Here is a 111615-nt window from a genome sequence, read left to right on the forward strand (position 1 = left end):
CAATAGAAGAGTGAGAGGAGAGAGGCAATTTTTTATTTGCAGTCCTTGCCTGCTTGGAGCTAGAAGTGAAGGCCAACTTTTTAATCAGGATTTTCTAAAAAATGCTGAAGTATTTCAATGGGTGTCTTGTTCATGTAAATCCAGATGGAGCTTTATTACCTCACATATATCTCATGGGGTCCCAAATACAAAATGTACCATCAACCTATCTCCTCTCCACTGCAGGGTGTCTCTCTGCCTCTGGAGATCCCTGTGCATTGGGGCACCAGGGATAGTTTAACACAAGAAAGAAAACAAAGGCTTCATCCAGACTCCTCATTTCAACTTGCCCTGTTTCACATCTCTGTGAAGACTGATCCCATATGGAGGGACTGGGGAACGTTATTGTTGAAGAGGGGGTTAATGGTGCATATTCCTATATCAGCTGACCTGAAAAACTCAGAGAGCAAGGTAAGCCCACAGCCCAGCCCCAGAGCTGCAGTTCCATCAAAGGAAAAATAGCCAGTAACATTTGTGAGAGTTGGCTGTGTAGCCAAAAATTTGGCTGTAGGGTCACTTCATCTGTCTCAGTGAGTCAAACACAACAGGTACATTAACAAAAGGGACAGAGTGGAGGGTGGTTTGGTATTGCTTCAGCATGGAAAAACAGAGGGAAAGATACCTAATGTTAGAATTCCCTTTAGTAAGAATTATTTTGGGGTCTTGACTCAGCAATGTGGCTGCAGCCAGCCAGTCCTGTTTCCACATGGGAGGTTGTCAGAGCAAGGAAGAGGTAGGAGCCTTCATTATTTGCTCAGCAAGCTCTTTGGTGGTTACCAACATTGCTGCAGTCAGCGCGAAACAAAGCAAATTCAGGATCTTCTCATACCAAAATGGCCTATGAACAGGAGAGCAGCACAATGTCTGTCATCTTTTTCTTTACTCCTGCATAAAGGGTAAATTTGGGGCAGGTGAGCATGAGGTCCTTTCTTTGTCCCTGGGGGCTCAAACCCAGCCTGTCCTGTGCTGACAGCCCACCTGTGGCAGAGGGGACTCTTCTTACTGTGCCCAAAGCAGAAGCTCTGCAAGCCTGAGCAATGCCACAGTGGTCCACAGAAGCCTGTGTGTGACCTGAGGGGGCAATTCAGAACCCCACTGATCTGGGGAGATGTTTGGATCCCAACTCTGTCATGAACCCTCATCCTATAGCAGAAACATCAAACACAGCCTATGCTCATGCACTGTTGCTGCATAGTATTTTGTCTCATGTAGCCCTTGACAAAGTTACCATGCAAACATAGGAACCACAACTTGAGCAAATAAAAGGAAAAAAAAAAAACCAAACCATACAATTATCTACAACTGTGTAATTCTTAAATCTCCTTATCATGTAGCACCTTTCTGTTTACAGTCTTGCACCTTTCTTTGTTTCAAAGTCATCTCCATAATAACTCCGAGAATGAGAAAAATTTCCCTTGTAGGTGCAAGTAAGCATCTGTGTTTACTGGAGATATCACAGGGATGAATTTTATTGCTAATGTGTAAGGGCAAGAGCCACCATGCTTCCAGGAGACTGCTGTCCACCTGACATGATATTTTTTCTTGGTTGCTGGTATCTTTAGCTTACAGTAAAGCTCATTTCAGATGGAAAGTACTGTAGATGTTTCGCTCATTACCAGTGGAAATGTGATGGAGTGTTCTCAGTAAGGCTCTGAATGCGCTTATCTCCAGCTGTTTAAGGACACATTCATGTTGCTGAAGAAGGGCAATCCCTATGCTAAACTGCAGCTGCTCAGAGAGATATAGTATTGTAAAATGCAGACAGTGATTTGTGACAATAGAGAAATTTTCCTTTTTTCCCCCAGCCAAAAAGCAGTCATTTTACACTCTATCTTATGCAGCATGAGAAAGCTATCATGGAAAGTAACCTTTCCCTTTTTCCAAATAAATGGATACCAAGAACATCAGGGATATAGTATCAGGCAGGTATAAATAATGAAAGGTGAGGAAAGTAGGAGGTAGATTGTCTACAAAAAGAAGTATCCCATTAGCTCCCTGAACATTTACAAAGATTTATTTGGTAATTAAACCGGCAATATTAAGTTCAAACATTACAATCCAATTGTCAGGTTTTCAAGCTGAGATAACTCACAAGCTGTCAAATCTCCTTCCAAATACATATACACTCCCACAAACCTGTCTTTTTCTGCAGCTGGACAGTAGCAGAGTCTTAAAACAACTGCTTCAAGAGAGATAGATGCTTATGCAATGATACAACTTTTTCTAAAAAGAAATATATATATATAATATATTCTAAATAGAAATATAAAAGTAATATCAATGAAACAATGTGCATCTCTCTGTACAATTTAAGGTTTGCGGAACTCTGGCAGAATGGAGGGAATTTTATCAGCCATTCTTCCAGGTGTGGAAGTGTTGAGAAGAGACCAGACAGTAGCACTACGCCAGTTGTTCACTTGAGTAGTTTGCTGAAAGCAGTCTGCAGGTAGAGATACTTTTTCAGAGGAATCTTTATTTTCAGTGGAATTTGTCATTATATTCAGGACTTTGAATTACTCATAGTTAATAGGTAATTTCTATTATTAATCTAGTTTTAAGATTGTCCCAGTTTAAATGAGACAGGGGTCTTTTGCTGAGGATGGATTAGGAGGAAAAGACCCAAACTTCTCTTTTTAAACAATTACAAATTCAAAATTAAGAGGCTTCAATTGAAGGAAAACAAATTATGGAAAAGGGAAAATAACAGCCCTTTATTAAAAGGTATGTGTGTATTAACAGGAACACGAAAAAAACCAAGTAAAATAACTAAGCAATACTCCTATACCCACCAATAATCCCCTTCAAGAACAAACCGATAAACTGGCAAAAGAAAAATTAAATAGTTCAATTTCTTGCACCCTTTGGTGCAGTTCCAACCACAGTCAGCAGGGGGCGCCGTCGGGTCACTGGAGATGCAAAATTTGTAATGTCCTGTACCGTTCACCAGGTGGCGCTGTTGGATCACTGGAGGAGCAGAACTTGTAATGTCCAGTGCCCGTCACCAGGCAGCGCTGAGAGATTCTTGGTTGCCACCAGGTGGGTTGGAGGAAAGGGAAAAAAAACAACACTCCCCAGGGTATATCGGAGAAAGAACAAAAAAACTCGATTCCCCTTCCCTTCCCACACTGGAAAAAAAGGGGGGGCGAGGGAAGGGGGGAAGGAAAAAAACAGCAATAAAGAAGAAAACTCACGAACTTCAGCTGGTTAGGATTAGTTCTAAGCAGGGCCTGCAGACAGCAACAGCTGAGAAGAGAACAGCAGTAAACTCCCCTCCGACAGGAAGAAAGAAGAAACCAGGCAGCTCTGCAGCTTGCAGCAGGTCCTCCCCTCACTGGCACACACACCAACCACACTTCCCCATCTCCTTCCAGCCACACGCCAGCCCCCCACAACTCCTCCCCCTTCGTTGTCAAGGAGACTAATCTCGGACATTAGTGGGTCAAGCCGATTCCTTTGTTCACCTGATGGCCCATATACAGAGCACACACACACAGGGCAGGGGGAAGGGAAAGAAAAATTCCTTGCTAAAATCAGAACTATGACAAAGATTTAAAAAGTCATTCTGTAATGTGACTCTAAGGACAAAGCTGACTGAATGCTTTCTGATAGAGAAGATTGTTCCACGGTTTTGAACACACCTGGTGTTTTGTGCCATCGCATCCAGACACTTAGTAAGAAAAGCAGCACAGAATCACAAGTGTCCCACCTCTGTCATCGGGTAGGATTTGCTCAAATAGGGGTGGCCCACTGTGCTCACCCTGGACCACACACTGTTCTCTGTGCAGGGTCTTTACCATCACAGACAACTTGACCAACCAAACTGGAGATGTTGTTAAATTTGTTTTGAGGGAAGAAGCAATCTATCAAGAGTTTGGCAAGGCTTATTTTATGAACTGAATTGGCTTGATGTGATCCTACAACATCTAGGAACAAAACTATCCCTGAACATGAGGGGGTTTTGCTACCTTTAGGACAGGCTTGGTGGAATACCAGAAGGGTTTCTGGTATGGTAGCTTCACTGGCTTGATGCAGATGCAGTCTCTTCCTTCTCTTCTTGCTATTACATTAGTTCATATTTGTACAAGCACACTGGTCAGAAACTCCTTGAGACTAAAATAAAGGTTTTACTTTTTTCTTTCTAAGAATTAATCATTAATTATCCATTCATGATTTCCTGAACCACTTAGGTAACCCACGTTTCAGCTAGTGGATTAATTCATTTTATGTCCATTCAGCTGTGTCACGTTGTGTCATGTTTCTTGATTGGGTGAATGAAACCTTTAAAATGGGATGTAGCAAGTAATGAATACCCTGTTCATACAGTAGAGTAATTCTTGGTTTTGTGTGTGACTGACTATGCAAACAAGATTACATCCAGGCCAGTGCAGCCAGCCACCACAGGGTGAATGCAGCACGCCAGCTGCACAGGGAATAAGTGGAGTTTGAAAATGCCATGGCAGACCTGGTCCAAATGCTGTGAATGAAACATCCCCTTTTTACAAAGCATTTGTAAGAAAAAAATCAACGGGCCCTACAAAATGATCAGCACTATCATCTGTTTGTTTGATTTTGTTTAATAGTGACTTTTTAAAACCTTTAAAACCTATTGTTACCACTGGACTGAGTCTAATTTTGTTATCTGAATACACTGTTACAAAAAATTTAAAAAAAGGAGTAAAAATAAAGAAAACCACAGTAAAACAATTTTAAAGTGAACAAAGTGAACAACTGAAAATTGAACTAATTCAGAAGTGGTTTTTTCTAAAATTGCTTTTGTATTTTAATGCACAAGCATGCCCATCAACCATTCAGCATCATTTCTGCAACTGTAGTACACAGAAGCCTTAACATGCCAGGGCTTCATTGTCCTTTGCTTTGGTCTTCTGTACAGGTGGAGCTTCAGTCGTGAAAATCTATTTCTCCAACAATTCAGGGCGGGGGGGTGGGGAATAGAGTATTTTCTAGAAATATCTGTGAAGGTAACTACTGTATGGATCAGAAACATGGATGAACTTGGCAGCATTCAGGGGTTTTCACAAATACTTTCAAACCCTGTTTGCAGTGTGCTGGCAGCCCTAATCACCAGTACAAAAGCCATATCAGCCTAGTGTTTAGCAACTGTGGTGAGCATTGAGTGTGAATGCTTGTTGGCTCTGGAGAGATTGCTTGGTAGTGGGAATACTGATTTGCAGACAGAAGATTTTGATAATCCATTTCCAGGAAGGCTTGTAGAAAAAAAGAAATTCTGATTGGTGTGTATTTGACATTAAAGAAGGCTGCACTTTGTTTAGTTACATCTGCATTTTACACATCAGAAGCTGAATAGCTTTCCCTTAAAAACTACTTTTTGCCAGACTTCACACTGTTCTGCTACAGGCAGAGAGAAGCAAGGCAAAGAGGTGTAGAAATTGGTTCTATCAGTGCAACTGAAATAGTTGGGGAAAACAAGTCAACTTTTGAATACAGAAGTCATTCTTTAGGTCTGAAACAGGCACTAAGCTTCAAATTGAATTTAAATTAGTTATGGCAACTGAAACAATGGTTCTGACTGATTATGTACAAAGGTTGGTTGGTACCCATGGAACAGGTGAATGGAGCAAGAGGAGACAAGATGAAGTCCTGAAGCCCAGAAAGAAACACCTAACACTGGAGCAGCTTTCAGAGTCACACGTTATGCCAAGTTGGAAGGGACCCATAAGAACCACTGAGTCCAACTCTTAGCCCTCCACAGAACCATCCCCAAGAGTCATACCATGTGCCTGAGAGTATCATCCAAATGCTTTTTAAACTCTATCAATCTTGGTGCTGTCACCTCTTCTCTGGGGAGCCTGTTCCAGTGCCCAGTCACCCTCTGGGTGAAGAACCTCTTTCTAATATCCAACTTAAACCTCCCCTGACACAACCTCAGGCCATTCGCTTGGGTCCTGTCACTGGTCACCACAGAGAAGAGATCAGTGTCTGCCTTCCATCTTCCCCTATGAGGAAGCTGAAGACTACAATGAGGTCTCCCCTCAGCCTCCTCTTCTCCAGCTGAACAGAGCAAGTGACCTCAGTTGCTCCTCATACAGCTTCCCCTCAAGGCCCTTCACCATCTTCATTGCCCTCCTTTGGACATTCCCTAATAGCTTAATGTCTTCCTTATATTGTGGCACCCAAACCTGCACACAATATTCAAGGTGAGGCCACACCAGTGCAGAGCAGAGTGGGACAATCCCCTCCCTTGATCAACTGGTGATGCTTTGCCTGATGCCCCTCAGGACATGGTTGGCCCTCCTGTCTTTTAGGGCACTGCTGACTCATATTCAACTTGCCATCGACCAGAACCCCCAGGTCCCTTTCCACAGCACTGCTTTCCAGTATCTCGTTCCCCAGTCTGTACAAACATCCAGGGTTGCCCCATCCCAGGTGCAGAATCCAGCACTTCCCCTTGTTGAACTTTGTATGGTTGGTGATTGCCCAGTCCTGTAATTTGTTGAGGTCTTTCTGCAGGGCCTCCCTGCCTTTGAGGGAATCAACAGCTCCTCCCAGTTTGTGTCATCTGCAAACTCACTGATTACCCCTTTCAATCCTGCATTGAAGTAATTTATGAAGACATTGAAGAGCAAAGGGCCTAAGATGGAGCCCTGTGGAACCCCACTAGTGACAGGTCACCAGTCTGATGTTTCCCATTCACTATTACCTTCTGTGCTCGACTCATGAGCCAATTGCTCATCCACTGCACAATGTGTTTATCCAGAAGGCTACTGTGAGAGACATTATCAAAAGCTTTACTGAAACACAAAAAGATTGCATCAACCATCTTCCCTTCTTTAGCACAAAACTGATTTCTTTGCTGAGCTGGTAATACCTAGTCTTCAGCAGAGAGATTTTTTGGGTAGGTTGGCTAACCTGTTGAGTACACCTTATCTGCTGGTGTGATAAGGAAAATGGAATGTATCCTTCACAGAGTTATATCAAGCAGATTATACTAAGTGCAACTGGTCAATGAAATACATCCAAGCTGACATGTCTCTGAAATGCTGATATGTTTACTCAAAACAAGATTGTGAGGCAGAATGAAAGACCAGTGGGAATATATGTGGCTAATATTGATTCAGTTAGGAGCTTGCTATAAAGCTAAACACAAGCTTCCAGTGAATTCAGCTGTCTCTGTTCCAGGCCCTTCAGTGCTTCTGTCCATTAATGAGTCTCTCTTTTAGCTTGGGTTGAGTTGTTAAAAGGACCTGGACTGCTCTGGATCAGGCTTTCAGGTTCCTCCTCCGCCTCCTCCTCCTCCTCTGCTCTTCTGCAACAGGATTGCTTTCTCTATCATTCCTTCTCCTCTTTGTATTTTCCTCTGTCGTAGATTCATACTATTTCTATCATCATCTTGCTAACAGCTCTTATTTAGAAGTAGCGTCTCTCACCCATATGTTTATCTGGCTAATGGGAATTATCTGAATAGAAAATGAACACAAGCAGCACTCATTTACCATGAAAAAGCAAGCTGGAAAGTGTCAGAGAGATGCAATGAATGAACTCCCCTTGCTAATGGCTAGCTGACCTTGCTATTAATATAGTTATAATATTGTTAAGCTTCTTTATTAAGTCAGCAGACCAGGGCTATTGGTTACACTTAATTTCTATGAAACAGGTCCATTTTTCAATTACATTGTAATTCATGGTGCCTTTAAATGCCTGGAAAATGCAAGAAGTTCAAGAACATTTCCAAAGTTTAACAAAAAACTTTGTACAGAAAGACCATGTTTGCTAGCTTGTGATTTACTTCTTCCCTGTTCCCAGAGGAAGGGAAGAAAGTGATTACACCCATGCAGATTTGGAACCAAAGTTTGTGAGAGATAAAACTGAAAATAAGTGAAGATTATCCTGAGGACATAACTGAAGTTGTCTTCTTAAAAACCCTCTGCCAGAACCCTGCAAATGCTGAGTTACCTGGTTGTGTTTACCAGTCACATGCTGGTGCACAGCTGCAATTTTGGAGAGCCTGTCAGTGTGAGGGGACACGTGTTAGAGCACCTTTATCTCTTCCTCATGCCTCTGTGCCCCTGGTAAGTGCTGGGTCCATTTTCAGTCCCTACCTGTTTCTGGGGCATAGACATGGTACAGTCCTGGGGCTGTGGGCCACCCAAGGGAGCGCTAGGATCCCTCATGTCCCTCAAGTTTCTGGTTGTGTGGGGAAATAGCATTACCCTAAGGATGCTCTTGCAAAGTGATGAAAGCAAAATGCTGTTTGCCTCTGGATCGCTATAGACACTGTACATATCTGAGCTCTCAGCCTTGCCCAGGTCTCAGCAGCACTATTGCCCTTTCGTGCTGTGCACACTACTGTGGGGGCTGGCTCTCAGGTACAGGCTGGCTCTCAGTTACAGCTTGTCACATGATGCCTGCTCAGGAGGGAAGCAGAGTCTTTTTCCTTTTTGGTGTCCTTATTTTCATCTGTTCCATTTAGTGGTGTTTTGAGGTCTATCTAGGAGGTAGGAGTCCCAGGGTATGCTGTATTCTCCTGGTTGGAAATCCTTTTCAAAGGAGACAGTTAATAGTTCCAAGGAGGGTGAAGCATGACCGTGGAGGCAATGTTTGGCTCCCAACTTCATCAGTGAAGACAAATGTAATAGTGGTTGGAAGGAGGAGAGCAGAAAACAGCCATCTTGACTCTAATTCTCTTTTTCTGGGTCTCCTGAGTCCCATCCCAGTTGCACAACTAGGCATTATCTTTAAACTTACCCCTATCTTTCCAAGACATTAAAGCCCTTTCTAAAGCTAAAGCTATGGTTACACCCCCACAACACAGGAGAAAGAGACTGAACTTTGAGAAGCGACTAGAAAAACAGTAAGTTTAAACTTGAAGTTGATCCAGTTACCACTCTTTGGGACACCCAAGTGGTAGGTCTTTGTCAACCCTTGGTTGCTGATAAAAGGCAGTTCAGTCGCTCTCTGGCTCTTTCTCATTCTATTTGTATTGTTCCAATGTGACAGCTCAGCTCCTGCCAACATGGCAGCAGTGATTTACTGTTCACTTTATGGGTAGGGACAGGGCCTGAGATATGTCCCTTATTCCCCAATCTCTTGGTCTTTCAGCTCCAGTGATTTCCACTGCACTGTGACATGAGCACGCCTTTGCCTGGTGTCCAGCTCAGCACAACTTATAGTAAGGGCCCTGGTACCAGGCAGTGGGGGCTGTTGCTCATCTGGTAATCCCCTTTTGTTTGGGCATGTAGGGGTGTCTGTGATAACAATGAGCATCTCTGACATTCTCAGGGCAAAGCACTGGCTGCAGAGAACAGCCAGCAACATTTCACCTCCCTGATTAGGATGAAGCAGCCTTTTGAATTTGAGAGTGACTGATATTCATGACCTTTTTCTCTCAGAAGTGAAGGACTGTCTTTAAAATATGCTCCGCCTGTCTCTGGGGATGTGCAGTCAGCTGAGCTGCCCTTGAAAACAGGACTTGAAAAGACTTCACTTCCCAGGGTCTTGGTCCTGTGAAGGGAGGGGAATAGGGGGCTTGCTCATTCAGGGTAAGAAATTGCACGAGGGATCAGGGATAGGCAGTTGCACTTTCTGTCTTGCTCAGCTGTGACCAACCAAAGCATCCTGTGCCTCAGGCTGGTGATGACAGTAGGGCTGGCTGGAGGAGGCAAACCAGAGCCTTAGTGTAGGTCCCACCACAGGACACAGGGCAGGACCTGCCCCAGTGCCAGCTAGGTGATGGTAGTGTGTAGCTTGCTGTCCTCCCAGTGTAGCTTGTGCTGCCATTTTGTGGTGGGAAACGTTTCACCCACCAAGAGGGTTTGAGAGTTAAAGCTGCCAACAACTTGTCCTACTAGGGGACTTGAAACCCTTAGAGCTGCCAGGAGGTTTGGAAAACTGAAACCACATTTTGCAGATCCACCCAACTATTGCAGTTTTTGCTGCATGAGGAGGAACCCTTGAGCATGGTGCAGGAGATGAAAAGGCTTCCTTACAAGGGATGAAAAATTAGTTTAAGATATGAGTTATCTCCATGCACAGACTTATAAAGACAGATGTACAGCTGAGCAAAGGGGCTGAGATGTTTTAATCACAGCTGCAGGGTGCATTCTTAATTTCCTACATACCTTAAGACAAATATCTGACAGACTAGGGGTCTGGTTCTGGTTCCTTGCAGGAAGTAGCAATGCCAGGATTGTAGCTTACAGCTTATTAAAATTATAGCAAGATACAATTCTCTATTAAATGATGGAAAAAATAAAAAACCACCCCAAGAAACAGAACCAAGGAGTCATAGAAGATCCTAGCACTCTTATGATCACAGTGAACCTTTTAAGCTTTAAAATTTTATATATACTATAAAATGGTATTTTTTCTTGTGCAATACAAATATGTCTGCTCATTGTTAAAAAATATTGTTTTCATTATTGCTACTACTGCCTATGCCAAGGCAGAGTTTGTTTCCTCTCTACATAGTGGAAGGGAAGTTCTGAGAATTTCAGACCTGCAGCTGAGAGTTAAATTACACTGAAAATATTTTTACAGCTTTTGGCTTCTTTTAATGTACCTCCTTTTGCATGGATACTCTGGAGCTCTGTGGCTGTAAGTAGGCACAGAAGAAAAAAAAAAAAAAACCCAAACAGAAAACACAGGAAACTTTCTCAAGTATATGCATTAGCAACTAGTCCTGAGGCTCATCTGAAGTTGTTATACCTACTTAGGCAGTGTTTGAAGAGCTTTCAGATCATAATGAATTCATGCACCCTATTCATTTAAATACACGGCCATTTTTCAGTGCATAATCCTGAGCTCTTCTGTTTCTTTTTGCACATCAAACAGGAAGGTACTTGGGATCAGTCTGACCTCGTTCACACTGCCATTATGAGAAAATAAAATCTATTTCAATGAACTCACGCAGGGGTGGCACCTCAGGATGCAATGTTTGGGGCAGTGAGCAGCATCCAAGGGATTAATCCAGGGCCCCTGGTGCCAGCCAGGCTGCAGGGGGGAGAGCACAGCTGAGGGGCAGTGTGTGGCTGTGCCTGTGAGCCCTCCACCTCAGTCTGTGTCAAAGCTCCCCGAGGGTCCCAGCCCTGCTGCAGGGCAGGGGGCTCGATGAGGTGCATCTCTGACTCCCTTCCTTCATCCATCTGTCAACCTTATGCAAACAGAGGAAGGGATGACAGACTGATTAGTGCAGATAATACAGATAATATAAGTAATATAAGAGCTTTTCAGATGTTAGGGGCGGGGAGAGGACTTTTGCAAGCATGGAGGAGGGTGTGCATATTGATAGGCTCATCAGTTGCTGCAATTCCCAGGAAAGAGTGGCTTTTACTTCCAGTAGTCTTTCCATCTGCATACTTTTTAATGTAAATAAGTCTTTCAGCTCCATCACCTCCTTATCCCAATAGTGGACCTGGACATGTCACCATACAGGTTTTGGATGCAGAAGCTTACCTGTGGATTACATGGCAAGAAAACTGTCCCTGCCTGTGCAGAGGAGCCTTACATGAAGGCCACAAGTTACACACTGTATACACATATCTTTAGTAATACAAGGGCATCTCCACAATCATGGGGTGATGTGTGCTTCCAGCTTGCAACACAGAGCTCTCTGTGATAAAAAACGTGCCTCCTCCATGGCAGTCTATAAAGCTGCATGGAGTTTCTTGTAATGCTAGTGGCAGGGGCTTGGTTTGGCACAAGAAGCTCTGACCATTAGTTATATGACCTTAGAGATTTTCCCTCCTCCCTTTTCTTCTGAACCTGGCCCAATCCAGACCTCTCCCCAGTAGGGCAAGTACTGAAGAATTGAAAGAAAGCGAAGGAGAAGAGATGCCAGGTCCAGAGGAGTTACAGATGGCCATGGTGTATAGCAGAAATTTGTCTGCAGATGAACCCTGGACTGGCCTAACCCTGTTACCATCACTGGCAGCAAGTGGTGGGGGTTGATGGCACCTAATCCACCCTTGGTCCCAGATACCAAACTCTCTACCTCCAAAACACTTTTGATGCTCAAAGTGTGCCTCACCAGACCTTACTGCTGTGAAAACTGCAGTTACTTCAGACCCTCTATTGCCTCTTCACACCCTAGACCATGGCCACCCTCCTCTCCAAGACCCTGTCTGCAATGTACTAGCCCTTCTCCTTCCTCAGCCAGGCTAGGGGCCATGAGTGCAGTTCTGGAGTGCTACAGCAATGGGAAAAGGGGAAAACCCTGCTGCAGGGTGTGCCAGAGGTACCTGAGCCAGTCCAGCAGGCACCTCACAAACCTTTTGTGTCTCTGTGCAGCAGCTAATCTACAATCCAGATAAAGTAGTTGTGGGTGATGGAGAGCTGACAGTACCACCCTCTCCTGTGCTGTGAGGATCGTGGATGGTGAACTGTCTGGAAGAGGTGGCTCTAGAGCAGCGTCAGCAGGGCCCATGCACACTGCTGTCAGTGAGAGCGCTTCCGATCACGCGCTGCCTGTGGCTGATTTGCAAGAGTAAGCGCAGTGGATGCAGCCTCGCACATGAATCACAGAATATGCCTTTCCGTGTAATTCTATCAGCCATAAATTGTGAGTCACAACCAGGTGTGCCAAGTACTGAGTTCTGTGTGAGCCCACAGACAGGGTCCACACCTGGAAGACCCAGGTTTTGGAGCATTTTGAACACAGTCATTTTGCCATGTTGCCCATAGCTTGGTCTTTTACCCTCAGCAACCAGCTTGAAGAGGTTGTCTAAAGCACAGCAGATCTCCTTCCCTACCTCTGCCCTATTACTCTTTTTTTGAACTAGCAGCATCCAAAGCCTTCCCAGTGTCTTTCAACACCCTTTTTGCCATCTCCAAGATGAAGGATGAGAAGCAGGAAGAGCTTTTTCTCCATACATTAAAAAAAAAAAATTAAGCACAAATTAAGTTAAAAAGTACAAAAAGTAAAACATGAATCTCAAGACCAAGTAGACTGAAGTCACCATGCACTTCAGGGGACAGATCCAGATGAAGCCTCACCCATGCAGATGAGGCTGACACCTACCCTGTGATGTGAAGGGAGAAGGCCAGGAGATCTGAGACACAAGGAGCGGGCAAAGAAGCAGAAAAAACAGTTTCCACAGGAGCAGAAAAAACAGTTTCCACAGGAGTCTGCAAGGTGGCACGTTTGCCCTAGCAGGCTATTAAAGCCACCTTGGGTAGCTTACATGACAGGGCAGACACACTAGGATCCTTCAGACCCTTTTGAAATTGTAGTGACCTCAGCCTGCCCCTCAATCCATGCTCTGGTTGCCTCCTGTCTGAGGAAGAAAGTCCTTTGGCAATCCCCCTGCTCCCCGCCCTGACACTGCCCCTTGCCAGTAATTAAATAATAATGGACTAATGGAACATGTCATGATGGTAAGTGCTTAAAAGATTTATCTTTGTGTCTTCATTTAAGGCATTTTAGCATCAGCCAGCAGTTTCCAGCCATCACGATAATTTATTTAAATGATTTATGTGGAAAAACAAGACATTCCACAATATCTCTAAGACAGCTCCTGGAGCGTGGCTGTTGCTGGCTAACACTGCCTCTGGGAGCAGAGGTACTCATTTTACACCTTGTACTTCTCATCTCTGTGGGAGGGTGATTACCCCTGACAACAATACCCCTTGCCAGGGGTTTTAAGCCTTTCTGTTTGGACAAATATGAAGCTGCATGGAATAATTTAAAAAGCACAGAGCACAGGAACAACATGGGAAAGGATTATTTCAGTGGTGCTCAATGTTGCAAAATGAAACAAAAAGAAAAAAACCCAAACAAACTCAAAGAATAGATCCAAAGTAAAACCAAAATGTATTTAGGGACTCCAGAACAAAAACTGAGGGGAGAGGGGGGCTAATTAACCTGTGGGAATAATCAGACACTAGACACTACCACGTTAAAGCTCTGAGAGGCACTGACTGAGAGCAGCTACAGAAAGTACATTTTTGTCCGTAAAAGAGCAGTGAGCCATTCTGCAAAAACATACAAGCAATTTACAGGCTCACCATTGCCTCTAGAACTGCCTACTCTAACCATTTGCAGAGAAATATTGCCAGTTAAACAATACTGCAGTGTACTAAAAGTTGACTTACTGCATTTCTGAAGCCCTTCAGTGAGCAGTGCCATCCATTCCTCCCTGGACTCAGTGATGTCCCTGCATGTTACTTTCATTTGCAACCTGGGAGTCCAATCCCAGTCACCCCCAGCTTTACTGCAAATGCCTTCCCAATACCAAGGATGTGACATATGCAGACATATGACTTCCTTGCCTACATGCACAGGGCTAAGGGGATATTGAGACTCATTCTCCTGCCAGTCATGAGTCACCCCACTGGAGTCAAAGCAGTGTTGAGCAATTTCTGCCTTGCAGAGCTTGGGCACAGAAACAGAGTGCAGTGTCCTGGCTCTCCTGGACTCTGGGCAGAGAGGGAGGCTGAATGGAGTGCAGGGCAGAGCAAAGGATCAGGATGCTCAGCTCACACCAGGGCAAGAGGGAGCTCTCCCATGCACCCACAAATACACGTGTGTGCAAGCTTGCTTCCAGCATCATTGTGGTGACACCTCAAACACCACATCAGAGGGCTTTGGATAGAGCTTGCTCAGCTCTCCTCTATGCATAAGTGTTTTCCAAATGGCAGTGAGTCAATTAAGACCTTCAGCAGGTGATTGTGACTTTATTAAGGCCTTGAGCCTGTGCCATTATGGTAGAAAAGAGACAAGAGACACTCCTGCCTGCATGAGGCACTATGCACCCTCACTGACCCTCTTCCCAGACCATCAGTGGCCTGGCTGCTGGCACACAAGTCATGGAGCCAGGACGCAGAAGGGAGCCTTCCACCTTGCTTTGCAGTCTGAGGCAGCCAGCAGGGCTGGAAGAGACATATTTCCACTTATTAAGTAGGAGTATTTCTATGACTAAAGAGCAAGTTATTTTCTCCCAGGGACCATGACGCCTGCTAAGCACTACAGAGGGATCAGCGTGTTGAGTCAATCAGCAGACACAGTGTCTCGCCACAAACTGCACCCGAGCAGGGGGTCTCCAGGCCAAGGAGAGCGAGCACAAGCCTGACAGGGACACTGACCTTGTTCTCTTGCTCTCTGCTGGTGTAATGGGACTACCAAAGCTTTATTACTACAACCTGAGCAAGCCCTGCTGGTGCTGCCTAAAGATTAACATGCCCTGAGAAACTGCTGCAAGTGTTTGTCATGTGTCTCTCTTCTTGTCCCCGCATCCTCAATCCTATTTCTCCATCTCTGAGATATTTCAGGAGAACCAGCAATATTAACCTTGATGGGGTAATACCTGTTTCCCAAGGCCACTGCCAATGTGAACAAAGTTAAATAGCCTTCCATCCAACTGAGGACCCTGTCTCTGAAGCAGTTGCAGTTCAGGAATTTGTTCTTGTTACACTCTGCAACAAATTCAGCCAATGCAGGCTTTCCCAAAAGCAATAGATTTTTAATAGACTCCTTAGCTCTGATGAAGTGCTGTTTTTTGATAAATAATAAAATACCCAACTCAGAAATAGCTATTAATTATTCACTGGAATAGCAACTACAACCTCAGTTGCTTCACGTCCCAAACCAATGGGGAGGACGAGTAGGGGGAACAAAATAAAAATAAGAAAAAAAAAACCAAAATAAAAAAGCCCCCAACAACAGAACAGAAAAACCTCACACAAACCCTCCTTACCAATTTGTTTCACTTTTGCTGCACAGTTTACTGAACCTGTGGGCTCACAATACTGCTTCATCTCCCTGGGAGCATAGCTATGTATTTACCTCTTTTACACCCCAAGGAAGTGATTATGCTGTTATAAGGTAAATTAAATTAGTTTGGTCATCAAAGCAAGCCAGTGTAGGTCCCTGGTGATTAAAGAAGATATGTCAGAGTACATCAGTTGCAGTCCAGCCTATATTACTTGTATTAGCTCTTGCAAGAAAGGAAAGCTCTGAACAAATTCTAAATTCCCTTGAAGGGACTCTGGGACTGCAGTCAGGCTGCAGTGTTACTTGAGACTAGTAGGCAGAAGACCATCAAAACACACAAGATGAAGTACTAAGCAGAATGACCTGACATTTCAGGATCACTCTCCCCATAATATGTAAGTGCACCCCATAGGCATGAACGAGCAAGAAGCCTCCACGCCCTATGTCTAGTTAAGCTCATGTCATTTAAAGAAGTCAGGATTTGCATGCAATTTATCAATCTATGGTAGTGATAGGTGATAGCTGCCAGAAGGCATTGATGATTTCCTTATTAACCTTTCCTGCATGGGTTATTACTCTAGAAATAAGGGAGGATGAGCACTATGAAGTAAAGCGATTTGTACCAATGATCACAACTGTTATGGAAAGAAGCAACAAATGAAAACCACCTCATTGGGTTCCCAGGCTCAGTGTGCACGAGTCTGTTGCTGTCCTGTTTTCTTAAGCACAGGAAAGGGAGGGTGGTTGAGATAGGAAGACCTACATTCCCTCTTTTTCCGAAGTTCTTTCTAATAAGAGAGGCCTATCCAGGAAAGTAAACTTTATGCCTTATTATTGCTAAAAAGAAATGTTTAGGAGTATATATTTGTTTTAAGGTGTGTTGTGTTGTTCCCTTGTGCATGGAGAAGGCTCTGTGTGTACATGTGTTTCTCTCTTGCTCCCATACAAGCCATGGAGGAATCCTTCTAGTTTGGTCAGAGACAACAGATGAAACTGTACCTGGGCTCCTATGGCATGGTTGCTGCAGTGGCAGCCACCCAGTCACAGTAGGATTTTTCATCTCCTTCGGCTTTATCCTACCCCCAGTATATTCTATGGAGATGTTTTCATTATATGCTTGAGAACAACATTTGTCCCAGCTTTCCAGTCTTCATGTGCACCAGTCATTCCTCTTGAGACAGAAGGGGACTTTTGAGACTGATTTAGGGCTTTGTACTTACAGGTTTTTATAAGCCAGGGCTACAAATATTAAAACCAGCTATAGTTTTAGCACATGGAAAAAAATAATGTTGAGGTGTATTGTTGAAAGTCAATACCAAAAGAAAATAGATTGTAAACAAATACTTGTTGGGGTGTGGCGGGGGGAATCCCCTACACCACCGTCTGTACTTCCTTTTCTCACCCAAGGAGATCCACAAATCAACTTAATGACCACTCATTCTTTCTCTCTAGAGTCTGATTCTCCTCTCATTTACACAGCAATAAACCCAGAATAGTTACTTTGAAGTCAGAGGAGTTTGAGAAGTTCTGAACACGTGAAATAGGAGAAGAATGCGTTTGTCTATAAACAGACACTCCCCAGCTGACTGGATCATGATCCTGTTGATTTAGGGTATTTCCCAGTTAGTTCAACAAGAGCAGGAGGAGTCACTTCATTCACTGAATTTACACTTGCAGACAGATCTACTAAATCCATGGAAGTTACATCAGTCTCTGATGTCAGAAGACTGGAGTTTTGATTTTGTGCATGTTGGAATAGTTCAGCAATAATCTGATGAGTAGGTGAAGTCCAATTTAGATCCATTATTTACAATGAAAAATAACTGCATTATTTTTCATCAAAACACTCATTGTTGGTTAATAGCCTGAACTGGGCATATTACTAGCAATAAAATATCATTAAGTTTCTAGATGAAAGTTTGATAGCTGATAGGCAGTTTGGAATATTAATTGATGCAAATTAAAGGTAAAGAATAGCTAAGGACAGCTCTGACCAGGTACCAAGATGAAGTCAATAGATAGGTGTCAAATGGGTACTAAGCAGGAAAAGCAATAGGCCTTGCTATTAGCAGAGTGTTTTGATTCAGATGCTGTAATAAAATGACATTGTTAAGAGGATGGACAAAAACCTGGAGTTCCGGAAAAAATTATCTTAGGTAACAGAAGGGCTCGTTGATTCCTGTAAGAATCAGATTCACCTGTAAAATGTACCATCTTACCATTGTGGGGATTTTAAGAAACACAAATGCTTTTTTATGTTTTTAAACAGAATTAATCTTTTGTCTTTAAAGAGTAATAACTGATCACTGGTTTTTCAGTGATCTCTTGGAATATGGGCTGTAGAGAAGGAGCAGCAGTTAAACTAAAACCACGATTTATAGAATTGAAAGTGCTAAGGGTTGTTCTTCTGTTTGCACACATGGTAGTAACTGACTTTATTTTCCTTTAACACACACAGACTACAAGATATAGCACTTTTTTTCCACCATGCTGTCTCCTGAGCATAGATAATACTGGAAATGATAGCTTCTAGAAACTATTAAGTGGACTAAATACTGTGGAATATGGTATTTGCTTTGACCAAACCAGGCAGAGAGTCAGGACTGAAGCAAGCCAGCATATTTGGCTGAGATGTGGTGGTCTTGCTGGTGGACTCTGGACTGACACGACCACTGAAGGAAAGCCCAACTAGGAGGCATGTGATAAATTCATACCCACAAAAACCATTATAAGATAACACCAGCACTGCTGTGTTTTCCAGTTTGGAAGGAAACCATATAACCACAGATTTGATGGAGCTTCTGCTGGGAAGTCAGTGTAATCATCACCTTGAAAAACAGGTCTGTTGTCTGTCACATAGACACAAATTGCTTATGACACTGTGGGCTGTTCAATTATTCTTACTTATAACAAGATTAAGAAGAAGTTTCTCACAGTGCTTTTTATCACTTCCCTATGCAGCACTTAGTGGGGGTGCTTGGCTTTAGCAGGTCTTTTGACTCCCTAAGTTGAGGAAGTTATCGTCTCCAAACAGCTGGGCCTCTGACTTTTTGTATCACGTATTGCTCTACAGGAACCTTTGGGATCTGGCCACAGGCAGGTCAACGTGAAAAAAGGTGGCAGAAATCTGCAGAATGTCATTGGCTTCAGCTCTTCTATCGGCACATATTGCACAAAGCAGAACTTGCCTTTTGTTGTTCTCACATCAAAGGACTAAATTATGCCCACTAATATGTGTAAGAGGCTTTTCAGTTATCTTTCTGATGCAAATTATATCATTTTGCATTATCCACTGATTATCTGCAGTTTGAAAAGTACCGCAGATGTTGAGCAAAGCCTATATGTCAGTTCTCTCCTCTGAGAACAGCATCCAAGTAAGCAAAATTGAAACAGCCCTGTAGGAATTCTAGTTTAGCTGTAGCTCAAGGGTGACATCAGTCTGGGCTTTAAAATATTTGTCAGGTATTTGATGAAACTCTGATTAAAGAACTGAGTTTGCCTGGCTCAGCACCTGGATGTATACCAAGTCATCTCCAGCACATACATCCTCTCCCCTTGCTAGATGCCAACATTTTAGGATGCTGTTACATTTAACAGGCGCTTCAGGTCCATTAGACAACAGCCCAGTGTGAGATCTGCCCTTGGCTCTCACTGCACAACATGGAATAAGTTGTATTTGATTGTGGCAACATGCCGACAATGCCAAGGTTAATGAATTAAAGATGTAAAACAAAGAATGCTTAAAGAAGTCAAATTATGAGTGATTGTTTTAGTAGGTGGCATTTAGGATTCAGAATAATCATTACAAAGTAAATCCTCTACCCACCTCTGACTGGGCTCTTGTAGAGATGCACAGCATTTAAAAAAACAGTTGAGCTGAGAAAAAGCAAATACCCAAAAGGTCTGCAAAGCAACATCAGCCAAATGTGGTATTACTTACTGTTTTTAAGGAGCAGCAATAGGAAAGTAAGGGGGCAAAAAAGGAACTATATCACGACTCCGTCTTTTAAGTGTTATTACCATAATGTGGATAGATCACCTTTCTGGTGATTTAACACCTTACTGTGTTAAATCTCAGTAACCTGGCTCATTTGCAAGTTCAAGCTTTTTTCTGTAACATAGCCTGTGACTGTAGCCTACAGTTATTAATTTAATGGTGGTTTCTGGACCATATCTTATTATCTAGTCAGATACATTAAATTATGACAGAAGACTTCTCCAGAAGTCCACTGAGGGCACTCAGAAAACATTGCCAGATAGCTGAACATCCACGATAGGGAGGAGTGAGAGGAGCCTTTTCATCTAGTCCTATCTACCCCTCTGAAGGTCTGAAGTTCTGTCAAACTCACCCAGTCCTTAACTTGTGGAAGTTACAGAAGATGTGATTTTATTAGACTCTCCTTTTTCCTCCTATGCTGAACACCGTACAGGGTTGCAACAGGACCACAGACAGGCCTTGACCACACACTGAAGGGCACAATTTGAAAAGCATCTGCCAGAGTTGGAAGAATCAATGTCAGCTCTTTCTCTTTGCCAAAAAGACTATTGATTCTCTATACTTACTCCTGTAACTTGGCTGACAGGTTTGTAGGACAACAAGAATCTCAGCTAAGAACAGTGCTGCTTCAGCCAGTTGTTCTTAATAACCCTGCCAAGAAAAGAAGATTTATAGACAGGAGTTGAACAGGACAAGAGAATTTTTTTTTTTTTTTAATGTAAGAACATATTTCAGGAATTTGCTTGGGTACTAGTTGTCTCATATTCTTTTCCACAAAGCTGCAAGAGTACAGTCTCTCTGGAGTGCTTGAGGTGATATATGAAGAGGAACAAGAGGATGTACATAAAGCTGGTCTGTGTGTTCCCTCACATAGGAGAAGCTGTACAATAGCATGGGTTCTTAAATCATGACCTTCTAAACTCACAACTAACCCATTCCCCCTTGAAGTTAATTAGAATTAGCTTTGGATCCTGGTGATCTGTATGCAGGTTTACACTTACCTCAGTTTGGCCCTCCATATGTCCTCCTTTCCTAAGGCCATCCACTTGTCTGACTCTTCCTGCCATGTGCATACATTCTTCTTCAAAATTAATAACCAGGTCTTTCCACATGACTTCTCTGCTTTATCAGACATCTATATCCTGATCTGTTGTTTGAGAGACCCTACAAAATCTGGCACAATGCACTGGCAAATAAAGGCAATAAAATAAAAACGGTGGCGATTGGTTGGATGTTACTGCTGTGGTAGAATATATGTCAGAAGAGGGAATACACTATGCTGACTATAGGATAGCTCTGATTTACTGTACTTTCAAACCATAACTTGAATACCCTGTGTTTTTCAGAATGTCTGTAACTTTTTTCTTCTCACCTTAATGCAGTCCCTTCCATCCATTATCTTTATGTACCCTATATTGCCCAGAGAATATCTGGTGGAAATACCAGCATGGAGCACCTTGCAGGCTGGCAACTTGGGCTTTGCAAAGCTTTTATGGGATCTATAAAGAAGACACCCAGCAAAAATAGATTGATATCTGAGATAGCGTCTGCACATGCTTGTTATGTGACTGACTGTGACAATACCAGATGATGGAAATAGATATTTCTCAAGTTTTACTTACCGAAAAGAAGCAGACAGAAACACAAGCTTCTTTCGTGTCTTTTCTTTTTGTAAATCATGTTTTATTAAAACACATGAGTAAATTCCTGTTTAATTTGAACTTTAAGTCTTAGCTATTTGTTGAACACCATCAGGCAGGTAATGTTTGTGGGACTTCTGAGGACTTAAAGCCTCTCACTTTGGTCTTCCAGTATATATTTCATATTTGAACAAAAAGCCAGCATCCTTGAAAACAAAAAAAAACAGTCTTGTAAAAACATTACCCCTCTTGGATTCCGGCCATACACTGAATGGGAGTGAGCTTTGAACTCTAAGACCACGAGGTGTGCCTGGTTAGGTTTAATGCCAGGGTAAGGAAGTCCCCTGGAGACCAAATACTGCAGAGGGAGAATTCAATCAGATTGAAACACCTAGATGGTGGATTAGACTGAAATACATTCACAGAATGTGCTGACAGGTTTCCTCCAAGCAGGAACCAATTACAGAAAAAAGGGCATTTATTTCTTTAAGTACAAATCTAATTCTTCGTTTTTCTACTGGATATACAATATAGAAATTTTCCTATTTTAATAGATAGGGATGAATCCTAAATTGTGCCTGAGTCTCTCCCAGAGCTAAGCAATTATTTCTCCCCTTTCCTCACCCAGAAGCCTTAGGATAGTATATAAAAAATAAGAATATTGTTCTAAAATATTTGGCTGTCAATTTACTGAACAGTGTCTTCTGGCTAATAGGACACAGTTCACGTTCAACCTAAAAGGCCTGCGATAGAAACTATTAAATACCCCAGTTAGGAATGAGAACGAGCAGTCCCTTAGAGACCTTTGTGCTCTGATGTTCTCACTGCCACTGGAATAATAAATAAGTGCAAAGCCTGTCACCCTAGCTAATAACTCCCAGAGACAGAGGTTACAATGACACAATGGGAGTTAGCCCATGTTTCAATGATGTTTTGCTATTAAATTTGCCTCCCTGAAAGGCTTTTTATGACTGTGAGAAAAAAAGAGGTGTCATACTCAAAGCATATCTGGGTTTCATGACAGCCAGCACTAGTCTCCACACAGGTGACTTTTATTTTTTTAAAATAATGTACCAGTAGCTTTCCTTTGGAGGAGAATATGAACTAGAATTGTCCCATCTACAGGGAGCAGATATTTCTTGACCAGGCCAAATCCTGGACTACATAGGATGCTGCCAGGTCACCAGGTCCCCAGTAACCATAAGAAAGAGGAACCAGAGGAAGGATAAAGATTCGGCATTGCAGTGCCCCATGGCAGCACCCATGGCAGCAGACATCACATGGGGCAGTTGAACCCATATTCCTTTTATTAGGAGGTTCTTCATGCCACAGTCTTGTCCTGCTACAATTTTGATGACTGCTGTATAACCACTCAGATTAATGTCTGATCTCTCATGATTAAAAAAAAAAAAAATTTGCATGCTCCAAACCTCATAATTAGATAAACATGAAGAAAAACAAGTGTTTTAGAGGTATTTTTTAAGTGAAATTAAATTTCATATGCATTAACAGAAGATGTCGTGCAGCAATTTGGCTTCAGAGATGCAGAAAATTTAAGATGAAAATTTTGCTAATGGGAGAGTCATGAAAGGAAATGATTGCTGGAGCCTGCAAGACTGGGGAGGATGACATTAAAAATGTTTAATGTTTTTACAGGTTGGTCTACAAGAATCAAAGTCAAGTAAGAAGGCAGCAGGTTTTAAAGTTGTTAGTGCCAATTATTAGTTTAAGAAGTTAAGAATCAGCAATGGAAACAAATGATTTAGGGCTTTTAATGCAAAAAGAACAAATGATCTACAGTGCTGTAAGAGCAGCCAGTATGATGGATACACCGGGAGGTTGATTTAGGTAAGAATGGAGAAACTCTGGTTTTCCTACAAAGTTTTTAATTCTTTACCTCCATCATATATCTTTATTAAACTTTCAAGTAAAAAATGGAGCTGGATGTCCAAGCTGCAGCAGAAATAGAAAAGCATCTTTACAGTGTGAGGGAATTCCCACTAATTGCCTGTTGAGGGCAGATTTACAATCCCTAAAAAAGCCAAATCTGAGGATCTGACTCCTGCTTGGAAAGAAAAAAAAAAAAAATTAGAAATAATTGAAGTTATAACACTTCTCTAACACCTTTTTCATTTGCAACCCTCAAAGTGTTTTACAAACATTAACTTAGTGCAGACCCCAGGACAGTTTCATTACTTTTCTCCCTCTCTCTGTTTTACAAGTGAAAAAACAATGCAGAAGTGAAGTGTCTTTCTCAGGACCACATACTCTCTGCCTTGTACCTACCAACTTCAGTGCCCCTGCTTGTACTACTAGATCATGCTGACAAGTTAGTGTGATAATTCCTGATACAAAATTGTCTCCTGGAAAAGAAATGTGTAACCCATTAAATATACAGCTTACTTACATATGCTTATGTTTAAAGTACATCTTTAAATAATACATTTTCAGCGAGCAATTTCAATAGTTCACAGTTTATAACATTAAATCATGCCAAGGTGTTTTTTTGCAGTCAAATCTATTGAAATTGCTGTTAACTTCAAACCAGAAGTTGAGCCTGTGATTCATTGAAGGGTTTGTCACTGTCAGATTTGCAGTTAAACATATTAAAAATTGATCCACTTATATGTACTTTACTGTGGTTGAAGTTATCAAGGTTATAAATTCCTAACAGTTCCCATGTTGTGGTGAAAAATAACCACTTTTAGGATGACACCATTCAGCATAACCTTTCTTTTTGCATTAAAAAGCATTTTCCTCCACAACCTGCATGTTTAACCTCTGAGATTTCCCCTTCACAGAGCACAAATACTTCTGTTTTGTGTTTTAGAGATCATCAAGAAGCAATATACTCTCTTTTTCTTTTCTTCAATGAGTGACTGCCTTTGAAATCACTTTAAGTGCAAGGCATGAAATACTGCTTTGTGAGTTTACATACCTCTTCCAAAAACAGTGGAAATGACAGACTAATGCATTCAAAACAGATTGACTTTGAGGTTGTTTCCGTATTTAGGTGTCTGATTTGGGGTGTCTGGAAAGAGCCCACTGCAAAGGGTGGATTTTAAACCTGATATAACTTGATATGACTCCCAAAAGATCATATATATTTATATATGCAGTATGTGTGCCTATGCACTGAGCTCTCTGAGGAGGTGACTCTGGTCTCTGCTATGAATGTTCCCAGCCCCCTTGAATGGAATAAAAATTCCCAGTCTTGTTTCTCCTAACTGTTCATCTCAAGCCTTCAGATTATTCTCACTCTTGGATCTATTTTTAAACCCATTTTTTTCCCCCTATAATCTATAATCAGCACTCACCTGACAGGAGAGTTTACTCAAGACTTCAAAAAAGCTGCTTTAGGACCACATGATAATAAATTCTCTTAATCCCAAATATATACGAGATACAGAGCAGGGCCCACAACAAGTTCTATAGAGAGCATTAGTGTCAGCAGTTTAAAGAGAATTAAATAGAAAAATAACATTCCATTCCTGGGGAAAAAATCCAAGTAGTGCATAATACTAAAAGGAACATTTCTAGAGGGAATTGCTTATGAAAGAGATTTTTAGTTCAAAAATGAGGAAATCACTAGGCACTGCATAAGCATTATATTGACCAAAACTAGTTTTCTGAAATATCAGGATCCAAAAAAGAGACCAAGTAAAAGACACAAAGGAAAGTAAGCAAGCCAAATGGAGAAACTCCATCTTGCATTTGCAGCAAAGACTGTTTGTGATCAGACTCACAAATAAGACAGATGCTACCTGCGGTTGGGAACATTCGAAACCTGACTTATAGCTATGATCCATTACAGTGCTAGATTTATTGACTACCTGCTGTGAAAACAGACCCTTTTTTTGCAGCAAAAGCTCAGCTTGCTCTTTGTGAAGTATCTCCTGTGTCATCTCCCCAGTTTCCTCGAAGACACGATTAACCAGTGCTGCTCCATCCCTGTGCGCTCACCAATCAGTGCAGTATTAATAAGATTCCAGGTGAGACCACTGAACCTCCTGGTGAGCTACTGAAAGGAAAGTGAGCGTGCTAAAAATATTTAGAGATTTATTTGATTTCTCCACATGAAGTCCTCTGTAATTTATCACTTCAGTTCTCACTTGTTCTGTTTTCTGCTTTGTTTTATTTTAGAAGGGGGCCTTTCTCTCCTGATGTACAGTAAGCACATCAGAGGTTTGGATCTGTGATGGTTATCTGTGCATTCCAGTCCCTGTGTTTTTCTGGTACATTAACAGGCTTCTCTGATTGTTCTACTGAGCACAGACAGGCTGAAATGATATACATCTCAAATGTGTATGTATTGAGCAATAAGGTTACAGTATTTTCTTCTTTGGGAGTTATGTCGTTCATAAATATCCAGATATGAATGGGCATAGTGCTGGGGAAAGTAGGAAAATTGATTCTTATTCTTCGGAAATGCAGAAGCAGCCTGCTCTGCTTTACTAAATCACAGTAAAACAACCCCCTCATCTAATGGTTATTTAATTTTATCAGACAGGTCCCCTTGGAACATGCAGGTTTTCTGTGAGAAGCTGAAAGCAAAATCAAAGATGACATTTTGGGATATTCATCCAAAGCAGTTGAATGAGTGAATGTCTGAAAACAAACACTAGTTTTCCCCCAATATTTCAATAGCCAGGATTGGAGACATGACAAATTTTAGAAATAAAAAAAATCGTTTGCTGACAAATAAAAGTGATCTATTAAATTTGTTTGAAAACTTGTGCTAAGTTAGCATTATAATGGAAAGTCTTATAAGCATAGAAACAGTCCCATGGAGCTGTGGCATGCTAATAATAATGGCCAGTCTTCGCGAGCGAAGATCCGGGGAAGGTCTTTACACCTTCCAGCCTGCGCATTGGATTTTTTAGGTGAGACACAGTGTGCGCGGAACTGAGTCCACCCTTTAATCCTAAGGTTCATCTGCCACGTCCAAGCGAGCTTGGATGGTGGCAGCGAGGTCCTCAGGACGTAGGTGGGTTGCCTTTTTAAGGGCTAACGAGCTCCATCTGCCCGGGGAGTGTCCCTGACCGGGAATCAAACCCCGGGGCCTTGGTGGTGACAGCTATGTAGGCAGTAACAGCAACTATTCTGTGTATGAAAGTCTGTCAAAATCAGTAAAGACTGCAAAATCCAAAAGCAAAATAGGTACAGGAACATACAGGTAGTGGATGTAGTCAGGATGACCTTGAATTGAGTCTCTCACTACATTTACTAAGCAAGGTAACAAGGCACTTTTGTTTCTGATATTTCTAAACGGACACCAAAACTGACCACAACACAATGAACAGAATGGTTGATAGTACAGAATAAAATCAAGTTTTTACTATAAATCAATCTCAAAATGGCCCATCCTAGCCAGATTGAGAGGTCATTGTATATCTAGCTATCTCACACGTAATGTTGAAGTAGAAATATTGATAGTTTCATACGTGCCTGGGTGGAACATTACCTGAAAATGCAAGAGGTCAGACCTGTTTTAATAGAGAAAGCATGACTGATATCCAGAAAAATGTTTTGGTGAATGGACTTATCACTGGCTTGAGTTATATCCCAAAAGTCTCAATGAAGTTGATGTTGTTGTCTTAGGCTAGGCACTCAACAATGCTGCTCAAAATCTTTAACTGTCTTTGGAGATCTTGATCCTTTAATGTGGAAAGCCATTTGCAGGTAAGGAGGTTTTTTTGGAAAACCACATTGCTATATTACATTAAAAATACATTATATTACATTGTATTACATTAAAATAACATCAATATATATAGCTATGTAAGTAAATATTTAAATAAATTAATTTATTCCATTCAAGCGAGGACTATGGGCATGTTATCTTTATCTCTAGTGAGCACTGAATAAAAGCTTAAGAGCCTGTGGAAAGAAGTCAGGCCTGAGTACTCCTGAAAGATGGAAGCTTACTACTGTTTTACTGCTCAATCTTGGTTTCACAGGACTTAACCCCAGGCAGAGATTAAATGGCAACTTTTTACAAGTTTAGACAAACTTACTGAGCCCATTGCATGCAACAGGGCATTTTCTTTCAAAGGTGATTTATGTCCTCTGTGTGGCTGGAGCAATAAATACTCTGCAAATTAACTCCATGCTGGCTTGTAAAACAAAATCCACATTAATCTCAACTATCAGAGACAACTATAAATCGAATGAAAGTGAAACAGGGTAAAGAGGGTTTGGAAAGAAAGCTCCATCACTGGCAACACAGCCCTGGGCAGACATTATGGCAATGTTGGCTGAGTTCAGCTGTCAGGAGGCTCCAGAGGACTGACTCTTGGGGCACCTTCAGCAGGGATGAACCTGAAGCTTCAGGTCTCCATAGGCCACACGCAAGGTTCTGGAGACCACTGTGGGGAATAATCAGCTCTGCTCCAGGAAGTAGATCAGTAGGAAAGCTGAATTTTTTGTCAACAGGAGGAGAAAGGAGTAATTGGAGAGCAGGAATAGGGACATGGAGAATGTAGCAGAGTCTTCAAATTTTAACACGAGGCACATCGGATCTCGTGGGTTAATAGAACAGAGAAACTTCCCCTTTTCCAGTCGATGTGTAGGAGTTACAGGTGTTTATACTCAGTGTGTGCGTTATCCTGGCTCTGTCTTTCTGCAGCCAGTGCTCTGGGAGAATCACATTATTGAAGTCTTCTATAAAAATTGTTTCTAAATTATCTTTCCTGGATTAAAGGTCAATGCTGTTCTTTTAGAGCTAGCTCTGAGGAACCTCCCCCATAACTAAACACGCAGGATTCCCTACAAGCAGTGCCTCCAGCTGATGCCAATGGAGGGAGCAGGAGTTGTTTCAGATTTGAGAGCTAAAGGAAAGGAGGAGAGGGAAAGAAGTATACATAGCTATTGAAGCTCTTTCTACTGGACTATGAAATGTGGTAAAATTCCTTTAGTTTTCTTAGCCTGAATAAGTGTATTCATCAGGGCCCCTCTGCATCAAAGAATACTGTGTGCCAGTATCTGTAGGTCATGCACCCTACATCCTATAGATAATGCACAGATGCAGTGTTAGATATACACTTACACAGCCTCCTAAATTGCAATATAAGCAAGCATCATTTGCTATCAGATTTGCAGCACTATCATATTCTGTACTCCAAATTAGTCTTGGGTGAATTCCATCCCTGCAGCTCACCCATTCTTCTATTACAGCTAATCCAATTACTTCAGACTCTTATCTTCCTTCCAATGTGCACATATGCCATCTTCCTCATGGAAGTCATTCTGAAGAAAAGTTAATAAACATATTTATGTTAGAGAAGTAATGCACCAAAGTATTTAGGATCACAGGAATTTATTATCTTTGTGGTAACCAAAGCAACACATTGATGAACAAGATGGATGAGCAATTTAAACAAATGAAAAGGAAGAATGAAGGGATAACTGAAAAAGGCAACACCTTACCCCCAGTTCAGACTGAAAATAGCACAAAGGGAAATGTTCCTGAAAACAGATGGTTGGCACTGCAGAAAGCTTTTGGACACAAACCTTCCCCCTTTCCAAAATGAAAATATGCAGAGTGCCCATTGATGATGGAGTTTCCCACCCTGTAGGTGCCAGTAGGATCTGACAGGGCACACCAGAACTCTCTACTTGAATCCAAAGCCAAAGCTGAAACTTGATCTGGTTCTTACTAAAACTGGTTGTACGGAGAGAGAATCAGTGTTTTCTTGCACTTGAGCTAGTTACAGAAATGAGTTTGAATTGTGAGAGAATGTTATCAGAGCCAAAGGTGCCTGGAGGCCTCTGTGCACAGGTGGCTCACTGCAGACTGCAGACCCCACTGAAACCTGTGTGTGAAAATGCAACCACTGAGTTTGCCGGCTCACATTCCAGCAAATTCATTCTGCTGCAATTATTCTCTTTCTGCATCTGAGTGGTGTCTTATTTTCCCAACTAGCAGTGGAGAGCTCAGCTTCCAGATTCAAATACCAAAATGGGATCCAATAACTGCTCATATGCGATGCTTGGAAAGAAGCCTGATTACTCAGTTACATTTTAAAAGATGAGAGGGGCAAGACCTGTACTAGCTGAGAGCTAATCATGCTCCAGCACCATCAAATTGGAGAGAAAAGGACTAATGCACACTCTGAACAGTGATGCCAAACCCCACCAAGGTGGCCAGGAGAGAATGTCCTGGGACTCTGGAGTTGCACCCCAGGACTGCCTCTGCCCAGGGCCAGGGAGAAGGGGAGATCAGCACCGGGTTAACCTATAGAAGGAAAAATCAATGAAAAGGGGAAAGAGAACCATCCCATTTGCTCTGGTACCCAAAGCAGCTCTTAGCTGTTCTAAATAGTTCTGTGTGGAACTATTAGCATAGTTGATACTGGATTATTAGAGCAAAAATGAGCATTATGAGAATATATTCAAGTGCAGGAGAGGGATGGGGCAAACCAACATCTGGTAAAACAGCTTTATTATGAGGCAATTTTTTAACTGAAGAGTAAACATTTGTTCCCCTGAGCAAGAAGTCATCCCTGCTAAAATCCCCCATAATGAAAGGAGCCATAGGATATACCATCTTCAGGACCCTATTTCCTCTCCCAGTGGGAGAACACATTGCAAAGACATTCAAAAGGACAGTGGATTTTTTTTTTATGGAAAGCAGCATGGCAGGCCCATGGAGGTCCTAACTCGGGTAATGTCCCTTCCTGAAAGCAATAAAGAATTGCTCCTGCCTACAATATCCAGTATACAATGGCAGAATTACATTCCTATACGTCTAGGACAAGTGTGTGGAGCTGGACTGTGGATTTCCAGTTCACTGGACAGTACTCTACAGGCATGGGTACACACAGGCTGCTGCAGGCATTTCAGTTCCTCTCCCACAGCTGGGACTCAGCAGGACTGCTGCTGTCACCTGGCCAATTTTTTTAGGGGAAACCAGGAAATGGCAGCTAAGGAGCTGATTAGATAAATAGCATGGTGTTTCCAAGAAAAAATAAGCTGCCCTTTGCAAGCAAAGATACTTCAAAGACAGATAATTGCTTATCACTTTCCTTTAATACCATATAATTTATATAATTTAATACCATATAAAATAGGGTAAAATATATACCTTCTCAATGTTCTGTTCCTTAAGACTGCAAGTGCACTGGGGCATCGCTGCCTATTCCTTAGCATTTGACCAGGGCTATAATAAGTGAAGGCCCAATATTTGCTCATCCCTTGGCATTGCAGCAATAAGGAAAAGGAAATAATATTCACATTAGACAGTTACTATAGCTTTGGATACAAAGAAAGTAAAATGCATTCAACAGTTCATAAACAGATAAACGTTTCCTTTGTTTATGGGTTTTCTCCTTGCTCGTTACAGACAATTGTCCATTATTCCTGCCTACAGGTGTAGAAAGATTAGTCATCACCAAGTTAACAGCAAGATAGTCCACACTTGCTTCTGTAATTCAGGTTTAGAGTTATTACAGCAGCACGAGTCAGAAGGATTAAATGAGAAGGAGGGTATGCTGAATACAGGAAAATATTATATGCAAATTGTAATTATTCATGACTGACTCACGAAAAAATATGTATTCAAAAGCTGTCATGATTTAAACATCGAAGAATACAATGCTTTGCATTTATGTAATGACTTTCATCAGAGGATCTCAAAATGCTTAGGTGGCCCTGAGATGAATGCAAAATAATGTCAGTCTTGCAGGGGGGCTTTAGGTGAGTTTCCTCTCAAATTAGCAACCAATGGTGGGCCCTGCATTTGGGATTTGAAGCAAGGGATAAGCTAAAGGACAGAGGAAGCATCTTAAGACATAGCTTAACACTTAGTTAAACAAGACAGGGAGCAGCCAAAATAGTGCAAGAGGCAGTCAGGATTGTGAGACGCACCACACAACAGCATGTTATTCCTCGGGGAGTGACGCCAGCCAACACTGCTAAGGCTGCATGTGGCTGTGTGCTTAGGTGGACACTGTGCCAGGAGAAACTGAAATGTGTCGCCATTAGCAAAGATCAGCTACTGCTGCCTCCATTTATCTCTTCATAACACCTTGTACACCAGTTATCTTCCACCACTGCGTCAGATAAATTGATGGGAAGGTTCCTCAAAGCGGCTCCCAGGGGTTTCCAAGACATCAAAATGAGAAAAAACAAATTGCCAAATTAAAAAGAAAAAAAAAGAAAAAGAAAAAAAGAAAAAAAAAAAAGACAAGCTCTTCCTCCATGTCCTGCATAGACAAGCAGAACTAGCAAGCAAAGAAATATGGAAAAAGTGAAAGCAGCATCATTCAAAACCTAGTCCACTTTGAAATGAAAACCATTGTGAAAATATGGCACAGGCTAATACTTAGTGGTCTAGGGAACAGAAAGGACTGACAAAGATGGATCTGACCCATCCTCTAGTTCTCAAACTGATTTAGCCTCTATTGATCCTTGCAGATGAATTTCTAATATCCTTTAAAATATCCAGTGATATAGTACTTAAAAATATATCTAGCTTCTTTCTTCTCTCAGATTATACCACAGGTAAGCAGCAAGCATATATGTTGCATATACAAAAATACCCCATAAATTTACTCTCTAGCCAAGAATTCTTAGTGCCAGCAAAAACATGATGTGGCTCATCACTCATCACAACAAAGACAGCATGGGAATTTTGCACCACGTTCCTTCATCCCTTTTCATGTAGGCTGAGCAGGATGGTGGCATTTTAAAGCAAGAGACAGCACACCTCAATCTGTGTGGAACAGAGTGTGGGCACTGATGTTACAGGACACGAAGATGGAAACATTAACCACTGTCTTCCTGGAACCTCCTGAGATCTCTCTCAGTTTCATGAGACAAAGCAAACTGCAAGATAAAGAGTACTCCAAGGTGTAAGTGCTTCAGCTGGAGGAACTATGGACTGCAATGCCCTGTAGAGAACTTTCTTCTTTTACCTAGTATTTGGTAGAACATGTATTTGTTAAGATGAAGAAGGAAAAAGAACATATCAAGGGTTTGAATGTTGCCAAAAAGACGGAATCTTGGAAACATAAAGATAATGACTGAGATTTTATTAAAACGAGATAATTTCAGAACTTACACCTTTTTTCTTAGAATTGTTGCCTAAACATTGCCTTTCTTTTATGTCTAGCTGAGAAAATTCTTTGCACTGTGTATGCCTCAAGGCCTATTTCTGCAGTGGGCCTTGCTGCCAGAAAAATGCCTTCTGACCCTAGAAAAAACATAGAGGGGACAATAGGAATCCATAGTACCTCAATGTTTAAAAAAATTTATAATACAGATATTTTAACTTTGGTAACAGCATTCGTCTGTTCTTCAATGGCCAAGCAAGGATTAGTGCAGTTTTTGTTTCTGAAAGACCTGTATTCTGAAGTAGGCTCTGAAAAGAGGCTGTCTTCTGTACAAGGAAGGAGACATGGTCTGTCAGGCAGACAGTGTGTGTGTGGCTCTTTGACAGCCAGTCTAAGCCACGAAGAACCACTCTCCTATCTACTGGCCTAATATAACAAGATTTTAGCAGTATCTTACCAAACATTAAGATAACCTACCACCTATGATCAGCAGGCAGATTGCAGTGCATCTTCTGCATTTCAAAAAGCAATTTAGGCATCATCTTCTCTTTCTTCAGACATTACAGACCGCACAGGATGTAACACATGACAGCAGTGGCCAATTGGATTGGTGTCCTCAGGGTGACTTCAGACAAAGATGACGCAAAAGACTTAGAGAGATTGATTTAACACCCTGTAAAAGTCTAGAAAGCACTGACAAACTGCTGGATGTTCCTTCCCAGCTGCAAACAGAGACACAGTATGTTGTCAGGAGAGTACAAATGTGCTGGACAGATTTGAATCAATATATAAGACAAAAGCCTGTATTATAGACCAAAAAGACTTGTTGGGAACTGCTACCAGTAATGCCAGTGAGAGCTGTCAGTGTTTGTCCCAGAGCAGTGTTTGGTTCTAAGCATCCAGATGCTGGAAAGAAACTCTCCCCATTAACGCCAGTGCTACACGACCACAGCAGATCTCAGTGGCAAGCTCTGCTGCCACTGGTACCTTTGTGATAGTCCCCCATCAGCTGTGATTTATAACCAATCAATAGCTCTTGTTATGAGACAGATAGGCCCATTACAATCCAACCTGCTTAGAGTCTGGCTCTTAACTCTTAACCTCGGCTGATATAAAATATTCACCAAAAATTCTGTGTTGAACATTGGCACAACCTTGTATGTCTTTTCCTACCATTAACAAATGTCACATATTTGTCAGTGGCATAGATTATCTCATCCACCTCACCACAGTGGATGCCACATTTGTCAAATAACTTGGTAAAGAAACAGTAGAACAGCTTTTTACCAAAATCCACTGTTGTAGAACTTATGGGTGAAGAAAAACAAAAATTACTTGGGGTATGTTTCTACCAGTATTTTCTATAACAATTAATAACACTTTCATGATTTCTTCTTACCATCCCCACAGTTTGGAACCCAGATATGAACCCAGATGGTCTGTGTGCTCGCAGCCACAAAGAGAGGTTGGACAACCCATACCTGAGATCTGCAGACCCACAGCTTTCTAAAATCTGGTTACTAATTTTTCAGATTGGCAATCATGTCAATTAAAAACAGAGTTAAGAAGTAAGAGAGAGAGGAAAGAAAGAGAAAGCAATGTTCTGTGAAATGGACCATCTTTCAAGCATTTTTAAATGAAACACTGTCAAATATATAGACCTGCACACAGTAGTTTTACTACCCAATTCAATCATGCTTTTACTAGGTACAGAAACTGCTGGACTTGTAGTTTTGGGGAATATTTTTATGCTTGGGATTCACTAAACTGACAAGCAAAATTATATCAGTCAGACCAAAATATATGCAGGTTTCTCCTTGAAGAGGGACTTTAAAAGACAAACAAACAAAAACCCAACAAAAACAACAAAAACACAAAACAACAAAAACAAAAACAAACAAACAAAACCCAAAAAAACCAAGTGGCAGCTATACTGACAGTCTTGTTTTAGAAGCAGTGATTCTCCATCCATTCTTGGCTTTCATCTGGAACTACTTAGACGCTTGTACATTTATTCAGCCCTGTCCTTGCTGTCTGTTTCCATAATAGTCTTGGCAATCATGGTTCTGGTCTTATAACGTTCTTCATCCACAAGAATCTCAAGGATAGTACAGAAACACATCCTCAATAGTAGTATGGAATAAAAAACAAGGCATCTTTTCAGGGCTTACTAGCGTTTGCTGAACTTTTATCACCTGATCAGTCATTTTCCAGTGGATCAGCTACAGACCACAGCTATTGGATATTTGTACTGGATTTCCCTTATAAAGCAAATGAGGAATTCCTTTTGGAAATGTGTAACCAGCCCTTCCTTTTACATTGCATCTGCAAGGGAGCAAAACAGAGTCCAAGAGTAAATGTGAAAGCAGTGTTTTCATACTGTCTTTTACACATTGAAATAACTAGTATTTAATCTTCTGTAAAGACAGATGAGACCTCAGCAGCAGTATATAATGAATGAAAAGTGATATAGCACCTAAGTGATTCCTGCAACCTGTAGTTCACTCAGAATGTAGGACCTTCATTATAATAGCCATAGGGGACTAAGAATGTAATATATGTAAGAAGTAATGTGTTAACAATTGATAAAGCTGAAAAAACCAGACATACTTGGTTCATACAAGCTCTTCCTCACATCTAGGACTTTTCTGGACACCTTAATAACTAATCCCACACATTTTATCTTTATATTTATAAACAAAGAGGAGGGATACCGCTGAGCAAATCCATTTGCTCAGGAGAACGAAATGTGAGAAACTACTGAAAGTGAGTAAGCAGGAGGCCTGTTTATCACCGAATGCAGCATCTTAGAGCTAGAAAACTGAAAAGACAAGAACAGGCTTACATGATGTATAGCCACAGCTTTTTTGGCCGTGAATACAAATCTGCCATGTCCTGTAATTTCAGGTGATGGAGTACAAGCTAAAGATTACATGATGCAGTTCTCCAACATTGGTCCTATTTACTCCTCACCTAAACTGACATGGAGCCATCGATTTTCATTATGGTATTCCTGATCCATAGCAAGGAAAAGGAGATACCCTGCTTTTGTTTTCCAGATGCAGTGCAATAGCCCATATTTATGTGAGAGAAAACTTGAAGAGCACTTACTGAAATTCGGACACTAATGAAACTTAAAACTCATTTCCAATGCTTGAATATAATGAAAATCAAAGAACCAGTTGTTATAACAATATATTCTAAATATGCTCAAAGTTGGGAATGATCTTAAATGATCAAATCTTTCAAAAATCAAATCTATTCCTTGCATGGTCCTCAGTTTTATCAAATAATTGGGATCATCAAGAAGAATCCTCTCCCCTCCATGGGAACTGATGATGGTGTTTGGAGAAATGCAAATTCCTCCACTGTTTTGGACACTGTGACCTTTATTGATTTCTGATCTTCCAAAAACTTCTCAGTAAGGTGTGGATTCCTAGCAGAGACTTTCAATCCAAAACCAATAAATTTGCCTTCCACATGTTGAAAGCACTGTTTTAGATATATGGAGCAATAAAAATATCCTTTAAAAATAGCAACAAAAATATTTTCAGTGCAAGCCAAAGTGATGCTGTACATCCACCTGCTTACTGATGGTTTTCTAGACTGAAACCCAAAAATTAATCTGAGACAGACCATGCTTTCAGGCTGCAGAAGGCTTTGAAAATTCAGTGCTGAAATATTTTCTGTTTATGTTTTGGCTAGCATTTCACCAGGTCCGACACTCTTCTTCAGTTCATTGACTCACATCCAGAAATGTCATTAGCAAAAAAAGCTTAAGTGGATTCTTTCTAGGCCTCAGTGACCACAGAGCCTGAGAAGAGGTTGCCTTCACTTCCTGTGCTACTGGCTCCAGCTAAAACCCCACTCTGATGTTTCAGAAGACATAGGGACAAAGCTTGCCTAAAGTCAGACTGGGGAATATCTGTTGATTTTAATGAAGTTTTGACAAGTCAGCCTTGAAGGGAACCTATTCCTGTGCCCTCTGAACACTTGAATTCACGTTGTAAATTCCATCAATATCAAAAAAATAAATAGCCTCTATTATAACCATTATGGCTACTTAAGTTAAAGGAGTACAGTAATATTTGTTTGTACAGGTAATCAGTGCTGCAGTCCTTACTAATGCTTCCTGAGTAGCTGCTGCACTGGAGTGTTAATAACAACTTTTTCAATTATCAGCAATCGTTTTGAAAAAAACCCACAAAGTAAACAATATAAATACTCCTTTGGTATTCAAATCAAAGATGAATGGGAAAGAGTAATAGTCTTCATTCTACTGAGTGTTAATATTTGACTTAAAGCTTCCAAAAAACTGCTTGAATGATGCTATCTGTGTAGTCTTTAAAAACCCCTTTTTAAAATAGATGAAGTTATTATTTTGAGCTGTTACACTTACTTATAGCTCACTTTTCATCTCCAGAGCACTAAGCTGGAGCATGGACCTTTGTTGATCACACCAGCAAAGGAACTGACATTGGTCATGATTTCTGTTATGTGCTAAACACATTTTGGAGAACAGCACCCTGTTACTGCTTTTCTCACCAAACACGATACAAATTTCGGATAGCTAGATCTAGTCATGCTGTTTTTGACAGGCAGGGAACCTGGTGTAGGTAATTTCGAAAATATGCCCAAGGTGGCAGGGAAGTTGTGGCTGGTAGTGGTACTACAGCCCAGGAAATCCTGGTTCTGCTTCAGGGATGGTAGCCCTAGCCATTATCCTGCTCAACACTTCAGTAGTGTGACTGCTACAGACAAATCATCCTGTTCTTCCGCACACCAGTCCTGGTGCTACATAATACTTAATGCATTATTAAGCAAAATATATTTCAAGCCTGTCATTGATTCAGGGCCTACAGTCTTGCAAGCATTACATCATTTATCTTCCTTATAAGTGGGAAAAATTCCTGGGCTCTATTTTCTCTCCATAGAAACTACAGAGGAGAAGCCAATGTAATTAATTAAAAGCACTGGTGTCATGTGGACAAGAACAGGGCACATATTCAGCCCTTTCTTTAGCCATTCAGACTAATGGGTAATATGCCTGTGTGTGGACCACATGACTGGATCTAAAGGATGGATTTAATATATCTGCAGACCAATCATTTTCCCAAGGGAACTGTCAATTACCAGAGTGAAACAGAAAGGATGCTGATTACCTGGGCCAAACTCTGCTCTTTTTTGTGTCAGAACAATATCCCTGATTGCACTTGCTTCCATGCGACTGGGTTGAGTTTGGCTCTGTCTACTCAGTTCCCTGGGTTGTCTTTGAACCACAGAAACAGTGCTTTGAGACGGACAAATAGCTACTTGGACATTTGCTAATGGCAGGCAAATCCACAGTTCTTCAGACATTAAGGCATTGTAAATACTGGAAGAAAATAAATCCGTGTTGTATTTTTTTGGCGTACAATGCCTAAAGCCTTATCTCTCATTCTGTCAAGAACCAAGAACTATGTATACAGATGGTGCAATTTATTATGTTCTGTACTGTGACCAAGTGCTGAAATACCTTCAGGAAATCACCAGAAAGCCTGAAAAGCTTTGCTGTCTCTTGTGACTCCAGCTCACTAAAACTATAATTGAATGAGCACAATATATTAAGCCCTGTGTATTACACAGTAGGCTTACAGAGAAGGATGCCATCTTTTTCAGCATTATTACACAAAATATATTTGCTGTTCAAATACTGACTATACTACCCAAGGTCACGGTGTCTCCCTCTACCTCTCTGTATTCTGCCCTTACAAAACCACAAGTCAGGGATTTACAATAAATGTCTAGGTTCAATGAGTCTACCTCAACTCAGGTGTAACACCATTACGTTCCAGCATGCTGTTCTCATTTGTAAGATGCTGCTGGGCCTTATAGTCCTGACATTTAAAGCAACACCTGTTGGGGTTGAAATGAGCAGAGATGGTGGGACAACAGTGGTATGAAAAGAAAGTTTTAGCTGTCTATCACCTGAGAAGTTAATGTATTTCCATTCCCGCTTCTCTGAGAAGATTTTTATGAAACTGATTATTAAACTTGACTCAGTGGGGGCAAGAAATACAAAGAAGAACTAAATTCAGTATCCTCAAACCTATTCATCTCTGGATATGAAATATAAACCCTGTGTCCAATATTTTGTTCAAATCCGTGTGCTTACTGCATTTGAAACATTGAAAACAGGATCCCTGTGCCACCAACCCAACAACAGAAGTTTATGGTCATCCTGATACCCATAAAACCCAACTTCCAGCAATGGCTACCATTCACAGAGCAGTTGCTTTGCTCATTTACTGCTTCACTAAAAGCAAAACCACCTTCATCCTTGATTTTCTACTGTTTCCTTCTTGTGGGGAAGCCGGGCTGCAGTGCCTTAAAATTGGAGGGTGGGGTGGGGGGTGGAAGGGGGTGGTCTATCCAGTTCCCCGCAAGCACCATTACACATTTCCGCGTGCTTTCTCAGAACACAGAAACACAAATACCATGAAGCGTCTTCCCTATTGCATCCAAGAGACACGGGCCAGACCCAGCCTCAGTTCCCGTCGATCACAGGACAAGCCTTTGTATCACTCGTGAGCGAAGGGGGGAACACCAACAATCATCAACCCCAAAACCACCTGGCCGCAATTCTGGATGAGGCTCCTCCAGGCCGGGGGGTGCCAGTGGATCCGGCGCTTCCCCCTTGGCTCGGTCCCGCTCTGGGCTGCGGGGAGGGCGCGGGGGGCGGGTGCGGCGCTTCCCGGCTGCTGGAGGTGCCCAAGCTTCCCGGGGGCCGCCCCCGCCGGGGCTGAGCGCAGGGCAGCCGCCGCCGGGAGGAGCCCGGGCGCGGAGGGAAAGACGAGGGGAGCCGTGCGCGGAAGCCTCGATGGGCTTGAAAAATCACTGCAGCAGCAGCGGCGGCGCCGGCGGGCAGGGGGGAGATGCAATCCCCGGGCTGCGCGGCCGCGCCGCTCCCCTCGCCTCTTCCCTCAGGCTCCGGCTCCGACCCTGCCCCTCTTCCCCTGCACCCGGCTCCAAACTTTTTCCGCCGCCTGCTCACCGCCTCGGGTGTGAGGGAGCCCCGGGCTCAGCGGTGAGCGCCGGCCAGGGAGCGCCCGGCACGGGCAGGCAGCCGGCGGCGACCGCCGGAGCATCCCGTGGAGGGGGAGCGGGCGGGGCGGGCGCGGAGGGAGGTGGGCAGGGCGGGGGTGGAGGCGCGTCTCCCTGCTGAGGGAGCTGGGACTTGCAGGGCTCTGGGTTTTCCCGACCACTCTTTCCCCTCCCCACCCGCCCATCTCCCTGCCTCCCTCCCCCTCCTTCCTCCCGCCTTCCCTCCCTCCCCTCCAGAATTAAAGCTGGGACAGTCGCGCTCCGGGCATGGGTGCGAGCCAACGCCTCTGCCGCCGGCTCGCTCTGCTCCCTCCCCAGGTCGCCCGGAGCCCGCGCCTCCGCCCGTCCGCCCAGGAGGGATGCTGCTCCGGCAGCTGCTGGGGCTGCTCCGCTGCTGCTGGCCCTCCCTGCTGCTGCACTGTGCCCTCCACCCGCTCTGGGGGTCCCTCCAGGTAGGGTCGCCCGAGCCCGCTCTGCAGCTTCGGGGCGAGGGGGCAGCGGGGGCGGGGGGGCAGAGCGGGGGCGCGGGCAGAGCCCCTCCGGCACCCCCGGTGCCACTGCGGGCGGAGGCCGTGGCGGGGCGGTGGTCGCGCCGGCGGCCCTCGATCGCCGTGAGCTGTTGCTCTCAGGGGCGCGGGCCCCCCTCGCCGGGTGCTTCGGGACAGCGGGTGTGCGGGACGGGAGGCCGGGGACAGTCCCGGAGCGCCGAACTCGGTCCGAGAGCTGTCGGTCCGACCAGGATGGAGTTGACTTTCTTCGGCGCGCTGGCGGCCGGAGGGTTGGAAAGCGCATTTTGCTGTAGGTGGCAAGATGCACGGAAAGAGGCAGTGGTGGAGCGAGCGGAGCCCCGGCGGTCATGCCTTGCCGTGGGTTTTCGGTGTTGATTGCAAATTGAGGATTCTCTTCGTTAAGGGCTGAATCAGCTTTTGCCAACTCCGACGCGGTGGTGTTATGTGACCTTGATTGTAATGTGAGGTGACCATCAAGAGAGACTGGGAGAAACTGGTATATAGTTAGGGAGAGCACCCGTCCGGTTTGGAGACTCAGAACAGCAGCAAAGCTCAACTCAAATGCGTCACTTCGATATTTTAAAGTTTATTTATCATGTATGTCTTCAGAGAAGTGATTGATGAGCCAGCCAAGTGCCGTTCAAGAACTGACCAATTACAGTTTCTTTCTTGGAGAAAACACAGCGGAGACTTCACGTCTTTTACTCCCTGATCTAAACTTAGTGACTCCCAAGAGATTAAAGAGAGATGTTGTTTGTTTTAGCATCTTGTCTCTTGCCATGAATGACAAAGAGGATTTGTGCTCCTTACGGATTAAAATGAACAGAAATACAACAAAAACAACCTCCTTTAAACCAATTCCCCTGTCATAAAAATCCCTGCCTGTGCTGCCTTCCTGCTGTCCTGCGCAAGTATTCAGGTAGCTGAGCTTAAGTTAAAACTATAACTGCATTTTTCAGGGAAGCAACTTGGGTGAAAAGAGGTGCCTCATGCAACCTCTCTCCTGTAATCAGTCAGTCAACCAAATAGAAAAAAACCTTGCATAAACATCTTTCTGGCAAACTACTCAGATGATCTAAGACAATCTTTCAAAAATAATTATGTTTATAAAAATTGAAACAGGCTCTGAGAAGTGAAAAAGCCAAGGAGCCCAGCCTTTCCTTGCTGTAATTTGGAAGTTTTGTTGTCCCATTCATCAACTGTACTTGTGCTGTTGCCTGCTGTTCTGTCGAAGAGCAAGCAATAAAGCTGCTCAAGCTTTTGTCCAGTTCTCCCAAAACTGGGCTTAATGTAGGGCTCCCATCAGCAGGTACAAATGGGAAGGGCAGGTGTGGAGTGCTCACCTGCATGCCAGCCTTCCGTCCTTCCCGTGACTGAAACACATTCATCTTTGAACCCCTCCCATGACTCCCTTCCCCGTGTTGAGTCATAATCCTTGCTGTTTATCTTCAAAGTCTCACAAGCCACATTCTCCTTGACTAATTCTGTAATGTCGCATCATGTCGCTCCCCTGCCCCTGCTCCATCTATAGCAGCCGTCATGTTTTCTCACGTCTCTTCTCCCAGCCCCTCTTCACCCATTTGTCTGTGCAATGACTTATGTGTGGCATGGCCTTCCCTCCCACATCTTTGCATTCCCTCCCTAGGCCCTGCCTTGTGACACTTAAGAAAATCAGTCAGATGGTAATCAAAGGAGAAACATTTATTTTACTAAAAGCAAAACCAAAACAAAACCCACAGTTTTTTCCTTGTTAGCCCGGTAGCCAGCGCTGTGACAAGAAGGCTGGGATGATTCTGTCTGATGCTTTTGACATAATTTTAAAAACAGAGCAGTAAGGGTCATGATGAATAGCAGGGTCACGTTTTTTCTGGTTTCATAAACATGGATCTGGATTAACTCTGATGTGAATTACACAGAGCTGTCCTGGGATTTATGCAGTGGTGTTGAGATCTCATCTCTGTAGACTGCTTCCAAGAGACAAAGCTCTTGCCACATTAGGAGGCTTTTAGAGGTCCCTGTGCCTTTTCCATGAACTGCGCTTTTCTTTTAAAGCTTTCCTCCTTTTACCTGATTAAAAAAGTCGCAAAAGGGCTACCCTCCAGGGAGTGAATTAATCCTCTTTTCCCATCCCACTCTGTAGAACATGCTTGTGGACTGCTGCAATCACATGGGACTCTATGAAATACTAAAGAGCTCTGTCCACATGCAGATTTATTCCTCCACTTTATGCAAAGCAGCGCTAGGACCATTCTTTCTAAAGGAAATTTTGGATTAAAGAGAAATATGCCACAGGCACAAACTTCAACAGAATCTGCAAAAGGAAACCACCAGTTACCACTTTCTGTTTGTTTTTCCCTGCACATTTGTGGATCAGATTTTCTTTTCCATAAATATTTTAAAACATTTGTCCTTTTTGCAAAACATGTTCACATCAAATGCAAAAATCCATAAAGTCAACTCTACATATTTTCAGAGCAGAGAAAGAAAATGCACGAGCTTGAAGTCCAGGCAACACATGTCTAGACTGGCCAGGTGCTGAGTGTGTTTTAAGAAAGCCTCATGCCAAACAAACAACCAAGGTTAGGACAAGCCAAGAAGACGTGTTCATGGCTTCTCCAGCACCCAGAGGAATGGCTGGAAGGTGCAGAGGTGACAGCTGGGGAGCAAGCCCTGTGGAGTCCATCTCCAGAGGTGATCCCTTGCCAGGGCAACCTCTGTGCTACAGACTGCCTGTTGGGTTTCTAGATGCACCTGAACCTGCAAAGGGCTTCCAAAGCCATTCTGGGACCATGGAAGTGTCCAGCAGAACAAGCAAGCAGTAAAGTTTGAGGCCAGATTCAATTAGCAGACCTGGCCAGAGAAAGATTAGGCTCTTTAAACATGCCTTTTTTCTCCTGCCACATGCTGTAAAGGCAACTTGCCTTGAATTGCAGGGAGGAAGAAAGAAACATGGAGTATTATTTTATCATCTTCTGCCAGAGCAAGATTGTTCCCTAAAGCATATTTTCTAGTGATTTGTTCTGCTTACCTTTAGGAGATACAAGTAATAGCCTTCATTTCTTTCATAAAAAGACTAATAGACATCAACAGGGGGATTTTTTTTTTTCCTTGAAAAGGATCCAAATGTCTTTCTTCTTTTCCTAATTCTATTTTGCTACTGTTATCTACTGTTTTATATTACTGTTACTATTCTATCTTCTTGCAGCAGTGCTTGGCTATTTCTCTCCTCTTCGAGGCCCTCAACCTCTATTTGGGTCTTTTCTTTTCCTGCCAGATTTCAGCCAACTTACAATATCTTTGTTAATGAAAACTAACCATCTAAGAGAAACCCTTGGCAAGGTAATATCTGTGTTCCTATAGGTATCTTCTAACAACCATACATTTTACTCAGTGACAAGAGAAGGGAAACAAATAGGTGATAAAGCCCCTGCTTTTAAATGTCAATTCTTTCCCAATTCTTTAAAAATGATCATGGGGAATTTTGCTAAAGGTTCAGGCTCAGGTATTGAGAGACAAAACAATTTTTTTTTTTTCCCAAAAAAGTAATGTTTTCAAAGTAGATAGGAACAAGGAGTGGCTGATCTTGTATAGGGTTAATATTGTCTGCAAAGTAATTGAGAAAATTATCCACTGGTTTCTGAGGACACTGTATTACCAGCCTAGGGAAGGAGGGCCTCCAGGGATTTAGAGCAGTCAATAACTCTAAAAAAAAACCAAAAAAAACAGAACAAGCTTTTGGTTCATGTTCATATTAGGTTAGAGCAATAAGTCAATGTAGCTTTGCCATACCAGTACTGTCTTCAGACTTACATACACAAAGCTGCTTCTGGTTTGCAAACAAAGCTGGCTCCAAGTCTGCTCAATGTTATTCTTCCCTGTGTCTATCTTCTCTCATCACACTGGCTCATGTGAGACTGTAGTGAGCTCATAGGATTCAATAACAAAGGATCTAGTTAGGGGACGGTATTTATAGCTAGGAGTTAATAGTTGCTTCCTAATCAGTTGTTGGGACCAGTGGAGAGATGTTACCCCTCCTCCTTCTGTCAGCACAGTAAATGTTGTTACACCTGTTCAACAAGGAGGTACCCCAGGTATGCCAGAGCCACTGCACGGAGTGGATGCTCTTCACACAAGGCTCTTTTTGGGAGCGTGCCTAGCACCCCAATGCCACGTGTGAACAGTGTTGGAAGAGCTGAGGCAGTGTGGAGGATATTCTGCTGCCTGGGATCACTTACTTTAAAAATAAATAAACCTGCTTAGTAGACAGATTTATTACCAGTCATGAGGGATTATGCAGCCGAGTCACTTTGATTCATTAGGGCGTGCGGAGAGTTTGTGTAAGTTCCTGGAAGCTGTCTGACACGGTCTTTAACCATCCTTTTACTGTTACCTGATGGTGAAGGGGAAACTTGGAAAGCACTTGGGCTGAATTTGTTTTTCCCTGTGTCTGGTAATAGATTTCAACAAGGTGTTTAAAGAACTGAGCCTTCTGCCTTATGCTGTGCTGAGCCGTCCTTACAACTCAGCTACACGTAGACTCTCCTATTCTTTCCTCCCTCCCTCCCTATAATATTTAATCAACAAAGCCCTACCTCCATTTCCCTGAGGCCAGAGTAATGCGTCTTTCTGCATTTAGAAACCTCCTACGCATGTGAACATGTCCTTTGTGCGGTGATGTTGTTTTAATTAGCCACATCTCTCTTTTTGGCCAGAAATATAAAATGACTGTGTACAGCTTTCCTACAGCCAAGAGGCAGTGCAGCCCCCTTGATGCCCAGCTGCGGGTAGTGGGAGAGGCATCTAGCCCGGGGGCTAGAGTTAAAAAGGTAGTGGAGACAGTCTGTGCCCAGAGCTGGCAGGGAAGGGAAGCAAAGCTTGGATGGGAGAGAGAAGCAGGGAGAAGGCAACCCTGGGTGACCCTGAGGATAGACAGAGAGGCAGAAGAAGCGTGCCTAAAAAAAATCAGAAAGCATGGCATGAGACATCCTCTTTGTAATGACCGACACGTTGTGGAAAAACCCTGATTACAGAGGGTGGTGTTAGGCCAAAAGTATTAGGACAATAACCCGCTTGAGACCAAACTGTACGAAGCAATAGTTGAATGCTAACATAACTGTCCTTAGCTTTGGCAAGACACAAGTCTGTCCCAGGCGGTCTCCTGATACTTACATTCAAAGTGCTTGTTAGATAACATGCTTATTAATCTTTTACACTTTGCTTTGTCTCCTTTAAATTGTATCCAGTATTCTCCATCTGAGTATAAGTCATTCAGAAAGAGCTGGCTTAGAGACCTTTGAAGTTAATACCTCTCAGAAGCTTCTGTGATGCTCAGCAAATTTCCTTTTCATTAGGGACTGACTCCATTTTGTAGCATTATATTAGGAATTTTAATGAATATTCCTTAAATCATTAGTTATGTAAATACTACTGATGATAAGACAAATTTGCTATTCATAAGTGGTCCTTGTCATGACTAGATCAAGCTGTTGAATGTATCATATACCAGTACTGGCTAAATCATTGTCCATTGCCAATCGATGCCTACACTTGGGTTCTGCAGTGTCTCATCTTCAGTTTTATTAGCCAACGTTGCATGTTACACAGGTTACAATGTGGCATTTTCATTTTAACTGTGTCATTGCTGTGGTCTACAGATGAGTAAAATATGTATTCCCTCTCCTCTTGGTGGGAAGTGAAACATCCTGTGAAATGCTCCCTGAACTTCAAAGTGATGCTGGCAAAGCAAAGGAGAGATGTCCTCTGGCTTTCAGTTCTGCCATAAGGAAAATGAATATAATCCTGACCCTAACTGTCTTGTAATTTTTATTAGCTCTCTTTGGCTTGCAGCAATGACCCTGTGAATAATGCATGCTGCTAGACGGCTTTCCTAAGGAAAGAAGGCTTACGCAATCATATTGTCTGCCACTGCCTGCCTTCTCCTTACCCCATAATAACTCAAAAACCAGCTGGCCAATTTCATCCAAATTTTGACAAAGGGGAAAGGGGTCTTGAAGATATTGTATTAAGTAAAAAAATAAAAGATAAAAAATGGGAACCACATAGGGAATAGACACTCTTGTAGTCACCTTAGTGAGGAACATGAGCTCAATTCTCACTACAGGTCTGAGGTGCTACTTGGGTACTCAAGTCTAAGAAACACATTCATGGAAAATCAGTTGTCACTGCTCCGCTGCTCACACAATGACTTGTTTCTTCACAGATCACTCAGGGTGAGCCCCAGAAGTCATGCTCCAAGCCTGTAGCAGAGAAAGTTACAGAGAGCTGCCAGGAAATTTGCCAGTGCAGGCCACCTCCACTGTTACCACCGCCTCCTCCACCTCCACCGCCCCCGAGGTTGCTGGCGGTGCCGAGTAAGTAGCCACTGGTACAGTTGTGGTGCTCTGAAGGAGGGCAAAGCGACGGGGACGCCTGGATAGACAGAAGGAAAAAGGATGTGGGAGAGGGCACAGCTGGCTTGTTTGTCATTTTCCACTTAGCAAATGGAGGAAGAAGTGTTCTCAGTAGAGATGGAGATCTGTTTTCTGATCAATGAATAATGCTTAGCTTTTGGAGGAAAGCCAGACAAGTTCCCTCCTATCATTGTATTATATATGATTCCCTAGTTTTAAATGGTTTCCTAATCCCCTAGCCCTGAGAAATGCTTTCCTGCAGAGACTTAGCACTGTGCTGACCTTTGAGTTGGATGAACTCCTTTTACGCCAGGTATGCGACTTGAAGATCTGGGTGCTCCAAGGGAAATTAATTACAAATGTTACAAAAATCAGAGGGATGTCAGGAGTCAGTGGCAATTGAGCAGTTTTCCCACTAATGCACATACAGGCTAAGACTCATCTATTTCTCTTCATAAAAATCAATACTCTCCATCCTTATCTGAGCTCCTCCTAATTTCCAGCCGTGCATCCCCATATGCACGCACACTTGGTGCCTTCAGCTCTGCCAGCTCCCTTCCACATCAGTGTTCCTGTGATCCCTGATGCATAGATCATTTCTGGAGAGTGATAGCTGTGCTGGTGGTCCCTCAGGGGCCAGACCTCACCAGTGATGTATGCGCTCACTGGGTGCAGAGACATGGACTAGGTCCCAGGTATTTGGCATTCCAGAAAATCTCCTTAATGCTTATGCATTTTCACAAATTCGTCTCTCCCTATAAGGCTGCCTATTAATTCATCTCCCTGCTTATATAAACTCTCCTGGGAACAACATTGCAAAGTATATCTAGTATCCTCAGTACTTCCCCCAAGGAAAAATAAATCATTAGGTATCATCATTAGGCTGTTTGTCTTTATCGTGCCATCTCCAGATGTGCAGAAGACACAAAGTCTTCTACACAGCTTTTAGTCAGACAGAGGACAGGCAGAATTTTTCAGTGTCTTTTCTGCCAGGAGCATGATTTGTACTTGTGCTACACTGCAGAAAATTAAGGCAAAGGCAGAGAAAAACCAACAGTGAAACACTAGGGAAAGGAAGTACAAAGACAGCTGGGAAAGGAGAGGGATGTTTTTTATAGCAGGAAAAATCTCTTTCAATGTTCAGGAAAATGTCATGGATGGTGATATTGAAAATTACCTTGATCTTTGTATCACAGGCAGAAAATTACATACTTTGCCACTTTGTTTTCTTGTACCTGGGGCACCCTGTTGCCCTGAGGGAGACAAGATGTGGCAGAGCAGCTTTGGCACAGGGACCAGGCTGCTGTCCAGCTGCGCTGGGAAGGGGGACACTGCTGCCAGGCTGCTTCCCATCCCTGGGCTGCCATCAGGCAGCTGCTTTGAGTGCATGGATTTGTCTCCTGTGAAGTGGGCAGGAAATCACGTTAGAAAAAAAGAAATCTGTCACACATTGCAAAAAGAGGAACAAGAAATCAAATGGGTCTTTGACTGGGATAGCCTGATGCTTACTCAGGCTGGATTGCCAGGTGCTAACCCAGTTTTAAAAATGAGCTATATAAATCCAGATGACTAATATTTAAGCAAGTGACTTCATTTCAAATACAATGAAAAAATAGATTACACATTTCTTTCACCAGTAAGCTTTAGAGTAGCAATCAAGTGCCTCATCTTGAAAGATGCTTTCATTATTATCAGCTGTCTAGGCACTGTGATTTAGCCCAGCAGTCCTCATCCTTGTGATAAGGAACAAGCCTAGTGGTTAAATATTGATGTTATAGATACTGCTTTTAAATGGTATTTAGAGAAGAGGGCAGTAAAGAGCCAAGACAAGCTATTGTGAAGTGGTTGATGCTAGACTTGCACTTTGCACTTCCTAAGTGATTAAAGTTCAGCTTTAGAAAGACCTCAGCAAAAAAGCAGCAGCCTGGGAGCTGCAAGATTTTTACCTTTACAAGGTACAGTGTGTGCCCCATGAGGCACTCCATAAAGATGTTGGCATTGCTCTCAGAGGTTTGTGAGCCACAAAAGGCTGCAGTCTGCTAGGTACTGTCCTTAAAAGCTCTCTCTGCAATCAAACTGAATCTTGCTGGAGGTTTAGATCAACTCTAAAACAGCTACTATGGTTTGGGCTGGACGATTAAAACCAGTAGATACAAAATTGCTGTCTATCTAATAACTACAGACACTGACAGTTCAGTTACATGCTAAATGAAGCCATCTAGTGCTCTTTGACATGTGCGCTCCAGCTGCTGCTGTAGAAAAGCAGGGGATCCTCTATGTGTCCTCTTTATTAGTCCCAGCTGAATGTTTTCAACCCTACTTGGTTGTGTGGGATGGCGCTGGGTAACTGTTTGTGAGCAGCTGAATCACTCCCTGAAAGGCTATTATTGTTCTTGAGGACAACAGAGGACTTTCAGGAACAGTTACAGAATCACACAATATGCTGAATTGGAAGGGACCCACAAGGACCATGGAGTCAGGCTCCTGGCCCTGCACAGGACCATCCCCAAGAGTCACACCATGTGCCTGAGTGTATCATCCAAACACTTCTTGAGCTATGTCAGGCCTGGTGCTCTCGCTACTTCCCTGGGGAACCTGTTGCAGCATCCAACCACCCTTCTTCTGTGTGAAGAACCTCTTTCTAATACCCTACCTAAACCTCTGCTGACACAGCTTCGGTCCATTCCCTCAGGTTCTGTCACAGGTCACCATAGAGAAGAGATCAGTGCCTGCCCCTCCTCTTTCCCTCGTAAGGAAGTTGTAACTGCAACGAGGTCTCCCCTCAGCCTCCTCTTCTCCAGGCTGAACAGACCAAGTGCCCTCAACCACTCCTCACACGGCTTCCCCTCAAGGCCCTTCACCATCTTCATTGCCTTCCTTTGGACACTCTCCAGTAGCTTAATATCTTTCTTATAATGTGGCACCCAAACCTGCACACAATATTCAAGGTGAGGCCACACCAGTGCAGAGCAGAGCGGGACAGTCCCCTCCCTTGATCAGCTGGTGATGCTTTGCCTGATGCTCCCCAGTTAGCCCTCCTGTCTTTTAGGGCACTGCTGACTCACACTCAACTTGCCATCAACCAGGACCCCCAGGTCCCTTTCTATGGCACTGCTTTCCAGCATCTCATTCCCCAGACTGTACAAACATCCAGGGTTACCCCATCCCAGGTGCAGAATCCAGCACTTCCCCTTGTTGAACTTTGTATGGTTGGTGATTGCCCAGTCCTGTAATTTGTTGAGGTCTCTCTGCAGGGCCTCCCTGCCTTTGAGGGAATCAACAGCTCCTCCCTGTTTTGTCTCATCTGCAAACTTGCTGAGTATCCCTTCCAGTCCTGTGTTGAAGTAATTTATGAAGATGTTGAAGAGCAAAGGGCCTAAGATGGAGCCCTGTGGAACCCCACTATGACAGATCACCAGTCTGGTGTTCCCCCATTCACTATTACCCACTGTGTTCGACCCATGAGCCAATTGCTCACACACCACATGATGTGTTTATCCAGCCGTGTGCTGGACACTTGTCCAGAAGGATCCTGTAAGAGACAGTATCAAAAGCTTTACTGAAATCCAAAAAGATTACATCAACTGGCAGTGTATTAAGCATCTCTTTAGACATTTTTATATCGACAGGTTGATCCAGCAACAAATCATTACTCTGTTTCCTACAGACAGATTTATACAAAATCTATTAAATGTGAATTCCACAATTCATATATAATAAGTGGCAAATGTTGTGTTTACTCTGAGTGGAAATAAGCTAATTCCCTCTGCAGAAAATTAGTAGAATTACACACAGCTTAGCAGGCAGTCTAAAACCCCAAACCGTGTTAGGAACACCAGCTTTCCAGGCTTTAGGAGACACCTCCCTGTTATTGTTGTGTATTTCCCGCAGGAATGTGTGGGTGTCAACGAAGGCTACCACCAGCTGTGCTGCCCCTTGTGGATGCTGGTTCTCTCAGTTTTGCTGGGTGACCCTCATCTTTTTCTGCGAAGTGGGACCTATGGAGTATTTAAGTTTTTATTTTCCTGAGCTTCAGTCCAGATGCAGTTTGTTGGCAACACACTGAGGTGCTGCTGTCTTGTTCGGCATGTGTACCTTGCTGAGGTTCTTCAAGGAAAGGGGTTCCAGCCCACGTTAGAAGAAAGTAGGACGGTGGGGACTGTGTGATGAAGTGGTGAGGACTGTCAGGAGACATGGTCACGGAGCCGACTGAAGTTCCTCCAGACAGTCTGGCATATTGATGTTTCCGGAGTAATTCCCCTTATGCAAGCGGCAGCCTGCTCTTTAACCCATGCCTAGAAAACTGCTCATTGGTAAAGTGAAGGGAAAGCTCATGAGGCTCTGAGGGGCCTGAGGCCAACTGCGCTTAGATGCTGACAGCAAAGGAGGGAGGAACTTTTGGTGAGTGTATTCCCTCAGTATGGCTGTAGTGACCTGAAAGAGACAGAAATGCTCAGAACCTGGCCTTTAATTAACTGTGTCTTTCCTCCCCCACCCCCCACCCTCATATCTGCTTTCCTCCTTGCCTCTGGATTTCAGCCAGAACTAAGACAAGGTGGATGGAGAACTTGTTTAGGCAGCATTTCTAACCCAGCTTCATGGACCCATGAGATTAAGTTAGTTCAAATGATGTTGACCCTTAAAAATCTAAGACACTGCTGTTGTCAACCCTTAAATACTCTGTGAGCAAGCAGATTTCTCTAGGGGCATAGCAAAGAAGAAAGGATTTTGTTTGAAAATGAAAGGCAGGCTTTCAAAACAGGAAAGGGTTAGAGCTAGACGTACACTGAAGTCAGTATTAGTTTTAGCCTGTTTAAGGTCTGAGGAAAAAAATATTTCAGAAATTACTTCTTTAAAATGGTACAAGGAAGAGAAAGAATGTTCTACATGAACTCCTCCCCTGCTGGTGAGCAACATTTGCTGTCTCTGCTCTACCCATCTCCCGAACTGTGTGAGGAGTCCATGGTACTGCCATCTACTCTCTGTATGATGGAAGGGTTCAGTCAAATATTGCTTCAGTCAATATGAAGGATGAAACTTAAGCTGCATCTGGATACATGAACCAGTCTCTGACTTGTTGGATGCTTGCACAGAGGTACACAGTGAAGTCTTTAAATCTCCTGACCTCAGTGAAAGTTTGTCTTGAGCTGGCAGTTGAGATCAAGCACAGTCACATCAGTGCAAAGCCAGAGTGAATGACATCACTGCAGAAGACTCTAATCTCCATGCAGTAATTGTATGACTTGTTTTTCAAGGTGAAATCTTTTCCTTTATCTTCAGAGATAGAGCATCTAATTAACTAATTATTTGGACTGGTGAAAATACCAACTCCAGGAAGGCTGAAACCTTTTGGCAACTATGTAAGCTCAGATGTACAGCTTGATTTTGAAAGTGTGCAGGGTCTCTTCAGTGCAAGTAGAAAAGCTAAGCACATTCAGATCTTTTGGGACAGATGATAGAATGATGGAATGGTTCAGGTTAAAAGGGACCTTGAAGACTGTCTAATTCCACCCACCTGCCACAGTCAAGGACACTTTCACTAGATTGGGTTGCTCAAAGCCCCATCCAACGTGGCCTTGAACACTTCCAGGAATGGAGCATTGACAACTTCTCTGGGCAACCTATTCCAATGTCTCACCACCCTCACAGTAAAGAATTTCTTCTTAATACCTAATCTAAATTTATGCTCTTTCCATTTAAATCTGTTACCCTTTATCCTTATTTCTACATGCCCTTGTAAAATGCCCTCTCCAGATTTCTTGGAGACAACATTCAGGTACTGGAAGGTGCTACATCATCTCCCTGAAGCCTTCTCCAACCCTCTCAGGAACAACCCCGGCTCTCTCAACCTGTCTTTGTAGAATAGGTGATGCAGCTTTCCGATTCTCTTCATGCCCCTCCTCTGGACTCCAAGAGATTCTCATCCTCATTATGTTGGACACCCCAGAGCTGATCATGGGACTGCAGGTGGAGTCTCATGAGAGTGGGGTAGAGGGAAGAATCAGCTTCCTCAACATGATGGTCATGCTTATATTCATGCAGCCCAGGACATGGCTGGATTTCTGGGCTGCAAGCTCACACCATTTCTTGTTCACCAGCATCCCCGAGTCTTTCACCTCAGGGCTTCTCTTAATCCAGTCTTCATCCAGCCTGTATTTGTGCTCGGTATTGCCCTGATCTGGGTGCTGGACCTTGCTGAACTTCACAAGGTTGGCACGGGCCCACCTCTCAAGCCTGTCAAGGTCCCTGTGGATGGCATCCGTCCCCTCCCATGTGTTGGCTGCATGACACATCTTGGTGTTGCTGGCAGATTTGCTGAGAGTGCACTCAATCCCACTGTCCATGTTGCTGACACAGATATTGAACAGCCCTGGTCCTAATAGGGACCCCTGAGGAACTCCACTCATTACTGGACGGTCACAATACGTGTATATTAGGCAGGAATATGAAGTACAGGAACAGTCTGGACCTTCTCAAGATTTGAGTAGGTTTTCAAGCAACTGATGTGTTCAGATTTGGTTTCCTAACTGTTAAGATAGCCTTTCACGGCAGGAACTTATTAGAGAAATAAAAATTGCATGGCTCTGGGATGTAAAAGAATAAGAAATGGGTTTTCATGAGGTTTTTCTAGGTCCTGAATCATGGTTATAGAGTGTACAGGGTGAGCCAGTGTAGATCCAAAGAAAGAGACTGAGCCTCATGCTGAACAGTGTCTGCATCTCTATTCAAGCAGGAGAGCTGAGCATGGTCCTGATGCTCACCACATCACTTCTTGTACTGTGTGAATATGGATGTTGATGTGTTTGCCTACACAATGTCGAAAGGACTTGTTTCCTTGGCACAGGTCTGATTGTCCCCCAGGATTTGGGGGGAGGTTTTGATTGCAAAATGAATTGAAATCTTTCTGGAGGTCACCACATGTCTTTAAATAGGAGATGTCAAATAGTTGGCTGTGGTCAGTCTGGTGTAGGCTGCTGCAATAGCAGTTGAGCATCTCAAGGAACTCTTAAGTTTCCCTTTGGTTAGACATTTTTTCTTGCGTGGGCTTTGTACCTTTACAAGCAGCCACTGCAAAGCTGCTGTCCCTAACGGCTCAGCTGGCAGGACCAGCTTTCACCTACTGTCTTGCTGACTGAAGGACTAGTTCTGAGCAGTTTGGAGATATTAGGTCACACTTGAGGAGCCTTGGGTTCATTTCTCCCAAGTGCTGATGTCCAAAGCAAAATTGTTAGCAAACAGACAGGGCTGCGTTTGTTTTATAATATAGGGAAGACATTTTCCTCCATACTTCATACAACATAGTGACTACCAAAACCTAACAGCAGAGAGAGAACTACAGTAGCCCCAAAATGGCCGGGGCCACATCGTCTCCTACATGACGACATTTATGGTAGTGACTGCTACTGTGGGAACAAGTCTGGTCTAGACAGTGACTGTTTTTAAATGCAAACAGAATGCTGAAACAGGGAAGCCCTTCCAGTTTTGGTAACACAGCTGTCATACTCTGAATTGTAGTCTTGTGTGAGAGCATTGTTCATAATTTACAAAGCAAAACCAAAATTCAGTTCTTGTCTTCTCCCCACACACTTTCATGTTACTGGAGGAACATGATTCTCAGAACTGGCAGTAGGATTTTGAGACTTTAAAATCTAAATTGAAATCCAACCCCGCAGCCTGGAGTCATAGATGATGGCACATACAGAGTCTAGTCCAGGTCCCCATCATGTTGTTTTCACATCACAGCCACTACGATATCTTTTAGCACAATGAACCGAATCATTGAGCATCCAAGACTGGATTTAAACAGAACTCACTCACCTAAATCAGAAATGCAATGATTGGATTTTCTGCCTCAAACTGCAGGCACCTCTGATTTTATCACTGAAGACATAAAGACTTCAAAATCCTGATGGTTTTTGCATTTAGCACAGTTATTTCTGGTGTAGGAATAAAAGTTACAAGTCCTCACCTCTCAATCAAAATGAGAAAATTATTTAGGGTGAGGACATTTCTTAAGCAGCAGTCAAATAAGAAATTTGAAATAGTTCTGGCATCTAAAATGTTATATTAAGTCTGAAGAGCTTGATTAGTGATTAGAAAGCAGGTAAGATTGGAAAGGTTCCTGCTAATACTTCCATGATAGGAATCTGCTGTCACTCGTGCACCTGACATCTCATATTGGGCTGTTGTAAACTCTCTTGTCTATCTGTGTAAAACACTGGTTAGAGCAGACTGTCAATCATAGATTCCATTGCTTTCCCAATTCAGAGTTTTTCACCACAATAAATTCTGAAATGTTTTGTCAAGTCTAATTGTTATTTGGGCAAGTGATGAATCTTCCCCCTGCTCTGGGATGTTGTGTATTTGTTTTGAATTTTTCATGCAGTAATAAATCTATATAATGGAAAAATCCTCTCTCTTGAAAATGCATTTTGAAGTATTTAAAAGTAAGAGCCTCAGGACAGATTTTGCAGTACAGGAATCAGTGAGAGTTCTGTTATCTATAGATTAAAAGCATTGTCTAATTTTTTTAAAGAAGCATCAGATATTAAACTGATTCTGCAGTAGAACAGTCCTTTCTACTCTGAGATGCATACTCTGACAGTTTGATTTTTTAGTTTTTTTAAGCAGAAGGAGTTGGCTAAGCTGAAGACATTGATTCCTTCTGTGGATGGCAGTCCATTTGTACATGCCTACCATTTCACTGATTAAGAAGATAATAAATCTTCAGTGAAGTTACTGATGAGTCAGAGGCTGCTGATTTACAAGTAATTGTAGGTTCACCTGCCCCTGGCAGAAGGAGTTGTGCCTCATCTTGGCAAGTCAGAAGTCAACACTTAACTGGCACAAGCTGTTCCAGCAGGGAGGGCTAAGCAGTTGACCTCGCTTAAGCAGATCCACAGAAATATGTTCTTGTAGTGGTTGTGGGCATCGTATTGTTGTGAACATGATATAAGGGTGTTGCACGGCTTGTGTAATGGGTAAATTACTAATGGGTAATTTTTAAATCAATATAGCAGATCAAGGAAGCAGCAGTCTGGAAATTTGGGATGTTATCCCAAAGTGAGGACAGAGTGTCCATGAATATATTATGAACATAGGTTAATAACTGATGCCACTGCCAAAAACTGTCATTAATAATTATGCAAGTTAATTTAATACTTCCACTAGTAAATCATATTACCATTATAACCACATAAATATAGCAGCAGATTGTGGATTCCTAATTGTTACTTAAATGAATCGTTTTATAATTTTGAAGTGTCTTTTAAATGGATATGGTATTTCATCAGTTCATTGGTTAGAAATATATTTAGACAAAGATCTGTTCCTTGACAAATGCTGCTATTAAACTGGGCCTTTACCAATGGAGCAGATTCTCTTGAATCATCCCTGGACATTTTCCTTTCCTTCTGGAAGCAATGCATAATCTTATATCATAGCCACTGTCAGTGGAGCACAGGGAGGGTTTGGTATAACCCTCGTTTCAATTTGTCAAGCTGCAGGTGCTCTGCCTCTGCTTTATGGGCCACCATTCTACAGCGTGGGCTGCCTACAGCTGCAGGCTTCAGTAGGGAGTGATGTTTAGCAGGACTTCTGCAAAAGCTTGCCTACCTGTGCAGGTCTAGACTTCTGTAAAGCCTGAGGACAGCAACCTGCAACCAATTTGGTTGCATTTTTGACTGGAAGGTAACCCGTGCCTCTTATTTTAGCTTTCAGAGAGTTACAAATGGACTGAGCGATGATTGAGGACTTCATATTGGGCATTTGGCATGGTGAAATGCCTTGATCCGTTAAATGTGATGTAATTGACTTTTTTAGTGTTCTGTATTTTATGGAAACTGCCTGAAAATTTATCAGTTGAAAAATGCAATTTTATTTATATTAGAATTACATTTACTCCTGGTTTGGAAGGCATTACACACTTCAGTTCTATTTTGCTCTGCATGTGTCATCAATTTAATTTCCCTTAAGTTGAACCTGAATACAATTTGGAAAAGGAACTTAAGTGCACTAGGTATGGGAATTATTAATTGATCACTGTAGCCCTTATTTCTGGAATTACTGAGACATTGAAATTATACAAGAAACAAACCGCATAATATCAAACAGCAGGATTGTGTTTATATTTATGCCGCACACCAACAGAAGTATCAGCTACTTAGTCAGCTGACTGTTCCATAAAACTTAGACATATGACTTACAATATGGCTTTCTTAGTAAAGTAAACTCTTTAAAGCCATCTGTAGTTACCAGTCTAAAGTGTGTGACTATTATAGTCACTTTCTCCACATAGTGGAGTGCCCAATGAGCAGACCATTAATTTTTCAGAGATGGACACAAACCAGTGCCTTAGAAATCGCTGTATTAACACATTAGGAACACATTCTGAGTATTTCCAAGTCTTCCACAATCTGTGCTAGGAAATTCAGTCTGCAGTTGGCTGAAGCTGGTTTTGTATCAGACTTCTCTGAAGGCACTAATTTTGAGAAAGTGTCAGCTCTAAGACATGAGGTTTGTCCAGTCTTTGCTATTACCTGGAGGTTCCTGACCTCTTTAAAAGCTGTTAAGGTTCTACAAGAAAATATCTTAATTATACCAGTAGCACAGAATTTTATTCACATTGCATAACCTGTGACTTTGATGGCACCGCTCATGTGAATACTGTTGAACTCGAAGAAGTTGTGCATATCTGGACTTTAATTCAATCTGTATGTAGAAAATTATACCAAGAAAATCTGTCATTTTTCTGTGGGATTGAATCTGCCAGCCCTGAGGTATCTCATTAATCATTTGCTGGTGAAAGATTGGTCATCAATATAGGAGTTTAGATTCCTGAAACCATGTTTCAGCTGTTTGAATTTCAGCCTATGTCATCCATCCTTTGAAAGTCTGTTCACTGCAAGAGCTGAAAGATTGATAAGCTTTCAAAATACTTGATGGTGATGTACTGTGACTCTTGCAAGTCAGGCGTCTTGCCCACCCTGCAGGGAACGGTCAAAAGAGAGTCCAGGGCACTGCTTCTCCCCCTGCCACCAATCTGCTGGACGATCCCAAGAGAGTCAAGTACCCTATCAGCCACTCAGAGTTGTCATATCTGAAACAAAGATGTTTTCACCTCTGTAAACTTTAGATTTGAGACTAGTGGACATCAAGCACTGAAGATTATTATTATTATTAATATTATTATTCTCAAAAGTGAAGGGTAATTGCTGTAGAATTGATCAGCTGTGTCCTGTCCTACCACTCATCGAAGAGGAGGCTGTACCATCCCACAGCGAGGACGACCATGCCAGCACTGAGGTGCGGAGCCTGTGGCCACACTGTTACCACACAGTAATGAATGAAAGGAGGCAGCCTGAGGGGCTGGACATGAACCCATAGTACAGCACAGCACAACACAGCACAGCACTGTGTCCTGTCTTATTTGTCCTCTGTCAGTGATGATACAGCTTCAACAAAACCCTGAAAAAGGAGTCTGCTGTATCAGCAAATATAGGAATTAACAATGTGGAAAGGCTATCCCTATTTGTACTTACAGTGTCCCTGCAACTGCCACTACCACAGGACCTTAACAGGCTCACCAGAACCTGCCTTCATGGCACCTTCTGGGGCATGGATTTCATCCAAGGGTGCCTGAGGCTCAGTGGAAGCAAGGGCTAGCTTTTTAAGAGCTTTTATCACCTAGAAATGCAGATGGATGCTAAATGAGCTCTCCAAATCACTTAGCTCTCAGCAAGTGTCCTCAGCCATGGCCCACTCCACCTTATTTTGGAGTAGACAGATGCTTTCTATGTGTTGTTTACTAATTGCTTCCTCACTGTTGATCTGAGGTGAGCGGTGGCCTGCAGGTCAGAAACGAGGATGAGGTCAATTTTCTACTTAATGTCTGCTCTTTGGCAGTCACTTCTCCATGAGATGCCTTCTTCAGCTTCACTGCCACATGAAGGAGCCTATCTCTCCCAGAAATACCTGGTAGCTGGTGATGAGCCCATCTTCTGCCCTAAGACAGCCTCTGAAGCAACCTGAAAGCAGGCCAGCTTGACTGGGGAAGAAACTCTCCAGAAGACTCATTTCTTTTCACAGTTATCTTACTGCAGCAGATCTGAGAGGGGATACTGGCTATGTGATGAAGGTGGGAAAATGCATCTGCTTTCCCTAGTGAGTTCCATTTCAGAAGCAACCCTTCTTTCACTGGTCACTACTTTTGTCTGGTGTCAAATGGCTCAGGGCCCAGTGCCATAAGCCTGCAAGCAAAGGTAGCTCTTTTCCCAGGAAGCTTGAACAAGTCTCCTCATATGTGATTCCTAGCAGCAAACCTCCTCCTGCCAGTGTTGAAGTTGTTCATGCCTGTACTGAGCTATGTGGGTCTTAGCAGGCAGGTGCCCACCACAGCAAACACCAGAACAGAAGCTTCTGGGTTGTTTCAATCTTATTATGAGATTCAGCAAGGAACAGTCTCGCACAGTGGGGCAGCCAACCAGCTCCTTGCAGGAATGTCCACAGGACATGATACGTGGGGCATGCTGGCAGGGGAAAGGCTGCAGTATTTGCTTGCTCTGCAAGGCTGATGACAGACTATTACAGGCACCAAGTTCATATTTAAAATATGTTGGGAGTCCACTCATCTCTGTGTATCATACTTGTTTTTAGATCCTCCCTGGGAAATCTGTGCCAGCCAGAGCAGAATGGGGGGAGAGACACATCTGTATGTGTGTCTGTGTGCATATGTGCGGTCTTGTTAATGGAAATATACTGAAGTGTGCTGAAATGGCAAAGGCAGATTTAGCATGAAGGTGCAGTGTTTTCAGGCTGCTTTTTTTCCCGGGATGCTCTTTTCACAGCTGTAATGTGATTAGGTCCTCACATTTGCTGGGACAAGCAGATGATGCTCAGCACTGATTTTTCCCCACTGAAGAATTGCCAATGCTCATAACGTGCCTGTGCACGTCACTCACTGCTGGAGAGTCAGACTGTGTGTTTGTGCAATGAAGTGGATGGTACTGTGCTGGCATATCTCTGTGTCTCTCAGTGGTGCCTCTGTTCAAAAGAACTGAGAATTACTGTCCCCAGGTCAGTACTGTGCTCTGCTGTTCTGTCACAGACTGTGGCCTTACTGCTGTGTTTCCTTGAAAGGTTAGTTGATCAGGAAGTTCAGGGGAATATGACTAGTCCTTTTAGAAATATAGATGAAGTACTTTTAAGAGGGCCTATTCATTAAAGAATTGGGAAAGGAATAACAATGGTGTTGACATGCAGCCTTATGTTGCACTTTTTATCCCTACATCTTGCAGCTATTTAGAAAGATGGGGCTATACTGTTCCCATCCTGGAAAAGGAGAAACAAGGCTGGAGTGGAGATCTTTCCAAAATTACCCAACAAGCAAGGGGGAGAGCTGAGCATGGAACCCATATCCTGAGAGGAATTTCTGTCTTCCACATGTGGTGACACTCTGCCTAAGTAAAAAGAGGTTTAAACCTGTATCATAAAACTCAGAAGATTAACTGAAGGTTTTGTATCTACATACCTGACAAATCATTCTGGTTGTCTGAGTGCTGAGAACCTCTGGAAATCAGGTCACCTTCTAAAATAAATTCCAGGGTACTAATTTAACAGCAAATTCTCAGGCACTTGTGACCTGTTTCTTAGAGGAACTAGATACCCACAAATTTCATCGACATCTCCTGCATTTCAGAAAACAGACCACCAAGTACAGCAGGGCTCACTTGAGCATCAGCTCCCACAGAGAGGCAGCACTTAGGACTACCTGGAGGTGTCACTAGGACTGTCTCAGTGCTGCCCAGCCTGGAGGTGATCCAGGTTGTGGAGAGCAGGCAAATGTGAAGGTACCCATGAGGCTCTCCTGAATGTCCCTGTAGCTGCAAGGAGAAGGCTGCCTTGCAAGGCACAGACTTCAGTTCTCATTTGCTTGGGACAGAAATCAACAGAGTGTGATTTAATTGGGATAAAAACAATTCAGTCCTTTATGTTGAGAGAGAATCAAATGATGATGGAGAAACGGCATCTCATCGGGAGACGGCTGATTAGAAAAACACAGGACAAAGTCAGATCAGAGGGCAGTGGCTGATGTGAGCATGCATTGTAAAGATAAATGCCAGAGCTGAGTGTTAACACAGAAACTAGCTATGATGTAATCTCCTTAAAAGCCTTTTTTCCACAAGGCCTATAAATGCTACCACTTCTCCAGATCGTGCTTTAGAGAACAGATGTCCCGTTTTGCTCTCTAACCCCACTCTCATCTAAAAGACCTTGGCAGCTGAAGCCATGTTTTGCCCCTATTTGCGAGGTTGTGCCTCAATTCTGGCGGGTCCTATCAGCTTCACCAACAACCAAATAGCATTAAGGCTGGCAGGTCTGGCCCTCAGCCTGTTGATTGTTTGGAGTACAGACTTTCCCTCCCTTCTTTATTTGACAGTCCATTGACTACTTTGATCTGTGCATTGGCATCCTTCCGTAAGTATGTAGAAAACTGAACTGTTCTCTAGTTTTCCTCTGCAGTTGTAAAAAACCAATACAGGTTATCCCACAAGCTTAGCATCATCCCTTCCTGGGCACCTTGTGGGATCCTACCTTGTTCCTGTCTTCTGTAGGTCTTGCCTGCACAGAGCTCCTGGGCATGGTGTCAGTGTGCTGGCTTGGGACAGAGATTTGACACCTGCCTGGGAAGTCAAGAAGGGAGTTTCTTGCTTCCACTCCATGATGTAGTTTTGGCCAAATCAAGTGTTTTTGTTTACTCTCAAAGAAGAGGCAATATGTTCCAGAGGGTAGGACTGGCCAGTAGTCAAAAGACACTTTGTTTTCTGGCTCTCTCACAGAGCTGCAGTGACTTTGCACAAGCCACTTCCTCACAATGTGCTTCACTTATGCCTGGGCAACCAATACTTTCACCTGCTGTTATTTTATTTTGGTCCTTATTATATGTTCATTTTCTATAGGAATCTCAAATCTGCCAAGGAAAAGCAGCTGCAGGACACCTACCAAGACAGCACAGCAACATGGGGCTTTAGTGAAATCCACTGCAAAACCCAAACCTAAATGCATGCAGGTTCAATAACCTCTAAAGGTTAGATCTTGAGCACCATACTTAAAAATCCCCCACTCAGCTGCTCCCTTCCTCACTGACTGTATCCAGGCTCAGAGTTTTTCACCTGCAGTTCCAGACCTGTTTCTTGCAATAAGCCATGCCCTGCTCTATTGCCTCTGACCTTCAGAAAATTCCTGCAGAACTGCCCCTTTCCTCCACCTCCTGCACATTCTAGTCTCGAAAACTAACCATGTTTCTTGTTTCAGAAGGGAAGTGTTTTTAGAAAGGAGAAGAAAACTAAGGAGATGAGGGACTGAGAGTGTAGAATAACAGCGTCTACAGTGTAAGAGCTGCGGGGGAGGGAATTTCTCCAGCATCAATCCCACGCATGTTTTTATTATAGCAGAAGTTCCCCCTGCGTAGTGATTGCAGTATCCCCCCTAAAAGTGTAGTAGGAACATATGCATGGAACAGCTGCATGATATAAACTTGTCTGCAACATAATGCGATAAACAGAAGTATCATCTGCTACAGGAATAGCTGATTTCTACCAGTGTTATTTAACCTAGCTACTCCAGGGAGGCCGTAAATCAGGACAGGCTTCTGCTGAGCACACCGCTATTGCCTGGCTGTTTACCCAGCTGGCTCCTGGCACTCTGGAGATGGCACTAAGATTACAGGCAGCAGGAAGGGTGAAGATCTATAAGGAAGTTTAAAAAAAAAAAAAAAAGAAAGAAAGAAAACAAACATAGTTTTTTTTCTTGAATAAAATTTGCTCCAGAATTAGGTGATTCTTCATTTCTTGCAGCCAGTTTTTTGCACGTTATGTACGGTTACAGCTGTGCTCCAGAGATGAGTGTGTTGGCATAGGATATTGCTGGTCTAAAGCAGTTCTTTGGTGTTTCCTCACTGGGTAGTATCTTCCTCCTGTGCCTGTTCTGTATGGCACAATCTGAGGAAACAGGTCCAGCAAAGCAGCTTTCTGGGTCATTGCTCACTGGGGACTATGATAATCCAAATTCTTTCCATCATGTTCGGATTTACTGGAGATGGACTTGTCCCAAGTGGACTTCATCTATTGTTGAAGTTGTTATCTATTCCTGCTTTACGTTCCTGCTGTATTGTCCTGCTCCCTTGAGTTAATGGTGCCTGTAAGGATGACCTGGATTTCTGTGGCCTCCATCCTGCACCCTTTTTACCCCCAGCTCTTCAAACAGGAAACAGTGTGTCCATCACTTGGAGCAGAACAGCCCTGAGAAGCCACAGTGCTGTGGGAGTCTCATATTTTATTGTATTTCCTGGAGTTAAACCACCTGAGGCTGTTTTAGTGTTTGGAACTCTCCTTTGGAGCTTGCTTTGTTTCTGCTGCTCAGAGGGAAGGAATGGCAAGCAGCAGCTGGGCTGGGGCTGTGACCCAATTGCTGTTCCAAGAAGCTGCAGTGACAGAGCACCTCCATGCTGGACATTTAAACATCATAGAACCACATAATGGTTTGGATCAGAAGGGACATTTAAAGCTCATCTAGTCCAAGCCCCCTGCCCTGGGCAGGGACACTTTCCACTAGACCAGGTTGGCTCAAAGCCCCATCCAGCCTGGCCTGGAACACTTCCATGGATGGGGCATCCACAACTTCTCTGAGCAGATATATGCAAGCATATGACACTGCCTTGCTTTTTTAAGATGGTCTGCTCCCAGTATCTCATCTATGTGATTTCATATATCCCAGGGGACCAACTGTAGCTGCTGTTGGGATGCCAGGAGCAGGACCGTCTTGCCCAAAGCCCTCCAGCCAGCAGTTAAATGCATTTGTTTATGACCATGGCTTTCCATGGGCAAAGAAGTTGCCCCATTGCAGTTGCAGCCAAATTCAGTTTATCTTTCTTCAGTGTTTAATTGCGTGTACATGCTGCTGGCAACAGCACCTGTTGCCACCATAAGCTCATGTGGTTGAGGTTAGACCTGCTCAAACTCCTGTCTTGGCTCCACCATAGCTGAAATCTGGGAATGCCTCCACCCTTCCCTCCCAGAGTCCACTGACAGAATTAGCTCTGGCTTTGCTGTGGGGTCTGGAGGCAATGCAGAGGGGCATTATGGCTCCTTGCAGACTGTCTCTGAGTCTGTGACCAGCATTGCTTTTGGCAAATCTGCTTTTGGCATCTCCCCTTTAGGAGTTCAAGCACAGCCAGTTGTGTTGTCTGTGGGCAGCTACTGTGAAGGGAGGTTGATGAATTGATTTTCAGACCTACCAGGGGAACAGTAAAGTGCATCCATTCATATGGCCAATGGCATCCTGGCCTGTACAGGAACAGTGTGGCCAGCAGGACCAGGGAAGGGTCAGATCTGTACTCAGATCTGGTGAGGCCACACCTGGAGTGCTGTGTCCAGTTCTGGGCCCCTCAGTTCAGGAAGGACATTGAGGTGCTGGAGCAGGTCCAGAGAAGAGCAACCAGGCTGGTGAAGGGACTTGAGCACAAGTCCTATGAGGAGAGGCTGAGGGAGCTGGGGTTGTTTATTCTGGAGAAGAGGAGGCTCAGGGGAGACCTCATCACTCTCTACAACTACCTGAAAAGAGGTTGTAGGCAGGTGGGCATCAATCTCTTCTCCCAGGCAACCAGCGACAGGACAAGAGGGCATGATCTTAAGCTCTGCCAGGGAGGTTTAGGTTGGATATTACTAAGAAATTTTTTACAGATAGAGTAATCAGACATTGGAATGGGCTGCTCAAGGAGGTGGTGGATTCACTGTCCCTGGAGGTTTTTAAGATGAGACTGGATGTGGCACTTAGTGCCATGGTCTGGTAACCATGGCAGTGTTGAATCAAGGGTTGGTCTTGATGATCTTGGAGGTCTTTTCTAACCTGGTTGATTCTATGATTTTATGTCTAATAGCTCCTATATCTTCAATATAAATCATTTCAAGCACGTACAGAGGTGCCCCAAATGTAAACATTTGCCTTTATATGTTCAGCTGATGAAAGAAATCTCAAGTACATGGAAGAGGGAGAGGAAATAAAAAGAGTTGGTAGAGGAGTTGGTAGATTCTCTTATTCTGTCATCAACAGCTGCTAATAAGTCCTGAGGAACCACTCAGAATGTGAACACATTTAACAAAATTATTTGCAGAGGTTTCATTTATATGGATGCATAGGTATATCCCTTTATAGACATACATTAAATATATATATCCACAAGAGAGGAGCCCCGAAGAGGAGATACAAGGACTGCCTGAAACAATCCCTCAGCCTTGGCCATATTGATCACCACTATTGGTCTACCCTGGCCTCCAATCGGGAGGCCTGGAGACACACCATCTATAACGCTGCTGCTGCTTTTGAGAACACACGCAGGATCACTCTCGAGGAGAAAAGACAACGCAGAAAGAATCGCGTCTCGTCTGTATCACCTGGGGAGTCTTTCTGCTGTGCCTTCTGCAACCGGACTTGTCTATCTCGCATTGGCCTTTTTAGCCGTCAGCGCGCTTGTAGCAAGCGTGGGTAGAGCCCTTCTCAAATCTTCGTTCATGAAGCCTTAGCCATGAATGAATGAATGAATGAAATATATACATTATATGTATCTCCTTTCTATGTATATATGTGTGCTTATACACATACATATACCTATGTATACATGTATATGTATGCATATATGTATACACATATATGTAAGCATATACTTCGTGTGTTCCCTCCATGGCACACAGAAGCCTGACATGGTTAGACAAGCTGCTTCTTCATCAATCAGTGGAAAACATCAATCCTTCCTTCCTTCTTTCCTTCCTTCCTTCCTTCCTTTGGTGAACTTGTCTGCCCCTGATCACCAGCCTGAGCATTGCCTTCTGCAGGCAGATGCAGATGCAGCTGCCATGTGAATGAGAGCTCAGGGCTCCCTCTGGCCACGTGCAAGCCATGGGGCTCTGCACTGGGGCAAGTGTGAGGATGCGTGTCATGCTTGGCTTCCTGCCCCAGGAACACACACCAAGGTTGCCCACCTCCTGATCAGCATCCTCTCCCCCATCCTCCCAGGAAATTTTCCACTTAAATCCAAGAATGTGGAAGGGAACACGTGCTTTGCCTATTCCCAAAATGCCTTTCAGAATAACAGCTGAAGATCTTTGATATTTGTATCAAGGTCTAGCAGCACCACACACTTCAGTAGCAGGCTCTTCTGAAGGATTTTTTTCCTGTGCTGGCTGGCTCTGGCTGGCTCTGGCTGCTAGCAGCCCTGGCTACATATAGTGTGTTTCTATCACATGGGTTATCCAAACACATCTGTAACCTTTCCTGAGTGCTGAAATACAGCAAACAGAGGGGACATGAGCTGGCACTGTCTCACAAATCTCTCCCCATCATCCTGGGTAAGGTAACAAATCTTGCTCCCAGAGAGCCCAGAGCCTCCAGGGCACTTACGAGCATCATTATGCAGATGCTGGGACAAGATCCTCAGCTGGCACCAGTCTCATGGCTGTGTGGACTGCTATTACTTAACATCTCTTGAGTCCTTGGACCTTTTTTATTAGCTGCCTAAGGTTTCTTCCTGATGTACAATTAACTTAATCAGCCTTAAGTTATTCAGCACTCACTTTAGGGTGAATTTACACTGCTTGGGGGACTAAAGGACCTTATGTAAAAGCAGACAAGAGATCTCAGGCTAAGGACTGAAATCAGCTTTCTCAAAATAGATGTGGGCACATGATGGAGGCTCCCCTTGTTTCTCATGTTTTACACTCACTATACTTACAGAGGAAATGTCTGAGCCTTGGTGTCGGTGTGTCTCTTCCTTGTCTAGGGTTTCTCCTCACAGAACCCAAGTTACTTCACATTAATCAGGGGATTCACTGAACTCCTCTATTCCACAGGGGCTTTGATGAGGCACCTTGATATGATGAGACCCAAACTGCAACAGATACAAAATCCATCTCCGTATTTAGCTGGGAGCTTTTTTCATGTACCCTAAAATCTGATATCACATCCAAACTTCTCCACATTTTCTGGGCTTGTCCCTGCATTCCAGTGTGATAATGGATGTAGGAACTAGCATCTTGCAAATGGAAATGTCAACACGCAACTTACGTGAATATATCACAATAATAAAGCAAATAGGAGTGAAGTTGAAAGTAGGATCACAAACCCTGGATTAGCCAGCAGATTAACAGGTCTCTGGGATATGTGACATACATAGAGGTTGCTAAAAACACATTGCCTGCATCTCCAGTTCCCTTTAAGTTCCAGCCAAGACTGATAAAACATTTAAGGCCCTTGCTATATGAACCTGCTTTCAAAATAAAATCCAATCCTGCTTTCCAGCATGCTAATTAAAAGCACATGGCTAAATGCAAGAAGCCCTACAATAGCAGGAGAAGTGCTGCAGGAATAGAGATCACCCCTGCCTGTTGTGAGAATATACAATATTAAAACCAAAAAAAGATGTCTTATAAAGATCAATATGACAGAACTCTTGACGTTTCTGCAAGAACAGAAATAAAAGCAGGAGGAAAATTTATCTTGGAAGCTCTCTTCCTTTTTTAGGCATGAAGTTACTGTTCTTGTAGAGAGGTGATGGGGGTCACTGTCACCCTTCCACATCATATCAGTGGACACTCATCAGCTGCTTGGAACTGAGGCTGTGAGTGAATTGACACACTGAGACCTCAACCAGAGACAGCTTCCCTGGTATTGCACATGGGAGCATGGGTCTCTGCCTCCCTTAGCTATTTTCCAGCTTAGCCTTGTGTTTGGTTTTGGTTTGTTCTTTGTTTTTTGTTTTCTTTTGCTTTGCTTTCTTTTGCTTTGCTTTGCTTTGCTTTGCTTTGCTTTGCTGGGCTGGCTGATGGGGGATGGCTGGTGGGAAGGGATGCCCTGATACAGGGTCCCTGTCTCAGCATCACTGCTGAGGGCTGCAGGGAGGCACCAGCTCAGCCCAGCAGGGCCCCCATGATGGAACACTTTCTGTCTTCTGACAAACTTGGTGGTGTTACTTTGTCCAGGCATTCCCATGCAAAGAGCGATTAGCCTAAAACCCTTATTTGTAATGGAAAGTAATAACCCTAAACAAAATAAATGACACGAGCACTAGAGTTCAAAAATATGAGCTTCATAAAATACAGCCAGGACCACTAAAGATAACCCGATGGTGTATCCAAGGATTCCAAGTCCTGTTTCTATATCTGTCTCAGGCAGTACAAGTATGTGTCACTTTTATAACTTATACAAAACATTTTAATACTTAACCCAAAAGATTAAAACAGCTTCATCAGATTTATTTGTTTGTTTGTTTTGAAAGCTCAGAGCAGTTTTGAGAGTGACCCACTGAGATTTAATAAAAAGAAATCAGAGACTTCCTTGCCATTTTATGTAAGCATTCTTTCCAGTGATACAACCTCTATTTTTGTGCCTGGATATTGAGGGAAACCCTTGGTTGCAAAGCTAATCTTTCCTGGTATGCACACTTCTGGTCTAGAACCATGTGTGTTCGGATACCTGCTAACATTAGAACTAGAGCTGTGTCTTTGTGCTGAGCCTTCAAAACAAACTTAGTCAAAGAGAGCAGGTGTAAGATTTTTGTGGTTCTGAAATAGTTTGCAGGATGCCTTTGCTCTAAAGCACTTTTTCATGAATTTGTTTTCAATAACTTGGATCCAGCAATCCCCTGTAGGTGTGAAATGGGTCTGTTTGTTCGTTGTATTTATTTAGGCTTAGTGCTGATGGAAATAAGAGAAGGTGATGGCCCTCTAAGAGTAAACCTTATCAACGTCATGTAGGTCATGAATTTTAAGGCAAAGAGAAAAAAGGCTTTGTGGTCATGTAGACTTTTAAGAGACAGAGCATTTTCTTTACTTGCTCAGTTCTTATTCTGAGTCCAGCTCTTAAGCTGAATTTAGACTTCTTACAGGAAAAAATAAACCCTAAATTTTTCATTGTAATGCTTGACCAGAGCTGATGGACTATGGTAATAGTTAATTATCCTTAATGATAATAATAACCCTATTTCTAATCTAAATATGTTTGTCTCCATTTGTATTTGAGCACATTCCTGAGGCATTTACAAATTCTACCTGTATTCATCACCCTATTTTGGGGCAAATGGGAGGTCACAACTAAAATCTCACATTCTCTCAGCAGTGACTTTCCATTTATAGTTAAATTTTGAGACATACCAGCTCTCTGGCTTTTAACTCAATTTATATGTGCCACACTTACTGTGTAGCTTTATAGTTTCATAACCCCAACATTATGTGGAATTAAGTCGGATGTCATATCAAAGTCTAAAGTTATCTCACCAGCACTAATACATCTATTTCCCAAACTAGTAAATTCCTCAGAAAGTACCTAGTTAGTTTGACAAGATGTATCTTCCTAAGCCTGTGCTGTTTAGCATCAATTATTTATTCTAATATTTTATTTATTGAATAAGATATCATTATTTTGGCAGGATTTCTATAAGGATGTCAGACTGTGATTGCTTAGCTTACCCTTCTTATTTCTTTAAAATGTCATCACCTTTCTTTCACTTTCCACCCAGTGGTGTGTTCAGTGTGCAGAACAACACTTCAAGGTTTAGGAGAAAAAGCACATTTTCCAGAGTTGTTTTGCTCTGTGAAAATAATTTTTCTCCATTCACCTGACTTTGAGAACAGTGAAGAGCAGCCAGGAATGAGTCAAACCAGGAAGCAGTCATGCTGTGAGCAGCTGAAGCTGCTCACATGAGACTGGTGATGGGGGCCGAGGAGCACCCACCATGACCAGGCTGGCCAGTACTCAGCCCCGTGATGATGATGACACCGAGCACCCAGAGATGTCCTCCACTTCCCAGATACACCACTGAAAATGACAGCATTATGTGGTTTGTTGTTTCTTTACACTTGTTTTGCAAAAAAAACAAGTGTAAAGAGCACGGTTTGCTTCTGAAACCATTGGGGGGTTTATAAGGTGTTTGAAAGAGGTGGTACAAAGGAAGTGGTGACCATGAGAATAGTTTTCCTGCATTTCATCAGAGGTTTTGTAAGACAGTGAAACAACTGGACAATTACATTGTTATAGATAGTGTGGAACATCTGGTCAGTGTGTTTTGTAATGATTTCAGTACCTTCTTAAAGGAGGGTTTGGGACCCACATCTTTGTTCCTCCAGAGAGTGCCCAAGAAATACATTTCTATTCCATGCAAAGCGGCACAGTTGCAAGAGATCGTGGCAGGTGCCCTCACTCTAGGATAATTTCTGATCATTGAGGGCTCACTGACGTGTATGTTCAGCCCTTCGCAGATGAGACCTGTTTTTGCTACATTGCAGTGTGCAGCTGGGCTCTGGGCATCCAGCACAGGATGGTGAGCCTCCCCAGCCCAGGGGTGCCCCAGGGAGCAGAGCTGTGAGCCCCAGCCCAAGGAAACTGAGACATCTGTTGTCCCCTAACATCAGGAGCTCAATGTGGGACTCAGTAAGAGGCATCTCTCTGAGGACATGCTGCTTCCCAGGCACCTTGCTGGCCCTTTGGGAAGTTCCTCTCTCAGCTGACATTTCTAGCTACACACAAAGTCACCTAGGAAAGCCAAACTCGGCCATCCCATCAACATAAGGGATTAAAAGCAGTTCTGCTCTTCCTCAGAGGATAATTTTGAGGAGAAATGCATTAAGGACATAGAAATGCCAGGGTAACGAGAGATACGTGAATGCATACAGGGAAAGGAAGAAAAGCACATGCAACTAGGAGCTTATTAAAAAAGGAGTGGACATTTCTAAGGAAAACAAGATTACCTAGCACTACAATAATAAGGAATAGAAATAGAAAATGCTTTTTAGAGCTGTGTAAAGCCTAAGCCACTAAGAAACAGGATTCCAGTGTAATTTCTTGTGCTTCTTTCTGAGTGCCTGATCTGGACCAGTGGGGAAGGGAACTGAGCCAGATGGATTAGGAGTCACCTCCACATTAGCAGTTCATATTTTCCTGTCATTAATGACTGCATATAGGCTGTCAGAAGTAATATTTACTATTCAATCCCACATATATCTGTTTATTCTCCATGTAAAAATAATGTGATGACCCATGAAGGAGCACAGACATGCAGCAAGCCTGGCTTTATACCCTGTCTCTGCCATTTGTCAGTCTCATTTGTTGTGCTGAGGAGTAACCCAGCCTCATCATTTTGCTTTATGACTAGTTTGGTTGATCCTGCCTTTGAAGAATAACAAGGATTACATAAGGATAGCTGCACTTTTCACATTTTCTGAGACCTCATCAAATTTTACATGACACCTGCTGATGAATGTGTTTCCTTTGGCTTCACTGCAATCTTTTGTGTTTTTCAGGACAGCACGAGAAGGGTAGAGTTGACCTTGAGACTGCCTGGTCCTTCATGCAAAAATTTTGTCATTTTTGAAATGCCTTTTGTTCTGGAATCTTAGAAAACAACAACATTGAAAACTTTCAGAGAATATTAAAATCATTAGCTTTATCACAACAGAATAAATCATTCCATCATCCACTGAAAACTGACTTCTACAGCTGACATAGTAATAAAGTAGAAATTCAGTTGCTGGGACCGTCTAGGAGTGGACATAGTCAATGAAGGAGCCAGGAACCACTAATTTTTAAAATCGCTACATTTTTCAGTTTTCTTTTTCTCTCCTGTAGGGCAAAAACCAACAAACAAGTGCAAAAAACACCCCACCCTCACAGTCAATATGTGCACAATAAGTGGAAGATAATATTTGCTAGACAGGTGTGATGGTAATGATAGCATGTGTTGAGGGCTGATGCATGTGAGAAAGACAAGACCTTTTATTGGTACCAAATGCTGAACTGCCCATAAATCATCAGGCTGTTGGGTTTATTGTATTTTCTTCTTACAGTGCTTTACCTAGTCTTTTCCTAAGGTGCTCCTGGACATTTCTTGGGGTGAATGTTGCAAACCCCTCTATGCCTGTTGCAAATAGAAAAAAAAAATCTTTTCTCAGTAATTCTGTAGCTCGGGATTTAACCTATTAAGAGTCAGTCTGAAGGTATATGTATGTCTTTTCCTAATTAAACACAGGAGATACAGCAGAGGTCAGATCACAATAAATAATACCAGACTGATGACATATTTTACCTTGTGCAGCTATTTGTGATGTATGTAAAAGGAAGTTCAGAATATCAAATTAAACAATTAGACTGGAAAAAGAGCTATTTGCTATATTTAATTCTCTCCCTTACTTAGCTGAGCATGTAGATATAGATAGTACTATTGACTGATTCATTATTAAACTTCACTTAAGGTGACTGAAATTCTCATGGAGTTTATGTGATTGTACATGCTGAATTAAGGGTCTCTTTGCCTTTTGTAATACACTGGTACTGCTCATGGTGTTGGCTGTTGCTCACCATTCTTCAGGAAGTAAGTATCCCCCCAAAGCATGGGAAAAGGAACATGGCCCTGAAGAAAAATATATTAACTAAACACCACCAGATACAAAATATTGTTTGTTTTGAGTAATATTTACATAGAAAATTCTAGCCCTAATTATAATAGGAAAAATGTAACAATAACTGCTTATGTTTTCACAAGTTAACATTTGTAATGTTCACATTTCTTAACTCTCTGACTTAGAATTAAAAGACAGTGTAATGGAAAAGAAGCTTGTCAACTATAATACTCTGAAAGCAGTTAATAAATGTAAATAGAATTCATATTCTTTAAAAACAAATCCCCCTTCCTCACTCAAAAGTTTACAGTAATATTAGCTGCTATATGGATTGGTAGGCACTGCTACAGCTCCCCAGCAAACCTCCTCTAATGGGATTTCAAATCCTACTCTTATCAGCTTAACATCTCTCTCTAAAATTAAATCTGATGCAGCAGAAAATGGCAAATGCAGAGGGAGAAGATGTTTCCCACAAGTAGCAGAGATGAGCCTTTCTCCTTCGTGCTGAGCACCAGATTGTAGACAACGCTAACACAGAGAACTTGGTCATCTGGGGACCATGACAAGAAATATCTAGTACTCAAAAGAGCAATTGATTGCTTGGGAGAAAAAAAGAAACGGGTCCTAAATGTGAAATAACCTCTTTGCCTGTATCTGTGGCCCTGGCATAGTGCTACTGCAGGGGAGACTGAAGCGTATCTAATTATACCCTATTGATTTGGGGGAACTTATGTATTTTTCTACTCTGTTTTTACAGCTCCCAAGTCTACCTTTTGTCCCACTGAAGAGACCTGGTGGCCAGGCCTGATTATTATCATTGCAGTATGCTGCGCCACACTAGTGTTCCTCTTTGTAGTTGTCATCATTTGCTACAAAGCCATAAAAAGGTAAGACTGCAGATGCTTTTACTGTGCTTAGGGCAATGTGGGCCCACAAAGGTTGACCCAAGGTTTGCCTGACACTTTGTCTTGTTTAAAGGCATTCCTAAAGACAAAAGGCATCCTGAAGTCAACATGTGTTTCCGTTGCAAAGTTACTTATGTACCATACTTTGCCTGTATAAAGGGTGAAGTTCAGTCATGGGCACAAAGAGGGGAAAAACTAGAAATGGGATAGAGTACAGTGTTCAGATTAATAAGAACTTGCCTGAAGTCATATTGCTACAGGTCACTGGTGAATGTGGAAAACATTGCCTTGGCCAAGTATGGAGGTGGGAAACACTGTCCTGTCCACTTCTGGTAGTATTCAAAATTTACATGATGGATATGAGATTTTTGGCCCAGGCCCATCACTGATTTTAGCACTTCAAATTGATGCAAGCTCTTTTAACTCTAAGTATAGAGCAATTTGTATAGTTTTTCATTTGGAGGCTCTACTTCTAATTTATTCTTGCTTCAAAATTATAACCTACCGAATGAATTTCAAAACCTGTCTCTTTTAATGTAAAAGCCTCTGTGAAACCTATGTACAACTTCGTGTGTAGTAACCATTTCAGGTCATTGTCTTTGCAGTAGCTGTACTTCATATTGCCTCAAGTAGTTAGAAAGTATTGACTTCAGTTACACAGAAAAATGGGAGTGAGAATAATTTCTTCACTTAGATAGCATTTTGTATTTCTGGTGAAAAAAATATTTATTTATGAAAGCTCCAACTCCAAGTCCAAAGGATCAACTTAGAGGAGAAAGTAACTTGTGGAACTTGAAGGCCAGAGATGGATAAAGCTTTTTTTCTCCTCTATTGTTTTTAATATGGCTCTGACAACACCCCACAATAGTGTCTTCATAGTGTCACTGTTTTATACCATGAGTGTCTTAGACAAGAGCTCTTAGTATATCCAGGTGACCCAGCCTGAAGTAGAGATTGCCATATGCTATCCATACCTCTCATGAGACACTGCAATGACATTGAATTGCACCTTGGATTAAATAACAATTTTTCTCATCTTTTTGATTTTTGAATGATATTTTCTTGGGGGAAAAAAAGGAAAATAAATGAAAATACCTTTCATGAAAAATGTTATCTCCATGCAGAGCGACTGCAAGATTTCTGTTGAGCCTCAGCAGAGACATCACAATAGTGGAGCATTGGACATGCTTTGTGATTGTTTGAAAAATTTATACAGGGTTTGAAAGAGTATCAAAAAGAGAGCATTCAAACAAGAAGAGAGAATTCTCTATTTTATTTCTTATTAAAATTACATAAGTATCTTTGCTATTCTAGTTTAGCTGAAATGAATGTTTATTATTTTGGGGAAACTGGAAAGCTTTCCCTGTAGCAACTGCACTTTTAAAAAATTATTTCTGGAGGATAGAGATCAGAGTCCAATTGAATTGGTAACACAGTGAAAAAATCTCTCACTTGTAGATCCTGATCTATCATTGCTGCTCATTCGTATTTGTCTGCCAAATCGTGAATGATTTGTGTCAAGGCTGCAAAATATACATATGGGAGCAGTAACTCTCCAGGGCAGCTTGTGCCTAGGAAGGAATTGCTTCTCAAATCTGCTGTAATGCTGGTAGATGGGAAGAATAGATGGGAGGAACAGAAACAAAATTTAAATAGACAAATTCAGAGCTGCCTTGCAAAGGTCTGGGGAATTCACATAACTGCCTCATGCTTCATGTCAGTGAAGAATAATACTGATACTCGATGAAGACACCCATTATTTGTCAGCAATATGAATATCAACATACAAGTTATCTGCTTGAACAGGCATTAAGCTCAGAGAAAAGTGAAAATTCCTCTTAGATCTTCTTATTGTTGACATTCACACTGCTGACAAATGCTAAGCTAAAAACTGCTCGGATATGGGATGGACAGCTATGAAGGAAAATCTTATTAATTAGAATTTTGCAGACTAACTAGAGCATTTCTTTTCATCAATGAGTCCTTCTTTAAACAGTTCTGCTAAAAGAATGCCCTAAAGTGCCTGGCAGCATTCTCCAGCAGTTCATGTTTCTTGATCCACTGTAAAAGATATCTATTGATAAATGCTGAGAAATAAGATCAGATGCTTCACAAGAGAAACATCTCTGCCTTCAACACAGCGTATTATCATATATTGTTGAGCTGAATTGGCTTTAGTTAGAATGAGAAATCTTCCACTCTGTTTTTCATCTGGGAGGTAGAAGTGGCTAGAAAAAGAGTAAGGAGATTGATCTGCATGATACTGAAGCCTAGAGTCTCCAGTGGGTTCCCAGCCTCTGACCCCATAACTGTGGGCTGCCCTGTCCTTTCTCACACCTTCATCCCACCAGCTCTCCTCTGCACCTGTCCTTCTAGGCCCTCCTTCATGCACATCTCCTGGAACTGTAACCTCTGTCATTGCAGCATCTCTGACAAATCTGTCTCCTACCTCCACTGAAGAGATGGCGAAGAGTGAAATAACAGCAGTCATCTGGTTGTAAGCTGTAACAAGGCTTAAATGTTTTACTAGGAAAGTGCAGGCAGGGATTTATTTGCACAGAGTTTGTATCTGTTGTATTAATCCCTCACTTTCATATGAATCAAATTTGAAGTGGAAAAGAAAAGGAAAAATCCTATTGTGCTTAAGTTGAAATCTCATTTCCTGGTTTCAAAGGGCCAGACCCAGTCAAACTCTCTCATGTCTGCTTTTCTGAAGCAGGAAGAGAGGGAGTGACTGTCCTTGAGGTATCATAACTCAAATGTATTTATATTCAATCTGTATATAAACTGTTTCTCTCAGGGTAGTTTGTTTTCCCTTGTAAAAACTAAAACTTCAGCATATCACCAATTTTAGGCACTAAGGCATTTTGCAATGAAATACAACCTAGTGGATTGATGCTTCTTTGTATGTAATAACTACCTGAGCCAAGCAAGCATGCTGCTGCCTCCATTCGTGCATCTCCCCTGGAAGTATTCAGGTTCTCCCAATATGAAGTGGTCATAAGAAATACTGGAATCCATTCCAGTGAATGGATTTGACCTCTCTTGTTCATGAGGGAACTAATAGCAAATTGCATCTTTCAGCTTTAATACTCAGAGAAATGCTAGACAGGTTAAACTATTGGGAAAATACATATGGAGCGATACTTCAAAGGCACTTCAAGCAACCTCTCAATTTCCTATGTGTGTTGCTGGGGGCTGCAGCATTGAAAAACTGTAAAACATAGCAAGAAAAGATGAATAACTGATTCAAAATCTAGAATACCTCCAAGTAATTACCTAGCATGTCTCTGTCTGTAAAAATTTGCCATTCTTACTCTTGTCCCAGAAGACTGTCATCAAGAAGTAAAAGCAGGATGAACAAGGACAATTCATAACTAGCATAAGCTGGAGGAAGCTGGATCATTTCAGTATATTACAGGGTTTGTGGGCTTGGGCAAGTGCACAGTGAATGCCAGCAGCTCATCTTCATCTGGTGTAAATCAATTCAGAATCAAAAACAATCAGTGGAATTTAAATAATTTTAATCAGCTGGGGAGGTGACTTTCTCTTAAGCTTTTTTTAACATCTGCAAGCACCTGAATAATAGTAAGACAGTAAGACTGGAGGAAAGTGAGAAGTAAACAGAGTAAAGAGGATTAACAAGAGTTGTTTGGTAAATAAGCAGATGAGATGGGGGAGAGAGGGACCTGCAATATGTAATCCTATTTCTGCAGCTCACTGGTGTGTCGGTGTCTGTGAGAGGAGTAAGATATTTACATAAAATGGAAAAACAAATCCCTGGCTTTCTGTATGAAATGAAGATGCTGGAGCCATCTCTCAAGAAGGGGAAAACAAAGCTGAGCATCCTGGTCTCTGTGACAAGTGATGTGCCAGCTATGCAACCTGGCAGGAGGTGTTTCAGATGGTTTTCCAACATGTGAAAAACATATACTTAGTATCTTCAGAACATCCATACAGTCTGATATGACCTATGAGCAGCGTATTTTGTCTAGGGATGTGGCTCCTTGGCTGTGCCGGATTTTGGTTAGGATGGATACATCTGTTTTCAGATATACCACAGGGCTTGCTGCCAAAGAGCCCTCTTGCTAAGTCAGCAGGGGAAAACAGGCTGATGATAAGCAGGTTTTTCATGATACACCTTTTATTCACTATTCTGAGCTTTGTCAAGCTGCTGTTATGTATGTGTCCCATAGCCTAAGACAAAGGTACCATAAATGCCTACATATGCACTTCCTTAAATAGGCACTGAGTTCACCTTCAAATAATAATTAAATGAAAGAAAACATTGTACTGAAATAAGATGACAGGTCATATTTAAACTGTCTTAAAATTCATTGCTCAGGTATTTTTAGGGTGCTTAGTATTAGTGTATGATTTATGGTCCCTGTATACTGCAAGGTCTAGTTTCAAAAGTGGGAGCAAGGTTCTGAAATTTGGCTTTGTTTAACAAAATAAGGCAGATGCTTGTGAGGCAAAAACTGAGGAGGCCAAGAAGTGGCAGTGGGGGCTATGTGAGAGTGTCCCATGGTGCAGGAATTTATTGCCCACTAATTTATTGCCATGGCCCTGTACCTTTCCTCCAGCCCATTTTGTACCACTCACTCCCCCACAGAACAAGAACTGTTAGTCCCCTACATTGTTGTGTCCTATAAGCCACCGAGGCAAAGCATGATCTAATCCAAAATCATTATTAATTGCAACAAAGCAGTGCTCTGATGTGGAGAGAGAAGACAGAACAGCATCCTAAAGGTACTTATCTGCTTAAAAGAAGATATTCATGGCATGACTGATGACAGACAGGTCAAGGTGAAATGAGATTGTTGATCTCTTCTATTCTACCTGACACATTAGAAGGTTTTGTACTGAAATGGTGCCTTAATTCTCAGTAGGTGCGAGTAAAGACAGCAATTACTCAGGAGATAGAGTAAGATAGTTGATGGAAAAGCTGGGTATAAAAATACTGTTTGAGTGGGGAATGCTGAAAGGGAGCAAGAAGGTCTGTGGGGGCAGTTCTCTGTCTCTGATGCAATTCATCCATGTCAGATCAGTTCAGTTCTGTGAAAGGGATCAACCCCTAAGAAATGCCATTCAAAAGGGAATAGGGTCTTCACTGGAAGACATTAGGAATGTTACTGAGGACAGTTGCAAGACTTGGAAATTCTGGAAAAGCAAGGAAAACACATTGTAGCCTGATTCCACTGTCTGAATGTTGATGCTTAACAACAACAGAATCAGTATCTTCCACTGAACACCACTGTCCAGGTCTTCTGTTACACCCAACCAAAGCCCAACATCCCCATGTGTTGCTTAGCCTCTCTGCCTAATCATCTCCCAGTAGTGAATTTACTCCCATCCTTAGAATGAGGCTGCAGATGGTCTACTAAAGACAATTTAAATACCCTGAGCAACCAAGCGTTCTTCAGGATATCTCATATTTTAACCATAAAGAAATGAGTTCATAGAAATACAGAATGGTTGAGGTTAGAAGAGACATCTTGAGATCATGTAATCCAAACTTCTGCTCTAACAGAGTCATCTAGAGCAGGTTGTTCACATCTGTGTTCTGCTGGGTTTTGAATATGTCCACAGATGAAGAGTTCTTGCTGGTTTTCTTGTGTTCTTTCAAAGCTATCACCATTTATTAAACTAAATGTAGCCTTGCCTGATGAAAACTCTGTGCTAGTACAAGGAAAATCAGTTGTTATCCTGAACAGTATTGAAGTCTAGGTGTTGGTTGTGCAACAATTTCCAGAGTAGTGTTTATGAGACAAGCAAGCTGTTGAACAGTTTTACAGCTTGACCCAAGCCCACTAGAAATGCCAGAGCTCTGTTGTATTTATTCTACTGATTTAGTGGCATCATTGGGGATTTTGGACAGGTTACTGGTAGTTGGCACTGCCCCATGTTTTTTGGGTGCATCAAGATGAAGGAAGGTTGGCCTTATTTTTTAAGTACAGCAGCAAAAATATTGCTACCACTTGTTAGGTTCTTTTGGCAGATCAAGGGCTGATGTATAAAGTGGATGAAATAGTCTTTTACTTGGAGAGGCAGCTGAGCCAAGCTGTATTAGCACTGCTGTGCAGGACAGTTTGCTTTGCTCTTGCCTCTGCAGAATGTGTTGGTTGGATGAGCAGAAGGATCTGCTCTCCAATGATGTCAGTCTGGGATTTTTATAAGTGCTGCATGTTTTCATAATTGTTACAGGGCAGGATTTCTCTGTCTCTTCTAAGTTATACAAACTCACATTCTGCTAGGGAGAAAGTTCATGGTCATAAATGGATAAAATGCCCCACTGTTTCTCATAGCTGGGAGCTGGAAGCCTTCAGGAGGCATTAGTTTTTAGCATAAAACAAGTGGTCCAAGTGTTTCACAGAATACTCTCTTACAGATCATTTTGCACTTTCTCCATCCTAATTTGTGATGTACTGATAAAGATGCCAGCAGAAATCTGAAGAGCATTATGGTCTGTCCTGTGAACAATTAACTTTTCACTGTGACCTGAAACAAACTTCTCTTTCTACTGCAGAAGAAATTGAACGGGCAGAAGTCTACCAATAGAGCCAAGTATTGTAGAGATATTGCCTCAGTGCAACTCTAATAGTCATGGGTGGATTTTACATGCTGCTAACAGACTAGAAGACTCAACAGACTGTAAAGCTGGTCTAATTCTATTGGTTGGATTTATTCCAGCACATTTAGAAGACAGAAGTAAATGCTAGAGCTTTAAAACATGCAGGAGAGTTGCCAGGTTTACCATGATGTTTTTATTGTATTTTTTTCTGAAGGCAAAGAAATAAAATTTCCTTAGGCATTCATATGTTTTTTAAGCCAATCGTAGTTTTTGCAAGCTGACATGAGGTCACTTGTGGCTGACCCTGCTGGTGAAAAGCCACAGCTGTGGGTGAGGCATACCCAGCACATTTGAAGAAAGTTTTTGCCTTGATTTGAGCTTAGGACTGTGTCTTTTACAGCCTGCAAGAACCCAGAAGCAGCATCCTGGGGTTCTTGGGTCAGTCTTTTTTTAATTCAGAAGAAATTGTGCCCATGGTAGTAGGGCAGGTGTGTGGATCCTTTACTCCAGCTCTGTATGACCCAGAAATTCCCTCTACACAATAAGATTCTTATAGAAAACTCCTAGGGGCCCTTATTGCCCCCTTTTGCTTTCCACAAAGGATTTGCAGCACATCTGGAGTAAAGGCCATAAAGTCTTATTTCTCCAGTGTCTGAATAACTGCAGCTCCTGATGAGTTCAGCACACATGGTGAATTGCAGGAGTCCTAAACCACCAAAAGTTAGAATAAGAAAGTTAGAAAAGCATGGGAGTGCCCCAGCAGTTCCCACACGTGTCCCACACTGCCTCCAGGCAGGCTTTGCCAGACTCAATCTGCTCTGCCTCAGGCTGACAAAAGCCAGACCTGAACGAGGAGCAGCTGAGTACTAATTAGTCTCCCACCCATCGCATGCATCCAAACACTTTCAACATGATTAGACCATTCAGCACCCCTCTCAGCCCTGTGCACATGTCCCTTTCCCTAGTCCCAATCTCTGCCCTTTCTTGTTTTCTGCAGAATTTTATTTTCTGCATCATCCCACCATTGCCCCAGATTTGACCGAGTAGAAGACACCCCCTTCCTGCCTGACTTCTTGGCATCCTTCTGGCCAGCGGCCTTGGCTTGGTGCTACCCTTGGCTCCTCTAATTTGTGGCTTCTTCTGGCTTTGATTTTGATGCTTGGCTCTAACCTGGACTCCTGTGCCCAGAAACCCAGGGGAAAGGCAGAGTTCAACAGAAGAAGCTGCACTTGGAAGCACTTCCCTACTGTGCAGGGAATCCCAGCCAGAGGTAATGAGGCATCTGACCACAGCAGTGTTATTTCCCACTGTAAATTATGTGCATTAGCTTCACACCCTTGTCTAGTTAGTCACAGCTTGGCGTGCAAAGAAGATCTCAGCTTTACCACGACCTCACAGAGGGCAGGTGTTAATAAAGGAAGGCTCAGAGATTCTTGTCCACTTGAGCTAGTTTCGAGGGTCCCCACTGAAGGAAGGTCACATCTCAAACATACCCCTCTTGCTGTGCTATTTTCTGCTCTGCAGCCCCATTGCCCAGAGGGAAAGAGTGCAGACAGGGTCTGCCTCTGCAGATCTGTGACACTGCAGGGGTGCACATCAATCGCCTGCAGCCACCCTTGAGCCCCTTGCAGCTGTGCTGCCACCACTTCTGTGGCTGCACAGTCTGATTTCTGCTGCCTCTGTCCTTCCTCCTCTGCACCCCCTGTACTTACTGCTGAATATTTATCATGCTGCAGGGTTGCTAAGCAGCACACAGCTCCTTCCTTGGGAGAGCCTTGCTGTGAAGGCGACGCATGCAGTAGGTCAGTGTGGGCAGAGCTGGGGGTGGGAGAAGATGGAACCATCTGGGGTGGTCCTGCTCTGCCACACTCTTGCCTTGCTCTCACACCAGTGTGCCCACCATCAGCAGGCACGTGGCCACCCTCTCCAATATGGCTGGGCTGGAGAATGATGCTCCTGGTTTGTCCATCTTGGAGAGCTGCTGGCTAATTAGCCATGGCAGAGAGCATTTGTGGAGATGAACATCACAGCATCCATTCCCCAAGCTAAAGCCGGGTGAAGGAGTGAAGCACTAATAACAGAGAGGGTTAAAGATGTATGTAAAGAGATACATGTAGAGAGTCTGATCCCAGCTGTGTGCAAGGCTGGAGTGGGAAAATAAATATTACTCATTCTGTCCTTCAAACGAAACCATGAAAAGAGATCCCATGTGGAGAAATAGTGCTCTCTTTGGTGTTTACTTTTTGAGCCAGCAGCATGAAACCTTATGAAATACGTTAATACTCCCAAGCTGCTGGAACTGTAGGTTCTTCCTTCAGCTGCTCTGAGCCCTGAGAAGCCAGTGTGGAGACTGGCTGAACTCAAATTCTTCCTCAGAGATTGTCCCCAGTTACAATTTTCTAAAGCCACATCTGCACAAAACCGAATCTTTGCATAGACATCGAGGTGTGCAGGACTTTCTGGTTGCTCTGCCTCTGCATGGACTTGCCCCATTGCACACCTGGAGCATGGGAAGGCTGAGGCCACCCTGTGCAGTCCATGGACAGTGGGTTTGCATTTATCCTGCAAAGAGCAGAGGGTCTGGCTCTGCAGACTCTTCATTGTGAGTGGAGAAAGCCAGAAGCAGATGCTTAGAAATAGCAGTTTCACTCTAGTCAGAGGTAGAGACAGATTGCCTCAAATGCAAAGTGATCTAGATAGCTGCAAAGGTCAGTTCATTTTACAAGTTTTGATTTTCTTCTCAGTTCCTTACATTTCTTTGTGTTGCAGACAGTCTTCTCTTAAAGATATTTATATAGCAGAAGATCTCCAAAGAATTCTTGTTCATCTGCACAGAAATTAATCATACTATTTAAATAATTTTTTGAAATAGCAGTAGCCTTGTTCTTCTGTATGGATCAAGTCTTATCATTCAAGTTCTTGATTTGTATTCAGCAAAAAATCTGGGCACAAAGTAGCACAGAAGATCAGCTTTGTTTTGGAGATGGAAAAGTCCATTGCCTAAAATGGCAGTATCTACAGTCACTTGGCTGGTGAGAGACATACTGTCCTTCAGAGACAGCAAGGGAGCAGTGAAGATCCTTTGATCATCTCCTCTCTCAGTCCCTTCTTATTCCAGCCCCACATCTTTCTAGTACTGATGCCCATGCTCTGACCGGGAGCACGGACACCAAAAGCCATCCAGTTTGCAGACATGGTTGGGAATTCCTGTACCTTTTCCTTCCTCCACTTTCCTCTTCAGTATGGAAGCCGTGTGGTTTTCTCTCTCTCCCTGCTCTCTCCTCCAGTGATCCCAGTTCAAATTGGTATTTTGAGAGTAAAAGAAACTTTTATTTGCATCTCCAGCCTAAATTTACCTATGGCTTCTTCTCGATTTCTTCCTTTCAAATACCCTTCTCCTTTTCTGGTGTTCCCTGAGGCCAATTCCATCCACTCTCTTTTCATTAGACTAGACTGTTCAAGCTTGTTTATTGTCTTCTATAAGAAGTTAGGACAGAAATTGGAGTTGGCTACTCTCTTTAAATTATAGACTTGTTAGGACAGATCAAGCCTAATGCAATAGAGTTACATATAATTCCATTTATCTGGGTAGGACATAGATGTCGCCAATCCCAGGCTGTTTCTGGATTGCTTGGCAGATCGTAGTGCACCATGAACTGAGCTCCATGAATGTGCCTTAGCTACCTACAGTGCTCTGCAGCAGGACAGACCTTTGAGGAGCAGGAGTGTGCCCAGATCATCCCTAAATGGCACTGCCCCAGTGTCAGCGACATGGACATGGCCATTCTCCAGACATGTTTTGACTTTGTTCCATACATTTAATGCCTTTTTTTCTTCTTCTTCTTTTGGTTTTTGAGGTTTTGGTTGGGGTTTTTTTGGTTTGTTTTTAGTTTATTTGTTTGAGGTTTTTTATTTCATTGAGTGGCTTTTGCCAGGCTGGGAAGCTGACAACATGAGCTCATTTTTTTATATTAGTCTCATTCATTTTTTTCCTTTTTGTAATCAAAACATATCCACAGTGTATTCCACAATGAGAACACCCAACAGATAATGTCAGCTGTAATAACCCTCCAGTCAATAAAACCTTTTAAAGATCATTAGAGGGAATGCAAAGAATGGGTTGCAATGTGAGGGGTCACTGAAAGTACTTTTATCAATTATGTTGGTTAATTGTCCAGTATCCTAATAGTAAAGCTGCTTTTCTTCCTTAAGATTGGTTTTGTGTAGGAGAATAATTCTGAAGTTAGCTTAATTGAAGGACTTAGTAGGAAATGGGATTGCATCACCTTAGTCTCCCAGGGACAGATCTTCCTCTGTAACATCAGAACAAATCTTCCTCAAGTCCAACAAAGTCTGTGGATTTACTCTGACTTTGCACTGCTGAAAATAAATGAAGACTAAACTCCACTTCTTGAATTTCATGTGTGACTCAGCAATCTACTGCAATTACTTGCAATCTGAACAGGCCAAATCCTCCCTTCAGATATACCCAGAGTGACTTTAGCAATCTGGGATAGATGCAGTTCTGCAGAAAGAGATCTGCCTGCCATGCTTTGCAAGCCTGAGTGCACCAGCTCAGGGAACCTCTAAGTGCTGATGAATGGCTGCAGAGCAGTTACGTATGGATCATTTTTTTTCCCAAGAGAAGCACTCAGCAAAGGCTGGATCTTCAATCTGTGCACAGAGAGGGGGATTTGAGTGTGAACCATCCCAAAACAGAAATCGCCCACACACCTGCAGGGCTTGCTTAAATATATGCCAGGAACTGGTCAGTTAAAACTGGCTGTGAGGGAGAGCCAAATTAGCTGTAAATTACAGGCTTCGAAATGCTCATGTGAACAGCCAGCAAAGAAGAATCTCTCCTTAGGAGATTGTATCTTGGGGTTAGATCAAAGGCTATTGATGCAGTATGACTTCCAGAGTTGTGAAAGAGACTTTCTCCTTTTGCATAATGGTCCTAGCACTGTGCAGGGCACTTGCACAGATCTTCTCCCCTTCTCCGCACAAGAGAGACAGAAAAGGTCTGAAGATTTTAAAAATGGTATGCTTACTTGCTCTTGTAAATATTATTTATGATCTGATCATTAGTTTTGTTTGGCCAAGACTGAAGTACTCACAGGTCTCTAGGGAAAGAATGGCCTTTTCTGATTCACAAAATACTTTTTATTTATTTTTATAAGGAGAAAAGGGGCAATGAAGCTTGAGGAAAGAGAGCTCCATCAGATGTCCAAAACTGAAAATAACCCAGTTTACATATTCCTTCCAAATGCCACAGGCAGTATCATCCAAGTTACCTATAAAACTCTCTAGTTTGGAAGACTAAGTAAAAAACATCATATACTGGGGTAATAAGTAATGAACACTGGGACAAGACAGTTTGTCTTTTAGATGCTGGACTATCTAACTTACCAGAGAGAAGATGGAAATATGGAGAATGTAAGAGCCTTGGGAGACTGGTAGTACTGAACATTGGTCCCTGACCAACACTGAGCAGTAGTGAATGTGTTGCTGAAAGTTGTCCAGATGGAGCTGTGTTTTATTATAACTGTAAAACATTTTCTTTGTACATGGGAGGTAGTTGAGCCAGTAACCTCTTTCTACAAGTAATGAATAGTATGCTGCCTTTTTTCTGGACAGATAGATGGTCCACATATGGCCATAAACTAATTTAATAGAGAAAAAACAAGGTTTCAGAGAATTTTCATCATTAGGATTTCTTCTTTGATTTCTGTCTTTAGATTGTCAAATAAAATATATCTGGACTGATTTTTTCTTGTCCTTCTAAGACAGTCAAAGGGAGAAGTTGGAATATGATTCTTCCCCTGGCTCTGAAATTTCTCAGCAGATAAGTGTCCTTCTTCAACATGGGCCGCATATGTCTGAGCCATAGCAGCAGTCTGGCCAGCAAGGCTCGTGGTGGGTGGCTGCACACAAATTTAATGGCTGTGTCCCTGGAAGCAACTGTTGTCAGTGCACTGAGCTCCTCTATCAGGAGTCCTGTTCACAAACCAGTCTTAAAAGCAAGTTCACTTCTCCCACCAGTTTCTATTGTGGGAACTGCTTTGCCTCTGATGACTGATGGCCAGCATGAAGCAAATGTCTGTTTGATGAACACCCCCAGTACTGAGATGTAAACAGCCTCCATTCATGTTCTTTATATTCTTATAAACATGCAAGTTATGCAGATTGATGGTCTAGTAATTGAATAACATTACAAAATTTATTCTTCCATTCCTACCCTGTATCTGCTAAATAAGGATGTTTTTTGAAGTGTGACTAGAGCCCACACATCATCTTGTCTGGGCTTCCAGCAGTGAAGTCTAGCTGAGAGCTCTAAACATAGCTGCCACAAGTACTGCTAGCATCCTAGCCCAAGAGTTGAAGCTGAGTGAAAATATGCTTAATAGATATTTACCGTGTTTCTTGGACAACTTTTTGTAACCCAGGAAGATGCCACTGCAGTTTGATCTCTACTGGTAAATAAGTAGCTTGGATATTTCTACTGTGCACTGGGGACTCATAGGATAGACCAATTCTATGAAGTAAAGGGGTGTGTTGTATGAGACTCAGTTTTATTGAAAAACATTTTTTTATGTGTCGATAGCTAATGAAATATTCGTCATTATGGAGAAGAGCTGTGAAATCATTGCTCTTGTAAGCAAAACAGCTCTCTGATTTGCCTCCTCCCTTCATCTGCTTTTGGTGATGGGGCAGCTCCCCGGCTCCTTATCCTTGCACAGCCCTGTGCTGTGACGTGCACAAGTAGGGCTGCCCTGAGGGCTTGGTAGCAGCTTTGCTCAGGGTAGGAGCTTTCTTGAGGTGAAAGCGCTGTGAGAGGAGAGACAAGTTCTTTATGTGCTACTAAAAGCAATTTCTCGAGAGGAGCTGAAAACACAAAAGGGTTTTTGGCATGGGTACCTTGTGCCAACATTGGCACAGGTACAGTTATGCTAAGACAGTACAGAGACGCCTCACAGCTTTCACCAGTGCTAAAATCTCTGTCAGTTGATACTGATACCCATACAATGCAATCTTTCAGATATATATGTAGAGAGAGTTGTATTTTTGCAGATGGCTTTTACAATTTTTTACCACTGCTCAAAGAGTAAAGTTTCACTTTGGTCTTCTTTAGCACTGGGCATCTCCTTCAACAACACCCACTAAAAACCCAGTTTTTCCTCCTCTAACTACATTTGAGAAGAAGAATGACACTCTATACCCATTTTAAAAGAAATAGGATATGTGTTTCCTCAGGGAATAATCCAGGGCAGCAAATCCCAAGTCGAGACAGGTGTCTCCTGGCAGTGCTGAGTCGGGTATGGGAACCCCAGAAGGAGGTAAATTTGAGATCCTGTCGTCTGTCTGCTGCCAGCCCAAGGTCACCCCCTCCTAGCTTCACTGGGTTTCCCCAAGGCCCAGCCTTCCCACATACTGGCACTGAACAGAGGCATTGCTATGGAGGTGGGTCACAGCAAACAGGTTTGCAACACTCATTTATTCTTAACTCTCATCCCTTTCAAGCATGAAGCAACTGGAAGTGTATGAGTTGTGGGTTGCACAGTGACTTTTAAACTCTGTTGCAGTTTACTGTTCTGGACAAAACTGACATTCCCATTTCTGAGTGGTCTTATTCTCCTCAAAGCATAATAAAGTCATGATTAAATTAAGGGTTTGCTCTGCTTTTGCTTGATTTCATCTGAATAGTCATATATAGAGATTTTCTTAAATGGGACATGAGGTGAAGCCCTCCCCTAATACTCTACCACACAACTACCTTACTGACAGTAGCTCTCTGCCAAATTTACACCGGTAGCCAAAGCTGGCAAGGGGCGTTTTGTGAAATATACCGAGTTTTGTGGCTAGACATGATAAAGAGCCAAAAACTATGTTTCCTCTAGGAAATTTTCTGAACACAGAACATACAAATTTTGTTTGCATGTGCATCATTACACTGACCTTTATGCAGGACTCTGCAAAGGATTGGTACAAGCCAATATAACAAGTCAGTATGAAATTTTTTTATAAATAAGGTTTATAATGTGATCAGGAATTCCTCTGAAATTTAAGCTTGATGTGTGAAATACACTGTTAAATGGATGTTTCGTGCTTTCTTGGTTTTAGGACTCATGCAAGTTAATGCATGTATGGTGACGAGGTCAGTGTGGAATCTGAGGCATCATTTCAGGCGTGTACCAAGCTGTACAGAGTTGCATGGCCCTTTCATTCAGAGATGTTTGGCATGAAGAGCGCACCAATTTGTTTGCTAAACATCCAAGCACAATGTATAGCAAATCATACTGTAAAACAATGCAAACCTCTTATTAGCAAACAACCTGTTTCGCCAGCCACCATGTGAGTATGTCACAAATATGAATAGTTCCCAACTCATTCCTTTACTAATTTGAAACATCCCTTTGACCAGTGAAGACCAACCCTGAAATGGAAATGCATAAATGCATAGCCATAGCTCATCCTCTTAAAGGGGGCTTGGAGTATTACACGTTGGAAGATCATGCATAGTCTACCTTATTAGACAGAAAATAGGATAAAGGGGTTCCCCTTGGTGTGTAAGAGGAAAACTTGCATGCTTGGATCTCAGCAGTCAACGAAATTTGGTATAAAAAAGAGCTAGTGGCACACAGAGAGCCATGCCCTAATGCAAGAGGCCACTTGAAAAATCTCAACGGGCCAAAATGACTTTGCATATCTATATACATAAATCATGTTTAATCATGGTGACAAATGCATACAAGTGTGCCAAGTGAATGATTTAAATAGTGTAACTTGGTAAAGTTTGACCCCAAATCCATGGCTGATGTGAATTTGGAAACAAATTGAGTGAAGGAGTTAAACAGAGCAGTCTCCAAGCCTGAATTTTTGCATCTGATAATAGTCTTTTCATTGAGACAACAAAATAGCTGATCTGTTTTGCTAGCACTAACCCTGAGCAATTGATAAGGCAGAAGAAGAACCTTGATAAAATTTCCATTCCCTATGTGCAGGTTCTGAAAAAATGCCCTTCCAATGCATGCAAGTGCCAGTGGTGTCATAACCCTGGCAACCTCTTCAGTAGCATTTGCAGAGAGATCTCACCATCACAGCAGAGTTTCCAAACCACCCAGGTCTGCAGTGGGACACCAGCATGGGGAGAGGAAAGAGCAAATGTCAGCTCTCAAGGAACAGCAACTGAAGGAAAAAAAAAAGGGGGGGGGGCAAAAAAAAAAAAGCAGGGAGGAAAGTAAAAAGAGTTGCAGGAGAACTGAAGCAGTCTGTCTTAAAATCACTTCTAGAAAAGAGAAATATGTAGATAAAAATGAGAGGGATACATTTCTTAGCATAAAGAAAGAAGAAGGTTAGACAGGGAAAGAAAATGGAACTGGAGAGGTGCAGAGAGATAGACCAAAGAAAGAAGGAGACAAACAGCAAGTAGAAGTGGCCAAAATATCTTCATTTTTTTGATCATTGATAGGTTCTGAACTGGGGAAGAAGAAAAAGGAAAGAATTTTTGAAAGCAGCAAAGAAATTTAGATAGCCATGGCATTTTTCCTGCCCAGAAAAAAAAAATAAGTGTTGCCATCAAATTCTTCATCCTTCTTGTCAGGGATGTGGCAGGGTGCTTCACAGTGTCACAAAAGACAGAGCCACAGAACCTTATGTCAGATGTAGACAGGCACTGCATGTTAAGGACTGAAAAACAGTTCATCAAACCCTTAGTCTCAACAACTCTTAGTCCTCCCTTCCCTTCCATTTCCATTCTGTCACAGCTGGAATCATGGCTAATAATAACAAGTTTAATCAGCTAAAGAGAGGCATAAAATAACACAATCAGAAGTATTTTCTTTGAAATTACAAGCAAATTAAAATTCCTCTAAACAAATTTATCCTCCTGTAATCATTCTCCATACATCTTTTATTAATACTTTGCTGAAATTAAATATCATTAACAGTCATTAATTTCTGTTTGTTTGTTAAACATTGTCAAGAACAATAGCACAGGCCAACTGTTGTATTACATATATATGGTCCTCTTTTTGCCCTCAGAAGCACCTTAAACTCAAGGCCCTAATGTCTGAAATATCTGTGTGGAAAGCACAAAGCTTTTTCACAGAATCACTGCATATGCCAAGTTGGAAAGGACCCACAAGGATCATTGAGTCAGCTCCTGGTCTTGCACAGAACCATCCCCAAGGGTCACATCATGTGCCTGAGAGCATTGTCCAAATGCTTCTTGGACTCTGCCAGGCTTGGAGCTGTCACCACTTCCCTGGGAAACCTGTTCCAGTGCCCAACCACCCTCTGGGTGAAGAACCTCTTTCTAATATCCAACCTAAATGTCCCCTGACACAACCTCAGGCCATTCCCTTGGGTACTGTCACTGGTCACCACAGAGAAGAGATCAGTGCCTGCCCCTCCTCTTCCCCTCACAAGGAAGCTGAAGACGACAATGAGGTCTCCCTTCAGTCTCCTCCAGGCTGAACAAGCCAAGTGCCCTCAGCTGCTCCTCATATGGCTTCCCCTCGAGGCCCTTGACTGTCTTCGTTGCCCTCCTTTAGATGCTCCATAATAGCTTAATGTCTTTCTTACATTGTGGTGACCAAACCTGCACACAACATTCAAAGTGAGGCCCCCACAAAACAGAGAAGAGCGGGACAATCCCCTCCCTTGACCAGTTGTCGATGCTTTGCCTGATGCCCAGAGAATGCAGAGAAAAACACATGCCTTGGGCACAAAGCATCTGACTTGTTTTGGGTTTCTACTTAAGGCTGTTGTGAACTGTGTTTTTCTCCATTGGCTGTGCAGATTTTCTGGGGCAGACACCACAGGTGTATGTATCTGTGCTGGTCAGATGAGTTTACTCCTAGTGACCAAACACAGTGGGTTTATGGGTTTTATGGTGAGTTGGGTCCTAGGTGGACATGACTGGTCATCATCCCAGTTTGAATGATATAGCACTTTGAGGAGAAAGGCCAGGACTGGCCCACGGCAGAGCCCAGCCAGCATCCCAGCCTCTGCTCGCAGAGATAGAGGTGGTGGAGGACAATCCTTCCAGCAGCCTTCATCTCATGTAACAGGTACTCCTGTATCTATTACAGGTATTCAGATTAGCATGGGCACACCAATAGCACATCATGAGACCTCAGGATCAGACTTCTCACCCTCCAGGTGATAATGGTGCTTGGCAAATTTTAACTACTGGTTTGGTCTGTGTTCAGAAAGGGAAAAATAGACTGGAAAAGCTCAGCATTGTGATGTACTTTACGTGTCCTCGCTTTCAATCTGTATCAACAAAGAAGATGTTTATCTCTGTTCTTTCTTTTCTCCCCACCCTGCCTATACGTCGCTGAACCTGGGATCACCCAAGGAAACCAATGAGAAAAGAAGAGAACGGAACCAGTCGGTCCGAATATGCAATGACCTCCTCCCAGAACAACAAAACAGTTGATAACAATGCGGTCGTATAATCCCGGAAACCCCACCAAGGCGCAGGAGGTGGTAAACTTTCAAAGCACACACATGGAGTATGCAAGGTGGGTGAAATAAGGCAACAAAGGGAGCTGTGTGGCCAAGGACTTCATTTCAGAAACAGCGCACGCATCGGTGATCCAGAAGGGAAAAGCAGGCTGCTCTCCAGGCTTGTTGCTTCTCCAAGGGAGGATAGACTCACCCACCTGGGCTGCCCGGAGAAAAGGCCTCACAAAGGCATAAGCATTGCATGCTGCATCTCATGAAAGCGATGTTGCGATGCCTCCTGCTTTTTCTTTTTCCTCTCTTCCCCCTTACTTTTACGTTTGTATTGAGTGTCCACAAAAAGCTGCTAAAGTAGGATCTTTTGAGGAGAGGGTGATCTGCCAGAGTGGTGGCAGCTTTTCATAAATGGGTCAGAGGGAGGTGTCTCCATCTAAATGAGAGGACACCTCCCTCTGAAGGGTGGGAGGTGTTACCTATGTGCTTCTCCAGCCTCTGCAGCTTTGTATGCTAGTAATTCATTCTTAGCATTCTTATTGTTTCATTATTAAAAGGGGAACAAAGGTTTCTGTTAAGCCAGCAAGGAAAATTGGCATGAACTTGTGATTTGTCCCAGGAATCTGCAGTCTGGTGACTATGCAATTTCCATGGCTGAAGATTTTTCAGGCAAAAGAAATCAAAATGTAAGATTTTAGCAATTATCATTGCTATTGAAAGAGAGACATTATTAAGAGGTGCTTTGAAAGTTATTACTTCAGAATCAGCCTCTTTTTTTCATCACATTTTAATTTTATCTTTAAAAATGTCCTTCCTTTGCAAAATTCTACACATTTCTCTGTGTTTGCATCACGTTGATTCCCCAGCGAAACTCCTATGGGAAAGATATTGTTTACATCTTGGTGTGTTTGGGCAGGATTGTGTTGAAAGAACTAGCAGCCCTTTGAAGTCCTCTTCACTCACTGGTTAGTGTTGTTTTCTTGAAGTTGAGCCTGCTGAACTGACCCACTGAGGACATTGCAGGTCCAGCTTGGAGGGCCCAGTAAGCTGGTTGTGCCCATGTTAACCCAGTCGCTGCCTCTCCTGAGCCAAGAATGCCAATTATGCCAAATTCAGCGTAATAGTTTAGTATACTTTCCGTGAGGTGGATTGCAGTCTACTTAAAGCAAGGCTGAATCTACCAAAATTCATTTCATGTAGGATCTCAGGTTAGACTCAGTAAGTAACCCTTAGGATAAAGGTGATGAGACTAGTCAAGATGCTGGTCTTTCCCCACTGCCTGAAAACTTTTCTTCATGTCACACCTCCAAGTGTATGTCCCCATTTACCTCTGTGCTGAAAGTAGTGATGCAGTCAGCGACAAATTTACACCCTGGCTTCTTGTCTGGACATAAAGCTTCAATACCACTTGGTCTCTGTGTCCGTGAGTAACTCCCAGGTGCCAGCCCAGTTTCTGAGATGTGGCTGCACCCTGGCTGTTGTGTCCCTCGGTACTGCAGCACACCAATACTTTCAGTTTTATATAAGGATGTGCCTGAACTGCAGAAATCAGACCTTGATTTGAATGCGTTCCTGCCTGCAGTTGGTCAGTTGCTGAGATGCATATGTTTGGCCCGATGATAGAGGAAGAAGATGTTCTGCAGACCTTCCCCAAAAGAAGCTCTGGGACGTTCAAATCAGCAGTCTCAGCTCAGGCCCATCTGTAGTTTTCTATTACCTATTGAACAATAGGGTGTATGTAAATATAAGTATCTTTTCAAGGATAAAATGAAATGCTGCTATATACTGCTCTTGAGAAATTTATGGAATAATTCATTTAGCTTTTTAGTCTATCATCACTATGTAGAAGTTTAACTACATAAAATTATTTTTTAAAGCTAGATCTCGGGAAATGAATGCAATTACAAAAGTGAAAGGGTATAAGTAACCTTTTGCCCAAGACTATGATCATTCCCAGACACAGTCATGTTGTGTGCTTGCACAAGATGCAGTGGTATGTCCTTGGATCCAAAGCGGGATTAAAAATGACAGAATTTACACTTTGAGTCTAGTAACCCAAATGTTGATTGCCTAAAGCACTTAGCTCCTAAATACTATAATAATAATATTACAAGTATATTTCTAGAATATTTTTTAAGCTATAACATTTATTTTGATGTAGTTACCTATGTTTGCCTTTCTTTTTTTACTCCAGTTGTTTTCAGCCTAAATGTGGAAACGTGGCATAGTTTGAGACTGGTTGCATGTTTCTCTGAGAGTATAAAGTATGAATGCAGATAAGTTTAGCATGATACAGGCTCAGGATTAGCACTTTCTCCTAAAGGTTGTTGGTTTTATTTTTTTCCTAATTCAGCTTTAAAGGCATGTTCTGTAAGGTCAAAATCACAACAGGGACTTGTAGCTCATTATGTCCATCAAAATGTGTTTGTTTTTGCAAGAAAGAGATGATACTAGACACTATCTGATTTTCATTGCTGTAAGTCGTGAAATGTCCTCACTAGAGAAGACCCTGGTGCATGACACAACCCACAAGCAAACCCCCCAGGCCTCCTGAGGACTCTGCAGGAGAATATAAGAGTTAAAAAATTCATGGAGAACGGGCAGGCAGGGCATTGCAAGAAGTAGCACATGCGGACTAGGATCTGTTTTCAACTCTGCCACTGAATCTACTGTTTACTAGCAAGTAATTTTGCCTCTCTGTGCCTCAGTTTACCCATCTATATAATCAAGATAAAAGTACATACCAGCTCTGTGGCAGCATTTTGAGAGATATAGATGTAGCTTATTTGCATAGGCAGATATACACTATCGTTATATGCAACATGCTGATAAAAATATTTGGGCACATAATCACCATAATAGTTCTTGGAACAGACATTTCTCGTGTGCTTTTCTAATGCACTGGCCACAGAAGAGCAGCAGCAGACGGGCTGAGAGCTGCTCCTCTGCTTGCCCAGAGCCTTTGCTCTCAGCCCTCACACCATGGCATGGCAAGGAGAGGTGGAAAATCTTCCATGGAGTAGTTTTGCCTTTAGATTGCTGCCACTTGACTACCCTGCACTGAAAATGTGTTTAGAAAAGTATACAGGAAGCAGATGTAACTCTTCAGAAAAGAAAGGCTAGAAAGGCTTGTGTCACTGAGGAGTGAATTCGGAAGCCTGCTGATGTGGCATGAGGTTGTGTTTAACACTCTACAGACTACTTGCAAAGCTTTTGTAAGAGAGGCTTCTGTGCTTCCTTATTGTACTATAATTAAATACAAAAGGAAAGGAGTAGCCCTGATGGATAAGCGCTTCACTAAGCAGTGATCCTGGGCCTGGGGAACTGGCAATCTAAAATGCAGCTTTAAGAGCATTTTGAGTTCCTTTTTAGCCACCAAAGCATCAGGGATAGAAAGGTCCTGCATAGCTCCGTTCACAAAATAGATCCCCAGCAGATGTGACCAGTTTCTACACAGAAGTTACCTGCTCTGCTCTGACCACCACCAGACAGACTCAGCAAACTGCTGTGCTCAGTCTGAGGGAGAGCAGCCACTCAAAATCTCTTCTCAAGGATCACCACTAGCAGGGAATGCACTTTAAGGGCCTGAGCTGCAAAGTGTTGAGTTTTCTTGTTCCTCAGCAGCACCAGGAAGGTGGGGCTGCCACCCTTCCTGACCCACACCCAACTCAGCAGCTTGCCCAGGGAAAGCATCTCTGCCTTGGACAGATGCTGCAAAAACAGACATGGAAGGAAAGAGGAAAGTTCTATTAAGTATTAAGATATAAATACATTGATATATATATATCTATACAGAGACCTAATTGTCCAGTCTTGCATGCCATATGGTCACAGCATGTGAAGAAAGTGTGGGCATCCTGCTTGAATGAGGTCATGACCATAGACACTGCCAAGCAATGGAGAATCAGGCCTATGGTAGATATGTATTTACAATACTCCCTGCACCTGTACAAACAAAAATACATTATTTTAAACTGCAACATAGTGTGTTTAAATCAATGCATGAATGTAAATATTCTAAGATCTGCCTTCTTGACTGTGTACCACATGTACAGATGAAAACGAATATTGTTTATAGGAAATCTGTATCAGTGGTTAAATGACTAAAGAGAAAAAAAATATCAGAATTAATGTTGTCATGTTTCTCAAACAAGCCATTAATGTATATTTAGTATTTAAGGATATTGCTCAATAAGTATGTTCCGTACCAAAAACTGTGTTGCATATACAGATTGTGCAGTACCCTATTTTAAAAAGGCACCATAATTAATTTTTATTTTAAATAAAAATGTACTTGTAAAAAGTTTCCTGTGTCCTGTCAGTTATGTAGTTGAGAGCAGTCTACACACTGAAGGGAGGAATGGCTGCAGTGCCTCTTCAGGCACTCTGTTATTGCCCAAATTCACCCTGCTTGCATGAATACTTTCATTTATGGTTTGAGGCTGCTGCTTGTGCACATGTCCAGCCAGGTTCTAGTTCTGTCTCTTCTAACCCTGCCGTTTAATCCCAGATATGTGCATTGCTGGTGCTGCATAAACAAAGGAATTACACTCAGACATTCCTGCAGCCCCACAAAGCTCATGAAACCCTTTCTCTTTATGCCAAGGGGCTGGAAGTTTCCCTAACAACATAGTCTAGTTTTAGACTTATTTTTTTATCGTTCACATAATACTACAGACCTTTATTTATTTTTGATTCAAGAGATAATGTGCATAATTTTATATTCCAATTCCCTGGGTGGGCTTCATCCTCCCTTTTCCATGCAAGAACAAAAGTAAGTTATGTACCAGTCCTTCAGCACATCAGCACTGACAAAGAGTAACTAAACCTGCACCCTTTCACTGGTATTCACCCCTCCCTGTTCTATATCTTTACCAGACACAGATGCAGAGCACATCCTGCATGAGGTTTTCTGAAGCCAAGGGGCTGCCACAACCTGAACCCCTCCTTCACAGTAGGATCTTCCTTCCCCAGCCACAGAAAGAGGCTGAAGTAATTCCCCAGGGACTGCCAGGTACCTGACTGAGGTCAGTTGAACACCAGCCATGGGATGAGAGGATTTTATTATGAATGGGGAGACACTTTGGTTGTCTTTAGTTCACAAGACAATATTCCCTAACAGTTTGTGCTGGTCCCGTTGGAATTATTTAATGTCTCAGTTTGACAAAAACCTTAAATAGGGCTGAGTGACACTAATCATCTAGCATGGAAGGAGTACAAAGAGTCTGGAGCACAAGCCTTATGAGGATCAACGAGGGAGCTGGGAGTGTTCAGTATGGAGAAAGAAAGGCTCAGGGGAAACCTCTCTCTCTCTACAACTATGTGGAAAGAGGTTCTAAGAAGATGGGGGTCGTTTTTTTCTCCCAAATAACAAGCGATAGGACAAAAGGAGATGGCCTCAAGTTACACCAGGGGAGTTTTAGATTGGATAGTAGAAAAAATTTCTTCACTGAAAGGGTTGTCAAGCATTGGAAGAGGCTGCTCAGGGAAGTGGTAGAGTCACCAGCCCTGGACCTATTTAAAAGACATGTAGATGGGCCACTTAGGGACATGGTTTAGTGGTGAACATGGTGGTGCTGAGTTAGTGGTTGGACTTGATCCTTTCCCAACATAAAAAAATTCTATGATTCTATAATGAAAAGTGATCAGGTGGCAGTTCAATGAATTACAGCAATAACCATTCTGTCCTATACTATGATATCCAGCAGACTTAAATATCAGAGATGTTTCGCAGAAGAAAACTTTCAAATTAAAATTTCCCTGTGACTACTGAGAAACAAATTGCCTCTGAAAGGCATTGACCTTTACTTCAGGCATCAGAGTTGTTGGATAAACATTCCTACCTCCAGTCTGCAGCAAAGGAAGAAGGATGTCACTTTGAAGAGGAGATCTCCACAATTAGGAAGAGACTGCAGGGAAACCATTCAGCAGAAAAAAAGTAGGGCATACCCTGGTAAAATTCTGGTGGGGCCCCTCAAGTCCTACTTGCACTATAAATATCAGCCCAGAATTCCATGCTGTTTGGCTGAGCTGTTGTCATGCTTTAGCTATGGTGAGATAGTCACAGCAAGCAACAGGAGCATTGGGTGCAAATTTGATTGGACTAGAGCACAGTAAAAGAGCTCCAAATCTAAAACAGTGTTATGTCTTGAGCAGAGCTGAAAACATTGTTAAATCATGCAATATGCAGCAACTTGATGTGCTGAAGAGTCTGGTGTTGCCTGGTATGCTTTTCCTCCTCTGTCCCCATCACTGGAAACCTGTGTTCTGATACCCAGAGAGAAATTAGATAACGAAGTTTTAATATTATTTGGAGAGGCAGCAAGAACTTTGCAATGAGAGGAATGGGGTATATTCTGTGATTTCAGTAATATAAAATCATTGAAGTCCTTTTCACTGGTTTCATCTAGGCACATGCATTTCCAAAGTCTACATCATTTTAAAAGATGTCCAGTACAATTAGTTTCAAATTAGAGCTTTCTCCATTTCTGAAAGATGCTCTCATTTGGGCATACTCGATTTATGCAGTTGTAACCTTTGCCCAAAAAGCAATCATATGTTTTTAAAAAAAAAAACCAACAACTGATGTTATAGTGTGTATGAGTCTTCTGTTACTGAAGTGTTAACATTCTTAATATATGTTTCTTTCTTATCAAAATATCTCTTCAAAGCTGATCTTCCATTAATAAAGATTTTATCTAAGCCATTTCCTTAAGTTCTTTCCTATTATGTCTTCAACCAGAAGACACACAGAAACAGTTGTTTAATTGCAAACTAGCAAGAAGTTGCCCTTGAAAGTGGCCTGAAACTACTTAACTACCTTTTTTTTTTTTTTAGTATTCAGGAAAAGATACTGAGAATATTAATATAGAACTATTTTAATATTGAAATTATTAATATATAATAATATATTAATGTTTTAGTTGAAACAAAAGTCCTCACTTTTGTGAGTGCAACATTTAAATACTTGTCCTGCTGCCTCTGTCTTACACTGTGGCACAGTTTGGTATATCCATGGGAATTGGCAGTTCTCCTGATTAGAGAATTGCCCACAGCCTGTCTGGGTGTGAGCATCCCTGCAGTGCTGCGAGCCCTGGCAAGGGCTCCTTACCTGATCAGCTAATATATAGCACATGAGATGTCCTGACAGCCGTGGAGGGGGGGATCAACCCCTGGATGAAGTGTGCAGCCCCTGCTGGGGTGTTTTCTGGGGAGAGGAGGAATGGTGCAGCTGCTGGGCACAATATGGAGCACCAATACCCACTTTGGGCCCTTGGTACAGACAGTCCCTAAAGAAGTTAAGGTGCAGCAGCAAACCAGTTGAGGCTGGAGGTAGGTAGTCAAACACCCTGTATCTTATATTATTAAATGGCATACAAAATACTATACCCATGAAAGAATCATTCCTGCACTAACTAGAGTTTCTGATCAGTCTCCAGTGCTGCTGGGGAGGGGGCAGGACAGGGCAGATGTGACGGATGGAGACCCAGCTCTGTCTCCCTTAACAACTTACAAGAGAAAATCCTACAGATTTAAGTTTCTCCCTTGTTGTATAAATGGCAGGACTTTAAGAAGCTGATTTTGTCGTGAGTGCTGGCTAGATGCATGAAATCTTTTTAATGGCTGTTGGTTTCCATAACCTGTGAGCTCTCATAAAAAAAGTAGTTAAATGGTGTATATATATATGTGTGTGTATATATATATATATATATGTGCCTGAAAGTATTATATATCACTGTGGCTGAAAGAGAAAGGAAGTTTCTTTGTAAATAGCAGCTGGCTGTTTTCCTTTCCTATGCATTGATACAAATTTCATGAATTCATTTTTGTGCAGCACAAAAAGGACTCAGAGCCGGAACGTGAATAAATTTTCCTTTACGTTCGGCATCACTTCCCCCTGCACACGCAAACAGAAATGCTTTCAGTATTTAAGTTTCATTTAACACAGGCATAGTCGGAAGCAGAAAAGAAAACATAAAGAAAAGCAGTCGTACAGCAGACACATCCCAGTGAATGAGCCTGTGAGCCAGAGACAGCCTCTCCTATTTTGATTTGTAATTTGAGTATAATTCAATTAGACATTTCAAGCAATTTAAACATTCATGTATTGTCCAGCACCAAAGCATGAACTGTTCAGCAGCAAACAAGACTTGACAGCCTTAGCAGGCCGAGTGAAAATCCCAATGTTTAAAAGGAAAAGCCCTCATCTAATTGATGCCTACCGGAAAATTTAAAAAAAAAAAAAAAAAAAGAAGAAGAAGAAGTGGGGGGGAGCAAAGGGAGTTACCAGGAGAGTGAGAGAAGTACAAAGGACAGAGTGAGGGGTATATCCTGGCTGTGGGCTTCACACCTCATTTGCAGCCATTTGCTTAACAGAATATTTCAATGTGTGTTCCTTTTAAGGAGGGATTAAAACACAAATGCACCTGATCACCCATCTGCTTACCTCTCCAGTGGTAGCAGAAAGGCAGGCAGGCATTCAGGAGCAAAATGGGAGATTTTCATAAGCAGCTGCTTATGAAAGCCAGGTCCCTCCTGCCCACACTCAGCCACACTGAGGTATCTGAAGGTATTGCCCCATACCAAGGTCCTGGTGCTGTACCCAAGCAGCAGGAGGAAGTCCTGTCTGGTCCCTTGGCCACCTCAGAGGTGGCAGGGAGAAATCAGAGAGCTGGAAACTCCCCGTGCCAATTTCACCACAACAAGGTATTGCACAGCCTCTTACCCAGCATCACGAGCCTGACACCCCCTGCCCTGCTCACCCTGGCTGCCCTGGCCACCAGCAACTAAATCCCTGTGGGTAACCATGGGGTGCACGGCTCTGTGCCCACAAATGGAGATATTGGATGCTTGGGTGATAGCTTAGTGGTGTTAAAACACCGGATGTAATAATAATGCAAGAATTTCAGGTGGAATTTCAAACAAAGGTGTTTCAGAGCCTTGTTTTCTTTAAACGTGTCCCTTGCGACCTCTGGACCCAGGGGAAGAAATGCTATTTGCCTTGTCCCCAGCACGTTGCTCTGGAAGCAGAAGGTCACCCTAACCTATGGACTGGCTGGCTGGCAGGCAGGACTGCTTTGATAGACACAGACTTGGATTGCTCAAAGTCATTCCTTTGCTAAAAACTTTTAGAGGCAGGTGATGAAAGCATCAGGAATCATCAAGTAAAACTTTTCTGGCAGGCTATGTGCCTCTGGTGTCCCTTCAATGGCCCCTAAGAAAATCTCTAGAGCAGAAAACTCATCTGTAAAATTTTCCAGGAATGTATCACACCTACCCCCTCTTCATTTTAAGCATTACACGTGACCAAGTTTGGATGGTAAAACTGCAAAAAGTACATACAGTACTCGTGGGTGCCAGTCACAGTGGTGATTTTCTTGGGCCATTCTACTTGAAGACCCAGTGTTTAGAGTGCTTATAACCTACAGGTGTGAACAGTTTGTTCTGAAATTTTCCATGCTGACGTCTGCTGCAAGCTGACCTTTTGCATTTGTCCAGGAGTTGCAGAAGAACAGTTTCTTCTAAGAATGGTATTTGGGGAAAAAATATTGTAACAAAACCTAACAGTAACTTCTGACTGTTTTATTGAAAGTCTCTAATTCCTTCGGTCTTTGGAGATGGACTAAGTTTGAGAAGCAAAGCAAAGCAATGCTTTCATTAAGAGTTACAAGCCTCTGGAAACTCATGGTTTCCCTTTTTTACAGGCCATTTACACTGTATAGGTAAGTCTACTGAAAAGTCTCCCTGCAGTGAGTTGCTTCATTTCTTACTACTCCTATTAAATTAAAACACTGAGGTTCAATCAGTTCTTGTCCAAGAATTAAGCTACTCAATAAATGTAATAAAAACAAGGGTTGACCAAATAAAATAAACACCAAATTCAGCTCACTTGTTTTTAAAACTCAAAACCGTTTGTAAATTTAGTTCAGAATTAGTGGTGAGTTTTGTTCAAAATATTTGCAATAGTTAGGATGCTCTCATCTCCGAATATCTTGGTAGAAACAGACCTTAGTAGAATAGAAAAACCACTTAGCAGAAATAAAAAGTAGAACCTTCCCACTCATGGTATTATTTCACCTTGAAACAGGTGATGTTGATCATACATGCAGATAGAGACCTTCAGCGTGAGAAATCCCTCGGATGAATGACCATGTGAATCTGCTCCACTCTCCTCTTTCCTGATACCTTTGGCACTGCACAGACAAAGCTACAATTCTACAGCTATCCAAAACTGCCTCCTGCATGCAGATACATTCTCACACACACACAGATGTACATATGCTGACTGTCTAGAAGTCAACAGCAACTATCTGCAATTTTCAATGGCAGTACAGCATAACCTGTTTCAGGGTATCTTTTGAGGCAAGAGTTTCTACCTGCCGCCAACCACTGAGGCACAATTGTTATAATCTGAATCTCCTTTGAAAAATTATGGGGGAAGGGGGAGAAAAGGGGGAGGGGAATGGGAGATATCTCTGGGTTTGTCTTCTTCTCCAAAGTTTTTTATGTACTGAAGGTGCACATCTGAAGTTACTGAGGCTTTATGGGGATGGAGGAATGGACCGGAATGAAGAAATTACAGATTCAGCAGCTATTTCATTTGGGTTTTTTTTTTTTCTCCTCATGCCTCATCACCTGTAATATGAATTCAGGTCTCTGAACTGGGAGTTTGGCTGCATTTGAGTCACTCATGATTTTCAGATTATGATCTTTTTGACCCACAGCTGTATTGAAGAAGGTTGTCCAGGAATAAAAAAAAAAATGCATATTTAGCAAGCAGTTCCTTAGGTGAGGCATCAGGCTGTGTTGTACCCACAAAGTCACATGCCACCTCTAATGGCCCTATGAAAGGCAGTGGAACTACTCCATAGAAATAGGCATGGGGAAAAGCACCAGAAATTTATTTTAGTAATTGTAATGTTGTGTAGGAATTGTGTTGATCAGATACCAGATGGAGCGAAACACTTTTAGAATTAAAATTCATCATTTCTGAGGGGGAAAAAAAGTCTTCTCCAAAATGCTATTTACCTTACAAACAGGAAACTGATCAATCATAAATTTGAGGGATGCTCTAAATTCAGCATTCCCTTTAAAAGAGTTTTGACTTACCATGATGAGTCTTGTGATGAATTCCCATTTGGTATTTCTACTGTGCTGGCTGCTGTCTAAACGTGCTGAGAGACATTCTCTGTTCAGCACCATGTGATCTGAATTGGCTCCACTTCTGCTGTCAGTACCTTGAAGAATATCAGCAATATTGCAGTTTCATTTGTCATAGGGAGAAGAGGTTTATTCTCAACACCTGTGATTTAAGAAGCCACTGAATACCTGAGGTAGGATTTCTCTCATCTAATTTTAACGAAACTAAAAATGTAGTGCTTAATACATCTAAATTCTCAAGAATCTTGTTTTCAGTGGAGAAAGATGGCATCTCCAGATGGCAACCCATCTTACCCTAAAATAAATACCTATGCCTGGGGGGCTGAACAGCCTCAGTCTGTTTGGTTGCATAGGAACAACTGCTGTAACACAGAACATGTCTCACAGGCTCTGAATTTACTGACGCTGAGAGGGCAGATGCTGCTACACGCAGGCAGTTCAGCAGGGCAGATAGCATCCAGTCCTGTGATGTCAGACACCCATTGTGGTAGAACTTCATGCAGAATTGGGTAACAATAATCAATAATCAGAATATGAACAGTCCATCCAAAACTGGACATATTCATACAAACTTGTAAAGAAATACAACTTCAATCTGGAAAACAAAGTCAATTCATTAATACAAAGCAAGACTTGATGAAATTTGATGGAAAACAACGTGTGTGTGTGTGTGTGTGTGCGTGTATTTGTATGTGGGCATGTGGATGCAATTTAGTTCAGCCTGCGTAGAATGTTATTCTAAAAATAATAATTCCCAGGCAGAGAGACCTTTGAGGTCACTTGCACAATCTGGTCAGGCACCCACTGAATGGGAAGCTAAAGAGCCTGTGGTGCTGCCTCCTCACACCCAGCTAGGAGCAGCATACACAGCACAGGCTTTCACAGTAGTTTTGAGTTGTGGCTGCTCAGAGGCTCAGCTATTGTCTCCAGAGAAAGAAACCCAAACTGGGACCTCAGGGGGGTCTGGAGAGCACATAGGAGAGGGCCCCAGGGTCCCAGCCCAGCCTTCTGGCAAGACCAGCTCTCCAATGTTGAAGTGAACATGGAAATGCAGATTGCAAGCATATTAAACCACGAAGTCCATCTCCCTACAATCCATTTTCTTTTTTAGGTTAAGAAAAACTGTAGCAGCCATAGGACACCTCCTTCAAATCTGTATTTCCTCATGCTTTCAGCAGTTTCTCATATCGGGGAAAAGAACTCAGATAAAGAGAATGCCCTTTGACCTGACTCGCCTCAGGGTGAGGAGCTGCATCATCCATCCAAGTGGGCTGGCCACACACTGTTGACAAAAATGACCGGAGGTGTCTGAAAAGCCAACTCAGCCCTTCTGATGGCTGCAGTCTGTCACCGTCACCTGAATTCAGCACGCGTTGCACAGACGTGCCCTTTCTCCAAGGGAACCAAGCAGCTGAAAACAACATGACACTCCATCAGCTTAGGAAAGCTTAAAAACAATAAGCATTGAGTTTGGGTTTGGGTTTTCAGGGATTTTCTGCCTTGATTTACATTTAATCATCAGAAAAAAAGAAAAAAAAAAAAGAAAAAAAAAAAAGGAGAATCTAAAATATACTAGCTACGAGCCCACCTTTCCCAAACATTTCAAACTCTCAAGCCCAGTTAGTTACTCCAGGAAAACACGCCTTTAGTCTAGGAATGTTTCTGTTGATGTTGTTCATAACGTGAACAGATGTTATTAAAATATCTATTTCACGATTGTTTTTCAAACCTGCTAACTGCTCTCCTGGTTACACAAACAACTTGTCTGTACAGGGTGAGATCTGCTTCAGGACTGTTCCTCTCTGTCAAATAATGCATCATTCTCTAGAGTGTGTCTAGAGACAATCATAAATCTTGCTTTGACCTCTATTAATTTTCAACTGTAACTGAATTAAGACAGTGTCCTGTAAATAATATGTATGAATGAGACAGATCCCGAGCTGAGGCTGCAAACCCTTGATGTTAGATTAGAAAAGGAGATCCTAACTATCAAAGGTGCCCAGCGGACTATCCTGGCTGCTGATGATTAAGGATCTGCAGAAACTGCCAGACCTGAAGAACTAAGGAGGGGAAATGGAACTGTGTGGAGAATGTTTTTTATAGAGTGGTGTACTAAGTGTACTCATATCTGTGACTGGACTCCCATGGACTGGGTTGGTATAGGACCTTGGCTGGTGGGGTTGTGTTCAGGCTTTCCAGACCAAAGGGATTGCTGTTTCATACAGAGTTCTGGGGCTTGAAGTAGATAAGATTATGTTTGTTGAAACTGAGGTATAAAAGATTTATCTAAAATTTCCTCTTGCTTAAAGGAACACATTTTAAAATTACACTGAAGACAAAAACAGTTATTCCATATTCTGTTCTGCACATTTTATTCCATACTTACTATGTCGGGTGACAGACTAATGTGATGCACAAGTGATGAGATTCTTATTTGCAGAAGAGGTGGGGAAAACCCTTCAATAACAAAGACAGAATTCATCCCCTCATCATGTGATAGTGATAACTAAAACTAATATACATTAGACATGACATTTGGATACTGAAAAAAACCCTACATTCCACATTTGTTGTGATGATTCATAGCAATGAACTTGACCCAAAAAAATGCTACATAAGTGCTCAGCATTATTAATAATAATCATTATTCAGAGAATTCTCAGATGGATTAATTCAACTTCCTTTCTGGGACAGCTCTGGTCTGTTTTTATTCTGCATGTTCATTTTATTCCCTTCTAATTAAATGTGATTCTCCCAGTGGATGCCTATATTTTTTTACTTGCATATTTGACTCAATAGAGCTGAGCAATGAGCATCCCACCTCACCACTGAGGCTCACACTCGTGGCCCCATGTGCTGCACAAAGCCATTCTCAGAGAAAGTCATAGCTCTGGAAAAGCACTGGAGGCTAAAGTTGTCATGTTTTGATGAAACCCCTGGTGCAGATCATGCCATCCTCTCTAGGTTGATATTGAATGGTAAGCACAAGGCCAGCCTGTGCATTCTTGATGCAACTTTAAGGGAATCAATCTTACTGGTAAGATAAATGAAGAGGCTACTGGGTCCTTGAAAACACAACCTGAAATTATCCCGGTAGAAAAAGGTGTTATTTTTTCCTAGTTCTTCATCTCTGTGATCCAAAATAACTCAGCAAAAAGACAGATTTTTAGCTAAGAGCCACATTTTCAGGCCAAATTTAAAACCCTTCTCAGCTGTGATAAATATAAGTTCACCCTGATGGACCACACCTGCATCCACAAACCAGCAGGGCCTCAAGGGGCATCACCAGCTGTATGGAAACTGAATTTATAGAATTAGGGATTGTGGTAGGAGCTTTTCCACATGACCTCTGGTAGGCTGTGGGTGCCTGTGCAAGGCTGTAGAGACAGACTCTCCTGTGCTTTCCTGGTGGCAGAAGAGCCTGTGGAGGATGTCAGGCTCTGATGGACTGCAGGTACCCAGATGCTTATCTCCAGATACAGCACTGGAGCTCCTACAAGCATTTGTTTCTTCTTTGCTCATCGCCTACCTGGATCTCATCTCATAGAGGACTGCAGTTTGTTTATTTGTTTGTTTCTAGGGATAAATGTTTTCTGGATTCACTTTGCACTTTAAAGCTTTGAGCAAAGGAAGGCACCCAACTCAGAATATTCTGTGAAATCTGTGAAACATCAAAGCTTCCATTTCTCCCTGGACCATGTGGGTGAAAGAGGTAATAGGCAAATGCTGAGTTTGCATTAGCCCTCATGCGTCTCAGAGAGTATGCTCTCTCTCTTAGCATCAGTGAATATAGTCTCAAAGTTGAGGTGAATTTAGGCAACTAATTTGGGAACATCAATGCAAGGCCCACAAAGAGCATTTGCTGGAGTCAGAAGAATTTTTTTCCAGTGCCCTGGGGAATCAGCAGTAATTATTTGCATATGCACTCACCACCTCCCTGAAAGCAAATGTGACTCCTCAGGCAGAGCCTCTTCAGCTTCCCAATGGGGACAAGTATAGTTTACTGGCAGTGGGTTCTGTAGGAAAGGATAAACAAGGCAAAAAGGTCATTTGTCTGATCCCATCTCCCAGTCACTAAGTTCAAATGATGGAGGCCATAGAACTGATATCACACTTCAAAATTTTTCTCTCTTCTGTTTTCCCTTTTCTCTTTGGTTCAGTGTTTTAATTATTTTCTAGTTGATTCTGTTTCCATGGGTGGCTTTTTTTTACACTTTACATTTTTTATGTAGATAAAAACCCCCAACTTATGTATAACCTCAATTTCTGATAGTCACCCAAGAACAGAAAAACTGCAGTCTTGCCCCACTAATGATTGCATGCTGCAATCTGAACCTCCCATAGAACTGTGCTACTTTGTGCAAAATAGAGCAACTGCCATAAATCTGCTCTGGTCATAGAAATGAGCTGAGATCTTCACCTTGTAAAAGGTCACCTCGCACTGGAGCAAAGGATCTTCAGTGTTACTGAAAGCAAAGATCCCTTTTTTTCCCTTCACCAAACTGTCAGGAAAAAAGTTGTCCTGTTGTGATCTCATATCTGCCCTATTCCCTCTCCCCATCCGTGTGACTATGGTTGCTCCTGCACAGCCCTGTGCCCTCCACCTGCAGCCCGAGGATGGCTTCCAGTACCCCAGAGCTTGTCATTGCCTTATCTCCATCATTTAGGCAAATACTTCTGTACTTTTCCAGACAGGTTCCAGGGCGCCAGTTTATCTGAATTATTATAATAATGATCCTTTATCCACAGTATCCAACCTCTCCTTAAAATCAATCGCTGCCTGATTAATGTTCTTTAAATAGGGGGATCTCCGCGCTGCAGTACTAGATGTACTGCCCTGCTCTTTTGATCTGCTGCACTGTGTTTCACTGCTTGCTTCTTTTTTTGTTCTTCTGATATCACCTGACTACTTGCTGTCTTAATATTTGTTGTTTGATAACTGGTTTGAAGAACATTTATGATCTGTTTAATGGGGCCTGTGTCACACACTCAGGGAGTTTTGCTTTAATGCATTTACATTGACGGTCAGGAGCAAAGGGTAGCCAAGATGTCCTAAACCTGTGATATGGTCATGTTAACTCTTATCTTCATCTCTGTACTGCCCAAGAAATCTTGCCATGGTCAGTATATCCCAGGGTTCAGTTACCTAGGCATGATACCATGTAATTACATGGAAAGAGAAAGCTCATAACATTTATTTTATCTGAAGAATTATACAAAGCTATTCTGCAGCAAATTAGTCAAGCAATACAGAGCTTTTTAGGTGATATACTTACTTGACATGGATTTTTGAAGATAATTTATTTCTTTTAAATGGCAGGTTATTAAAACCCTCATAAAAAGATGAAGGTGTATATTCCCCTTATGCTCTGGCTTCCTACGATATATCCAGACTATAGAAGGATCTCTCAGAAATGCATTCCTATAAATGCAGCCAAAAGTGCAAACAGCATTTCAAATGACTCCTCCTAGGGGCTCTAGCTGTGCTACTTAGGACAAGGTAAGCTTTTACACTATGTAGAGACCTTGGCAAGAAGAGGAAAATAACAATGTCTTTCAAGAATATGTTTCACTTAAAACAGACATGGGTGCTAGGATATATGAATCTAATATAATAATAGATAAATAATTTCATAATAAGTAGTAATAATAAGAAGAAGAATACAGAACATCTCTTTGTTTTGAGTCAAAGATGGGCAAAAGGATTTAATAAGTGTAAGTACTAATCTTCTGATCTGCTTGTTGGAACAGAAGATCTGTTTATCATAGAAGAATAATTATTTTCTTATGGTTTCAAGTGTGAATTTCCATCCAACTATGCCTCATTGCAGATGGGCATATCATGAGAGAGGTCCAGTTATGCTGGGCATACATATAATAAGAGTTATTCTGTCTCCAAATAACTGAAGAGAGAGAAAAGTCAAGGAGAAATTGAGAAATTTTATTCCTATTTTAAAATGGGAAAATAGTGAGATTCAGTGACCTGCACAAAAAAGCTCATAAAGAACAGCCCAAAAAGCCCACAGTTTTGGGGATGCCTATAACATCCAGTGAACTGGAGAGGACTCAGCAAGGGTCCCTGAAGCTGCTCCTGTGTACAGTCTGACCATGCCAGCATGGCATTGACACCCCCAGTCACCACCTTTGCTGACAGATACACTCTGAGCCACAACGATGCTTGTTCTGTCACTGTCTTTGATGGAAATTACTGCCTTTTCTTGCTGCTTTTTTTCTTGGCATTTTTAACTTTTGGAAGAAATGCATTTCTCTTTCAATGGAGGAAGCAGTTCAAAGGTAGTGTATCTTCCTCTAACTTTCCTGAAGTTAAAGAGGTTGTATATGCTGGCATTTTCTTGTAACCACTTTAAACATCTGCAGACACTCTTAGTTTGCTTGTCCAAACCAGTTAGGGCAGGAAGATTTCTATTTTTCTTTCTAGCTGGGGGAGAAAGTTCATAAAACAAAAAAGAACATGCCTCAGAGCAGCATTTCCATCAGAAATATATCTACCCTGAAGATGTGAAACCCGATTTTGCTATATTTATGAGTTTCATAGCAGAGAAAGGTCAAAATGTGAATATATCCAGGAAAATTGGCAAAGCCTCTTAAGCTCCCACTGTCCCAACAGGCATAAAACTAAAACTGCGTCTTATGGTTTAATGTCAGCAGGGCTTGGCTTTTTGCTGTACGTGAAAATTTTCTATAGAGGGTTTGAGGTATTCAGACTATATATGGTCAGGAAAATCAGAATAAAATTACAGTGCTCAAATATGGAATTAAAAACCAAACAACCACAGCAAAACAAACAAACAAAAAACCCACCAGAAAAAGTGATGCAGAACCACTTCTACTCTAGAGAGATTCAAATCCATTAAGTTAATTAGTTGAGCAGCTGATGTTCTGATCTGACATTGTTTCTTCATTTAGGATCTCTATGTCTTCATGCAAGAAGACTTCTCATTATTTCTAATCCAAACAAACCCGATACAGGGACATTCTTCTGCGAACAGTTTGTTGATAAAATTTTCATCTAAACAATCACAGTTTGAAATTTTGAACAGTGACCAATGTGCCCTATTACATAAATTCTATTTCTCTTCTCTTGTGAACCAATGACCCAGACTTTGTAAACAACTTCCTTTGTTCCTCCCTTAAATTAGTTTCAGTCCAAAATAAGTTTCCTTTTAAGACTTATTTTAAAAAAAAAAATAAAAAGGCAGATAGATACTTTAATGTAAATCCTCATTCTGTCATGTACTTCTCTGAAGACATGGACAAAACAAACAAAGCCAGATCCCCAGCAGACATCTGATGGAGCAACCCAAAAGCAGGGCTTTTGCGTGCCTCTTCAGCTGCTGCCTGGCTTCTCAGGGGCTTAAATTTGTATGCTGCTGGGACACTCCCACCAGAGTAGATCTGTTCTGAGCACACACAAGACTCCATCCAACAGAGCAATGCTGAGTGCTAAAACTCACCAGGAATCAAAGACTGGTTGCTCTTTCTGACTCGATCTGACCAGAACATGCAGGGACACTCCAGCTTTATAGCCTGGGGTGAGGGCACTGACTGGGGTGAAAGGGAGTCATCATCACTGGCCTGTCTGGTCAATGCTGTGCAAAATGAGGAGAGAGGAAAGAAAAGAAAGAAAAACCAAGAAACCCAAAGACAGCCATATCCTGGAGGTAATTAAAAAAAAAAAAAAAAAAAAAAAAAGGAAAGTGGGAAACATTGCATCTCCCTATACCCCACCATGGCAGCTGTACTGCATGCAAGTAGAGCTAAAATGAGCTGGGTGTTTAAGTAAAATGAACTAGGTGTTCCAGTACGGTTTTCACAAATGCTAACTCTGCACCAAGGAAGGCAGATACCTTCAGGAATCATCCAGGCACTGAAGCCCATAAGCTAGACCAGTGGAGGCCAGTCTGGTTGTGGAAAGCCTCCTCTAAAAACTTCAAACACAAGGATTGCTGCAAATATACATAAGCTTGCTTGTCCTCATCAGCTTTCCCAAAATGCATTCCATAGTCTCCCAGGAGCCTGGTGTGTTATGATGCTGATGACATGTCTGAGCTCTGAGTGCACAGTACACAGAGGCACCTTAGCAGTGCAGCAAGCAGACAAGTGAGGCCAGCCCATAACAAGCACAGAGTCACACACCCCTGTTCCATAAAGAGGGAGGAGACAGCTGAGGAGCAGACAGGCCAGCAGACTGCAGTGGAATGCCACTGTCTCCATCCCTGTGACCACCACCATGCCAGACTTTAAAGGGCTTTTCAGTCTCTTCAGTTTGTCTCTGCTCCTTTCCTCCCCCAGGGAAGCTTCTGAGATTAAAAGCTTATACATTCTTTCAGTCACGGCAGGTGAAGTGGCTGTGTTACATAGGCACTCTTTAGCTTCTCTGTCAGGATCAGGAGAGGAAACTGCTTACATCCAGCCCCGAGCTTCCCCAAGGTGAAGTGCACAGTGTCTCCAGCACTGTTTCTGGGACGGGTAATTAAATTGTTCCAACATAGGGCTCGCACACCTCACGGGGCTGGCACAGAGAGGACTTAGCAGGAAATCTGGAGCACAGCAGAGAGCAGGCTTTCTGAATTCAGAGAGCTTGTTTTCTATTGCTTTTCCCACTCCATCACACTCTCTAGAAAATGAACAACCAAGCTTGACTTTTCACAATTTAATTTTCTGAGTGTGTTTTTTCATTGATCAAGAAGTTGCCTGTTTTAGACTTTAAGTGATTGTTTCTGAATTGTTACTCTACACACATGCCTGCAAGCAAGGCACCCTGTGACATCTTTGCTAAGCTCATCAGTTCCTGCCAGTGAAGCTTAATAAATGTTACTCCTGTGCCATGTAAGGCCTGAGGTTGTTATGCTGAGGAAAAGAGTAGAAATTGGATTTGAGGAGAAAATATTTTCTGCAGGATCAGAATTTGATAGAAGCCTTTATCCTTAGCTAAAACACCTCATCAAAATGAAGAAAAATAAAACATCTACTTTTTTCCAAAAGCAGCAGTATTTTTTTCCCAAAAAAACCCAACTTATTTATATGCCTAGAGAAAAAATGCAGATGGGATTGCCTTTATGGGCCAGATTCTGTCATCTGTCCTACTCTGAAGCCACACCATTGTCCAACCCAAAGCTGAGTTATCATAGCCCATCGATTGCAAAAGGGTAGCACTGGATTTTGCTCTGGTATTTGGAAGGTTCCATCTTTTTGGTTTTTTGGACTGTTGGGTGACTACATTTCAAATCTTTGAAGGAGTCAAGAAGTTTGGATCTTTCCCTTGTCAGCCAATCCTGCCCTATGAGTGTGACTGCACACACAACTCTTCAAGGAGAAGATTGGCTACAACTCCCTTGTGCAGAAGCAACAATTTAACATACCCCTCTTGCATCACAGGCAGATGTCCTAAATATACCAAGGAGCTGCTTCAGGCACACAAATTCCCCTAAAGGAATCAGACATGTACTGTGTGATGTATGACCATTGGTAGCTCAGGGTCCAGAACTTTAGTGATACAAAACACTGAAGTCATCAGATACTCAGAGAATTAAAAGCCATCTTTCTAGAGAAAATACAAACCCTTCCACAGACTGTAATGCTATTGCTCATCTCTTCCTCCTTCTGCCTTTTTATTACTAAGACCTTTCTTTCCTA

At 42.4% G+C, this 111615-nt stretch overlaps 1 protein-coding gene across 2 annotated transcripts; it reads left to right on the plus strand.

Annotated features, from left to right (window-relative positions):
* Positions 1-39250: 39250 nt before the first annotated feature.
* PRIMA1 (proline rich membrane anchor 1) lies at positions 39251-95104 on the plus strand. 2 transcript variants are annotated; one of them, XM_050335375.1, is made up of 5 exons: positions 39251-39481; positions 39817-39950; positions 46228-46378; positions 72614-72743; positions 90698-95104. In XM_050335375.1, exons 2-5 carry the CDS (start codon positions 39858-39860, stop codon positions 90795-90797), a joined length of 474 nt encoding a protein of 157 aa, XP_050191332.1. In that variant the 5' UTR covers positions 39251-39481; positions 39817-39857; the 3' UTR covers positions 90798-95104. The 2 variants fall into 2 exon arrangements, with proteins under 2 accessions (XP_050191332.1, XP_050191331.1); XM_050335374.1 differs by lacking the exon at positions 39251-39481 and having other exon boundaries at positions 39709-39950.
* Positions 95105-111615: the final 16511 nt, after the last annotated feature.

The sequence above is a fragment of the Myiozetetes cayanensis genome, unplaced genomic scaffold, assembly GCF_022539395.1.
Source record: "Myiozetetes cayanensis isolate MyiCay16 unplaced genomic scaffold, myiCay2020 scf6-25, whole genome shotgun sequence".
NCBI classification, from domain to species: domain Eukaryota; kingdom Metazoa; phylum Chordata; class Aves; order Passeriformes; family Tyrannidae; genus Myiozetetes; species Myiozetetes cayanensis.

What these genes read in the sequence shown, in the direction of transcription:
- PRIMA1 (XM_050335375.1), top strand. Translation starts at nt 39,858, where the DNA reads ATGCTGCTCCGGCAGCTGCTGGGGCTGCTCCGCTGCTGCTGGCCCTCC. An exon ending in CGCTCTGGGGGTCCCTCCAG is followed by an intron (nt 39,951 to 46,227) that starts GTAGGGTCGCCC and finishes GTTTCTTCACAG; the next exon opens with ATCACTCAGGGTGAGCCCCA. An exon ending in TGCTACAAAGCCATAAAAAG is followed by an intron (nt 72,744 to 90,697) that starts GTAAGACTGCAG and finishes GGATCACCCAAG; the next exon opens with GAAACCAATGAGAAAAGAAG.